Below are 144,179 nucleotides of genomic sequence, written 5' to 3'. Positions count from 1 at the left end.
CCATGCTTTTCTTTTTCAATTTGTTTTGTCTAAGGCTGTTTAATGAAACAACCCCGACCTAAACAAAAGGGTCAGTCTTTTCAGTTTGATTCTTCCATAAACGGATTTATTTGTTTTCATTCTTGATCTTGTTGACAGTCTGATTACTGGAATCTAGCAAAGGTCATATTTAAAACCTTTGTATTATTTCTCCTTGTGTGTAAGGGCAGAATTATGTATTTCTTGGACAAAGGCATGACAATATACAACGATCCTTTCATTTGTTCATAGACTTTGTTTTTTTCATTGCTTGACTTGCGTTTCATAATGAAAAACTTGCAAAATAAAAAAATGGAAGAGCTTATGGAGAAGTGGGCAAAATTATGGAGAAGTGTGTTGGCTCACGATGGCTTAGGATCTTTCAAGTAATGGTTAATGAGATTCTCCCCCCCAAAAAAGTGAGAAATTTTGCAATGGCCTCTTACGGTTACGGATTCTTTTCTTTGTGAAAAGTGAATGGTCCCTGTGGAATACTTTCGTGCTCGCCAGTAATGAGAATGAACTTTCCAGCAGTGGTGAAATGGTCACTGAGTTTGCCAGAAAAGCCCTTTATGAGCATATTGACTAAACCTTTACTTCCCCACATTTTGCTTTAAGTCTTTAAGAAACCTGCATATAATATGCATTTTCCCAGATGAGTTTTTAAACTATATACCTTTTAAACCAAATGTAATTACTTTCAAGATGTTAAGCTTGCATGAAATCAGGGGCTGTATCCTCGAGGCTCTGCAATTGTCCCCCTTTTCAACACCAGCCTCGCATACGGCCAGGTTTCCAACAGTCCTGTACCAATGCATATTTGTCTCCGTCTCTCTACCACCCACTTTATAATCCCAGCCTAATGTCAATGCCTTGTCTTGGACAACTGTAATAATTGTTGTTTCCTCAGTGGACACGACAGACAGAAGATAACAGCTTTGAGGGACAGAACCTCTGTACAAATCCCAGCTGCCATCTTGAAAGCTATTGTGTTACTCGTTTGGTTGTGAAGAAGCAAACTGATAAAATACTGAAGCAATATGTGGCAATTTATCAAAACCAAGCTACCTGCCCTTTAAGCCAAGGGTGTCCAACCCTGTTCCCACTGACCTCAGAGTCCCATTTAGTTTAGTTTAATCCCACTTTCTAAAGACTGGGAATCATACCTTGGCCATTGATTCATTAAGCAAGTCACCTGTAGGGCAGTGTAACCTTTGGGGACTGAAGGGTATGCAATCGTTTTATCCAAATGTTCTGAAAAAATATTGATTGGATTGAAATTCAGTCAGGCTTTATAAATGGATGGTTTATGGGTGACCTATGTAGCCTGCTGAATCGGGGCTCTCTAGACACCCGTATTTTCAGTGCATCATGATCTGTGGCACATGAAGAGAGAACTGCTAAGGTAAGGTCAACTGTCAAACCTTTACCCATATTCCCTGTAATAAAAGGAAGAATCCTAACCATGTGTTTGACCTGCAGTGTTGGGAGCTACTTGTCTGTCAATTAGGTAGGAGCCTGTTTGAGTGTGATGTGGAAAGACTGCTCGGAGCAGGCAGCTGTTGTGAGTCTTTGCTCTGGAGATCCACGATACCTATTGAGACTGGTCCCCCCGCCCCCCTCCCACTTCTCCTCGTTCCCCTCCTGTACCCTAACAAGGCCTGACACTCACAGCTCATCTCCAGGGATGGCCTAAGGCGAAAAGAGGTGTTTTCTGTGTGCCTGTGCTCATTGATAATCAAACCTCATCCCAAATCAGCGGTCAGAGAAACTCATCCAGTGTCCTCCTATGCATTGCTAATCCATGTTTTTTTTTTTTTTTTTCATTCCTTTTACAGTGCTGTTGTCACATTCCTCTACCATTTAATCATGTCATAAATATCACATCTAAACTCTTTTGCCCCCATCCGCTCACTTCACTTTTAATTGGTTTACCTGCGGCGTTTAACTCAATGCCCAGTCCCGTTTTTTGTGGGGTTTTTTTGCCGTCAGCAAGCCGAGTCTCGGCTGTTTGGCACCTGCCAGTTTAGCTTGGCGCAGCACCAATTAGCCCTTGCAACTGCGAGCAGAGGACTAGTTGGTTAGCAATGATGGCGCTCGGCTACTGTTGTGTAGTAGGTTTGTTGTTTTATATAATAGAGCTCAATGTGTTGAAGCTCATGGGAGGGAAGTGTGTAGGGTTTATGATTGGATATTTGGAAGCCAACGCTCTTTCAAGTCAAGACACCCCTAAACCCTTCCACCCCAGTCCTCCATCCCCTCTGCCATCCACAGCACTGTCCTGGATGTTCAGTGAACTAAAGGAATTTGGCTGCAGTCTTGCAGGTCCCAGCAAAATCTGAATGTCCTATCTGAATTATTGATGTAATGTAGACTATGCATAATGCAAAATACAGGGGCCGGGGAGGCCTCGTGCAATGCTTTGGCAGCTAGGCAATTGTGCTGAAGCGCACAGCCTTTGTAAAGTGCATTAGAGGACACGTAATAGCCCTACATAGATAGATGCCAGTGTTGACAAACATTCGCACACTCTCCTGCTGCACTCTCTGCGTTAAATGTTGTAACGCAGACCGATTATCCTTACCTTCGCTTTCCAAAACACAAGTGGACATGCACATCTTGTAGATGAAACGTCTGCATGGCACCTGTACTTTTCCTTTTGCCAGCACTGGGGAAGAATTAAAGGGGAATAAAAGATTATGGCAATTCCTTATTTTGTTTAAATATTTGTTCCAGAAATTTCCAGAAAGTGTCCGTCAGTCTAGGTTTCAATTACACAATTCCAGATTTCCACATTTCGTAATCAACTTGCACCAACAGGCATGCTATTAGCGATTTATTTATGTTAATGGTTATAATACAAATCCACAGGATGCCTATTTACTACATACATATTGAAAGGATACAACCCTCTCCACTTGTAAGATGCATTCTTTACATTGCAGAAGTCCTGCAATGTAACAAAAAGTGCACAAGAGTCAGATCAAATGGGATCACGTATAAATGCATCTGAAATCATAATTTTAAAGCCTGTTAAATGATTTGCTGGTATTTGTCTATTCCACCACCCCAGCAACTGACTGTGGGAAATTAGTTAAACCCAGACTACAATAGTCTGGAATTCTCCTAACCACACCCTTTCTTATTTCAATTATAGCACTTCAGTGGTACAATGATGCATTGTATCAGGGTGAAATCATTAGATGTTGAACAGATTGCCAGCAATTGGCACTGATTACAGCAAAGAGCAAAAACAAGTGTCAGACTTTTTTAGGTATTTTTGCAGTCAGCGACACTGCAATCAGGGTATAAAAACTGAAAATCCTGCAGCACGAGCTCAAACCCTACAGTGAAAATCCATTCACGTTCCCTGACAGCAGTCCTCAAACCCAGCCTTCCCCAATCTTTGATCTTCTAGAGCAACATTAGGTCTGTAAAGTAGTGCAGTTCACAGGAGATTTCATAATGGGAGAGCTGGAGGGGGAGGGGGCGGTTGCTAGTGCCCTATATCCAGCTCCTCTTTGTTTCCTACCTCTTGCTCTTGCTTGGAGACAGCGCGGGTGAACTTTGCCTGACACAGCCTTTCGGCAAACATCTATACATCCTGACACCAACAACGTCCCCAAGGTCTTCCGATTTACTCGCATTTCAGGGCATCAAATTTTAAATTTCATAAAGCCCACTGAACCACGAGAGGCATACCCAAGCGCTGTGCAACGGTATGGCAAATACGTCTGGGATTCCACGATAAAAACAGGACCAGCATCCACTTTGACTTTGACTTTGACGTCTCTCCCCTACAGGAGTTAAAACAGACAAGTGCATTAGAGATGGGACAGTTTGTATTCTGTATCTCACTAAAGTCTCCTCGGAGTTTGGGGTGACCATACTGCTCCACAATCCCTGGGACGCTTTGACACAGGAGTGGGTTTTAAATGTTCCCTTAACAAATAATTAATTATGATAGATTTTGACAGAATTTGAATTGTTGCCTAATTGCCATGCTACCCAAACAAAGTACTTCCATCAGATGGTCCTGCTAATCCAATGATCAACCAGACTCAATGAACAGCTGATTGGCATTTCTGATAGGAAGAGAAGCGATTTAGATCTAATGTTCTTAGCCACGCATTAAATATTTCACCGAACATTGCTCTTTTCTGGCTCTCAAGGTAATTGTCGATTGTGTCTCTTAAAGTGATTTTCACCGTCAACCCTCTAGTTGAGGACAGTGAAAGAAGGTCCTGCGATAAGGCGTTCCTGGCTAAATGATTCATAAAGATGCCGCGCACAGCAGAGGGGAATGAAAAATGGATGTGAGCCACATATTTCTGGCGTCTCGGCGCTTTCAGACGAAGAGGCAGCTGTCTGAAAAATTGCAATCCGGTCAGGGTGTGCTGTTTAGCGCTTGTGAGTGGTCTGAACTCCCACTGAAAACACCAAAAACCATCCCTTGGAATAGATCTGTTTTGGCTTTTGTGTTCACTCTCTCTCCTCTCTCTTACTTTAAAGGTCCCCTCATTTCATTGAAAAGAGTGTCTTCAGAGCCGAGAGAAAGAAAAGTGCTCTGAATCTCAATTTAAAAAAATACATACCTAAAATAAGAAAATCTTTGAAGAGTACCCCAGATGCATATAGACTTTTTTTCTTTATCTTTTTTCTTTATTTGTCACCAAAAAAAAAGAGAACTCATCGCGTCAGGGGCAAAATGAAGAAAAATGATTTCAATTCTCTTAACCTGTCTCCACAAAACTCTCCCAGAGGCTTGGAGCGCAATTACTCCATACATCCACACACCCATATTGGATCGCGCGACAGACACTGTTCTCCGAGTCGGGTTCCCATTTGGGACAAAATGTAATAAAAAAGATGATGTCTGGAGGGAAAAAACAAGGGTCCCGGTCGATACATTTGCGAGAGTGCCCCGTTTCGGTTGACAGAACGCATTACAGCGGAATACAATTTGAGTTGGTGGTGCAGTTGTCTTATCCCAAGACATTTTACACAAGAATAGAAACTAGTGGACCTGGAACACACTGTAATCCTCTCAAAAGAAAGTTTAGTGTCTTAAAAGGAGAGGGGCTGAGGGACTGGGGGGGAAGAGAGTGATGCCACTGTTTAACATAGTTTAAAATAGAAAAAGCCCACCATTTATATCTGCTCCGAGGATTCAATAGATTTTTTCAAATAGATTCAATATATTTAAACCCCCACACCCACACACCCGGGCCTAATGTACTGCTTACTTGGGGAAAAAAGGAAAATGTGGGCATCCAGTTACACAGGAGAGATGGCTTATTTCTTAGGCGATGCTTATCAGTTCAGGGGAACGAAGAAATCGTAATGTGGCAATATAGTTTCCTGCGACTTCCTGTATTTTTGAGCGGCAGTGTTTTATAATTGATAATAGATGTTTGTTTTCCTGTCTGAAGTATTCCTCCTCGCTGTGGGAACAGCTCTCAAGAATAGCAGACATTCTTTATAAAAGTTACCATGATCTGAAGCTTGTTTTGCATGTGAGGGGAAAAAAATTCTCCAGGAAGACTGAGGCCCTGATATTTGGGGTACTTATGATTGCAGGCAGTCTCTTGGAACAGGAAATCAGGAAATCAGGAAAGTTTCTTACAGTGGAAGCACCCAGCTCCTTGTTATCTCACTCTCTGCCGCCCTGTTGCAACTGGAGCCAGGGGCATTTTCACACAGTGGCACACCAACAGTTCCCACAATGCACTGGACTGTGTTAATCATCGTCTATGCTGTAGTGTGGCCATTTTCTGCATCTGTCATATTGTATATTGTATTCATTGATTATATTGTGGTCTTGTAAAAATGTATACCAAATTATTAAATAATAGTATTCTGAAGCAGTTTGTATCTTCTACATGCTTTGTTCCTGTGTTTTTATTATTTCTTGTTTACAAAGGAGAATCCCTGTTGTAAAGTGAGAAATTACAACTCCCCACCCCCTGGTAAAAAAAAAAAAAAAAAAGTAGTGCAATTCCCCCGCAGCAGTTTCAGTATTTAGATCAGCCGTCTGCATGACAGGCTGCCTTAGGCCTTGCATGCTATTGTAGCTGCATTTCTCTGTATTACTGAATGTATCCGATGCAGTTCTGTTATTGTTTCTGCTTGGATTACTTTGTCATATTGAGGAACCAGCTTCGACAAAGCACACCGCCTGACAATGGGAATTTGAGGGGGCCTTTTTCAAAAGTGTTTTTTTCTTATTTTGACAGGATAACTAACTAGTTAGAATGGACAGAAGAAACGACACGGAACATATCCTGGTATATATGGGGAAAGAAAGGAAATTCATGACTATATAGCTTATACCTTTAAGGGACTATTGAACAGTATTTCTGAGAAAAATACTTAATGGCTTTCTAGGTTAAACCATTGTTAAATAATAAAAAGTTATTTGTCTGAACGGTTTCAAACGGTCTCTAAGCCATTGCGCATATTTATATTTCTTTACCGATGAAGATTAAGCTCCGAAATGCAAGAAAGCAAATGAGTAGTGTTTAATATTAATAATCACAAGGAATAATAAAGAAAACGACCTGTCCTTTATTGTAAATTTTGAATTGTCTGAATGTTTTGTTCCATCTAATTTTGGGGACTATTACAGGTTTTTCTCCTGAAGGGAACATTTTCCATGTTTTCATTCTCCATTCCCTCTCCATTTTCCCCCGCTCCCCTCCCCTGTTATTTTTTCTTCATCTTCCTCCTATTCAGCCCATCTTGTGTGATTGTATGCTTGCCTCGTATTGATCCGAGTGCCCAATCAATCAATTTCTTGAATGGTCCGTGGAAATCAGAATCCACAACCTGGCCTAACAGTTTGTTACCAACACCCACGAGTCTGTGTAGAGATGGGCCTTGTCCTGTCAGTGTGAAACCTCCCTGTGCAATGTCATAGTGGGACTGGCCTCTTTCTTGTACTCAGAGGCGAGATGTTCCTCGTCTGTTTGTTTCTTATTTCATCTTTTCCCCGTTTTGGGGAAGTGATAGAGGTCTTTGATTTGAGTTCATGTTTATTAAAAAGGAAACCTGTTCAAACAGCAGAACTAAAACTAAAACTAAAAACTAAAAAAATAATCTATTTGTAATATGATTTGTGGGCATTCCTCTTCAAACTCTTTCTCCTAAAAAGAATGGTGAAATACTAATTTTACTTTTTATGCATCTGAAATTCTGGCGAAACTAAAGAAACAAATACACAATTTAACACAGTTTCTTTGCTTTGGCAAAATGGTTCATTTTTACCCCCACCCCCCAAATTAATATTTCACAGAGAACACACATTGATAACCAGATTCATTACCTAGTTTTTTTTTTTTTTTCATTTGGGAGCTATGCCACAGTCTCATCCATTCAGTGCTGAAGCTGGCAATATAAATGTACGAAAATGAAGTCATCTTTCATTTACTTAACGTGCTTAACCCAGTAACACTCCCCCCCGCCGCACCATCTCCCCCTTCTTCTGTTACAGGAGTAATCGGTTAAATTGGAAATGAGTTGCTCTGCTGAAACCCTTCCCTATTCTGTATGCAGCCAGAGTAATCAATGCAATTGCTAATATATTAGGATATAACATGAGCACTGCAGAAGTGATGCTGGTGTTCCATGAACAAGCACCCAGGGGGGGGAGAACGTGGGCATTGTTAAAAGACATCCTAAGAACTGAACTAAACACAGGAATCGATAGGAAGCTTTAAAAACCCACAGAAAAGTGCAGAGGTGAATGAGGAAAAAGACGCCACTGGGAGAAGGCAACATTGTTTGCTTATGCCACGTCTCGTCTGCTCGGCCGTTTGGCATTCAGTAGTGATGCAAATGGTGGTGATCATATGAGCTATCCCATAATACACTCTTGTGGGAGGGCAGGTGCAGGGTAACGGAACTAGGGCTTTTTGAAAGACTGAACAGACCATGTACAGACTTCTGATTGACAAGAGTCTTCATCTCAAAACTTGAACATTATACCTTTTTCTGGTTGCTTTTGTAAATCTTGACATCTATATATAGATATAGATAGATTGTGGAAATCATAATTTCTTAACCTTTATTGATTGATTTTTTTTGACAGATTTGATGATTGAGCTTAAAGTTATGGACGGGAGAACACAATCGATTGGATTAGTTGACAAATCGTTCATACAATATTGATTCTGTCTCTGGTAGCCATAGCTACCAGACCAAACAAAGTAATCAAAATCAGAGGCTAATAGAAATGGAGGATTTAAAACTTCATTCGCAAGCCAAGATATTCTGGAAGGGCATTCAAACAGTAGACAGTGGAGATAGCAAAAAATAAAAAAAAAATAAAAACCTGGTTCAATTTTCAAGTGGCACATTTTTATTTAGTTGTTGTTGAGGGAGAACATGGTACATCTCCTTTGAAGATAATGACAAATTTAACTGTAAAAATCTCAAAAAGCACGATTTATTTTGGTCTGTTGTTGTTGACGGATTACTGTGATTTAAGATGCATTGCTTCCTGTCACAAGTAAAAGAAGAAAGGTAGGATGAATTGTTCTTTAGGAAACCATGAAATTATACTGTATATTAAAGGGGTTTACAAAACAAAAACACAATAGGAGCCTAACTTGAATTAATTAATTAAGGGGAATTGTGAACAAAACAATATTGCATGTTTCAATGCCATGTAGCAGGTTAATGTTTAAAAATTGATCCAATCACGTTTCCCTCTGCTCCAAGAACAATCAATGAGCAGAGAAAGTAACTTAATTTAGTCATTACTTTTTTCCACCTACTTATAGAGGAACTACTGAAGTTTTAATTAAGTGTTGTAAAACCCCATCTTAATTTTTGTTGTTTTTGTGGTTGTTAATTTCTGTGGACTTTGCAAATGTTTGCATTCCCGCTCTCCTTGCACATACCTAATACTACAGTCATCTTTTCCTTTATCCTTTTTATTGATGTGAAAAATTGTTGGTAATTATCTTGCCAAGGTTGTGACCCTGGCCTTGTCATTCCTCCTTGCTGCTGTCAGACTGCTTCACGTGGGGATGATGTGTGGAGCCATTCCATGCAACTGCTACCACTAAACACAGCCTGCTTGCTCATTGTGTTGCTAATCCATTAAGGAGGTCCCGTCGCACCCCCAGGGTAGCTGAAATCTGGCACAAGTGGAGAACGCCGCCACCTTCCCCTTTTACCGCCATCTCAAAATGGCTTATTAGAATTGCTGCGGGTTGTAAAGAAGTGCCAGGGGAGGGATCAATCCATAGTTTCCAATGTTCAAATTATATTGTAAAATACTGAGCCGATATGATTATATCATCTGTAATGCACTGTAGGCAAACTGTCTGGCAACCAGTATTTTGCTCATAAAATCCCTGGCATAATAAAAAGTGTAGTGCAACCTGTTAGAGGACTTGGCCACTAGTCAGCACCTTGCAAAAAAAAACATAATTTCTACAGAGAAATGTTTTTTGTTTTAGGTAACTATCTGTGAGTTTCTTAACACTTACTTTTATAATTAAAGATCCCACTTCAGAGCCTACTTTGACATGATGGAGGAAGATTCTCAGTTTTGTTAGTGAAATGAGTTTTGAGAATTCATCATAATAAAGGCATTGACAGTTTTGTTGGATGGCACAGATGGCACAGAACAACACAAATGGTTAAAATTCATTAAGGTTAAAACAAAACAAATTACTTTTGTTATTTTTAATATTGGGTCCACATCTTTACCCAAGGTAACCTAAATGGTTGTACAAACACTCACACTCAATACGCACTACATATACTGATACACAACAGTATAAGGGTAACATCCCTATAAAAAAAACTAATCCAGACATTAAACAAGCAGACAGTTAAGCAAGAATCTGGGAATTGACTTATCCAAGACCTAGTCAAAGTATATAGATGTGCAACATAAATACTTATACACAGTACTGTGCAAAAGTTTTAGGCAGGTGTGAAGAAATGCTGTAAAGTAAGAATGCTTTCAAAAATAGTCATGTTAATAGATTGAGTGAGTGAACAGAAGAAAACATTTAATCAAATCAATATTTGGTGTGACCACCCTTTGCCTTCAAAACAGCATAATTTCTTCTAGGTACACTTGCACACAGTTTTTGAAGGAACTCAGCAGGAAGGTTGACCCAAACATCTTGGGTAACTAACCACAGTTCTTTTGTGGATTTAGGCAGCCTCAGTTGCTTCTCTCTCTTCATGTAATCCCAGACAGACATTGAGATCAGAGCTCTGTGGGGGCCATACCATCACTTCCAGGACTCCTTGTTTTGTTTACGCTGAAGATAGTTCTTAATGACTGTCGCTCTATGTTTGGGGTCGTTGTCATGCTGCAGAATAAAATGTGGGGCCAATCAGATGCCTCCCTGATGGTATTGCATGATGGATAAGTATCTGCCTGTACTTCTCAGCATTGAGGAGACCATTCATTCTGACCAAATCCCCAACTCCATTTGCAGAAATGCAGCCCCAAACTTGCAAGGAACCTCCACCATGCTTCACTGTTGCCTGCAGACACTCATTCATGTACAGCTCTCCAGCCCTTCAGTGAACAAACTGCCTTCTGCTACAGCCAAATATTTCAAATTTTGACTCATCAGTCCAGAGCACCTGCTGCCATTTCTCTGTACCCCAGTTCCTGTGTTTTCATGCATAGTTGAGTCGCTTGGCCTTGTTGCCACGTTGGAAGTATGGCTTTTTGGGTGCAAGTCTTCCATGAAGGCCACTTCTGACCAGACTTCTCCGGACAGTAGATGGGTGTACCAGGATCTCACTGTTTTCTGCCGATTCTGAGCTGATGGCACTGCTGGACATCTTCCGATTGCGAATGGAAGTAAGCATGATGGGTCTTTCATCTGCTGCAGTAAGTTTCCTTGGACGACCACTGTGTCTACGGTCCTCAATCTTGCCCGTTTCTTTGTGCTTCTTCAAAAGAGCTTGGACAGCACATCTGGAAACCCCTGTCTGCCTTGAAATGTCTGCCTGGGAGAGACCTTGCTGATGCAGTATAACTACCTTGTGTCTTGTTCCTGTGCTCAGTCTTGCCATGGTGTATGACTTTTGACAGTAAACTGTCTTCAGCAACCTTACCTTGTTAGCTGAGTTTGGCTGTTCCTCACCCAGTTTTATTCCTCCTATACAGCTGTTTCTGTTTCAGTTAATGATTGTGTTTCAACCTACATATTGAGTTGATGATCATTAGCACCTGTTTGGTATAATTGTTTAATCATACACCTGACTATATGCCTACAAAATGCCTGACTTTGTGCAAGTGTACCTAGAAGAATTGATGCTGTTTTGAAGGCAAAGGGTGGTCACACCAAATATGGATTTCATTTTAGATGTTTCTTCTGTTCACTCACTTTGCATTTAGTTAATTGATAAATATAATCTATTAACATGTCTATTTTTGAAAGCATTCTTACTTTACAGCATTTTTTCACACCTGCCTAAAACGTTTGCACATTACTGTATGTGAGTAGATAGATGCATTGATAATGATAAATATAATGCTACGTAGCTTTAAACTAGCAATTTCAGAACTCAAGAGATCCTTTTCAGAGTACTTCTCAACTTCCTGACTTCAGTAGATATTCATTCCATATAGGGGGAGAAAAAACACACACACACACACACACACACAAACGACTGCTGCTAAACGACACGTCGGAGATGATAGCATTGCGAATTCCGCTCATATATCAGTGCATCAGTGGGAAATAGGCAATAATCTTGTAGCTTTTCCTAATGGCCGTGTGGGGAGGCCGAGAGTAAAAGCGACTGTGGAGTGCATGCGTACACCCCTCTGTCCGAGAGGTCTAGTGCTGCGAACCGTTTAATCCCCAAGTACAATTGCTGCCAAAGCAATATTAATATTCAGGATCTGCATTGATAGCCTGTCTTTATTAGCTCCTAATGAAGATAAAAATGCGTTGTGTGATTTATGCTGAAACTATATAAATGCAAATCCACATTGGGGGCGATTCAGCATCTCTCTCCCCAAGAGCAGCAGGATGGAAGTCTTTACTCAGACTGCCTGTCGCGGGGAGATTTGTAAACAATTTAAACGACCAAATAGATTTTTTTCTCCCCCCCCTCTTTATTATTACTGTATTATAGCGGAGAGTCTCAGAGCTTAGCAAAGTACACTGATTAGTCAGTCTATTTTTTTTTCTTTGCTCTTCAGATTGTTCTTACAGATAAGCGCTGGCATTTATTTCAAAGCTAAGATATTCTGGAAAGGTCATCTCTATACCGCTACCTTGCTATGATTTCCGAGCTTCTCTTTTTCTCATTTTTAAAGACGGGATCTGTTTTTAATGTCTACATATTTCGTATCGTATGCTGTCGTCTGCAAAGTAGGCCTTGAATTTTTCGAATTCTGAACGGAGAACTTGGATTCTCAGATTCACATTTGTCTCCTATCTTCTCTTGTGAACACAACATCAAAGAATTTGGGGGTGTGGCTTTTTTCAAATTCCTTCTGGTTGAGCACAGCCCAAAATGGAGAAAAAAATCCATATCAAAATAATCAACAATTTAAAAAAGTATAGAGAATACGAAAGGTTTTAAAACGGGGGGGCTCACAACCCTGCTCCTGTAGAACCCCCTACACTGCTGGTTTTTCTTCCAACCAATCTCTGTTACTTAATTGAACCCTTAATTGAACTAATAATTTCCTAAATCAGAACCTTTTAATTGTTTTAAACAGAAGGGTTTAACAGAAGTATAGAATTGTATAAGTAACTTTATTACACAACTTAAAAAGTCAAATATAACCAGATTATTATTTCGATTATGGTTCAATTAAGTAATTGAGAGCTTTGTTGGGACAAAAAAACAGCAGGGTAGAGGGTCCTCAAGAACCAAGATTGGGAACCACTGCTTTAAAATATCTCCTTAAAGTTTAGATTTGTAATGGACAGCCTAGAATAGCACATTTTCACAATTTTTCTCGTTGCATCTAAATTTAATGAAAGATGCCAGTACATTTTTGAGAGACAGATTTTCTCGGCCAAGGAGAGGTCAGGCAGAGACTGCGCTTGTTTGTGCACGTCTTCTGGCGTTCATTGGATGTTCGCTGCAGAATCCGCTTCGGAAAAAATCTGATCGGCACCGCTGACAATTATCTTGAGAACTGTATTAAACATGAATAAAAAAATAAGTCCGACTCAAGCACCTACTTACCCGCTCCATCATCTTTCCTTTATCACCTCCAAAAGATGCATCTGGGAAAGGTCGGTACTTGTATTTTCACACAGAATAAATTTAATTGTGTGACTTCAGTTTTTCCGGCAAGTATTCAACCCCCCACCACACACACACGCGCACACACACACACACACTCCTAATTTTTGCTTTAATCTACAGCTTCATGAGAAAGGAACACATTGACAGTAGTGTGAAAAATGTTGTGTTGAACACTTCACACTTTTTCCACTAACTAAAATAGGTACTGGAATTGGCACTGAAAACCTGAAAAACTTATCTAAATATCATATGAACCACCTCCAATTTTGATCACACAAGATCCCAGAAGAGTGAACCCATTTGAAACAGGATCCATTTTGAAAGTTGTCCTTAAAACACAGGAAACTGAGGCTAAACTGATAACTACAGGACGAACCAGTGTTGTCTGAAAAAAGTGAAACGTGCATCGTGAAAATACATTAATTCAGTATTTGTTATTTTAACTTATAATAGATGGACTCTCCTTAATCAAATACAGAAAGGCAATCACACATTGACATTTTGATGCCTGCAAAGCTTCCCAACATTATTTGTTTGCAAAAGAGACCGAACAAACCAGCCTGCTTAATGAGTTTGTGGCTGCAGTTGAGGACGATTTGGAAACTTTTTGAATTGGTTTCCGTCAGTCAACGCTCAAGGAACGAGTGTAATAACTATGTCACTGTGTGTTGGAATCACAGGGCTGCTTGGCAAGCCTAATTACACTGTATTGTAAAGCTGTCTGTCGGTGATTGAGCAACAAGAACAACACAGCCAAGGTTCAAACCCTCGATTTACACGTGGGCCTTCATTTTAGGAGCTTCAGAAACTTTGGAGGTCTTGCTGTATCTAGTGGAGAGGGAGTAACAGTAGTCCTGACCGTAAACCTAAGCTAGGATCTAAATACAGACTCCACGCTATAGTATGTGAATGTCTCGGATTTATTTGTAAATGTGCCTTTATTGGGAAGCAAAGCGTAATCTGCAATCTTCACCGAATTCCTCCGGCCGACGAGAATTCAACGAAGGCAGAGGGGGGGGGGGGGGTTAAGACAGAGGTTAAAGAAGACACAAGCTCCGATTGTTCAGAGCAGAGCCAGCTTTGGTGGCAGGTATGCGTAATGCATTTCTAATGGGCCTGAGTGCCTATTATCCCTGGGTCTCAGGTGTGAGTTTGTTTAATTTAGTTTAACACACTGACTCTATTTATTCTGCTCCCATAACTGGAAAATTGATTTCCTTGCCTTTTGCGTTGTTCATTATTCACCAGCCAACGAGCCTAAATGCACCGAAATAAAACATGAAACACTTGTGGGTTTTAATTAGCTTTCGCTACACTTGCTTCCACACACAAGCTGACAAGGAGAGGAGGGGGCTGCCGTGAGTCTGTAAATTGGCTGTTGCTGCAAAGAAATAAAATAAAAATACTCCCCCCCCCTCCCCCCCTCTTCCTGCACTTTGACTGCACAGTAGAGAAAAACGCACCCTGGTAAATACTTTCTATTAGTATGCTTATGAAGTGCGTTTACTGGCGATCGCTTTACCTCCACTTTTTTTTTTTTTTTTTTGTGCTCTGCCTCGCTACACAGTGCATTGCCTACTTTGCCTTCTCTGACAGTCTTTCTCTCTTTCCTTTGCTTGGGGTGCCGTGGAGTTGTCATTTTATACACTGAGCAACTACAGATTTTCACCATACTGAAAATACTGCTCATTAAAACAACAGCAGGGGATTTTTTTTTGGGGGGGAGGGGACTACTATTTAATTCTGTAGCCTTTCAGCTGTAGAAACCCTGGGATTTAAAATTGTATTGTTACAAGTGAATGGCGTTGTTCCTTCTCATTTGAACTGCCAGAGTAGTTTTGCCCACGTTACAATACCAATTAACATTAATATGGTGGGTTTTTTTTCCATTACAAAGACCTTAAGCTGATTTGCAAGGGGGGGGGGAGAAAAACAATATTTTAATATGGGAAAGACCGATCTGGGGGGATTTGATGTAGTCTGATTTGAAATTAAGAGTAGGAGTGAATATGAGCAGCTCATTCTTTACACTAAGAGTGGCTGGGGTCTGGTACAATCCAGTCTGTAGTAGAAGTTGACTCTCTGGGTGCCTTCAAGTATTGTCTATATGAAATTCTGGCACCAGGTATCTGCTATAAACCAAAATGGTAAAATGGGCCACACATTTTGTTGTTGTTGATGCCTTCCTTTATTTTCCAATATTTATTAAATGTATTTCTTACATTTTAATACTGCCTACTGCTATTTATACTTTGTTATATCGCTCTAATCTCTGTATACTTTGTACTGTTATGAAAATCAAAGCAGGACTGGTATTTTATTTTTTATTTTTTTGGACACAAAGATCAAATTCAGATGAGCCTGGGAGTTAATAAAATAGGCTTTCAAATTGCAGATTCAGCGGTTTTACATTTGTTGTCTTTGAGGTAATTGAAACTACAGGTGTTGATGAAAATTTTCATACAGGCTCCATCCACATTTCCGGAATGAAAATCGTATCAGTCCGTATTAAAGTGTTTAAAGATAGAAGGCTTTTCAAACATCATTCCATTACTGTAGTCAACCTATAAAAGCAATTGTAACAGCTTCATTACTTTCAGGGAAATTACATTATTTTGAAGGATTGGGACAAATGAAAAATGCATATATATGTATTTGAAAGCGCAATTTTGCCTGACAAGTCTGTCATGTGCAAGTCTTTCTCATCAGCTGAATAATATGTTTGTCAAGTAAGAGGAAACCAATTGCCTTGCCTCAGACTTGTATAAACTATTGATACACTTAGCTATCTTGAAAGACTCACTGTGGCCTGTAATGTAAGTAAAGTACTCCTTGTCACTGGCAACAACAAAGCTACCTAGGAAAATGGGCCCTCGAGGCTAGAAACAGAGCAGAGGAGATGAGCTAAAAGTGATTGCGTTTGCCTTTTTAAAAATATCTAGGAACATCAAGCACATTTAAGTATCGTTTCTTGAAAGGGTCCCCTCAGAGGTCCTAGGCGACCTGTATGGGGTGTACCTGAAAAAGCCTGAGAGAATTTAAGGCATTTGTCCACAGTATTCACTCTTTGAACGGCTACTCTGACTTTGAAATGTGTTGCGAATGATGTGCCATTAGTATTTCTGACAACAGTAAATATGCTGTCACTTTAATGGGATGACTCTGGCCCTAATCCATTCAGGTGGTTTGAAAGAAATGTTCTGCCACATTTCATTCCTGTGGGGGCAATGCCTTCCGGGATTTCTTCCCCAATCAAGTTCTCAGCTACTCAATTAGATTAATTCCTGCACATGATTAAGTGGGTGAATTGAACATGTCTCTCTGTCGCTCTAAAATGTTCGGTTGGTTTGGTATGTCGGGTCGAGAGCATTCTGTATTTTCCCATACGGATCAAATATGTTTTGTTAATATGTGGTAGAAATGTGTTATCTTTATAGTTTTCATGTGTGAAAATTGGCCCATTGCATTGTATATATATTTTTGTCTGTAACTAACCTCAGCCTATATTTTCCACCTTTAAAATAAATATGTGAACGGCAGACTCAAATATATTTGAAATGCATCCCATATATTGTAAATATACAAAAAGGGGCCAATTTCGGCAATGGAAAAAAGTTTCTTCCATATGGGTTCAGCCATTCAGTAAAAAAATAAAAAAAATAAATGTAATATCTTCGATAAGTGTAACTGAAAAGATAAGTCAAATATATAAATGTATATAAAGTACTCAAATTGTCTTTTCACTTATTTATATTAGGTGAGAAATCATCGCCCATTTCTCTCTGTGATGCATCTTTTTTGTTTTTTGTTTAGTTTAGTGTAAGTGTGTGTGTGGAAAATCTCTGAAAATATTGAGGGAATTTGCAGGTGACCGGTACCCAACTTTAATTGCAGGAATAATCCTCCGTGTGTAATATCTGTTGCACCGCTTTCAGAATAATGCAATTTGAAATAAGACAGTGAGAGCGCACGGGGAAAGAATACATTAAATTAATGCCAGACAAAATAACCTCGGTAAGTGAGCCCGGGGGTTTCCAAATATGTGGCTTAATTTGCTGGCTGGTGTCATTTGCAAGTTATTTCATGTGCAGTCACTGTAAAATCAACAATTAGCCAAAATATGAGTCCCAGCCAGACATTTCGTTTCACTTAACCTTCAACACCTGACAGGAGAGAAGAACAAATCCTGACACCATCAGTCTCTTTCATCCCTCTCTTTCTTTCTCTCTCCTCGGTCTCTTTCACCGACACACACACACACAGCCTTGTGCCTTTATATGGACGTTGCGTTAACTCTTGCTGCGAAGTGTAGATGCACTGTATATGTAGCTAGATTAATTGTAAATCATTAAGCAGCATTTTCTAATTTACTTTTCACAAGAATCTGTTATTGTCTAATTGGCCGACACAAAGAAATGTCTGGGCTTTTGTCATCATTTACTTGTTTGACTCTTTAATTCAAGGCTTATTACATTCAGCTTACAAGAAACTGTTAAAAAAAAAAGCACACATTACACAATACAACTCAGTTTAACTCCAAGCTTTCATTTCTGTATAGTACCTTAAATGGTGAGTAATTAGTGAATTTCACAGAAGGTGCTGGTACTCTGATCTTCCTAAATGAGCTGTATTGAGTTTAGCATGATTTTCAAACACTGGTATACCGATCAGTGCCTTTTTACAAAAAAACTTTGCCTGTTCTACTGTCTGGCCATGTTGAGTATTGGATTCAAAAACCAAATTGCTCCCAATTTTTTCCAATAATTTCATCCCAGACTCATGCACTACTGAAAAAGGATTTGTGCTTCATCATGACACTCCTAAATAACCAAACACACTCATATGTAGGCCTGCTGGAGGAGGGGAAGAAATTGTCAATCAATTTCAATGTTCATTTTATGTAGCGCCTTTTTCTATGGCAGGAACCATTTCAGCTCATGTTATGTCACTCGAGGTGCAGTAAGCAACCAATGCAGTGACTGAGTTCCTGGAAGAATAACATAACCCCAAAACAAATGCCATTTTTGTGCTTGGGAGTACAATCATCTCTAAAGGACTGCAGAGGGTATTTTTAATAGTCTCTGAAACAGGAAGCTGAAAAATATATTCAGGATTTAAATACATGTAAGAATGGAGGATTAGAACAGCTCTTTTTGCTAATGCCACTTTGTGATTTTGCATAAGTGAGGACGTTACATAAATAAGCGGCTAACTCATGAATTGTTGTGCGAGTTGTAAATTTAAACCAAAGGGTGTGCAACAGGACATAAATAATACCTGAAGACTGGGACAGATCGATGGTGAAGTGAACCTGATGGTATATACTTTTATGACTTGTATATTTTCTGGGGGCTAGAAACCGAAGCAGTCCTATTACAATTTTGCACCTATTTTACATTACTATTTATATTTTGTAGACTGGCATTTTATGGCCTTATCAATATGTATTAAACTCTTATTTATGGCACTCCAATTCCGCGTTCCAACTCCTCCATACATTTCTCTCTACATTAATACTTCAGACCCCTGTGAGCTCGCGTCGTGTACCTATACAGTTTGCTTTAATAAATCCTGCATAAAACGCAAGATAATAACCAATAAAAAAAAATGAAAAAAATCAAGAGTCAGAGAAATATTAGTGCAGACCTCTTCATGAGGTGTTATTGGTTTTAGAACAGTTTACTGGGAAAATATAGTATCTTGGAACGTCAATCAACAAATGTAACGACAGTAAGTATGCATATATTCATCCTATACAATACCTTGGTTTGAACTGCATATTCTGGATGAGAGAAATGGACATCATTCATATATTCATGTGTGGAAAATTAGGCAGATTTCTTCCATGCTTTAGCACAACACTTAGCTGACCTCACCCCCACGTTTCTCCGGCTTACAAAACACCAGTTCCTTTGAGCCGGCCCAAATTAGTCAGTGCGATGCTAAGCACTTATAGCTGTCTAAAAATGCATTCAATGCACTGAAACACAGCTCAATAGATAATTGCATTAGATAGTTCTGGCTGGCCTAAAAGAGTAGAATTGGAGTATGCTTTAATAATACATTGAAGTCAATTAGAGGTATCAATATTTTCTGGCACAGTTTTATGATCCTATAAAATCCTGTTAAGTATAACATATTGGTAAGCTAGCGAAGGAGAGTGTATTAAAGAGATAATATGGAATGAAACACATTTTTTTCCCCCTTCCCTTGTACCAAATTATAGTTATATGGTAAGTCCATAATCTCCGTATAAAAAGAAAGGGCTAGCAAAAAAAAAAGTAAAATTTTTGCAATCTATTCTTTTTTTATAACTTTAATACCACATTTCTTCTTTTGATATGACTTCAGTGCATTTGAAAAACGGAACTCCTGTGACTAGATGGCTTTTTCCCTGAACATACATCACATCAACTATAGATATATACATTCAGAAGTGGATACTGCATGACAGATAATATTCATATCATATCAACAATAAGACAGCAATTGATTCAATCAATATATATTTGGTCATCAGTACTCAAACTAATAAAAACATTGAGGAACTGTTTGTAACATCCTTCAAATCTACAGCAATTCTGTATCAACAAACAGACTCCACCAAGACACTGACAAAACCAAAATTGTACATCATTCAGCAACACAATCTCTCCAAAACTCTTTACAGCAATACAGAGTGTTCAAAACCTTTTGGCCTAGGAAGAGAGAGGGTTTAAGAGCATGTTTGAGCAAATTACAATTTGCCGTTGACATTGTCTACTTTGTCAAAACATCCGAAGACCCGTAGTTTTAAATTCAGGAGCTCTCGGATGCAAAAGTTAGAAAATTGAAAAAACAATCAACTGGAATATCTGTCAAATCATCATGGATGTAGTTTTTAGAGAAGAAATATACATAAGAACATAAGATGGTACGCAAAATTACATTGTGTACATTTGGAAGAAACGGCACACTAAAGGGAAATCTGTCCATTGGCCTCAAGAGACAAATATTTGACCAATGCATGCCAGTGCTCACCAATGGTCTGGGAAACTGATAATTAAATGCAAGATAGACAGAGAAATTCCAAACCACACAAAGAAGAATTGAAAGAGATTACAAGAAACTGGAAAACAAACAAATGTTATAAACTTAACCTGAAAAAAGAGACTGTGGATCAAAATAAGTGGAAGTGATGCATTGTGGGAGTGAATACAAACCGCAATGGATTGATAAAGGCTGATTGATGTTTTGAAGTATTTTGGATCTTATTATTTATTATGGTTGTTGTCATTATGTGCTTTTTTAGTGTTGTTTCAAATAATTCACCTCCAGATAATTTCTCAGGAAAGCAGTTTCTAGTATGGTAAAATCAAAGACCTAGATTAGCTAAAAACAAATCTCTCGGGCTTTTAGGCCTTCCTCACATCCTGGAGTCTGAGAAATGCATATGACTGTTCTATGCAGAAATACCAGTTGGTTGGAGTCTGAGACATGTCACTATTGCATTATACAGATTCTGGGGATCCAAGCTATTTAGTTTCATTTCATTTTAATTTTGCAGAGTAATTAACTCTATGATAAAATCCGGCAGGGGTCCCATGAAATCATTTTGAAAATATTCAGACTTGTGCATTGTGCACTAAAACAATAAAGGGGCCCGACTGCCCTCTACTGGATCGTTCGGGTATCCTTCTTGTGCAGGATAAGCATTGTTGGTGTCTGATATTGTAGCTTTTTCCATCTGCATTGATTTGTATCGATTCCCTTCAGTAACAACAACATAAATTGTAACACAATAACATTTGAAATCCTGTTTCGTGAGCTCCACAATTTTGAGCCAAGAAAATAGGCAAGTGATTTAACACAAAACAATGTTTTTCTCGTCCTTTTCATTCAAAGTAAAAAATCACTCTAGTAATTATTTTCTTATTACAGGCTTCCATTAAAATCATAGATGTAGTCTTTATCTGTGATAACTAGTACTTGGTTTATATTATGTCTTTCATACTTTTACAAATCTGAACGTAAACATGGCTAATGTTATGTTAGGCCAGTTTTTATTTGTTGACAATCTCGGTCTACTTCATTTTAGCAGCTGTTCTTTCAGCTGTCATACCATGTTTTCTTCCTGATCTGAAAACCTGAACACTAGAGGCAATTTGTTGGCCCTTTAAATTTATTTGGACATAATTGAATAATTAAAATAAGACATAAAGACAAGTTAAAATTAGAGTACATTAGATTTGTATTTTCAGCCTATAAATGCATTGTGCAGTGTACTATACATAAATTATATATACACACAAACAAATATAAATAGCTAGTTTGTAAAATAATTACCAGAATATATTCATTGTCTATAATTCATGAATTACACTGGCATCATTTTACTGATCAATTGTAAACCTCTCTAATATATATGATAGATGATTGCTGGTAGATGTTTTTAGTTTTTTGAAGAAGTAACATTGCTGCAGACTTCAGAATTATAAATAATTTTTCTTGATATAAGTGGTCTTGGAAATGAACCCTTGCCAATTACTCTGATTTATCCAGAGTTGAAAGGTCAATGTATTGCACCCAGCTTTAAAGATAACGTTTTTTGTATCGATTTGTCCAGTGCAGTAATGTGTTTTTTTTTTTTTGTTTTTTTTTTTTTGTTGTGTAATCCAATCTGTACAAGACGAACTACAAAAATGAATCTATAAAACAAAAGCTCAATACGATTCATTTAAATATATATAACAATTAGCAAATGGTAGTTATATTTAGCTGACATCTATTTTTTTTGTCAGTGCCTAAAACATATCTTATATATAACTATATTACATTTTTAAAATATACTTGTTTTCTATGGCTCAGAAGGGGGGGTTAGAATTATTAATACTAATCAGTTATACAGTAGCCCCAAAAATGCTGTTAATCATTAATTAAATATGAAAATCAACACTATTAGGTTTTTATTTCCATTAATGTGTTTTCTACAGAGCCAGTTTCAGTACTTTTGTACAAAATTAAGGCTAATCTTCTTTTGATGAAATCTTGTGTTTGGGTGTCTTTTTTGAGTCTGGTTATTCTGAGCAATGTGTGATTGAAGGCTTTCAGAATAATCGGGTTTCTTCCACGGTCTTTAGGGCTGCTACCTGTGTTCAAAGATGCCAACACTTTATTCTATTTGACCTAGAAAAAAACTGGGGTCTCTTATACTGAGAAAACTAGACAACGATGTTTGTGTAGATATCCATCTCTGAATGTCTATTTAAAAGTATAATAAATAAATAAATATTTTGAACTGGGGAATAGAAATTGACAGACTTTCATCATGGCTTTGGTCATGCAAGTGCATACAATCTCTTGCTGTCTAAATGAAAGTGTCAGGCCGCAAGACTGGATCAGAAACTGTGTACAACTTAGTGCTTTGGACTAGAGCCCTTTAAAACATAATTCCTAAAAAAAAAAACAAGCACAGCACTTTAGTTCAGCGAAGTGACTTGGGACTGACAAACTAATCACAAGCAGCTTAAACAGACTAGAGAAGAATCTCCACAATTTCTATAAGGGATGGATGGGGCGGCGTTAATGTTTAACGACTGATAGAGGGAATTGGAGAATGACCTTCAACTTGTCTGAAACTCATCCACAAATAGCTGCTCTATTTGTGAACTATATTACCAAAGGGACACATTTACCTCTTGCAGTCGTGCACTGAACCTGAGTAAAGCAAAAGCCATGTTTAACAGCTGTATTTAAATCTAAGAAATTTGAAGTAGATCAATGGATACTCAAAGAAGTCAAAAGTGATGTCTACCTTGGACAATAAATCTGCGCAGATGTAAATGGTATGGTGCTTTTGGAAGAAATAAGACGCTGTTGAAAGGAAATCTGCCCACTTTGCCTGAATAGAAAAGTATTTGATCAATACATACTACCAGTGCTCACTTATGGCTGTAAGATTTGGTCATTTAATGCAAACATGATACAGAAACTGCGGATGACACAAAGGAGCATGGAAAGATGTCTGCTTGGAATAACATAAATGAGTGGATCTGAAAACAATATATGACTATTGAAAGAATGAAAATGTTAAAATGGCAATGGGTCGAACACATTGTAAGAGGAACACCTCAAAGATGGACAAAATAAACTATTGAATAGATACCAAGAAATTAAAAAAGACCTAGAGGACAACCACGTAGAAGATGTGAAGATAAAATCATACAGAGTAGCTGCAAATCGAAGCAAGTGCAAACATCTTGGGGAGGCCTTCATCCAGCATAGGATTTCCAATTCAAATCGACAGTCCACATGCTGGCCAGCACAATAACTCTGTCACAATGCTAAAACAGACGCACGGTCCAGGAGAATGGCACTAGAAGTGTTTCTTGATTTTCTAGAACACTTCTGGAATGAACTTGAACAACAAATCAGAAGGGGAGACTGTAGAAAACCAAGGAGGGAAGATGAAATGTTTCTCTAGTAATCTATCGTCAGTTGTTGCAGTCATAAAGACTAAGCCTCAGTCAAGGAGCAGGGTCCCATTACCCAAACAAGTGATTTGATAAACTGATAAGTATTGTGCAGCTTTCATCAGATTTAGGGTGACCTATATGTAAAGCAGATGAAACCTGTCCTACACAATATCAAATACCCTGCTAACAGCTGCTTCCTGTTGTTTTGCAGATGTCCCAATGCTTGTGGTAGCATGCTGTTGTTGTTTTTGTTTTATATTCTTGTTATATTTTACACCCCTCGGATTAAAGAGTTCAAATTGCTATAGTCGCAAGGTTCTTTCCACGATGCTGGTCCTCTGATCAGGAAAGCTGGTGTGAATGGGTAGCAATTAAAGAGGTTTAATGAATGGAATGCGAGCAGCAAACTGACAGCATGGCTAAGTGGAAAAACAAACAAAAACAAATCCATTTACAAAAATGTTCAATATTATTGTAATCTGTTCTGTTATACTGTTTTACAGTATACACACTATGTTGGCTGGCTAAAGTTTAACACTGGCTTCTGTTTTTTGTCCCAACTGAACCTTTCCATGACTGAATGTATTAATTTGACATAATTGTTAAAAAAAAAAAAAAAAATGTGCGTGTGTGTGTGTGTCAGTTCTATATGTATTGTACAATGAATGACTTGAAGTTAATTAATTTGGTGTAGTTAAAAGGTGTCCTCTCTTAACATAGTAGTGTAGGCAAGAATTACATCCATCCAGTTAATGGGCTCATCGGACCAATGAAATAACTGGAAGCTTGGTTGGAGCAAAAGCTAGAAGACAATGCAGTCCTTGAATAATTGAGTTTGAGATCCCATGCTCTATACAGATGCACAGCAAAGTTTAAAAACTTTTAATCTCCTTTAAACTGCCATATCCCCTGTCTCTGGAGATACGGCTTAATTGTTCTCTTAGTGTTTGCTTCCCCCTACTGGCAGCATTTTGATGCTTAAAAGACTAAGACCCCGTTCACATATGAGTTAGGCCGGCCCTGGGCCGGGTCAAAACTAGTCCCTCTTTTCGACCCGGCCTAAATGTAACTGTGAACGCGCCGGGCCCTGGGCCGGGTGAAAAGCGTCAGCGTGTGACGCAACTCAAGCCCCGCCCCCAGTGACGCGTGTCTGAGAGACGCGGAATAAACACAGAATAAACACCGAGTAAACACAGAGTAAACACGGGCACCGACACAGTTACAGCGCTGCAGGACACAGTATTGTCTCTGTATTGTTTGAATGTCATATCGATCTATAGCCTTAAATGTACTGTTACATTTTGCTAGCTCACATCTTTATATATATTATAAAAGTCTAGGCTAAGTAATGAGTTATAATGTAAACAGTTCAAACTACTCGGTCGATTAAAATAAAAGTGTGTAGCTGGTAAAGTTGCTATTGTTTGTTCTTGTACTAAGTATGATTGAAGTCTGAAATTTAACAGTATGCATTTTACACGTGGAAATTGCCTTGTGAAATTGTGAACGGGACCATAACTTTATTAATTATCCGAATTTTGCATTAAAACGATATAAATTTTACCGAAGCAGGTTTCCATTCAAATCAGGGCATTTTAATACGAGATCAGCTGTTTACTATCCAGTCCGAAATGCAGTTATATTGAGCTGAGCAGTACAGTCACAAATGCCGGCGTTAGAGGAGACAACTGGGACGATGCAGAAATGAAAGCGCTGTTTACAATGTGGATGAAGATACAGTTAAAGCAGAAACCGCACAGCGCTACTGTCTGAGGATATTATAACTATAGACGCATCACAGATGCTGCTTTCGATGCAGACGATTGCATACTAATGCACACGATTTCTTGTGATTTAATGCAGATGTCCTAATAAAGGTGCTTCGCTTTCGGGTGAATTGTATAACAGCACTTTTAGACTTGCAGAACCGAAGATAGACATTTGAAAAGGTAAATATATGAATTAGATTCCCCATTGAACCAGCACATGTTTAATTATTTTAGAAAGCTTCGGCTGCAAAGGGTTCAGATTACTTTCAAATAAAATATAGAACCGGACAATAGCCAATCGATATTAGTAGGTTGTGATTATAAACACATCGCATACACCTGTAAGCAGAGCTAATGTCCTGCGTCACTGGTTTGTTTGAGCAGATTTGTTTATTCCCGGCATGCATTTCGTTTAGGCCGTCTTTTCGCCTGCATATGTGAACGCACTTAGGCTCCTAAAACCTAAATTACATTTCTATTGAGACCACCCCTCCCCAACTGAAATAACTTTCTCACTATCACATCCTAGTTAAACCTCTGCTGTCTGTGATTTTTTTTTTCCACATGTCATCCTCATTGGTGTTCCTGCTCTGCCCCCGCAGGAAGATACTGGCGGAACAGATGTTTCCTCTCAGCGGGAGTTTAACCTCGTTAAACAGAAAGATGACGATGTTAATGAAGATGAATAAGAATCAGCCCAGTCTGTGTTCTCTGGGAGCAGGGAGATCAGTCTGTGCAAAAACAACTCTGCCTCGCCTCTCGGAGAAAGATGCACATAGGTAATAAATAGTGTTAGAGCCTGGGGCCTATACAATTTATTATACGCATGGTGACTCCATAACTCACTAAGTAGGAGAGGCTGAAATGTATTCCCCCTTCTGCACAAACCAGAGTGCATGTGTGCTGCAAAAGCAAAATCGTGAGACTTCAGCCATTGTTCTCTTTAACCTTGACAAAGTCATAATCAAGCAGGTTTCATATGTCACTCCAAAATCATCCATTTAGAAAGACTTGGGACCATTTTATTGGCCAGTGAAAGGGGTGTTTTGGTTAATTCACTTAGAACATAACAAAGTTTATAAACGAGAGGAGGTCATTCGACCCATCATGCTTGTTTAGTGTCTATTAATATCTAAGTGATCTTAGGATCTTACAACCTCCTGCATAGCCATCAGCCCAGTTCTGGAAATTTCACAAATATCAAAAGTAAGGAGTTCCTTATCGCCCTTTGTCTTACACTTAACCTTTCAGTGAGGTTTCGACTGGGCTTTATTGTAGGTTTTAAACACTGATGGAGTGTGCTCAGAGATGGCACGGACGCCATCTTGTGGTGCATCACAATTGCATCTTTCAACTTTCACTTGAACACTGTGGGGCTCAACCACTTCAGATTCCTTGCACCCCTGTCTACAATATAGTGATAATTACAGATAAATCCCATTCAGCAGAAACATTATCCATTCTAGTCTTCGAATACCTTGCCTCAGATTATTTTATTAATTAAATTAGGGCTTCAAGAATCAATCTTGTACTTTTTTTTAGTTTTCGGTGCAAATGTTTGATTTTGATTCTCATCTTGTCAATGAAATTAGATCATTATAAAGGTCTTGGTTTCCTTTGTTTTGGAATGGAACTAGTTTTTGTGATGTAATTTTTCTTAAAAGTTTTTTCTTAAAGTTTTTTCATGAACTGCACAACAATAGATCTTGTTTTAGTTTAAGGTTTTGTTGCTGCATGACTGATTTTAGTATCAATCACTGTCCAGTAAGGCCAAATAAGTTGGTTTGTAGATATAGAGAACTAAATAAATGAATGTGTTTGGCATTATGGACTAGCCCAGGACATTTATGCTTGCCACAAAACATTTGTAGAGGTCAGACAATTAAAAGGAGTCTCAAGATGAGAAGCCAAGGATACCACATAATAAACAAACCTATATCTAGACATGTTTTGTTGGCTCAAACTGGCCAATTAGACCACAGCAGTCTAAAGCACCTTTAATTTTGCTCCTCGGGATTACTGTGACCCAACAGCATGTGGTCATGGAAGATTTTTAAAGTTACAACCGCAAGGTTATGTTTAAGGCTTGACAATCCACAGTAAATCATCTTTGACAAAGCCAATGCAGTCGGTAAGTGTCCAGGCTGCTTGCATCCTGAAACAGAGACTTTGCCAGTCTTTTATCATTTTAATCTGTTATCTATCAGCTTTTTATGATGCACTCTTCCATCAGAGAACAGGTTTAGATTTACCCTCTTTTTTTTATATATGTAAACAGGTTGAACAGTTTGGGAGGAGCGATTGTGTTTGAAAACAGTACAACACTGTTAAGCCTATTTGATTATTCACAGAGTCTTATACATATTGTATAATCATGTTTTTGAAGCAGAATGCTTAATACAGGTTGAATTGTTGCAAGAATGATGGACGCAAATGTCGCAAGGGCTCCAGGCTATGGGAATAAAGAATGATTGATCAATTCAACTCACTGCCTGTAATTGTAAAAGATGTGGAATGCTCTGTTCTTTCTCTTTAGACTGCTATTGGTCTTTCTGGCTGATTGAGTGAGTATGGCTCGTGGGTGAATGTAAAAATGATTCACAGATGGGGCGGTAAGGATGTGTTTGAAACTAATTCTTCCAATCAGTGGTAGAAACTACCCTCCACCCTCCCCAAACCAGAGTGATTTATTAACAGGGAAATTAACAAATCTAGGTCGGAGGCAGCTTGAGAAACTACAGGACAGAATAAGAAAGGATAAACCAGGACATTTGAACTGGAGATATACATCAGTGTTCTGGCCACATTATTCATCTCACCAGTGACTTTGGCACAGTTTACTTCACATGAAGATTAAACCGTGTGGTGTTATTTTTCTCTACATGACTGGAGACTTAGATTCTAGCTTTGCAGATTCATGTGCCAAACTTGATCACTGTATTTTTGAAATCATCCTGGCACCATTTAAAATGGAGTTTGAAAGTGAAGTTCGGGAGAGCTGGAATGAAGGACGCAATACATTGGTGTGCAATGATCATATTTGGGAACTTCTGCTTATGACTTGAAGACAGCAGTGTCTCCTTACTTCTACTTCCTGCTGAGGCCTGTTTGGCTCCTATATCTGAATATACTGTAGTTCCCCTGCTTTCCTGAAATAGAGTAATGCAAGCAAAAGGGACACCTATCCATTCTTGGAAGCCGGAGGCCACAGTATGACCCGGCCCCTTTAAAATCTCAGACTTCAAGCCTAAGTGAATTGCAGGCATCTCCGGTTCAGTACACAATTGGTCTAGTGAAAGTCATTTAGCGGAGACATGGAAGGAAACTGACTTCATTTTTATCTTGTATAAACCAATAAGGTTTTATTAGAGGGAGGCTGGGAACTGTTTAGACGACAGAGGGGGAAACACTGATTACATTTTTTTCCCCATCTCCCTGATTACATTTTCTCAGTGATTACAGCAGCACAGAGTTGGTGTGCTCTTAATTCACCTGCTGCTCCCCAGGAAGTATTGATTTAATGCATGGACTGGGGGCTTTAATCTATATAGCCCCATTCTAGTCACATCTGTCCACATTCATCCTTTCATGTTAGCCACAGCATAAGTCTGTTTGCCCGGTGATGAACAAGAGGGACACATCAGGATACAATAGGATCTCAACCTGGGCTTGGTATACAATTTTTCTATTGTTGTTTTTTCCTTCTGTTCTCCAAGGTCAAAGTAGTTGACGTTTGCAACCAAACCACACTACTTAGTATAATTTCTCAGCCCTCAGCAACAGGGGAGGGGAAGTTGCTAAGGATACTGAATGGAAATGATGACGCTACATATTTTGATAATATGGAACATATAATGTGGGATCACATTGTGGGAATCTTAATTTGATATTCCCAAATTGGATTATTTCAATACAATTGGTGGATGGTTCTTTATAGCTTTTGATTACCCTCATAAATGCTGTATAATATGTAGAACCTTTTATTACTGTTTGTAAAACCATGCAAGTCGTTTTGGATAATGGCAATTCCTTATGTGAACAGGATCACCAATAGGCATTATGCACTGTTATTAAAAGGACATGCCTATAGTTATGGTTTTTTTTTTTTTTATTTGTTTAGTTTTTCTTAATATACTTTTCTGGTTCTGATTTATTATATATTTTTTGTTTATCTATTAGATTATTTGATTAGGTTCGTTTCTTTGGATATTATTATTTGGTTATGTTCTATTGACAAAACCCTTATTATGCATTTTACTGTAACTAGAGTGTCTCTCAAAAGCATTCACCCCCCTTGCACTTTTCCACACTTCGTTGTGTCACAACATGAAATCAGAATGGATTTAATCAGGAGTTTTTGCCACTGATCAACAAAGAAAATGTCCATAATGTCAAAGTGAAAAATAAACAAAATTCTAAATTAATTAAAAATACAAAATCGAAAATAATTGATATGACACACCTGATTGAGCTGTGGTGAAACCAATTGTCTTTATAAGTCACGTAATTAGTTGAAAGGAGTCCACCTCTGTGCAATTGAGGTGTGTCACATGATTTCAGGTTAAATACACCTGTCTCTGGGAGGTCCCACAGTTGGTTAGTACAATTCCTAACAAAAACTACATAATGAAGATGAAGGAACATTCAAATCAAATCCGGAATAAGGTTCTTCAAAAGCACCAATCAGGGGTAGGATATAAGAACATTTACAAGGCATATTGAATATACCCTGGAGCACAGTAAAGTCCATTATTAAGAAATGCAGAAAATATGGCACAACTGTGAATCTGTTTAGATCAGGCCGTCCTCAAAAACTGAAACACTCGGCGAGAAAGGCACTAGTCAGGGAGGCCATCAAAAGGCCTATGACAACTCTAAAGGAGTTATTCTTCCACGGCTGAGCTGGGAGACACTGTGCATACTGCAACAATATCCCGGGTGCTTCACAAAAGTGGCCTTTTGTAGAACCTTGTATTACTGTTTGTAAAACCAAAGCCAAAGCCACAATGGAAGGGCTTAAATACAAAAAGGTCAATGTCCTGGAGTGGCCTAGTAAAAGCCCAGACCTCTGTCCAATTGAGAATATGTAGAAAGAGTTGAAAATTGCTGTTCACCAAAGGTCCCCATCCAACTTGATGGAGTTTGAGCAATTTTGGGTGGTAAATACTTTTGAGAGCCAATGTACATCTATACTTCTGCCGGCCCTCCCCCTTGGCAAATACCAGGGAGGGAACCCTATTATATTCTGCACATGTTTTAGCTCATTTGCACTAGGATATGTGCTTATTGTATTTGTAATGCTTTGAAAATGTTTCTTGTGAAAACAAGTCTGTTAGCAGGTAACAACTGCCTGTCCCATAAATAACTCTCCATATGTAGACTATTGACTGAACTCTACTGCTAACAAGAATGAGTTATATACATGCACACACACACACACATATAGTTAGGTCCATAAATATTTGAACAGTGACTCAATTGTCAACATTTTGGCTCTGTATGCCACCACAATGGATTTGAAAGGCAACGATCAAGATGTGCTTTAAGTGTTGACTTTCATCTTTAATTTGAGGTTAGTTCTTGGGGCGTTTTGCCTTGGTGATGCTCTGCCAGGCCTGTACTGCAGCTGCCTTTAGTTCCTACTTGTTTTTGGGGCGTTTTGCCTTCAGTTTTGCCTTAGAAATCAAAACAAACCAATCAGAGAGATAGCAAAAACATTAGGTGTGGCCAAATCAACTATTTGGTATATTCTTAAAAATAAAGAACGCACTGGTGAGCTCAGGAACACCAAAAGGCCTGGAAGACCACGGAAAACAACTGTGGTGGATGATAGAAGAATTCTTGCCCTGGTGAAGAAAAACCCCTTCACAACAGTTGGCCAGATCAAGAACACCCGCCAGGAGGTAGGCGTATCTGTGTCAAAGTCAACAATCAAGAGAAGACTTCACCAGAGTAAATCTAGAGGGTTTACCACAAGATGTGAACAGGAAACCAGAAGACCAGATTAGAGTTTGCCAAAAAACATCTAAAGAACCCTGTACAGTTCTGGATCAACATCCTATGGACAGATGAGACAAAGATCAACTTGTACCAGAATTATGGGAAGAGAAGAGTATTGAGAAGGGAAGGAACTGGTCATGATCCGAAGCATACCACCTCATCTGTGAAGCATGTTATGACATGGGCATGTATGGCTGCATGTATGGCTGTCAAGGAAACTGGTTCTGCAATGGCCAAATCAATCACCTGCCCTGAATCCAATTGAGCAGCATTTCACTTGCTGAAGGCAAAATGCCCCAAGAACAAGCAGGAACTAAAGACAGCTGCAGTCCAGGCCTGGCAGAGCATCACCAGGGAAGAAAGCCAGCATCTGGTGATGTCTATGGGTTCCAGACTTCAGGCAGTCATTGACTGCAAAGGATTCTCAGCCAAGTTTTGAAACTCACAATTTAATTAATGATTGTTAGTTTGTCCAATCACTTTTGAGACCCTAAAATTGGGGGGACCACATATACCCATTTTTATAATTCCTACACCATGTAGCTAATTTGGACCTATGTTGCTGTCCAATCTTATTTATAAGGTAACCGTAATTAATTCAAATTTAAGATGTCCTAGAAACCCACGACACCTATGCAGTGGTAACAAATGTGATTAATAAAATGAAAATGAGTTATATAATATTATTAGTAATAATAATAACAACAATGATAATAAACAATACTTATATATTTAAATATAATACCCCAAAAAACGCTTATATATTTCTTTAGAAGGCTTTTTTCATTAAGCATTTCAGACCTTTTCAAAGGAGCTGTCCATAGTACCTCAAACTGTCTCTTGGCACTATTTTGAACTGTTTAAGTACAAATACATACGTAAACTGAACTTGGGTGTATTAAACTGTGTTTAAACTGGTGGTCAGCAGAACATCTCTTATCATGTGATCAAGATGTTTGGGGGGGGGGGGGGGGGTCTCGGTATAAACTAAGATAAAACATCTGTCGTCCTCTTGTTGATTGACAGCTGTTTCTTTCCAATTGGAGGGCGGCCTAGTTTTCCAGTGAAAGCTCCGGATTGGCGAAATCTGTGCCAGCCGTAGGCGGGAGTCAGGGCGCTGAGAGAATTGTTTTTTTCAGCGCATCATTGTGATAATTTACGTGAGTGCGGATAGATAACTGTTGCAGTGTTTTGAGTTTGGGTGTGTGGTCGTACATCATCAGTCATATTGTTTCTGTTACAATTGGGAGATTGCATCGTTGAGTATCCGACAGAATATTGGAAGATCTGCAGATATGAATGAGGGGGAGAAAGCAGATCCATTTCAGCACCACCACTGAGGATGCTCTCACCAGCCACGACTGCCAGGACGGATTTCCCCGCAGAAAAGCACGCAAAAATGACAATAGCTTGACAAAGATTAATTTGCAATAGTCTTGCTTTTGTAGGTTTTGATCATATTGCAAAGTAAACGGAAGGTACTTTTGAAAGCTATTTCACAAAAGCGAATGGGATTGTTTACATCTGTTTACACGACGTGGCCCGCTGCAGAATAGAGAAATATTTCATCTTTGGGGGGAAATAACGACTTTATTTTTCAACTTGAATTCGTTTCACTATTTCTCATTACCATTGTGTTGGACTTCATGATATGTCCTATATTGTAACAACATTTGGATGGGATTTGGTACAGTGATTAACTGGATTCTTCCAAAACAGGAGAAAAATATCTATTCTCTTAAGTAAATGCATCCCTGACCGAATTATGATTTGACCGCTGACCATATTGACTCACATTGAAAGAAAAAAAAAAATGCATTATTTTTTGTTTTCTTGATGTGACTTTTCGTCGGCGTTTTCGTCCCCCTTTTTTTTTTTTTTACAAATAAAACCTAAATCAAGCTGTGGGAAGATCATAATCAAGGACACGGTGAACGCCAAGATGCCCACCTCCAAGTCTGGTGCCAGTACGGTGGAGTACTGGGTCGATGGGTCTCGACGAGATGTGCCCATTGAAGATTTCTACACCATGGGGGCAGAACTGGGAAGGTAGAAGACTACTAAATAATAACCAACTAAACACGGCTACTGCTAATGTGTTGTAGACAAGACACTCAGTAGGGATTTACCATAAGGGTCATTTAGGCTACACTCAACTGGTGTAAAAACAGTGCTCCATTACAGCTCATACTTGCTTGGCTTTAGCAAAACACTAATGATCTTGACCTTGTTGTTAAATTATTCATTGGAAACATCTATCCTAGACATAGAGGTATTTAACGGTGTCAGTCTTCCAAACGCAATATATTAATCTTTAATCCTGTTTTGCAGTGTTCCGTTTAATTTATATCGTCTTTGCATGAGTTTTTTATTTTTTATTTTATTGAACACAATATTTAAATGTTATTTTCTTGGGAATGTTTGTATGCTGTAGTGTAAAAGTGGTATTTAAATTGTTAGAGATTTTACTTTCGGTTGGGTACCAAAAGGCCTGTTTGTGATATGTTACTTTATAGGCTCCATTGAAATGTGTTCAGCCGAAAAAGGGGGTTTTCTTCCTAAAAAAACAAAACAAAATTATTCCTATACTTCTATGATTGCTACTCGGTATTATTCAATCCCCACGGAGGAGGGAGTGTCTGTGCTGTGGTAATCACAGCTGTCACTGGGAACCATTCAACGTTTGCCGAACTAACTAGTGATTATACAAGAAACATGTGCAGATATGGCTTAATGGCGAAATGAACTGTGTCCTACTTCCCCCTGCTCTGTGCATTAGTATGACATCTATGCTTTTAATTAGTTTTTGTTTAATAATCCATGAATCAATTTTGCATCACGAAAAAACTATTGAGTGGAATCAATCACAATAATCATCAATCAGTCAATCAGTCAATCAGTCACAATAATCATCAATCATCAATCAATGTGTGATTTCATACACATATCGTCAAGCTAATGAAAATACAATGTGCTGTGCACAGTACAGGTTACATGTTTGAAAGATTGTGTGCTCAGCAGGGACAAGAGTTAAATCAGGGGCAGACAACCTTGTCTCTCTTAATTCATGCTCTCCTGGACTTCAACAAGTGCTTTAATGTCTGTATCAACCCTTAATTACTTAATTGACACTGCTTCTGATGACCACGTAGGTGTTTAAAGATGAAAACTCTCTCTGGAATGAAATGGAAAGGTACATTTTATTCAGCCCATATGTAGGAAAATATAAGTACACAAACGGAGATCAAACCTGTGGGAACTTGTGATTTTTTGTTTGTGCAGTGAGAGCTAATTAGAATAGCAAGTGATGTCAACAGAAATAATAATAGAGAATGGCAAGGAACCCAGAGAAAGGGAGTGTGTGTAAACAATGTAATGAGAGGAAAAAGTGTAAAGTAGCCCTTTGAGGCTAATGCAAAGGCTATAATCATCTCTGTTCCTCTTAATACGAGTAGTCCAAGAATGAATGAAGGAACTCCCAAATGTGCAGGCTGGTCTGGGAATGCTCCAGCATGATCTTTCAGTTTGTTTGTTTGTTTGTTTTCAGTGGTTATGCCTTTTCATTCAGGGATTTCCTTCATCCTGAGTCCAATCTCATTTTACGTTGACTTTGAAGGACACTAGTGTTTTCTTGAAGGATCCCTAGTGATTTCTAATGCTAATTCAGTAGTTTATGGCCCCAATTGTGAACTGGTGTGAGTAGATCATTATATCAATGTTTGGCTTAGATCGTTTGTCTAAGGAAGCCGGGGCCAGACCATTGAAAGCCCCCACCTACCCCTTCCTTACAGGAATGAGGCATGGAGCTGATGTAGAGGGGGTGAGATGTGAAAGCCATGAACACTAGGGATGTGTTTTAGAGACCAGGTATTTATACATTACTGGATGGAAATGAGTGACCTGAATCAGGGGTTGTCTACTCCTAAAATTGCATTCTAAATTTTAAATTAACAAACGAAATGCACAATTTGTTAACTACCACCCGAAGTTTAAAAAGCAACACAATCGGAACTGCAGGGGTTCCCAGTGTTTGCTTTTCAATTGTTCCAGCACTGGTGGTGGGGTGTGGCTTGTGCTGGGGGTAATTTTTATACTTTCTCCCCATTTTTTGTGAGAAACAATTGCAAAAACTTTCATGGTGCACACGGGTGGTGTTATACATGTATCAAGCAGTAAGCATGCAGCTGTGTGATACTTCCACTGTGCAGAGAGTTGATTTAATCCCTGGTGTGTGTAAAAACATGGAGTCTACAATTATTTTGTGGGTGCCCCATCATGAGTCTCGCCAACCGTTTGCCCTTCCATGAAATGCAGCTGCCTCCCTCCGCCCCCCAAGCAAGACAATTCTAGCATTGTCACCATGAGGGCTGCAATACGCAAAACAGTGCAGTGTCTTTAGTCAAGAAGAAACAAAATGTACAGTTGTAAGGTTTTGCACAAATTCCTTCAGGAGGGTAACATAGGGTAATGTTCCTATTGAAGGCTTAAATGTTTGAAAGACAAACACTGTGATTTTGTGGTCATTTTAATAGTTGATTTGTTCCCAGTATTCTGCGCATATCATCTGTGATGTAACAAGTTGTGTGAACGTGAAGGCTCTGATAAGGAGATTTGGGGGTGAGCCCAAAAAAGTGAGCCCCTTGCTGCTAGCAAGCCAAGTGAAAAATGCCAGCACTGCTCTGCAAAACATGTGGCAGCTTGCACCAGAGATCTAAAGGGCTTCAGTGTCCCAGTGGACAAGTCACATCAGCTGGGAGAAAAAGATAAGGGACACAGCCCTCCCTCCCTCTTCCCTTCCCATCTGTCATTTACCGTCTGGTTTGTCTCTTATCAGGAACCCAGAAATTACATCTGTCCCATTTTTTTTTATTTTCAGAATAGAGCCACACTGAATTAGCAATCTGTGGCTTCAAAGCCAAGTTTGCCACTTGGGGCTTGTAACACTGTAGGATTTTGTTTCAGCCTGGTGCTGATCAGATTCCTTTCAGCTGAGAGGATGCATTTGTTCCCCATGGAACGGAAACCTTGATAAAAAAAAAAGTATTACTATAATAAAAAAGCATATGTGGACAGAAGTCTGGTTCTGATGGTAATTGAGCAGGCCTGGACACAGATCCAGAGGCAAGCCTGCCACTGTGGATCACTCTCTCCCGCTGTGAAGAATGTGGTTACATAACGTTTTATGCTAGATCAGTCGTAGAAAAAATAGACATGGAACAGTTTTATATGTGGAGTATGTTTATGCAAAAACTGTAGTGACTGCATTATGGGTTGACATGAATGTATTTTGTATAACAAGTGATATTATTATTAATAATAATAATAGTGTTGCTGCTGGTGGTGTGATTATAGTATTATGGTTAACAATACATAATTGCAAAGATTAAGGCTGGAACATTGAAAACTATTATAATTAATATAATAATAATTGTCAATGTTTCTGCCTACATTTTTGCAATAATGTAATGTTATGCATTTTCTTCTATTGTAAATGTCTAGTCTCTAGGCTTTAGTTGTCAGAACTCATCATTTTGCAGAAAAATGTTGAAAAAATAAATGTAAAAATAATTATAATGAAAATAATAACCTGGGATTACCATCGCATCCTTCCTTTGAGTGAGTGGGTTTGTGCTTCTCTTGGAGTTAAGTCTCCCAGGAACACAAGGGTGCGTAGGGGAGGATGTTTTGGAAGAAGCCTTCTAGTTGCCTGAGAGACGAGCGTTTCAGAGAGCCAGAGGATAGGATTGGGGGGAAGGAACTAATTAGTAGGACCATGCAGTCAGGTGCTTGATTAAAACAAAAAAATGAATTGCCCAGGAGTGGCCTTGTTCTATAGGGAGGGTTACCTGTGGTAATGGTAGAACGGCTGGCTCCATTGTCCACAGTTAAGATGCATCTTTAGCAGCCCTTGATTTGGGTGCATGCTTGCATCAAATGCAGGGAGGGGTGTCAGCACTAGTGATCTAGGAGGGTTGTCCTAAATATCAGTGGGCCACGTAACTGCAGAAAGCCACTGCCATGGTACCACAGGGAGTAGAGCCGACCTCAGAAGGGTTGTTATCCTTGCATTTGATTCTCTGTTTAACCATCCAAAAATGCACCTGATTAATGCATATGAGCAAGGTGTGCACAGAGACTTGCGTTTTTGCGCTCCAATCCTATCTAGCCTGTGCTCTTGCTTGCGTAGGAATTCGAGTTCTTCTTGCTTTCGTCTCCTTGTCAGTCCGGATGTCAGCAAGAGGTTTCTGCTTTGGATGCTAGGGGGGGACATGAATCCCTGCCAAATTACTCCAGCTACTTGGCATATTGATTTGAAAGTGTAAAAATGGTAACCGCTTCCCCAGGGCTATGTATAATTTGAACAAGGTCATGACTTGCACTGTTGTTTCAGTGTTTCGTTTTTTGTTCTGTCAAATTTAGCCATGGATGGTAAACTCAGGGGAGATTTTGGAAATTTTGATTTTGGCCAACTTGAAGAAACAAAAATATGTTGGAGTTCATGTTCAACAGTGTGTTCATCGATAATGGTAATCCCAAACACACTTCTAACAAATGTTTAACAACAGCAATTAACTGGTTTTATATAGGATATTTACAGTACTGGCAATTACCAAATTGATTAGATTTTTCTACTAAACTCAACCAATCCCAAATGATGCTCACATTTTCCAGAACCACATTTAGGGTTGATTTATGAATCTCCTTCCAGTCCCGCCCTACCCACTCTTGAGGAAGATAATGCTATATAAATCAAAAGCAATATGATCAAATAGCACAACAAAAAAAAGGAAAGGGGAAATAAACCAACAAAAAGCTTTTCTGCTTCCTGGATTTGAAACACAACCATTTTAAATTATACTTATGGCATTACTCTCTCTTCCCTCTTCTCTGGCTTTCACCCCCACCCCCTGAAGTTCTTCTCACCAGGCTGAATAACAAAAATATACATCTGGCCACAGTATTATCTGTAAAGGAGATTAAAACACAGCAGGAACCAGTCGCGTATCAAAGGCAGCCTGGTCACAGCAGGATGGGGAGATTTCTGGGCAGACTGTTCAGGGCTACAATAGGACAGCTTCCCTTGGCAAAGGAGTGAATAGGAAGTCCTTTCACAACATGTACTGTATTCTTTTGTCTTGCGCATTGTCGAGCGCTGATGATTTTCAAACAAAAATAGTTTGATAGGTTTGATTTTTGCGTTAGATTGCATGGGAATGTTAGGTTTCCCTGGTTATCTGAGAGAGAGTATACTGCCCAAAGGGGGGGAGGGGCTTGTGTCATTTCCATTGGACCTTGGTGAACGAATTTTGTATGACAAAGCTACCTAGTGGCCACTGTGCGCTGTCACTCAGACAGCTCTCCCCTGTTTGTATAAAGTCTGTGACACACAGCGTGATTTGGCTTCTGGCACAAGAGACTCCAGCGGAACCTTGCAGCCTTTGGGTAGTATCCTCTGGTAACCAGGGTCATACTCTAACGTTTAACAAAATGTGGGGGCAGGGAACCAACAGGGACCCACACACCAACCATAACAGACCAAGACAGACACTGGGATGTCCACTGGCTTGTAGGCCATGCTAATAGTGTCAACAATCCAGTGGGACAGGAGTTGTTTCGACAGTGCCTGACCTTAATTATTCACAAATCTGGCCTTTATGGGGATTGGCCAAAAGAAAGCCATTGTTGAAAAAACTCAAATCAAATCTTGGCTAAAGTTGCCAGAAGGCATGTGTGTAAGAAGATTCTATGGTCTGATGAGATCAGAATCGAGCTCTCCCATAAAGCCCAGGTTTGTGAACCACCCAGGCTATTTTTGTCGTATGCACAGTGTCTCCCAGCTCAGCCGTGGAAGACTGAAACTCATTTATAGAGATCCTGCAGATGACGTCGCAATCCCAGCAGCCTTGGCGGTCCCCATTTTGGCAGGCAAGCTGTTACTTGGAAGGCAGTATTAGGGCGAGGGAAAGGAGATGTGAAAGGGAGATCTTTTTATATCTACTGATAAAATGAGGCATGAAAGATGGATTTCAGCCATAAAACAAGCTAAGAGTATATTAGACAAAAGACAGAGCAACGGAATCATTTCATTTTTTTTTTCTTATTGTTAATGGTTGACTCAGTCTTCGAAATACATTGATCCATATTCTTATAACCTTTTAATAATCCTCTGGTGAGCTCTGTGATTTATAAGTCGTTCTTACAGAAAGTGCACCATTGAGGGGGATCACCAACCACTAAAAAAACACAATTATCTAAACATACATTGCATACAAAATGAAATATGAATCAAATCTATCAAATAAATATGATAGTATCAATAGTGAAATCTTGACTGTTTTCGTGTAATTATTTTGATCTTGAAAACTTTTAAATGTAAACTCAGCAAAAAAAGAAACATCCTCTCACTTTCAACTGCTTTTATTTTCAGCAAACTTAATGTGTAAATATTTGTATGAACATACTCATCAACAACTAAGACATAAACTGAACAAGTTTCACAGACATGTGACTAACAGAAATTGAATAATGTGTCCCTGAACAAAGGGGGGGGTCAAAATCAAATGTAACAGTCAGTATCTGCTGTGGCCACCAGCTGCATTAAGTGTTGCAGTGCATCTCCTCCTCATGGACTGCACCAGATTTGCCAGTTCTTGCTGTGAGATGTTACCTGACTCTTCCACCAAGGCACTTGCAAGTTCCCGGACATTTCTGTGGGGAATGGCTCTAGCCCTCACCCTCTGATACAGCAGGTCCCAGACGTACTCAATGGGATTGAGATCTGGGCTCTTCGCTGGCCATGGCAGAACACTGACATTCCTGTCTTGCAGGAAATCACGTCTAGCAAAGGTGGGATTCACAGTTTTCCTATATTCTCTCCATATCCTAATAATGGGGGATATTCAGTGCCTTGGAATTGTTCTTATATGCTTCTTGATTGGTGCTTTTGAAGAACCTTATACCAGATTTGCTTTGAATGTTCCTTCATCTTCATAAGTTTTTGTTTGGAAATGTACTAACCAACTTTGGGACCTATCAGAGACAGGTGTATTTAACCTGAAATCATCAAAGTTAAGGTTGTTAGCTGGTCGGTCAAACGTTTGATTTTAATCCCAGCCCGAGTGGGAAAACCAAAACTTCAGGTAGAGTATGACCTTAAAATAGAAGAAAAGCTTAGATTTCACAATTGAAATACTTCTTATCCTGATTATTTAAAACTAAATCTGAATGTCCTACAGGTGCCAGGGAAGAGGATACAGAACAGCTGTGTCCAGCTGGGTGGTGCACACCTAGGCAGAAAAGATTATTTTTCTGTGGTTTTGGCTCATGTCATTGGGCACAGAATGTCTTTCTTTTCCGTTGAAAATATTCCATGGTTCTACTGTGATTATGTACAGGGACAGGTCATTCAAGTTCACTGTGGTTTTCTCTCATTTCTCCTAGGGGGGCAACATCTGTGGTTTTCCGGTGTGAAGAAAAACAAACTCAGAAGCCCTACGCAGCCAAGATACTAAAGAAAACGGTGAGTGAGTAGCTGTAATGTAATTTTTATTTATTTATTTAAATACTGCCCAGTCAAACCCAACTGAGTGTTGTCAAGGGGAAAAAGTCAAGAACCTCTGTTATTCAACTTTTATTTAATTTCTGTGTCCTTCCATTTGCAATACGAATGTGATTTCCATTTTCCGAATATGGCATGTCTGCGATCGCTCTTGGATTTGGTCAGATTACATCTTCAGAGCAGGGCAGAGCAATTTTTGCAATGCAGCAACCCAGATATAGTTAATTCCTGACAAACTGAAATATCCTAAAATGCAACATTAAGATTCACAGATAGTGACACAAGAAAGCTTTTCCTGGAAATGTATTAGTACTCTAGACTTGAGAATACAAAAATATTTTTTCCCCATGGAGTTCTTAGTGCTGTGTTCAAACTGGATCCTGCCCAGAAGAGATGTGGTGTTGGAAGTAGACTCAAAAGCCATATCACATTGGCAGCAATAAACAGACAAGACCAATATAATTGCTTAATTGGCACGATATTGTGAGATTGGGTGGTTGGTCCAAAAATATAATAGTCTGTCTCTCCCCACTTAGACCACCAGTGACCAGTTAATTGCTCTAAAAGCTATTTTTATTGCTTTTTCCATTGTCATGTCAGATTTGCAATTAATCCTTTTAGTGGTTTACTCTGCAAAAGTGAAGACACATGCCTATATGTTTTCACCCAAAAGGAAATTTTATTTAAGGTGTTTTTGGTTGTATAGTTATTTAAGGGGTGACTATTAAGTAATTTAATCAAATCACTCTTTCTATAATTACCCATTTGTTACTTATTTTCAAATGGCAGACTTCCAACAGGAGTGACATTTAATTTGTTAGAAGTATAGGGTACTATATGTCTATATTAGTGTGTCAAGATAGTAAATGAGAAAATGGAAAGAAATGAGCGAAACAGCAGATACTTAATCATGTCACCTTAGCACAGCTGGAATGATAAAGTGAATGGCACTTTTGGAAAAGAAAAAATGATAATTCCCATGTGTTTTGTTTTATACTAAACTAAATTTAAATTGTTTTCTTTTCTGTTGATATTTCAGATTGACAAGAAGATTGTGAGGACTGAAATTGGAGTTTTGTTGCGTCTGTCCCATCCAAATATAGTAAGTTCTTTGAGAAGAGTTATTTTTCATTTAGTACATTCCTGCAAACCTCAAAAGCTTAATTGTAAAAAACAAAAACAAAAAAAAAAAACATTTTTTAGACTGTTCAGGAACTCTGACACTATCGAGACTTCATTTGGGACAAACTCAATCGTATTTTATTTGCAAAAATTCACATTTACCCAAATGTACCCATTCTACTGAGTCTATAGTATGAAGCTTTGTTTTTAATCTCTTAGGTGTGTTAGGGGTATTGCACTCCCTACACGTCTGCACACATATGTATTCTGGGAAGACAAATGAATGAGCCTTGTCAATTGAGTGTATGTGGAAGCTAGAGATGGCAGACACAATTCAAAGAACACAGTTTTGTCTTAAGTGTTGCATTCCTGTGCATCTAACTGGGAGAAAAACAGAAGTTCTTAAATATGATATGAGGGCCATTTCTTGTGTGAAGTTCTACACCTCTCTTCCTGTCTCCTAGATCAGGCTGAAGGACATCTTCGAAACTGAAGTGGAAATAGCTCTTATTCTGGAGCTGGTGACAGGAGGGGAGCTCTTTGACAGGTCTGATCTAGGGTCAGAGTAGAGGGATTTCTTAAGCAAGAGCGTTTCTATTTTAACAGGCTGAATTGTGCTTGATTGCAGGTTAGCAGTGTTCTCGGTGTACGTGCACATGTATATTCAGTTGTAGCCAGCAGTCCTCCCACCATTAATGTCAGTGATTCATTTAGTTGAATGAATATTGTTAATCTTAATCTTAGCTGGAGGCAGCCATCCACTGACTAAATGAGTTAGCCCGATTATCGTTGTAACGCTTGCCTTACTCGGTGATAGGGTTGCAATAAACCCTGCCCTCTGGAAGTGTAAGGCTTTTTAGTATTGCTCTCCCCTCTGACTCACGCCCGTCTCTTCCAGGATTGTGGAGAGGGGTTACTACAGCGAGAGAGACGCTGCTCATGTCATCAAACAGATTCTGGAGGCTGTCGCGGTAAGGCTGACCTTTTGACCTTTTGACCTTTTTGAAGGGTGACAGTTTCTACAGGTGCACTTTAAATAATTGTTTATTGTTATCTTTTTCATTTATGTTTTGGGATCAGTCATTATTATTTTTATTATTTTACTCTTGTCATCCAATTGATCCCACTGTAAAAGCTCAAATGATTATGTTCCTCACCATGACTGATGCTTTTCATCACATGCACAAATGCACTCGTTGAACACACACTACGAGCCCATGTATAGGCCACATTTTATCGTCTCATAGCATACACTATAATTTTCACACAGACAATACTCAGATCTATATCAGTTCTAATCCTGATATCAACGTTTCTGCCTCTGCTCTAACTGCCTGTATGTCTGATCTAAAAAATTGAATATCTTAAATCATTTTACACCTTAATTGTGACAAAACTGAGGTAATGCTTTTGGGTTCTCCTGGCTAGCTAGGTAAAACCAATGTTCCACATCTTTCTGTGAACAGAACCATGCTAGAGTTTAGATCTTGACTACGTTATAAGTTAACTTTTGAATCGCCTGTTTTGAATACTGTTATCTTAGAAATCTTGCCAGGCCATGTCCTATGCTTTCTCTACCTGCAGCAGAGAAATTTGTTCATGTTTTTTTCTCTAGGATCGATTACTGTAAAGCCCTGCTGATGCTTAAATGTTTTTTAAAATACTTCTGGAAATGTATAGGTGTTTACTATTGGGAACAGGGAACATCATCGTGAAACTGCTATGTTCTTTGCATGTACATCCTGCCTTCAGGCTGACATAGGACACGTCTGCACCTGTAGGACAGTGTGATCAGGGTTATGTTTTGATAGCTACGTTTCTGGGCTGAATATAGGTCAGTCCTGTTATCACACAAAAGGAGAAGGTAAAAGGCTCTCCCACCCCTCCCCTCCTTGAGCTACTGCCCATGTGAAATAATCCTTTCTGAATCCATCTTTTTTTTTTTTTTTTTTTTATTATTAATCTCCTGCCACAGAGAGTTTGAGCCCAGGAAGCAAGGATGGCAGTGATGCTGTTATATAACAGTCAGTTGCGTGCCGGCGACTGTTTTTTTTTTTTTTCTAAAGTGTGTGTGTATGTGTGTGTCCGCCTGTTGGAAGAGTTTTAGCTGCATGTGCGTGTGTGGTTGTGTGTACATGCATGCGTGTTTTCCATAATGATATTTGATGACGTGCATGGTTGATGAGGCTGCATGTGTCAGGGTGTAACGTGTGGTCAACAACCAGTGCGGGTGTGGGAGTGTGTGTGTGTGTGTGTGTGTGTGTGTGTGTGTTTGTGAGTGTGCGAGACGAGACTTGGATTCGCTTCAAGTCTGCAGCACTAATGCCACTGGCAAGCAGTTTTTTTTTTTTTTATGTTTTTAGAAAGCAGTTCATATTTAAATGTCTTACACTTACCGTTTGGAGCTGCAAATGTAGGTTACAGGATTATGCAAAGAGCTGGGGAAAATAAGAGGGCTGTTATAAGCAGTCAAATCAGCTGAAGCCAGCACTGATATAAGATATAATAAAAAAAAAAAGGTTGAGCATCTTCAATTAAAAGGAATAACAGCCCTTATTTAGTGGACACAATCTGATCCAGAGATTGGCATCAGATGAGTTTGGCCACAGTATTTTCAATGAGGTTTCTGTCTGTTCACCAGTGGGCCCCAAGCAGTGTTTTTTCCAATAGCGCTAAATAGCTACTTAGCCTGAAGTTGTTTAGGTGGAAAGTTAATGGTGCTAATCTTAACAGCGGCCTCTCAGACCGTATGTGGTGCTAATGTGCTGGAGGGGGAAAAAAAAATCAGCTGACACTGGCTTCAGGAGTTACCAGAGTCACTTGGCAGAGAGAGTTGTTTATAACTCAGTAGTGGCAAATATGGCCATGTGTGTCTCATTTGGGGAAAGGGGATAATTGAAATGCTCTTTGTTAACCACAGGATTTAAGAAAATCAGGGGTTAGAGCTCTGAGCTTCAGTGAGACAGACCGTCACACCTACCTAACATAATATCTTGAGTGGCACACCAATCCCTTTCTGCCAGTCCATGGCATTATAAACTTAAAAAAGACATGCATTCAGTGAGATATTCTGTAAGCTTTTCATGTGTAGTTGTGCGATTGTGTTAGGAATAATTTCATTTTATATAATTTTCTCTTACACACGTATTTTGTCCTAAGATTTGGTTTTAATTACAGGAAGGTAATCCACTGATGTAAAACAATGGTATTTACTCTAAGGTCTCTCCTTTCAACACAGTTCAGTTCAGAGATAGATTCTGAATATTATGTTTGCGTTTATGTGCTTATTCTGTATTGAAGCTGTGGATGATTTAAGAGAAGCTTAACAGAAGATTTAAATGTTAAATAAACAAAATCGTACGCATATTGAGTTGTTAGGCTAATTGTTATCCCTGCTACTGCACGCTATCTGGATAACACTGCTTCATATGGCATGGAAGATGATGGCAGGTTTGACAAACTACTTTTCAACTGCCATTTTGAATTTGACCATGTGGGAACAGATGAATAAATAATACATGGAAATGACTCACGAAAGCAAATCTATAAAATGGGGAATGGATTTGATGAGAAGGCATCTGTAGAAATAACACAATCTCTGTGCTTCAGAAATGTCCATCTGTTGCATCTATTCTTGGGGAAGGGTTTAATTTACAGTGACAATTAATCCCACATTGTAATGCCCCAACTAAGCTGAATATTAAAAGAAAAGCAGATTTTTGCTTTTTGTGCATGAAGTCTGAAAACGGTGATGTTTGTGTATTACTGACTCACTATATCACCATTAAAATTTAAAGCAAATTTAAAGTACTTTTTACATGAGAGCCTTGTCTGCATTTGTTAAATAACACTAGATGCACATTACAACTTGCAGGTTGCACAGACCACAATTTAAGTTGAGGCTTTGTTTAATTTGTGCTTGGCAAGGGTCATTGAGCACTAGTATATTAGTTAAAATTTGATATGCATTGTGTATTTTGATTGTAGCAACTACTTAGAAACGGCTACAACTGTTAACTGAGGTTCCAGGTAAGTGTCGAAAGAGGGAACAGCATTGCCAATACCAGTCTTCAGTGTGTTGATCTTTGTGCTTTGCTTGTCATAAGTTGCTTCTGACAGTACAGCTGAAAACAAGACTATAACCATTGCATAAAACTGTGCAATTGTCAGTAGACAACAACCAGGTTTAAATCCAGACACTGACTGTAAAGAGTCGAAAACCATCCAGAGAGAGAAGCATGGTCAAATAAAAAATAAATTATTACGAGCAGCTGCACAGAAGACATCCATGAGGCAATCTCAAGAACAGTTTTGTTTTCTACCAAAACTATTTAAAACTATAACCACCTGTAGCACCTTAAATACATCGTGACAGAACTTCCACTTGACTTATTTACCAGCTTGTAAACACCGCTATTGTACATACATGCCCAGGGACCCAAGGCATAGCTATTTTGTTTTTCTATATGATTAATATTATTATTTCCATACAACGGCTGAAACAACATGCTGGGGGGCTCTGAGTGGCTGCTTTACATTTTCCTATCTCTGGCTGTCTGGTGATAAGAGGCTCTTTGTGACTTTGCAGTATTTGCATGAGAACGGCGTGGTACATCGAGACCTGAAGCCAGAGAATCTGCTGTATGCGGACTTGTCACTGGACGCCCCGCTTAAAATAGGTACCAATCACTACCATCGCCATTGTTCCTTCTTGCATGAAGTACTGAAAATTGTTGCTGTCCGGTCTTCTAATAATTAGTAGTAGTAGTACATTATTGTGTATCAAACAGAAAGCCATATAAAAAGATGGGGAAGAGTTTAAGTGGTGCACAGGGTTAAGTTAACAACATGGCAGTGTGCAACATTAATTTGCATCCCTTTAAGGTTTTTGTACCCTTCTTGTTTCTAAGAAAATTTACTTAAATATTGTCTTCAATTAAGATTTGACACTTTGATGTGTTTTGTTGGTGTTTTAAGGAATTTCAAGCCAATGTAGCCTAATTAAACCCTAAGAAAGTACCATTAATTGACATCCTTACTGCCATTGGTTTACTTTGTTTTTGCTTGAAGGAGCTATTTTAGTAGTGATGCATGTACAAAAAGGAACTTGCTTTAATTGTTAATCAGGTGACGGTAGCTGTATTCGACAAAGCCTGTCCTTCTCATGCCTTTTATTGAACCACTTAGATTGTTTCTTACCTTCCAGACTGTAGTTGACTTCAATGTGACTTGATCATAGCTTTGTGGTCAAGTAGACTGGTTTCAGTGCATGCTCTGTTACTCACTTGACTGGTTCTGTCTCTTCAGCCGACTTTGGCCTGTCCAAAATTGTCGATGAGCAGGTCACCATGAAGACAGTGTGTGGCACTCCCGGATACTGTGGTGAGTGACCCCTCTACCCTCCCCACTCCAATTTCCTCACAGAATATTTCTGCTACCACTTCACTTCACTTATAACCAAAAATGACAAGCCATTACGAAGTGATTTGCATGCTGTGAGAATGGAACACTATTACTGTGAGATTTAATGGTGATATTTTTCAGACCATAACTGCATTGGTTCCATGTCATAGAAAGATGCCTTAAAACTGCCTTATCCTACTACTGAAAGGCATGAGTTGATTGAAAGACCTAAATATTTTCAGTTTTACTAAGTGATGGCTAAAGGACTTATAAACCTTTGAAGGAGTAAACAAGTTTGATTGAAGCAGTTAGTTCAAGCACAGTTACAGTAGCTGTTGAAATTAAGACTTAGTCTCACAGTAGTTTATTTTGTGGAGTTTTCTTAAATCCCCCCCAGAAATAAGCCTTTTGAATGGTATGGTACAATATTTTGAATGAAAAGATGTCAACTGATCACAATTATGTCATCGTTTTACATCAGTAGATTATTAAGTGAATGTGTTCCATCTTGATAAAGTGAGAAGAACATTCCAGAAAGTACAAAACATTTGTGCCTCATTTATGATTGTGTACAGACCAGGAAGAAGAAAACCATAAACCTAAAGGCTGAGTAACTTTAAGAAATATACTTTTTGGGTCAAAAGAGAGGATATTCTCCTGGGTGATTCTGTTCTATACTACAGATGTAACTTATTGGCAAAACTTCTCTGTTTTGACGAATCAGAATGTGATCTTAGTCTGGATATAAATGTAGCAAAATAAATACCATACATTATTGTTAAACTGTGATTCTTCTATGTGTATACTATAAATACAGTTGTATTCCTCTTCCAACAAATCTCCAGATTCCTTAATTTACAGCAACAGCTGACTTTGGTTTCTGTTTCAGCTCCCGAGATATTGAGAGGCAATGCTTATGGCCCAGAAGTGGACATGTGGTCAGTGGGGGTCATTTTGTATATACTGTAAGTGAGGACATGTTTTTAATCCAATGCTTTTGTCTCATATCAGATAACTGTGCACATAACCAAGTTTAATGCAATCATCACTTCACAAAAACTATTTCCACTAATTGCTTTTCTGGTTACAATTACAAACGTGCAACAATTTGTTATAACTTCTAATGTGTAATTGTTAATTTTGCCTCACTTCCTTCAGTTTTTTTTAATTATCTAAAATGGAATGAGATTGTTTAGCTGCAGAAGTCAGGGAATGTTTATACACTCACCTAAAGGATTATTAGGAACACCATACTAATACTGTGTTTGACCCCCTTTCGCCTTCAGAACTGCCTTAATTCTACGTGGCATTGATTCAACAAGGTGCTGAAAGCATTCTTTAGAAATGTTGGCCCATATTGATAGGATAGCATCTTCCAGTTGATGGAGATTTGTGGGATGCACATCCAGGGCACGAAGCTCCCGTTCCACCACATCCCAAAGATGCTCTATTGGGTTGAGATCTGGTGACTGTGGGGGCCAGTTTAGTACAGTGAACTCATTGTCATGTTCAAGAAACCAATTTGAAATGATTCGACCTTTGTGACATGGTGCATTATCCTGCTGGAAGTAGCCATCAGAGGATGGGTACATGGTGGTCATAAAGGGATGGACATGGTCAGAAACAATGCTCAGGTAGGCCGTGGCATTTAAACGATGCCCAATTGGCACTAAGGGGCCTAAAGTGTGCCAAGAAAACATCCCCCACACCATTACACCACCACCAGCAGCCTGCACAGTGGTAACAAGGCATGATGGATCCATGTTCTCATTCTGTTTACGCCAAATTCTGACTCTACCATCTGAATGTCTCAACAGAAATCGAGACTCATCAGACCAGGCAACATTTTTCCAGTCTTCAACTGTCCAATTTTGGTGAGCTTGTGCAAATTGTAGCCTCTTTTTCCTATTTGTAGTGGAGATGAGTGGTACCCGGTGGGGTCTTCTGCTGTTGTAGCCCATCCGCCTCAAGGTTGTACGTGTTGTGGCTTCACAAATGCTTTGCTGCATACCTCGGTTGTAACGAGTGGTTATTTCAGTCAAAGTTGCTCTTCTATCAGCTTGAATCAGTCGGCCCATTCTCCTCTGACCTCTAGCATCAACAAGGCATTTTCGCCCACAGGACTGCCGCATACTGGATGTTTTTCCCTTTTCACACCATTCTTTGTAAACCCTAGAAATGGTTGTGCGTGAAAATCCCAGTAACTGAGCAGATTGTGAAATACTCAGACCGGCCCGTCTGGCACCAACAACCATGCCACGCTCAAAATTGCTTAAGTCACCTTTCTTTCCCATTCAGACATTCAGTTTGGAGTTCAGGAGATTGTCTTGACCAGGACCACACCCCTAAATGCATTGAAGCAACTACCATGTGATTGGTTGGTTAGATAATTGCATTAATGAGAAATTGAACAGGTGTTCCTAATAATCCTTTAGGTGAGTGTAAATACTCTGCTCAATGTGTAAGTTTTTCTTTTTAAGCTGAACTTTTGTTATCATGATCATAGGTTTTCAAACAGGAAACTCTTCACCTTTTCCACAAAATCTGGTCCTAGTATCGGTCTCTTTGTTTTTGTTTTGTCTTTCTACTCAGGCTTTGTGGGTTTGAACCATTCTTCGACCCAAGGGGGGACCAGTACATGTACAGCCGCATTCTGAACTGTGACTATGAGTTTGTCTCCCCCTGGTGGGATGAGGTCTCCCTCAATGCCAAGGACCTGGTGAGCCATTACTCTCTCAGCTTTGCTATTGTGCATGACCCAGCTTCAATTGAGTTTGGGCTTGTCCTGACAATACTGTGTCTGTGTAGTATCTGCTACAGTTGCAAACACTACCTGGGATGGAACAGTAGAGCAGATTCAAAATGATAAAGCTACACGCCTTGCCTTATTTTGTCTACGTTTGCAGACACAAACATGGAGATGTCATAATATGAATAGGGCACACATTTGCTTTGCTGTTTCAGGGTGTTTCAGATGTCTCGTATTTCTATCCAATCTGTCCACAGGTGAGTAAGCTGATTGTCCAGGACGCACAGAAGCGACTGTCTGTCCAACAGGCTCTGCAGCATCCATGGGTACTGGGCAAAGCCGCTCGTTTCTCCCACATGGACACCACGCAGAGGAAACTGCAGGAGTTCAATGCTCGGCGAAAACTCAAGGTCAGATTCCTGAATCATAACTGGGCATAACTCTAAGGGGGTATTGGCATAATTTCCCTATCATTTATTTTCATTTTGTGACAGTGGAAACTTTTGTCTTTAGTTACTATACCATATACCAGATACCATATATTTTCTTTCAAATGCATAGATTGTGATGTATGGATAAGAGTAATATATTTGTGTCATGCTATGTTGTCAATTTTACCTTTAACTAGAGCTGAGTACACACATGTACTGAAAACTCTACTGAAACCAGATTATGTAGTCCATGTGTTTCACAAAGTGTACAACACCTCTGTTTTTCTCTGTATGCCCCCAGGCTGCTATGAAGGCAGTGGTGGCTACCAGCCGGATTGGCAACCACAGTCGTGATGAGGGCTCCCGGGTGAGCAGAAGGACAGATAGCCCTGATGGTCAGGCAGGCAAGACCTCTAGGCAAGCCAGCATGCAGAAAGAGTTGTCCCAGGATTCCCCAGTGCACAGCAAAGCCAAAGGCAAAGAAGAGGCAGCCACAGATCCCCCTAGCAAACCCTCTCACCCTCCTCCGTACAGCCCCAAACCCCCCCAGGCAGCTGCACACAGGCATCCAGACAGTTCCGACACTGTGAAGGTCCCCAGGCCTCCCTTAGTCAAACCTGAGGTCCTCAAGCAGGCCTCAGTAGTACCGAAAACATCCGTGGTCAAGCCAAGGACCCCCAGAAAGAGCTGCTCCATGCAGCCATCCAATGGCTGTGAGTCTTCACCCATTGTAGTTACCCCCCCGAGTCCCAAAAACCTCAAGAATGGATTCGGGATGGAGTCCACCAACAAGACGGCACAGTGCCAATAACATCCTGCCAAAGATGCACATATCCAGTTGACCTCACTCTGAAGTTCCAACTAGATTTGTAAACCGACAACTCCCATAACATATAGGTTACAAATTGGTCATCTATAAATGTTTTTATTTCATCTTCACCAGGGTGAGGAAAAGGCTGGAGTACTCCAAATTAGAATTTAACCAAAACCAAAATAAATATTTTCACCTTGAAATCCAAGAATCCAAGAAGCTAGCTGGTGACAAGCATTTGACATCTTCCTTTCTTGTCAACCAGTTGTTCTCTGCAATTTTTTAAGACTGAGTGTGTTAGAGGTCTCAATATATTTACAACATGGGAAGAATCATTTAACAAGAGAGCCAACTTCAGCTGAACAGACTTTCAACCGGCTTTTGGATGTTTTCTACAACTTTTTACTGTTGAATATAAGTTAGACTTGATCTTCTCATGGGTTTTGGTTCCTTTTTTTGTTAAAGGATTTCAGTGGTCCTGAAGCTTGGATTTATTAGCATAATAAAACTGGAAAGATGAATATTTCAGTTTACTCAATGAAAAATTCCTTCCTTTATTAAATACAGGATTGTATTTTATAGTGCTTAGTTGAGAGCATTCCAATTTCTAACTATAGATGTCTTATTTTCAGTTTTTTCCTGTTGCAGTAACCAAATGGTGTTTATGCTACTTCAGTCCTCAACAAACTAACCTGCATCTTCCACTCAGGCTTAAGGCAACCATTTACTATCTCTAACAAGCTTTTCAGCTTCTTAGATTATCAGTGAAGCCCTTCACAGAACCAGAAATCTGAACAACATCCAGTTGTTGAACGGGGTGGGGGATTGTTCGATTTCATCCGTACATCTCGTAAATAACAATTATGAATGAACGCGTTTTTGAACTGGGGGGGAACTTGTACCACCCTTAAATGATGCCAAATTGTTCACACTCTCTCAGCATTCGGGGGGAAGCGTCCCTCCATAAGCCAAAGCCTATGATAAAATGCAACACCTTCGACCTTAGCATTTTCAAAGTTTATCAGTGTCAAACCTCCAGGAAAAATGTTTGTTTCAGGTACACATCACATTCAGATTCATACATTACATTTAAAAGTAAACATGTTTCCTAAGCGGTTCTCATCTGACCCTTAAAGGGGAACTCCACTGAAATTCTGTTTTTCGGGTTATGCTGTAAGTAGAAACATATTCTGTGTAGTGTGCTTATCATGTCCAGCTCATTCTATGTACCAGAAATCAGAGATCGAGAAATAGGCCATGATGTCACACGGGTGCTAACTCTGGAGCTGCTCTGCTGGAAGTCAATGGAGAAATTCAGAGAAGTCATCAGAATGTTTCTACTAATAGAATAACCTGAGAAACTATGGAATTTCGGTTTAGTTCCCCTTTAAAGGAAAGGGAGATTGTTTTGCAGAGTTTCTGTTGGGTGACAGATTGGTGGTCTTCTGTCTCCCCAATGGTTCAGAACTTCCAGGGCCCCAGTATGTAGTTTGGAAGAGAGTTTAAACCAAGATCCTGCTCACTTTGTGGGTATTAAAGATGCCAAGACAGGAGGCAAGGGTTATTATGCAACCCAACCCAACCCAACTGAATCCAGCTAACAGGTCATAAATCATGCCTGACTAGAGTCCCCCTACCTTAATTAATATGTATAAATTATTTCCTGCCCTCTCCCAATCCCATTTCAGCAGGACCCCCTGGTTAGGTAAAGTATTGAGTAAGTATATAATTGATGCAAGTAAGTATGTGGGAACTCAGTTGGGGGAAGTGGGGCGGGGATCAAAACCTTTTCTGAACTTAATACAAGCATTTCATTTTGAGGAATGCTGTTAGCAAAGTTAATGTCTTCCTCTAAGAAATATTTGGTTTTGGTCAGAGGAAATCGGCTGCAGGTAGTGCAAAGGTCTCATTTCCTTCCACTTCCATTTCCTATAGCCTAGGGTATTGTCACTTCACTAGTAATTCAGAAAATGCTTTGTTGTTGTGCATGCTTTTAATGGAGGCTTTGGTTTAAGCAGAGACATAACACCCCAACACCAGGAATATTCAATGTTATATCTGGGTAAGGGAATCATTACATTTTTTTAAATTATTATTGGTTTAACTTCAGGAGCAAAACGGAGTGAACTACACTGTTTAAATGTAGCCTTTTCTGGACATTAATAAGTCAAGAGTTTGTTTAAAATAGTCTGTTTTTAGCAGCAAGCTAAACTATGATTAAGGGAACTGGTTTATAGCTATAGGTATATAAGGTTATTACCTGCATTTGAGTATTTTGTTTCTTAATTCTGACATTGCATATAGGTACAAACATTTTTTATATATAAATATTATATTAGTTGTACATTTACTGTAAATCAGCTGTTTTTGAATTCATGCTGTATGTATGTATGTATGTATGTGTGTGTGTGTGTGTATATATATATATATATATATATATATATATATATATATATATATATATATATATATAATATAAAATCCTGTTTTCACATTTCTCTAATGCTCGACTTGTAAAAATTGCAATTAGAATTGGCTTCTCACATTACCCCAGATTAGAAAAACAAAACTAAATTAACTCACTGGAACTTTACCACATGGGTGCTATTTGGTCTAATTTAACTGTCACAGCCCACACAGGAATATCTTTGGCTCACATTTGGGCCTCCAGCTAGAGATTTATTTACTCATAAAGTAGATGCACATGCCAATCATTATGAAGTATCTCTGCACATAAGTTATACAGTGATTATATAAATATTAGATCATGGCATATGCTTAATTATGATAATTATATAGAATACTTATTTCTTTCATTTTTTCCCCTCAACATTACATAATTTTGCAGTCTTGAAGATAAGGGACAACTTATTAAAAAACAAGTGGTACATGTGTCAAAAACCCTAATCTCTCACAGTAACCTAGCCCAAACCTGAAGAGAAGGATACATTTTCTGTTTGTGGCCAGGCATATAAAACAATGCATGTAAAATTCTCCTAGACTTCCTCTGAAAGTGTTCCTTGCCTTTGGGACCATTGTGCAAAGTACTTTGAAATGTTGACGTCACCACAATATTAAAGGAAAATCAATCTGTATTTAACTAATGTTTTTCATTTTACACAACTGGGCCCTGGTGTCACATTAAACGCTTTAGCAATGTAACCTTCTAGGCCTGATGGCCTTGGTGCTTTAGAAAATGTATAGCCTGGGAGAAACTGGGAATCACTTTTTGGAAGCAAATGCTTTAACACAGCTGATAAGCAACATGCTTTGCAGTTACTGGAGTAGAAATGTGGACTGAATATGTCCCATTTCCGAAATAACCAGACTGGTCAGGACACATACCAGGTTAATGGAATTGGAGCACATTCCTGGTTATACATTTGACCGAAAAGAAGAAAAACAAAAGCCCATCCTCAAAAAATAAATGCCAGCATGCACACCTGATTAATACTGGTGCACAACTGTCTGCCACTGCAAACCATCTACTTTGTAGACCAAATGGACTTTGTGGAATTTATTATGCAAATGTAGATATGGTGTGACTTTGCTGTTTATCTAAACTTCTGTAATGTTGCGAGATGTTACCTAGTTCTGTGTTCCATGTTTTCAATAATAAATCTAGTAGATCAAATGATGGCTGTTTTGGTTTCTTGCAGAGATTAGAACATTGTGTGTGCCCTCACATCATCATGGTTTGGAGGGTATTGATTTGTCTATTTATTTAAGGTTAACCTTCCCTGCTTATTCAACGATAGAAACCCACAGCCAAATATACTGGTCAGAACATGCATGCGCGCACACAAAAAATACAAATGTGTTTTGGGGATCTGGGGTTGATTTTATTATTTCATAATTTTGTAACTAAACAGTTAATCGTATTTATTGATTTTTCCATTCAAATATTTATCAGGGACATACACATTAACATAAGATGTAATACATCCCCAGCCAGCTTACATTGGTAAGCTATTGAATTCTGCAGATTTCCTTAGGACTAACATAAATATAATAAGAAATGTATGCCTTTGCAGTAAATCAACAAAGCAACCTACACAATATTTTAAAGGTATATTAGATGTACTTGCACCAATCAGCCATAACATTATGACCACTGACAGGTGAAGTGAATAACACTGATAATCTCATTATCATGGCACCTGTCAGTGGGTGAGATATATTAGGCAGCAAGTGAACATTTTGTCCTCAAAGTTGATGTGTTAGAAGCAGGAAAAATGGGCAAGCGTAAGGATCTGAGCGACTTTGACAAGGGCCAAATTGTGATGGCTAGACGACTGGGTCAGAGCATCTCCAAAACTGCAGCTCTTGTGGGGTGTTCCCGGTCTGCAGTGGTCAGTACCTATCAAAAATGGTACAAGGAAGGAAAACAAGTCCGATCCATGGAGGCCCCACATCGCAACTTACAGGACTTAAAGGATCTGCTGCTAACGTCTTGGTGCCAGATACCACAGCACACCTTCAGAGGTCTAGTGGAGTCCATGCCTCGACCGATCAGGGCTGTTTTGGCGGCAAAAGGGGGACCTACACAATATTAGGCAGGTGGTCATAATGTTATGGCTGATCGGTGTATAATATAATAAATACTTAGTTTATATTAATGATTTCCATCTGTTGTTGACAGCGACTCTTAGTCGAAATGTACAGGATCAAAACAAAATGTATGAAAGCTAAAGCTGCATCGGCTCAAAGAGAAATGAAAAAAAATGAAACCCCTTCCTAATCCATATTCATCCTATTGAAATAGGCTTCCAATATGGTAAGATTTTTATTTTTAATGTTCAGAACACACATCAATGTTTACTTGTTATTTGACATATATATAGTGTGTCAGTGGCTGTTCTATGAGGGGATCCACTTGTGTACTCTGTTATGGTTTATAACATGCACAGGACATTAAGAAGGCAGGGGCTCAGTGCTGACACACAGGCAATAGTGGATATTTAAAACACTATAACCAAAGATCACAATTATTATTTTTGAAATGTTAAAATGTAACTGTCCACAAAGTATTTCCAATCTTAATTTATGACCCAGTAACATTATATTACAGTGTCAATAATAAATGAGTGGTAAATTATTTAAAACCCCGTTATGAAACATTAGTTTTTGAATTTACTAAATATAAATACACTTTTATAATGATAATATGAAAACATACAAATAGTATTTTAGGAGGGCGATATATGTTGCATTAACTCTACAAAATACTTAATTACACAGAAATCCTTTAGATATGACTTAGAAGTTCACTGAAACGTCTAGTTATTAAATAATGATTCTTTTTCGTTTGCAGCTGTTTGCAGAGAGCTCCAGTGTAAGAAATGTAACAAATATGAGCATTGCTATGATCAACGCTGCTTGATACATCCTCCACCTTAAGAAAACATGGTCATAAAAATGTATCATACACTATAACACTGTTTAGAGATGCCAGGAAACACACACACACAAAAATGCACTGGGTGCCAATAATACATTAATGATGCGTTCAAGACATGCCCACACTGCCAGGCCCAGCAGCCATACAAGACCTGCTGAAGTTGGCAAAGGAACAATTCAAAGTACAAAAGAATAACAGAGGGCCTCCAAAATTCAAAACAACAAGGCCCGTGTTTTAGATTCAGCATGGTATGTACAATAATATCAATGACCTCATAGTGCTTAGTTTGTATTTGCTCACCTGCCATGAAGTGGAGGAGAGAGAATGCAATACCCTCTGCATGAGCATCATATATAAATGATAAGGTTTATGTTAAGATTTTTATTGCTATGGTGTTTTACTATTGTATTGTTATGCCTCAGAAAATCAATCAATCAATCAATACATTTTTATTTGTATAGCGCCCTTTGCAGGTTAGCCACAGAGCACTTTACAGACTGGTAAACATACAACAAACGTACAGCAAAATAAAATATATAAATACAATAAAATAAAATATAGACCTGTAAACATTTTACATGATCTAGAATAAAGGGGGTGAACATTTAAGTAAATAAACCATGTAGGCACGGAGGAGAGAAAAACAAAAAAACTCCTATGGATGGCATGTAGGAGAAAATGAATCTCTGGGGGTCCACGGCTTAGGGCCTAGGCCTAATGGTTGCCTCCCCTCCAGGCAGTATGGTTATTACAGCATCAAGGAGATCAGAAAGTTCTTTATCGGTGCTGCTGGCTGTGCTCTTCCCTCTGGAGGAGGCCTCTCTGGCCATCGGGGGTGGGGGGGTTGGACCATCAACAGACTTTGGGTTGCGATGGCTTGTCAGACCTTGGGAGTGGATGACCCTCCGTGGTGAGGTGCCTCCGGGGACGAGGTGCCTCATCGCACCCTCAGAGGGGGCTGTTGCTGGAAGACAAGAAGACAGTTGTGCTCAGTTACTGGTCATACAGTGCAGGACATTTCCAAAGACAGTTGTGCAATTGCATGTCCATGGCACACTGGCAGCACTATGGGCTAGAAAAACAGAGACTAAACAGATGAGTCTTCAGATGTGATTTAAAGGCTAAGACAGAGGGGGCATCTCTTACATTTGCTGGAAGACCGCTTCGGGGCCCTTTAACTGAATGCTTTACCACCTGCAGTTTCCTTGTGTTTTTTAGGGAGCACTATGTAACCAGCTTCCTGTGATCTCAGTGGCCGACCTGGAGTGTATTCGATAAGGAGATATTTTAAGTAGGGAGGTGCCAGTCCCTGAAGTGCTTTAAATGTTAATAAGAGAACAATCCTTGTTACAGTATTTACCCTTTTTATATATTTTAAGATATATTAGCAACATTATTTTGGGGAAAAAAGGTTACTGGCAAGAAGGAATTCACAGCCGACATTTTGGTGGTGTTTCCCTTGTCAGAAACCTTGCCTGAAGATTAAATCGTCAGTACTATGAAGTCATTTTACAATTGGCTTCTTAAAAGTATAATAATTTAAACAAAAATGAATGTGTCAAATGTCTCAAGAGATGATGTTCTTGGCAGCCATAACCCTACAATAGTTTCACAACCTATACATATGTGGTACATATTGAAATTTCATAATCATTTAACGTTTTACAAATTACTTAAAATGCATATCAAGCATCTATGATACTGTATGTGTTTAAAGGGCAAGGTATGGTTGTGTTTACATATTTTCAGGAATCCAAACTATGCTGTAAGATTTGTATTTGTAGAAAATAATGTTCTGCTTGTTTTTAATGTAGTGTTAGTTGCTCAGTTTCATATTTAAAGGCACAAGAGATAAGAACACAGACAACTCTGATTCACCAGAACCCATGCGCACACAGACAACACAATGCCCACCCACCAGACACTCACAATATAAAATGACTCAGAATGAAGAAGATGTGAAAAATTGGGAAATGTGTTTATTTGTATAAGTTATTCAAATTCTAAAGACACAAATTATTTATAACCAAATATTTAAATGTTAAATGTAGTGATTCACTATGGAAATAAAGTAATGCTGTATTTTCAGCAAACTTAACGTGTAAATATTTGTATGAGCATAAAAAGATTCAACAACTAAGACATAAACTGGACAAGTTTCACAGACATGTGACTAACAGAAATGGACTAATGTGTCCCTGAACAAAGGGGGGGTCAAAATCAAAAGTAACAGTCAGTATCTGCTGTGGCCACCAGCTGCATTAAGTGCTGCAGTGCATCTCCTCCTCATGGACTGCACCAGATTTGCCAGTTCTTGCTGTGAGATGTTACCCAACTCTTCCACCAAGGCACTTCACGGACATTTCTGTGGGGAATGGCCCTAGCCCTCACCCTCTGATCCAACAGGTCCCAGACGTGCTCAATGGGATTGAGATCCGGGCTCTTCGCTGGGCATGGCAGAACACTGATGTTCCTGTCTTACAGGAAATCATGTCCAGTGAAGGTGGGTTTGTGCCCATAGGCGACGTTGTTGCCGGTGACGTCTGGTAAGGATTTGCCTTACAACAGGCCTACAAGCCCTCAATCCAGCCTCTCTCAGCCTATTGTGGACAGTCTGAGCACTGATGGAGGGATTGTGTGTTCCTGGTGTGACTCGGGTAGTTGTTGTTGCCATCCTGTACCTGTCCCGCAGGTTTGATATTGGGATGTACCGATCCTGTGCAGGTGTTGTTACATGTGGTCTGCCACTGTGAGGACGATCAGCTGTCCTTCCTGTCTCCCTGTAGCACTGTCTTAGGTGTCTCACAGTACGGACATTGCAATTTATTGCCCTGGCCACATCTGCAGTCCTCATGCCTCCTTGCAACATGCCTAAGGCACGTTCATGCAGAGGAGCATGCACCCTGGGCATCTTTCTTATCTTTCAGTAGAAAGGTCTCTTTAGTGTCCTAAGTTTTTATAACTGTGACCTTAATTGCTTACCATCTGTAAGCTGTTAGTGTCTTAAGGACCGTTCCAGAGATGCTTGTTCATTAATTGTTTATGGTTCTTTGAACAAGCATGGAAAACATTGTTTAAACCCTTTACAATAAAGTTATGTAAAGATCTGGATTTTTACAAAATTATCTTTAAAATACACTGTCCTGAAAAAGGGACGTTTCGTTTTTTGCTAAGTATATATATATACATATATATATATATATATATATATATTATACACCGATCAGCCATAACATTATGACCACCTGCCTAATATTGTGTAGGTCCCCCTTTTGCCGCCAAAACAGCCCTGATCCGTCGAGGCATGGACTCCACTAGACCTCTGAAGGTGTGCTGTGGTATCCAGCACCAAGATGTTAGCAGTAGATCCTTTAAGTCCTGTAAGTTGCGAGGTGAGGCCTCCATGGATTGGACTCGTTTGTCTAGCACATCCCACAGATGCTTGATTGGATTGAGATCTGGGGAATTTGGAGGCCAAGTCAACACCTTGAACTCATTGTTGTGTTCCTCAAACCATTCCTGAGCCATTTTTGCTTTGTGGCAGGGCGCATTATCCTGCTGCAAGAGGCCAATGCCATCAGGGGTGAACATGAAACGGTGTACATGGTCTACAACAATGCTTAGGTAGGTGGTACGTGTCAAAGTAACATCCACATGAATGGCAGGACCCAAGGTTTATAAACAGAACATTGCCCAAAGCATCACACTGCCTCTGCCGGCTTGCCTTCTTCCCATAGTGCATCCTGGTCCAATGTGTTCTCCAAGTAAGCGACGCACACGCACCCGGCCATCCACGTGATGTAAAAGAAAACATGATTTATCAGATCAGGCCACCTTCTTCCATTGCTCCGTGGTCCAGTTCTGATGCTCACGTGCCCATTGTAGGCACTTTCGGCAGTGGACAGGGGTCAGCATGGGCACCCTGACTGGTCTGTGGCTACGCAGACCCATACGCAACAAACTGCGATGCACTGTGTGTTCTGACACCTTTCTATCAGAACCAGCACCACTTTTGATAGGTACTGACCCTGCAGACCGGTAACACCCCACAAGAGCTGCAGTTTTGGAGATGCTCTGACCCAGTTGTCTAGCCATCACAATTTGGCCCTTGTCAAAGTTGCTCAGATCCTTACGCTTGCCCATTTTTCCTGCTTCGAACACATCAACTTTGAGGACAAAATGTTCACTTGCTGCCTAATATATCCCACTCACTGACAGGTGCCATGATAACGAGATTATCAGTGTTATTCACTTCACCTGTCAGTGGTCATAATGTTATGGCTGATCGGTGCAAGTACATCTAATATACCTTTAAAAATATTGTTTTATAAGGTTGCTTTGTTGATTTACTGCAAAGGCATACATTTATTCTAGGCATACATGTTATGGCTGATCGGTGTATATAAATAAATATATATATATATATATATATATATATATATACAGCTCTGTAAAAAAAATAAGAGACAACTTAACATTGATTTCTGAACTTGAAGTGGTCTCATTTTTTTCCCAGAGCTGTATAATTGTGCCGCAATGTACTACCCAGTTCACAATTCTCATATGCATGTGAATGTTTCACATGTGTATGTGAGCATTTCATATGTGTGTGCACCAAAGATTATAAATAATTCCTAAACTGCCCATCATAAAAAAGCGCAAACTGAGTGAGAGCCAGGGGCAGCCAATATCTCCTTATACAGGGTTGTCTATTTCAGCGGCAGTGGCGGCTCTTCCGATGAGCTCACCCCAGCGGGAGGATAGAGGTGTCCCACCAAGGCAGATACATAGTTCATAAATTGTATAAATGTAAACATGTATCTAAATATAACAAATTCTTGTGGTCATTTAATCACAATAAATTAATTGTAATTTAGTTTCTGACGTTATAGCATAGCTTAAGTATGCAATATATCTAATGTAAGACTTTATATATTTTTTAATTATGTATTCATCAACAGATATGCACTATGAAAAAAAATGAAATTGTTCTTTACACACAAATACTAACCATGATTTCCCCTCAAGAAAATTAGAGATTAATCGGTCATGATGAGACACATTTTATCTGAGAAATTAGACTGTTTATTAATGACAACATGTAATATAAATAGCATTGAAGCCTACAGTAAATGTTGTTACAACATTGATTCAATGTTATCTTGCTATCTGGGTTTCTGGTTGTAAACTGAACGTCTTTTTTTTAATTCATAAGGCGAATGTGCAAAAAAAAAAAAAAAATTACCCATAATGCAAAAGAAGGTCGAAACGGAATGTTGTCATAGACGTAAAAAAAAAAGAAGAAAAAAAAGACGGAAGTTGTTCTCCATTAGACCACGCGACCGGAAGAGGCTGTAAGGCCCTGCTGTGGAAGTTACTGGCAAATGGGAAAATAAACACAGCCGTCAAGGGATCCTAAATGGGTGGGTGGGTACACATTTTCTTCTCCAGCATTGCTCATTAGCTGATGTGTACAACTCACTTTTGGGAGCAGCATGCATAGGGTTGAAAGTATATATAATTTTGGAAACGTTTACTGTCGTATACCCCCAGGCCAGTAGGGTTTAAAGTATAGTGGATGTAATGTATATCGTTCGCTACAATGTGACGTTTGTCGATTACTGTGCTGACAGAAGATCTCGACACAAAAAACATCTATCACTCTGCTCAGCCGAGCCTGCTTTTGCAACGGGAACAGGCGATTATTCAAATACAATGTTGTTTGTGTGTTAGGTGTGTGCTGTAGTATAGCCGTTGTGTGCAGACTCCACGCTCTCATGTAATGCATTGTTGCTCTCTGATGATAAAACAAAGCCAAATGTTGATAAACGCAACAGGATTTAACCCGCGCGGATGTTTGTTGTGTTTTTGTGAAAACATGGTCTGTATATACTAGGGTTTGGGTCTGTGTTTTCTTTTTTATAGATCAACAATACAACAGAAAGCTAATGTAATCATTTAAACGTCCCCTTTTACAAACATGTGCATGTGCAAGAAATTGCAGACGAAATGTATCTAATAGTATAATCCGTTAACCTCCATAATGCATAAAACAAATTAATAGTGCACTGATCTCAAAATCTAGTCTTGCATCAGACTGCAAGAGCCATATTGTGCAATACTGTGCGCAAATTTCATTACAAAATATGAATCTAATCCCAAGACTTCTGGCGAATGAAGCGTTTTGTTTTGTAACTGAGGTATACCAATGCAGCTGATTTACAGAATAGCCATTGTGTATTAGCTGGGGATTTAGTATGCTATGCAATGTAGGAAGCACATCTACAGAGACCGGGTGATAGATTCGCCCTTGTAAGCATTTTGAACGGAGTTTGCAGATCAATGCCATTTCCCCTTAAAATCTGCATTTATAACTTGTTCTGCAATATATATGTTTCTACTGTAGTGACGCAGAAGATATATATTATTTAAAAAAAATTGAATATGTTGGACTCTAATTTACATTATTGTCTTCTGTGTTAAACACGGAGTACAAATAGCGTAAGTGTTTTTATTTGATATCTATCCACTAGAGAAAATAATTGGTGTACATTATCTGGCAGTGTTAAGAACTTGGTTTCGTGTTTCGTTCCAGGACAGTAAATAAGCACAGATAAATAATATGCTTTCAAAACAGCAGAGCTTTTTATCTTTTGTAGAGAGTACTACCAATGGAGGCACATTCATGGAAAGTAAACAAGCCAAGTACCAGCCAATTACATTGCATCTTATACATTCCACATCCAGTTATTCCAGAAAGGACCTGCAATTCAACCCAGCTCAGCTAACAAAGAGGTGTCTTTATATAATACAAAAATCAAAAACATCACTTGGAATTCTAATCAATTTCCATTTTAAAGAGCAATAAAGAGCTTTTGGAAACTGTTGACAGTGATGGTGATGTGTGAGATACAAGACTTATACAACATGTTTTCATGTTGGGCAGTAACCTCTTGGAAGACAGCTTTTGGTGCCTGCTTTGCAGATGATCCTCATGAGGGGCAAAGATGGATGAACCATTATACATGTTCTGTAAATGGGAAGGAAGATTGTGGCCAGCAAAGGTTGGTTCATTCACATCTTTTGATTTATAAAATACTGTGTGCCTTGAAGCTATTCTAACACAGATACAAATGTGTTTTAGTACTGTGTACATGCATTTACAATTTTTTCTATAGCAGTTCAAGTTAATGATTGTTTTGTTACACAGTATTCAGTAGTTATTTAAAACTTGTTCTTGGGAAGTACAGTGCAGTGACTTGGGCATCTAGTAGCTGAACCAGTTTTAAAACAGCAATTAATTATGAAAATAGTAACGCTTAGGGCTGAAATCATGCCTCATATAGCATGGAAAAACACCTGATTGATTTGAACCTTGGCCAGAACCACATTCAGTCCACACATCTGAGTGAAGATTTCCACTCCCTGGGTCTAGAAGGGTATTACATTACCAGCACTTATTTTAAATATTGAGCAAGGATCTGATTATTATTATCATCGTCATCATTATTAATAATAATAATATTGCTTTGTCATAGCTTATAAGAAAAGCTGCCCAGCACTCCAAAAAGAAGAATGAGATAGAAGTGGAAATATTCAATGTGGGGAAGAGGTAAGCATAATCTTTCTTTTTATGTTTATATATATATATACTGATCAGCCATAACATAACCACTGACAGGTGAAGTGAAAAACACTGATAATCTCGTTATCATGGTACCTGTCAGTGAGTGGGATATATTCGGCAGCAAGTAAACATTTTGTCCTCAAAGTTGATGTGTTAGAAGCAGGAAAAATGGGCAAGCGTAAGGATCTGAGCGACTTTGACAAGGGCCAAATTGTGATGGCTAGACGACTGGGTCAGAGCATCTCCAAAACTGCAGCTCTTGTGGGGTGTTCCCGGTCTGCAGTGGTCTGTACCTATCAAAAGTGGTCCAAGGAAGGAAAAGTAGTGAACCGGCGACAGGGTCATGGGAAGCCAAGGTTCATTGATGCATGTGGGGAGCAAAGGCTGGCCCTTGTGGTCCGATCCAACAGACGAGCTACTGTAGCTCAAATTGCTGAAAAAGTGAATGCAGGTGTCAGAATACACAGTGCATCGAAGTTTTTTGCGTATGGGTCTGCGTAGGCGCAGACCAGTCAGGGTCCCCATGCTGACCCCTGTCCACTGCCGAAAGCACCTACAATGGGCACGTGAGCATCAGAACTGGACCACGGAGCAATGGAAGAAGGTGGCCTGGTCTGATGAATCACAAGTTAATGTGCTGGACAAACAAGTCTGATCCATGGAGGCCCCACCTCGCAACTTACAGGACATAAAGGACCTGCTGCTAACGTCTTGGTGCCAGATACCACAGCACACCTTCAGCGGTCTAGTGGAGTCCATGCCTTGACGGGTCAGGGCTGTTTTGGTGGCCAAAGGGGGACCTACACAATATTAGGCAGGTGGTCATAATGTTATGGCTGATCGGTGTGTGTATGTATATATATATATATATATATATATATATATATTAGGGCTGTAGCTATCGATTAATATGATAATCGTTTATTCTATACATAAAACGATCGATTATTCAAATAATCACAACAACAAAAACATTGTTTTATTATCAATACATCCTTATGGGGTCCTGGTGCCAACATGGCATCCTTATTCTCGAGTTCTCTGAACTCTGTAAATACAGGGCTCTGATTTCTCTGAGGAGGACTAGACATTTTACATTACACTTAACCACTTCAACTCCAGATAAAAAAATTAAAACCCTTCCCAGGTACCAGATTTTGAAAAGAATGATAATGATTTAATGCCTGAAATTGCTTTAAAATATAAATATATGATGACTGAAATACTTTTTTTTTTTCTTCATTAACCCTTTATGCTCCTGTGCACTACATATCCAGGCTCAGTAAAGAGATAAGTACAGGGTTTTGTGAACAAAGAAAACAATGCTAATTCATTTTTTTCATTACAATATTATACTTTATAATAAATAACGAACTTTTGTAATAAAAATAAAGACACAAAAAATATTAAACAATAGACTGAAAAACTAATAATACGCAATACACTGGAACTCATATGAAAATAATAAACAATACACTGAAACGCAAATTAAAATAATACACATAAACGCTGTAATAATAAACAATTAACAGTAATTATCAACTAAAACGCAATCTCTATCAAAACCCGTGACATCAGCAGCTTGTTCTGTGCAATGTACTGAAATGTTCAATACAATAAGCTTGGAAGACAGCACTGCAGATGCGCTACAGACTCCGGGCAGCATTGTGATGGATCTGTCTGCCGCAAATGCTGCTTCATTGCCTTCTATTCAGCACTGTTTTCTGAACGTATCTTGCCACAGCACTGTATAGCTCTTGGTAAAAACTGCATAAACTACAACTAAACAAGTGCAACTAATAATAAAAGTAGCAATTATAATATACAACTATATTTATATACTTGTAAAAGGTAAATTGATTGCCGCAGTAGACGGAAGACCTATAGACATGCACAGGTACATGGAGGCTCTAAACAACATGCGATTGGATAAAAACATGGCATGATCGCCGTCCCTGGCTTTCAGTTCACATTCTACAGTATCAACACTCGCTTTGGTACATGGCACTGAGGGTTTTCATCTGACATGCATGCGTACATCATGGTATTGAAGTGGTTAAATGCTCAGTCCTGTTGTCCTACATATGTTTCAAACGTCTATGTAGTATTGGACATGCCTGAAACATGCACATAATCCATCGCGGCACACGTATGCGCAATATCTCACATGTCTACAGCATAACTTAAAAATTACTTTACACGTAAACCTGAGTTTCCCAGCTTAAATCAATTCATTTGTTCAGTGCTGCGACTGTCGGTGCACAAGCATTGGCGAGAAACCAATTGATTTTAACTGTGTGCTTTTATTCAAAATACACTTTTAAGTTATTCTGTACCTTTGGGAAATTGTGCCACGATTGAAGACAAATGTAGAATTACATGCATGTATAGGTATGTCGAATTTTGGATATAGACTTTTGCATAGATGAGCATGAGAGAAAACCTTACGTTGGAGGCAAGCAGCAAACGCAACACTTTCGTCAGCGCAATGTCATAATTAATACCACAGTTGCCCTATTACTAGCAACATTGCAAAAACTTGCCATGCGTTTCGTTTCAAGTGCTCAAGCTTGTTGGATGTGCGCTGTTGGAAAGCTAATTCTGATTCACACAGTACACAAAGCACCGTGCGGTTATCATTCTCTCTCTCTTATAAATACTGCTACAGTATCGATGCTTTCGCCCGAGTTTTGTTTCGTGCAGTGGCAGCTGCGACGTGCAGGTTCAGACGTTTTTCCAGTGAGCCGCATACAGGTGGATGACAAACCAAGTGATGCATTACTGCCACCTACTGCTGAAACAGTTGTTCTCACACAGCGTTAGGAATGCGGCCCAAGGATATTTGGCGATAGGGCTAATATCAAGGATATTAATAAGAACGGCTAAGATAGAGGTAACCTAGCTAAATGAGTATTCGACTGCTGAAATATAGAAGTCGACTTATTTTACTAGTCAAATAAGTTGACTAAGTCGACTAATCGTTGCAGCCTTAATATATATATATATATATATATAATCATTTTTTACAGTACTGTAGAAAAAGTTTAGGCATGTATGAAACAATGCTTTAAATTAAGAATGCTTTCAATAATAGACATGTTCATAGATCAATTAACGAAATTCAAAGTGAGTGAACAGAAGAAAAATCTACATCAAATCCATATTTGGTGTGACCACCCTTTGCCTTCAAAACAGCATCAGTTCTTCTAGGTACACTTGCACACAGTTTTTGAAGGAACTCAGCAGGAAGGTTGACCCAAACATCTTTGAGAACTAACCACAGTTCTTCTGTGGATATAGGCAGCCTCAGTTGCTTCTCTCTCTTCATGTAATCCCAGACAGACTCGATGTCGAGATCAGGGATCTGTGGGGGCATAACATCACTTCCAGGACTCCTTGTTCTTCTTTACGCTGAAGATAGTTCTTAAAGACTGTCGCTGTATGTTTGGGGTCGTTGTCATGCTACAGAATAAATGTGGGGCCAATCAGATGCCTCCCTGATGGTATTACATGATGGATAAGTATCTGCCTGTACTTCTCAGCATTGAGGAGACCATTAATTCTGATCAAATCCCCAACTCCATTTGCAGAAATGCAGCCCCAAACTTGCAAGGAACCTTCACCATGCTTCACTGTTACATGCAGACACTCATTCGTGTACCGCTCTCCAGCCCTTCAGTGAACAAACTGCCTTAAGTTACAAATATTTCAAATTTTGACTCATCAGTCCAGAGCACCTGCTGCCATTTTTTGCACCCCAGTTCCTGTGTTTTCATGCATAGTTGAGTCGCTTGGCCTTGTTGCCACGTCAGAGGTATGGGTTTTTGGCCGCAAGTCTTCCATGAAGGCCACTTCTGACCAGACTTCTCCGGACAGTAGATGGGTGTACCAGGGTCTCACTGTTTTCTGCCGATTCTGAGCCGATGGCACTGCTGGATATCTTCCAATTGTGAAGGGAAGTAAGCATGATGTGTCTTTCATCTGCTGCAGTAAGTTTCCGTTTTTTTTTGTGCTTCTTCAAAATAGCTTCTGCCTGGGAGAGACCTTGCTGATGCAGTATAACTACCTTGTGTCTTGTTGCTGTGCTCAGTCTTGCCATGGTGTATGACTTTTGACAGTAAACTGTCTTCAGCAACCTCACCTTGTTAGCTGAGTTTGGCTGTTCCTCACCCAGTTTTATTCCTCCTACACAGCTGTTTCTGTTTCAGTTAATGACTGTGTTTCAACCTACATATTGAATTGATGATCATTAGCACCTGTTTGGTATAGTTGTTTAATCATACACCTGACTATATGCCTATAAAATCCCTGTTTTTGTGCTAGTGTACCTAGAAGTCACACCAAATATGGATTTGATGTAGATTTTTCTTCTGTTCACTCACTCTTTGCATTTAGTTAATTGTTAAATATAATTTATTATATATATATATATATTTTTTTTAAAGCATTCTTACTTACAGCATTTTTTCACACCTGCCTAAAACTTTTGCCTAGTACCTGTGTGTGTGTGTATATATATATTAAAATGCATATTTTTATGTTTTTTTCATGATTGTTTCATTTCTACTGACTGTCCTAGGTTTTTAAACCATATTATAACATATGGTTAAATCATAGCATAGCATAGCATAAATCATCTCACTACACCCAGCCCTCCTCTCTTTTAAGGCTCCAGGAATAAAAATGAAAGTGTAACCAGAAGTCGAAGGAGCCTCTTGCAACAATACAATATACATTCTCCTGGATATATGTTTAAACTTGATTTCAGTGATGTTTGTGAGATTTTGTTTTGAGTTTGTGAAAGAGGTCTTTTTGTTTAACCTTAAACTTCTCCCGGCTGGAGTGAATCCACCGATACCAGACTATTTCTGCAATAGTACAAAATTCCCATGATTTCTATGTTTTTAACAGGATCTGGGTGAAGCAGGAGGAGACAGTGCCTCTAACGGAACAGAGGATTGAGATAATCTCTTTGCAACTAGGTGGGTCTCCCCCTCTGGTGCATGCTGCACCCCACTCCTGAAAGAAAAGAAAAGGAAGAAAAGCCCTGGGCATTGACTAAAGAAGTGCTGGACAACTCTGGCTTTGGAAGGCTGCAGTGAATCATTACTTTACTATACTCAACCAATTAAGTGTTGTGTCCAGAATGTAAACCAGTGGAGATGTAAAGAGATCTAAAATCCCTACTGGACAGTTCCCCTCCAGCAACAGGGTAGCCCACCACTGATAAAGCACTGAGGATTTTGAAGACATGAAAGAAAGTTATTTAGCAGAGAATGACTCGTACTCCGTCAACCAAATCATAATGCTGTTATTTTTTCTTTCTTTATGTGCTTTAAATGAGTGTGGTCGTGCATTTTGTTGTTGCTTTATTGGTTATTTCCTCCATCCACCTTTCTTCTGTTGTCAGCATTTCTACATGCCCTTGTAACAATCAGGCCATTGAATCTTAATATGGCAGGAAGTAATGGCTGCTGATAAGATGTTACAAAAGTGAGTACCAGGAAGTAAAAGGGGAAGAAGAATTAGTAGAGCGCAAAGGTGGGCCTGGGCAATGGGGCCAGTCTAATTAATCACTTTTTTTTTTTTTACAGCTCTCTTCCCATTTTCTGGCTTCAGATTAGCTTTTCATTTTTAGTGCTGCTGCTACTGCAGTATCTTGTAAGATGTCAATGCAAACTCAATGGAAATTATAAGATCCCATAAATCTAACCTTGTGTCTCTCCAAATTTAGACCTAGACTCCAAGAGGCAGCATATTGTACGGATATTTCTGGAGGATGATGACAGTGAGGAGGAGTTCCTGGGATTCCCCACAGACTGTAATCAGACGGGTCAGTATGTAAGAACATCCTTTGCTGCTTCATATGTGTGTTTTTTGCTCTCGTGCCTCCTGTTACAGATTTTAGATCCACATTATCTGGGTTTAAAGCAGTTGTGTTTTTCTGTGTTTTGGAAAGTCAGGGTCAAGCCCGTGAAGTTTGATTTCATGATGGAATCTTTGGGTATAAGAATAGCACAGAATCCCTCCTGTCTGAGACTCGCTGTTCTGCCCTTTCTGAGTTAAAGCTCAGTGAAAGTTTTTTCTCTAAGAAATTATCTCCCACTGCCAATAAATCTGATCTTCTTTTCCTCTGCAGCTCATGAGCCTGCAACACAAGAAATGGATTCTATTAAAGAACTGAGGTACCGGAAAGCACTACGTTTGGCGCTAAATGTGTTGTCTGGAGAAGTCGTACATTCCTCTTCACCTTCTGGTCCAGGGGCGGGGCGGAGGCAGTCTTGTCGGCTGAACCGAGCCCAGTCACGATCGCCACTCCAGTCCCCCCTGGGTGCGACAGCCCAGCCCAAGGCCAAGGATCAGCCACAGAAAGACACCTTTGTGAAGAAAACCGAGCCTCAACGTGTTCTCCGCAGTCAAACCGAATCAACAAGCAGAAGTGTTCCAAATCAGCCAGAGAAAGGTGACTTTTCCCATGGAGGGGTTCAACTGCGAGATGGCCACACAAAATCGACAGAGCCGCAGAAATCTAGCCTTAGGAGTCAAGTAGAGTCTCCAAAGTGCCAAAGTCCCCAGTCAGGAAGGCCCAGTGGTAAAAGGAAATCTTCGGGGAAGTGGTCTCCACTGTCAACAAGGGAAAATGGCTGTCTGAGACCAAGTGGAAAAACGGACTCCGCTGATGTGGAATATTCAACTGATGGGCCCAGGCCTAGGAAGAGGGGCAGGCCTCTGAAGGTCTCCACTGTGACAGAACTGGACGTGGAAAGGAACGTTGTAGACGAGAAGAGGCCTGCCAAAGCTAGACTAAAGTCGGCGTCTAACGACCCAAGCCCCCATAAAGAAACAGTTCAGAGGCAATTATCCCCAGAGACACTGAGCCCTCGTAGCCGAAAGGGAAGACCTTCCACACTGCAAAACGGGCAAACGTCACCTTGTGCTTCCTCTCCCTCTGACACTGATTGTAACAGTGGCCAAAGCAAGCGTGGCCGAGGGCGGCCACGCTTGCACAAACCTCTTCTCAGCTCCACACCCATCAGCAGCAGCAAACCGGAGCCACACACCAGGGACCCAAGACAGCCTCCAGAGATCTCCAGAGTGGGCACACCAAGGAGGGAGGAGGTCAAGAAAGTGCGCAGGCTTTTTGAGCACAACACAGCAAAACAACAGGTAGAGCTGGAGCTGTTTAACATCACTGATTACAAAGGTCATAGCTGGGAAGTAGAACAGCACTAGATTCCCACTTGCATTTCCCCCTGCTTCCTGTGGAGGCTTTCTTATTATCCAAGGACACCAGAAAAAAAAAATCTACACTCGATATTTGTAGCAGCATTTTTCCAAATAAAGTTGTAGCTCTCCAGGACATTAATTTGAAACCATGTTCTTTGGATTTTCGTTTAGTGTCTTGAGTAGAGTGAAAATATACTTATACTACCTTTTCCAGAGAACACTAAACATATGAAATCGATATTTGTGGATGCCTTCTTTGTACAAGAAACTCCCTCCATGTACTCATGTAACCTGCTTGAGAGTACACTAGATCCCGTCATATCTTGCATTCCAGATAAATCAATCCTGTATTTTTTATTTTTATGATTGCATTTTTAATGCGCCTTTAATGACCTGGGAAACACACCCCCGGGATACTTTGAATTCAGTCCCCTGGCCTTTGGCCCCTGTAGAGTCCAGGTTAAGCAAGCAAGCTCAAATTCATAGAAGCACCTCCTGCAATAATAATCCCATCACAACGGCAGCTGGCTTTGATATTAATTAATAAACATTTTCACTCTTTTAATGACATTACATGTTTTATAATAATTTAGTTCTTTTTTTTTGATCAGTCAGAAAATTTGCGCTTTTTTCTTAAATAGAATGCTGTGCTTGGTACCCTGTAGCTTAGGGTGACCCTTAAATTTCAACTTTGGAATTTTAAACCTCTCACCCTCTCAATCAAGTCTCCATGTCAAATGAAAGAAATGTGCAAAATTTTATTGAGATCAGTTGACATTTAGGGTGTGCTCAAGCATACAGAAATATTCAATTTTTTCGCGAAAACGTGATTTTTAGGTAACAGACTGTAAATTAAAATATAGCCAGTAGCCACTACATGACTGCTCATTTTATAATGTCGCAGATATCCTGCTCACAAAATTGCAAATTGTCATAACCATTAGTTGTAAGTTAAACAACAAATTAAATAAATCAGAGTTTTTAGCTAATAACTATACTAGTGCGCTCGACGCTTGCAAACACGATACCAGTCATTCTGCGGATGGTAGGCTTGTAGATGCAGAAAGTACAGTCATCTTGTTACTGTCTGGAAAAAGCTTTCGATGCTCAGCAACAACTTGTAGAAGAAACTGTGTTTGTTCTTCACTTTTAGTCAGTAGACCACTGTACTCCTGTATCATGGCAACACCTCTCTCTGCAGTGTCATTTGTTACCCGCAGAGCACGTACAATTTCCTCAGCCTTCAAATAGTCCGGGCTGGTTATCCATTTGTCTGGATCAGTTTGCAGAAATGAATCAGGGATTGACAACAAGTGAAAGAACTTCTTTGAAGTCATCGTCACGAAATCTTGCAACTGCATTTCATGGATTTTGTTGATGTCAACTGTTATTCGCTTTGGTGGATCTTCGGATGCTGGCTTTTGAAGTGCTGAAACCATCAACTTTTTCACCTGAGCAGAAACATCTCTGTCAAAGAATGATAATGCAATTAGCTCTTCACTCAAGTACCACAGGTGGCCACAGAGCTTCTTTAGTGCACCTTTTGCTGCTTGTGAATCGAGCGAAACCAGTGTTTGCAGAAGCCTCAGATCATTAGCTGGAGCGATGGTTGGCAGCCGAGACAAGAACCACGATTTCAGGTAGACCTGAACACCGAATATGCAGATTTCTGCCAAGCCTTTTTGTTCACGGTTGGTCAGCTTGAAGTCAGAATGTCGAAACAAGAATATCTTGTAAGTGTATATCAGCTTGGCCATGAAGCGGGCTCGATGCAGTGCACCAGGTTAGATTATATGAACACCACGTGGAGGCTCAGCACCCAGAAACATAATGGCTAGCTCAAGTAGTTCTCTGTAGTCATCACGGGGCTGAGTAGTTTCCAATTGAGAAACTAAGAAAAATATAGCTTCTGATTTGATGTCGTGCACTGCGGCTGCTACTTGTGGGTCATCAGTTCCTGCCTTGTAGTCACTGATAGTTATGTGAGGCCAAAATGACTTAAACTGTTTGAAAAGTCCGATGTCTGGACCACTTGATGGACCCATAGCCCCTGCAAACACTTCTGTTCGACGTGGTGTCAAAACTAACTGCTTTTATCTGATCCTTGATTCTCCATGATTCAACAGCTTCAAGCATGGCACTTGCCATGGCTTCACCGGTGCCTGCACTCAGTTTGGGAATACAGAGAAGCTGATCAACTCCAGACCCTGACACAAGGATTGGAAGACGGTCAACTTTTTCATCACCAGTTAAATCCATCATCAGCTTGCCATCAAAATGAAGGGTTAATGGCTTCTTTGGATCAAACCTTGCCTTCAGATCACTTGCGATGAGTAAACGATGATTCTGGCATGCACGCTGGATTGAAGAGCGGTTGATATTGAAGTCCTCAACTTTCTGCCCAGAAGCATGAACACTAGCAGAAAGTGTGTGCACGGCACTGCGGGAGCTCGTTTTGGTGCGGTCAAGTGATGCCATGACATCAGCAGTTAATATATTTTTTTCTTCCTCTCTTTCTGGTTAATTTGTTTCCTACAATCGAACTTCCAGATTTTTTCTCTGTTGAAAATGGTTCAGAATCAGTATCATCATCACTTGATGACAATGCAATGCTTTGGTTGAAAAGATCTAGTTCTGCTTTCTGTTTTTCTTCCCACTTGCAGCGTTTATCCAGTTTTTGTACCAGTTCTGCTTCTTTCTTCACCAGTTTTGTATCCACGCCTGCCATTACACCTTTCCTACCTTTTTTTTTGCTAGCAGGAACGCTCTGTCTTCTTCAACCGTGATTAATACTAACGCGTCCTGGTGAGCAATGTCAAATAAATCGGAGAATGTATCGGTTAAGCTTTCTTCGTTTGATATCTGTGTTTTAGTTCGACGTCCTTTGTTTTTCTTAAGCCTTTCCCACCTGGAAATTAACTGTTCCAACTGTTCAATAGCATGATGACGAGGTCTTATTGGTATCCTTACCTTGTGCCAGAATGGTTCCACTTCATGTATTGTCTGAGACGCAGCCTCATGTTTGGTTTTAGCACTACTCATAAGTTTATGCAGATAAAGGCGCATTACATCATCAACTGATGACAGCTTAGCTCCAACCAGACTGTCCTTCATATGACCCAGAAGATAAATAACATCTTTGCTACGAGTTACTAGAGCCATAATTAACACTAGCAGAAATGTAATCTACAATTCACTTTCATAATTAACGTAGTTTTTGTTTGTTTATTACAAAATGGCAGGAAGTGACCTCATGATGACATCACTGAGGACAGCATACAAAATAAATAATAAATAAGTAAGCTGTGAGAGTGGCAGTGAACAAATACCAAAAATAAGCAATTGCAGTTGCAAACGAGATTTTTGAACAATATAAAAATGAAAACGACTTGAGCACACCCTAAATATTACCCAAATGCAAAAATATTTCGTTGGGACATTTCTTTTATAGTGTAGCAACAGTCTGGAGGGTGAGAGTCAACATTTTCAAAAGTTTAAATATTTTCCATATTTAAGGGTCACCCTACTGCAGCTGCAATAGAAACTAAAACAATTTGTGGTTGTGAGACATTGGACTCGGTGTCCGTCAGGTTGTTCACAGCTGTAACATCAACAAATTGCCATAGCAACTGTCTCTGAACGAAGCTCAATGCAAGAGTATCGTCTATGGACAGTTTAAAAACTACGTGGGGCTACAAACTTATGTCATTAAAGCTTTTTCTGTCAAATACACTAATTGAGATGTGTAATTATGGTCATCCATAAGCAAATGCTGCAAGCATAAAGTTTAATTGTAAGCTTTACTCCTTGTAGGAGAATACATTTGGCCATATTTTTCCTATTATAATCATCTTGTATAACTGTGAGCTATTTTAGGTTTGTAAAAGTATTTAGTATTTTAAATGCATAGCAAACTTAAAGTTCTTGGCATGGAACATCCACATACAACAAAACTGAAATGACATGTTTATTACACTTACATTTTTTTTGTCACACATCATTCTCTTAAAAATTAATTTATTCCAGAAAGTGTACAGCTGATGTGTTTCCGCCCACCCAAGACATAAAGTGGAAAATAAATGGATTATTGTAGATGATGTGCGTCATCGCCGATATATAATAATATTGTCTATCAGCACAACCCTAACATAGATCTCATAGTGCAATTAACATCTAGTTAGAAATTAGTGCTTTATAATATATCGGAAAAAACTAAATCTTCAACCTGCTTAGAAGAGAAACTTCTAATCTTCCCTGTAAAATAACTTAATTGACGTATCGAAGAATAAAGACTGCAGGTGAAATTTGAGTTATCTCTCTGCATGCAGGCAGGACTCAGCAATTTATATAGTTACAAACACAAGCACAATTCCAAAGACATTTCTTATCACTAGAACTCACTTTTTCTCCATCCCTCCCCTACTCGTCTGTATTCTTATCTTGAATAGAAACACTGGAGGCCTGTTCACTTTGCTTCAATACATGTTAACATCCTATCTAAAATGTTATTGGTGCTGAAGTGACTTATTGGCTCATATCTTTGACCTGACCTGATATCTTGCGTCATTTACCAACAGGATTCTGTGCCAGAGAAAGAGCAGGGCAGCAATAAAGCTGCTCGCAGAGGGAGGCATAAGAAAATACAGGCTGCTGCTTCCCCAGTGGAGCAGGAGATTGGCTCAGTCTCTCCCAGAACCTTGAAGCGCGGGCGCCCGAAAAAAAGCTGTCCAGAGCCCAACGGCCGCAAATATCCAGAACAATCAGCACCGCTAACTCAAGGGCCGGCTGACAGCCCACTGTCCACACGCGTGCATCCCAGACTGGAGCTACACGATGAAACAGAAGTGCTAGGTAAAGACAGGAAGTGGCTCAAAGGTGTTTTTTCTCATAGTTCACCATTCTTAGCTTAGCACAGGAACTGATATTCATGGTGGTATTTCCTCATGTATCCATTTAAGCACTTATGTGGGTTTGTAGATCTATAAGTGTGTAGAGGACAGAGACTTCTCCAAGCTGACCTAGCAAATGTTTTTTTGCAGTCTGAATATTCAGATTCATTCAAAGAATGGAAGATGAGCCAATTCCTGGATTGAAAATCTCTCGTCCCTCCTCCCATAAGCAAAATTTGTGTTCCTTTCGATAGGTATATTGTATATTAAATGAGAACCACTTTGGTGAGCTTCAGTGTTTCTCTCTTAATGACCTCAATGTTTGTTTTCAGACGAACTCACCAAGTCTTCGGACTTGTCCATTGAGCTGAGCTTGCACAATGAAGCCAGCATCCCAAATATATCAGAGGAGGAGGAAGAGGATGACGACGAAGAAGAGCTTCCCAGTTTCTTTTTGCAGATGGAGAAGAGTAAGCCCCAAAGAGCAAAACCTCAATAGATTTGTTGCATTGTGCATAGAAGTTTAAGTCCACAACCTAGCACACCTCCCTGAAGAACTGCTTGTGAACTGTGTACAGGAATTACATGTGAATTGTACACATGATCCAAAGAAAGAATATTAAACACTACCTACGGAGTAGCTCTACTACCAGAAGCTTGCAGATAATTAATTGTACAAGCTGGCCCTCAAAGTGCTATGTAGTTTTCAGAACCATTATTTAATAATTCCTGCTAAGACACATAATTCATCAGTAATAGAAGGTCTCTATTAGAGGTACAGAGAGCAGTCATTGTTCAGAAAAAGCATCTTCTAAAGTTGCATATTAGAATTGTGAATCAGGTACCTGTACACTGTACCCCTATTTTACATATATATGTAAGTTATCGTATAAATTAAACTGAAGATCTACTGTTGGTAATTCACCTGTTTCTCCCCTGCAGAGCCCTTGTCCATCAGGGAGGGAATTTGTGTGTGGTGTAAGTTCCGGAGCTATCCGTATTGGCCGGCTATGGTGAGCACTCCTTTTCACAAGCTTCCTTATTGCTTGAAATAAAAAACACTAATAAGGAAATTAAGGAGTGCCTATTTACGTGTAACCGCTATATGGGTGTAATGGTTTTGGTGGACTATACAGTGCGGACCCAAACCATGCCAGGAAAATGCCCCCCACAGCATAATAGAGCCACCGGACCCCCTCACTGTAGGGGTCAAGCAGTCAGGCCTGTACCATTCTCTTGGTGTCACTACACATGCACTCGCCCACTTGTCAAGAATATGGTGAATGACTCATCTGACCATGTCACTTTTTTTCCACATCTCTGGTGGTTTTTGTACCACTGAACTCTCAAATGTGCATTTGTCTTTGTAATGAGGCGTTTATGCACTGCAACCCTACTATAATATTCCTCTCTGTCGTTCTCAACGGACTGTTATTGCTGACACAGTCTGATCACCTGGTAAAGAGTTGCTCTTCTGTTTTTCCCTTATCATACATATCCCAGTCATCAAATGTGAGCATTAGACCACAATTTCCAACCCTATTTACTGATGTCTTTCCCATAGATCTAAATGCAGATGTAAGGGAACTGTTCCTATTGAAACACTAGCCAGCTGAGCAATCTTTGTGACTGAAGGTCCTGCCATTCGTACCTAATAATGACCCCTCTTTCAAAGTCACTTAGATCCTTTCCTCTTGCCATCTTGATCCAAAATCGAGGTCAACTGGGCCTGCTCAGCATTTTCATACATGCCACAGGGCATGATAGGATGTTAATTGCTTAATTGTACACCTGTTTGGAGGCATCTGCATTTGTTATGTCCCTCCAATCACTTATTCAGGTTGTCACCCGTCTGTATTTCCATCAGTTAAAGCTGTTACAAAGAGGGGGACAATTTACTTGCCTGCTTGTGTTGAAGACCGTTTATTTGTTCTTGAGGGCAAGTTGGCAAACTCTTCCAGGATTTTTATTCACATGACTGGCATGACTTTAGCAGAACTGTGAGTGCTTAACAATGTCTGCCTCCCTCGGAATTTCCTCAACAGGTGAAAAGTGTGAATCACAAGAATAAGAAGGCCAGCATTATCTTTATTGATGACCTGCTCTTCGATAAGAAAACTGTTCGAAAGGGGTAAGAGCCTGAATTGAAATAAATTTCATTTTCAGCCTGTACTGGATCTGAATCTAAAAACAATATAAATATTAACTGCAAGATCAAACAGTACGCTTTGAATCACAGATTTATCCATTCATGTCATGTAAATAATTTGTGCTACCAAAATAATGGAAATAAATGTGTCCTTGTCCAGGGCAACTTACAAAATATAACAGCAATAATGCAGTGCAGTTCAAGGCATAATACATTTTACAAATTTAGAATTTACACAAATGTATACAATATATACAGTAAACAATATATGAGGTCTTACATCCTAGATTGTAAAAGCTGTGAAGACAAGATGTTAAATCAAAGTTAAGAGCTAAGGGAGAGGGAGCATAGGGGAAATCAAAATAAACAATACAAGTGCTAGTAATGCAAAGGCAAAAGTGTGACAAAACGATGTATAAGTGATGTAAATGGCATTTCTACAATAGCCTACATAGACATATATCACAAAACAAATCTGTGTATATATGCTACTATACAACTGAAACACTGTAAATAAATATCACAAAACCAACACAACTAAAACAGCACAGGAATGCCTCTATTCAGCTATTCGGGTATATCCTCATTAAACAAAACTATTCAAACATAATAAACAAAACATTAAAACATTGTTTTTGTAAATGATACATACATATATAGACTATAATCAAACTAACCATGACAAAATAAAAATGCATTCATACAGACCTCTAAATTGAAGCGTGTTTACAGTAAAATTATTAAATTGTAATCCTATATAACAGGTTATCAAAGAACATATGCATTCTCTTCTGTACTTTTATTAAACCAACCCTATATTTGTGTGGTTATATGCATCTGATAATATATCATGGCTCTAAATTGTGTGCTTTTGAACTACACCTGGGATTTATAACAATCTAAAGTCTTTTCAGATTTTGTGTATCCTTACGAACCCTGAAGCCTTTTGACTGTGAAGAGACTGATGAGTTTGTGGTAAGATCTGTATGTTTAGTGAAACATGCAACTTTAGATCTTGAGCCCAGGATCTAAAAGTCCTTCATGATCAACAACCACCCGAAACACAGATTAGAAACTAAGTTATAGCGGTTTGTGGGTGTCTTCAGTTCAGATAAGGGGACAATGGTAATGCACTTGCTTTTATGTTAATACAGCAGTGTCACAATGAAACACTTTTTATGTTGCAGATTTGGGTTTTCTGTTGTATCAGAATCTCATATGCTAATCTGAATTAGACAAGATGTCTGTGTGAAGTAATGAGTAAAAAAAAAAGTAAATTATCTGAGAGGGCAGGGTTTTCTAACTTTGCTCTAATTTGCAGATCAAAGCACAAGAAAAGTATAAAACTGCTATCAATTGGTGCTTGGAACTGATTCGTGACTACCGGATTCGGATTGGTGAGCATATCTTCTGACTGAATCTTTGTAGATGTACTATATGATTTGAACAGTTCAGTTTCCCTTGAGTCTTGACCTCATAGATGCAAACCAAACCAGATAGCAAATTACTTCTTACACCTCAAGGTAGGAAAGTTCTTCTGTCCTAAGAAGGGAACCACTAACTTTATTTTTTTTCTCCTCTCTCTCCTGGTAGCCTGTGGTTCCTTCTCTGGCTCTTTCATCGAATACTTTGCAAATGACATAAGTAAGTGTTACAGTTGATTGCAACTACCAATGTTGAGGGGTTTTACAGGAATTCATGACAGTTGGACAGAGTCAAGCCAAGAAGTCACAGCGTTGATCACACTCAGGAGTCTTTATTCACACCAAAGGGTTATAAGCAGTTTTAAAGAAGTAAAAGATACACACACATTCAACATCAGGAGGTTACACAAACTCAATATTATCCTAATTAAGTGACAAAATCAACATCTGCATATTACACTTCAGTTCATTACACATTCCCTATTTCTATGCGCATGGCATTACTTCATCACGTACCATCACTTTCAGGAACTTAATATCGCTTAACTATGCATTTGTCCTTGTATGTTTTCCGCAGCCCTCTTGCTTAATTAACGTGCTTTCTCAGACACACTGCTGCACCTGGTACAATAATGAACATACTTCTCATTCTTTCTAAAACACACCCTTCTAGCAAGTTTTGTAGTTTACAGTTTTGCAATCTTACAGATTTCTTCAGTCATTTCCAAAGAGAGGAACAGATTTTGCAGAAGTCCTGTTGTACATTGTTTTTTGGATTTGTGGTCTATTCATCTTTTAGTTTGCCCAAATTAATGTTCCAATATGCACTTTTTTTACCATAGTCATTTTTTTATTATTAGAATGCCAAGACATACAAGAACTGAAGTAACTGGAAATGGCAAAATATATAAAGTACGCTGCTAGTGGGAGGAATGTTTTATTCACTTTGCAGAACTGATTTAACTATAAACAGGTCTGGTGTGGTGGCCTATGCCAATTCCCATTTTTGCGTTCCACCTTTCTATGTGCATTGAAATGGGGAATGCATTGCAGAGGAAGGAATATAAAGCTAGTTTTGTCCTCAGAATTAACAATAGCTGTTAGATAAGCACGGATGTGTGTTTGGCATTGGGGGATTTGTGTTTTGCTTTTTGGAATAGGTGCATCATTTTAAGTAGCTCAGACTTCAGGACACTTATGAATATGTATACAGAAAAAACATGAATGGAAGTGTTTAGGGGGGGAAAGGATGAAAATGGACGAAAAGTCCCGAGCCAGGCATGAGATGTGGGTAACTGTAACTGTCTCCCCAGGCTGCCCGGTTCGGAAGATGTACCTGCAGGGCTCCACCAGTGTGCCGTTCCCCAGCAAGCTGATCAGGGAAGAGCAGGAGGAGGTGTCTGACACACAGGTGGATAGTTCCCCATCCTGCCATGGACGGTGCAAGAAGCTGCTACCCGATCGTTCCAAGGCAGCCCGCACACGGGCCAACGAGAAACTAGTTGAATTCATCATCAAGAACCGGGGAGCGGAGAGACACCTGCAGGTCGTGAGCATCTCCTTTTTTCTGCTTGGGATCAGTGACCGATGGTAGTATTGGGTAGTATTGCACTGTGCTCGTTAAGGGACACTTTTATTCCAGTTGGTATTCCCTTGGGTAGAGCACTAGTGAAATACTCCTGTGACATTTTTCAGCCTTCTGATCACACAAAATAAGTGTCCAGGAACAATTTGTGAGTGAGACGGCTGTTTATGTAGATGATAGTGTTGGCAGTCGGGGAAAAGTCAATTTCCAGAAAATCTAATTATTGCGGTTTATTTTATTAAGTTAGTTTTGTCTCTCTTTCAGCCAGCTGTTTCTCGTTGAAGCTTCATTACTTTTAAATTATTTTCTCTTTCCTTCAGAATCCACTGATAATGCCAACAGTTAAGCATGTGAACAAAAACAACTTTACCCTGATCTTATTTTAGACCGTGTTAATTCACTCGTGAGTGTCAGGACAAGCCAGAAGTTTATTATGATTTTATGAAAACAGTTGAGCGACCCCTTGTAACATTTGAGGCAGTGAAGCGCAATGGCAGCAAGCATTTTTCACAGTGAACAGACATCTGTGCTTTTATTAAGAAATGGTGATGATGGGGGTCGCTGCTGATTCTTAGATTCTGTATATGGAAAGAGTTGCCTGGTTAATGAATAGCATACAAGATCAGTTTCATTATTTATTTTGTTCTTTATTTGAGTCAAGAACAAATAGTCATTATATAAGTATTCTTAAACTTTTTAGTGCTTATTTTCCTTATCCATGCTTGTTTTTTGTAATAGTTACTAAGAAGCATCATAATTATGAAAAGGTGACCGAATCCACCACATTGCGGTGCGAGTGATTAATGTCCCTTGCTAACTCTTGGCAAGGCGAACAGATAGAATGGTGGACTCCATTGAGACATGAAGCAAAACATTTTTGTTAAGTTATTTAAAAAAGCACATTGGCTCAAAATATGTCAAGCCCTACTTTTAATACGAAACCGAACAAAATGTGGGGAAAAAAAGTTGTGGATTTCATGGGGAATGACTGATTTTGTTCATCTGTTACCCCCAGGCGATCATCAGCGGCAGGACACCCTCGAAGTGGCTGAAGGAGTTCCTGAAGTTTAGCCGTTTTGTGACCTGTGTCGAGACCTACCTGGAGGACGAGGCCCAACTGGACCTGGTGTACAACTACCTGAAGTCCATCTATGACAGTGCCCCCCAGACGGCCCCCTGCCTGGCCGATGTGGACAGCATTCGCTTCATTCTGGACGTGCTGCTGCCAGAGGTGGGCACCAAGACAGCTTGTGTCTGGTCTATAGGCCAAGTTAGACCTTACTGAGACAGATACCCATCAGATTAACTTTTTGACCTAATCAGATAAAAATACCCAACTTTGTGCTTCCATAGGTAAAATGTAATCACCTATACTGGGAAGGGTGAATGTGCTAGTACAGTGAGGGAAAAGTATTTGATCCCCTGCTGATTTTGTACGTTTGCCCACTGACAAATAAATGATCAGTCTATAATTTTAATGGTAGGTGTATTTTAACAGTGAGAGACAGAATAACAACCAAAAAATCCAAAAAAACGCATTTCAACAAAAGTTATAAACTGATTTGCATGTTAATGAGGGAAATAAGTATTTGATCCCCTATCAATCAGCAAGATTTCTGGCTCCCAGGTGTCTTTTATACAGGTAACGAGCTGAGATTAAGAGCACTCTCTTAAAGGGAGTGCTCCTAATCTCAATTCGTTACCTGTATAAAAGACACCTGTCCACAGAAGCAATCAATCAATCAGATTCCAAACTCTCCACCATGGCCAAGACCAAAGAGCTGTCCAAGGATGTCAGGGACAAGATTGTAGACCTACACAAGGCTGGAATGGGCTACAAGACCATCGCCAAGCAGCTTAGTGAGAAGGTGACAACAGTTGGTGCGATTATTCGCAAATGGAAGAAACACAAAAGAACTGTCAGTCTCCCTCGGTCTGGGGCTCCATGCAAGATCTCACCTCGTGGAGTTTCAATGATCATGAGAACGGTGAGGAATCAGCCCAGAACTACACGGCAGGATCTTGTTAATGATCTCAAGGCAGCTGGGACCACAGTCACCAAGAAAACAATTGGTAACACACTACGCCGTGAAGGACTGAAATCCTGCAGCGCCCGCAAGGTCCCCCTGCTCAAGAAAACACATGTACAGGCCCGTCTGAAGTTTGCCAATGAACATCTGAATGATTCAGAGGAGAACTGGGTGAAAGTGTTGTGGTGAGATGAGACCAAAATCGAGCTCTTTGGCATCAACTCAACTCGCCATGTTTGGAGGAGGAGGAATGACCCCAAGAACACCATCCCCACCGTCAAACATGGAGGTGGAAACATTATGCTTTGGAGGTGTTTTTCTGCTAAGGGGACAGGACAACTGCACCCCATCAAAGGGATGATGGACGGGGCCATGTACCGTCAAATCTTGGGTGAGAACCTCCTTCCCTCAGCCAGGGCATTGAAAATGGGTCGTGGATGGGTATTCCAGCATTACAATGACCCAAAACACACAGCTAAGGCAACAAAGGAGTGGCTCAAGAAGAAGCACATTAAGGTCCTGGAGTGGCCTAGCCAGTCTCCAGACCTTAATCCCATAGAAAATCTGTGGAGGGAGCTGAAGGTTCGAGTTGCCAAACGTCAGCCTCGAAACCTTAATGACTTGGAGAGGATCTGCAAAGAGGAGTGGGACAAAATCCCTCCTGAGATGTGTGCAAACCTGGTGGCCAACTACAAGAAACGTCTGACCTCTGTGATTGCCAACAAGAGTTTTGCCACCAAGTACTAAGTCGAAGGGATCAAATACTAATTTCACCCATTAACATGCAAATCAATTTATAACTTTTTTGAAATGTGTTTTTCTGGATTTTTTTGTTGCTATTCTGTCTCTCACTGTTAAAATACACCTACCATTAAAATTATAGACTGATCACTTATTTGTCAGTGGGCTAACGTACAAAATCAGCAGGGCATCAAATACTTTTTTCCCTCACTGTATATCTTTCAGTATAAGGCATGTTGTCTATAGGAGACAGTTGTCTAAGGTTGGATCCCGCTGATCTCTCTGTTTCAGGCCATCATTTGTGCCATTGCTACCGTGGACAAGATCTCGCTTGAAAAGGCTGAAGATAAGTACTTGAAGGGGCCTGTTTTAAGCAAAAGGTACGGAAGAATGTGTGGGGTTTCAAAGCCATTTCCATTCTTTACAGCCTTTGTTCTTCTTTCTTTCCAAGGGCCTCTTTAATATTGGATGTGGTAATGTAAGAAGTAAAGCTATAAAGATCTGTCTCAGTAGAAGATTTAATGGGGAAAAGACCGTTTGTTATTGTCATTACATCACCGCAGTCTGGTTGACTCCTGAATTCACTGCTGACCCCACTCCACAAGTGCAAAGCTGTTGTAAACCTCTTTTTTTTCTCTCTGTGTTGTGTGTATGGTCCCCGCAAGACACGTCATCTAACCCCCTGGAGAAAGTGTTCTATTCTAACCGCTAAAATAACGCCCAGCCCGGGAAAAATGAAAGGAGGAATTGTAAAAATCCACTAAGTTGTTCAGTTTCTCGTACTGCCCTCCTTTAGATCCTGGTTACTTCAGACAAAATGTTGATTTCAATACCTTCCCTCTCTCTCTCAGAGCACTTAATGGGCTGCAATATTCCAGTCGTATAAAATGCTGTAAATGTTTCTATAAGATAAGCTCTAAGAGAGCTATTCCCACAGTGATTAAGAAAAGGGTGGGGGTTTTCTGTACTTGTGCAAGTCATCTTGTCTGTGTTTCAGAGAGAGAGAAGAGTTCGACATGCAAATTGAAAAGGAGATGAAGATGAAGGCCCTGTCCCTAAATATCCAGGGGACCCTATAGCTCCTCAAAGCCTGCTAGTGGAGTGACCTGGTCCTCTTCCTATAGAGGACCTCGGAACCTGGCAGCCCTAGTACAAGAACAAACAGAACGACAGCGCATTTCGTCAGAGGGTTGAAAGGGCAATGTTGCCAAGTGCAAATGCCAGTGTGTCAGGTGACTTCCAAGTCAAAGAGCATCTGACTGGAGATGTCCCATCTGCACTGGTCTCAACAGAGATTAACCTAAAAATACATACTTTCTTCAATCTAAACATTTCAGTGTGGTAAATTAAAGCCCAACCCAAATGAATTTAACATTGTAGAAAGCAACTGAAGTATGTGAAGATCAGAGCCCTATTAGCCCTATGAGCTTAAATAGGAATTGGGAGAACATCCTTAGATAATGTAAATATTATCAATATTTCTTTTTGCAGAATGCCTTGTGTGATTATAACTTGACCTTTCTATTCTCAGGAAATGTTTTACTTTGAATGCTAGTAAGACGGTGGTGGAGGTCAGGGGGCAGTAATTGCAGCTACAGTCACTCTCGTAATGTTCTGAAGAGCAGTTTATATGACCGTACTCAATTTTCAAATTCTTTCAAACACTGTTAAACATCTGCAAGGCATGTTTACATTTCAGCATTATTCCAATCTGTATTATCTTGCTATTTATGTATACCATTGGTAAAATGTAATTTATGTATAGTGTGTTTCAACACAGTCTAGGGAAGCAATTTGTCAAATGTCAGTTGCTGTTTTTTCGTTCCTGTACCTTTTAATGGATGTTATAGCTGAATCCCCTTGGTCCCAGTAGTCACTATGTAATATTGCTTATATTTATTTATAGCACTAATTTCACACACACTTAATTTTAAGGTTCAATTATTCTACAGTAAAATCCATTTCGATTCAAAACTACAGCATCTTGCCAAATGTGAAACCTGAGTCCACAATCTCAGTAGCATATATCTAACGAGAGTAGAGAAATATAAAATAAGCTGCTTTTAAGTTTTTTTTTTCCTCTGTGCCAATCAGAAATTAATTCAGGGCATATTGTCAGTGGCTTGGATGCTAGTGCATTGAGCTGGCATATTATATAACCTGCAATGCCTTTATCTGAATCTAGCAACCAAGTTGGTACCTTTTTAGTTCCGTTCTATCAGTGATTTGAGTCACAGGGGAATCCAATAACCTGAAATGTTTCATACCTTACTCTGTTCGCCATGCCATCCCTATACATATATACATTCATGTAAATAAATTACAAGTGGCCTTATGTAGCCCAATATGTGGCAAATAAAAACTGAATGTATAATCGCTGTGTACCAAGTATGGAGAAGTGACTGTTTAATTATGGGAAAATCATGTTCATACAAACTATGTAGTTTAATTTTATACTGTCTCTTGTGTGAGTCTTGGAGTAACAAATATATATATATATTGTTTCTGTCATTTATAAGCATCAAATTTTGCATAATTATAGCACACTATTAAGGCAATTTCTGAAGCTCATTTCAACTGCTGATGGTAATGTAACCTGGAGTTGCCTTTTTAAATGCCAGATTGGATAAGTGCTTAGTCATCTGATATTTACATAGCTTCACTGGTATAAACAAATACCATTTTCTCCTTTTGAGAACATGTATTTTTTAATTCTAAATTGTCAACCTGAATTTACCCAATGACATGCTAGAAAGAGTTTAGTTTCCTTGTCTATATGAACCTATGATTTAAGCCCGTCTAAATCTATCCTGGAATTACGCAAAACGTGTTGGAAAGCTCTTCCACAAAACATGCATATGATTGTGTACAAAGCTTATGAAGTTGTTTTTTGCCATGTGCATTTATTTTTTAAATATGTAAAATATAATTGATTTTATTTGTACTTTTGAACAAATCTCCTGCAAGTGAATGTTGCATTTCTGATCAGTAAGGTGATGCATTTTATTTGTAACTTTTTTTTAATCTGTCCTGTATCTGAAAGGAAATAAATCACCTTTGCAAATTCTCAAATTGTTTCGTAAAACAATCCGCTTTAACAATCAGAAGTGCATTCTGTGTGTGTATATATATATATATATATATACATACATCACACAAACAGTGTCACAGTGTCTCAGTAAGGTTTTGGGCCACCACGAGTTGCCAGAACAGCTTCAATGCTCTTGGCACCGATTCTACAAGTCTCTGAACTCTACTGGAGGGATGAAAACCATTCTTCCAAAAGATATTCCCTCATTTGGGGTTTTGATGATGGTGGTGGAGAGCGCAGTGACCCTTCCCTCTAAGGGGACAAGTGGACCCAAACCATGCCAGGGAAATGCCCCCCACAGCATAACAGCCTCCGGACCCCCTCACTGTAGGGGTCAAGCAGTCAGGCCTGTACCGTTCTCTTGGTGTCGCCACACATGCACTCGCCACACATGTTCACTACACTGTGAACACTAGAGACACCCCAAGAGCTTGAATTGCCCAACAGGTTCCAACTGCTGGACACCAAGTTGGACAGTGACAACTCAGAGGGTGATGGGGGGGCAGTTGAGCACCAGAGCACCACGGTGCCCACTCCCCCCCAGAAGAAGGAGGTAGTTATAGTAGGAGACTCAATTTTTAGAGGTGTAGATCACACAGTGTGTTCTAGTGACAAGGAGACCCGCATGGTATCTTGCCTGCCTGGTGCTCAGGTTGCAGATCTCCCTAAACTAGTAGACAGGCTACTGGCCAAAGCCGGGGGGAATCCACTGGTCATGGTCCACATTGGAACCAATGACATAGGAAAAGGTAGGACAGAGGTTCTGCAAGACAAATTTAAAGAGTTAGGAACAAAACTAAAGAGCAGAACCTCCACGGTAGTTTTCTCTGAAATACTTCCGGTACCACGTGCCAGGCCAGGGAGACAGGCAGAGATTAGAAAGTTTAACACGTGGTTGAAAGCTTGGTGTAGGGAAGAGGGGTTTAGGTTTATGGAGCATTGGTCTTTCTTCTGGGATAGATGGGACCTGTACAAACCGGACGCTCTACATCTAAACAGAAGGGGGGCTAATGCATTGGGAGAGCGTATGTGCAGTGAAATTGAGAATCATTTAAACTAGGAACCAGGGGGGCAGGGAGCTCTGACAAGGGGAGATGTTCCACTAAGGAAAGAAAACCAAGGGAAACTGCCAGTAGGAAAGTCCTGAAATGTTTGTACCTCAATGCCAGTATAAGTATAAGGAACAAGATGTTAAGACTTGGAAGCCACAGTGCTGGCGTGTGACTATGATGTTGTAGGAGTGACAGAAACATGGCTTACAGAAAATGATGGGGATGAATACAAGTTGGAAGGATACACACACCGGCAGAAGAACTCAAATTAGATCCCAGTAACGGAACAGAATCTTTTGAACAGGAACTTTTGAACAAGAGATCTGGAGGATTAGCGGTAGGAGTGTGTTACAGGCCACCAAACTCAGATATTCAGAAAGATGCTGCATTGTACAGTGTAATCAGGACTGCATGTAGCAAGGATGTGGCTGTTATAATGGGGGATTTCAATTTCCCAAACTTAGACTGGGAAAGCCAGTGGGGACTACAGAAGCAGAAATGGAAATGGTTGAGATGGTAAATGACTGCTTTCTAACTCAATTTGTCAGGGAACCAACCAGAGAGAGCGCATGTATTGACTTGATCTTTTCAAATGACCCAGATAGTCAGGGGGACAGTAGTTAGAGAACCAATGGCAAATTGTGATCACAATATGGTTAGCTTTGAGGCATTCTTTAAAAAAATCAAGGTCCAAGTCTAAAACAATGGTCTACAATTTTAGAAAAGCAAACCTTGAAGGTATGAGACGGCACTTAGAAGAATTAGACTGGAGCACACTGGATACAGAGTTAGTTGAAAATGGATGGGTATATTTTAAGAATATACTACTTGGCTCAGGAGCAATTTGTACCAAAACTTAGCAAATTGAGGAACAAAAAACACTGGCCAAAATGGTTTAATAGAGGTATGCAAAAAAATATAAAGAGGAAGAAAATGTTGTATAGTGCATACAACAGGGATGGTGACAAAACAAAATACATAGAATATGTTGAGCTGCAAAGAGATCTTAAGAAAGGGATCAGGAAAGCAAAGAGGGAAATAGAAAGAAACATAGCTCTTGGAGCTAAAACTAATGCAAAGAGCTTTTTTCAATACCACAACAGCAAGCGGTCAATGAAGGAGGAGGTGAAACAGATAAAGGGCAAAAATAGAGGTATCGGAAAACGAACAAGATGTGGCAAATATTCTAAATGAGTATTTCACAGAGGAAAACAGATGACATGGCACAGGTTGACTATCAGTCCAGTCAAACCCTAAGAGAGATCAGGATAAATGAGGAGGAGGTACTAAAGGGACTAGCAGAATTAAAAACAAACAAATCACCTGGGCCAGATGGGATATTTCCAACAGTACTTAAAGAAATGAAGGAAATTATTTATAGGCCGCTAACTCGATTATTCCAAATGACACTTAGAACAGGGGATGTACCAACTGACTGGAAGACAGCAAATATCATACCAGTCCACAAGAAAGGGGACAAAACTGAGCCAGGAAATCAATCAGTCTCACCTGCATCACCTGTAAAATGTTGGAAAAAATTATTAGACAGAAAATAGAGGAGCATCTCAATGAAAACCATATTCTTGGAGATAGTCAACATGGGTTTAGATGAGGCAGATCATGTCTTACTAATTAGAATTTTTTGAACATGCAACTGTAGCTGTAGATCACGTGAAAGCATATGATATGATATACTTAGATTTCCAAAAAGCTATTGATAAGGTTCCACACCAAAGACTGATCCTCAAATTGGAAGCTGCAGGCTTCAGGGTAATGTAAGTACTGAGTACTGTACTAAGTACAGAATGCTAGGGTATACTGTCAAAAGTGTAGAATTTAAAACAAGGGAAGTAATGTTAAGACTGTACAATGCGCTAGTTGGACCTCATCTGGAATACTGTGTACAGTTCTGGGCTCCACACTTCAAGAAAGGTATCGCCGCTTTAGAGGCAGTTCAGAGGAGAGCAACCAGACTTATTCCAGGTCTGAAGGGAAAGTCCTACTCGGATAGACTGAGGGAACTGAATCTTTTCACCCTGGAACAGAGGAGACTACGTGGGGACTTGATCCAAGTCTTCAAAATCATGAAAGGCATCGACCACATCAAACCAGAGGAGCTTTTCCAGATCAGCAGGGACACACGCACCCGGGGGAACAATTGGAAATTGGGCTTCAAGGCATTCAAAAGGGAAAACAGGAGACACTTCTTCACACAGAGAGGCGTCACAATCTGGAATAAACTACCCAGCGATGTGGTTGAAGCTGAAAGTTTGGGGACATTTAAAAATAGTCTGGATAGGATCCTTGGATCACTTAGATATTAATAAACACCAAATGAGCACGATGGGTCGAATTTGTAAACTTTCTTATGTTCTTATATAGTTCTTTGTCTTCATTGCATGTTTCATTTACATATTAATGTTCCAGTTAAGCAGAAAAGGGAAAAACTACAAATAAAATATAACTCGTAGAACAAAAATTAAACCACAAAATTGCCGAAACCCGGGATCGAACCAGGGACCTTTAGATCTTCAGTCTAACGCTCTCCCAACTGAGCTATTTCGGCACTTGTTTTTGAAAACGCCTTTTGAGTATCTGAGATTCATAGTCAAAATGCGGTTTTACTGTACTGTCATTTATTTACTGAATATTACTTTTTTAAATATTATATGTGAACTAAGCCTATAACCTGTAGCGCTGATTATTTAGACCTAAAACAAATATTCGACTAAATCTTATTCGGGGGAAGCGTGCTGTGAATACGTGTGTAAACAACTTCATTTGCAGGTAGTGGATTATTAAACGTAATCTAGATAAGAGTGGAAAATACGAAATACCAAACAGTCTTTTTCTACTATTTTGTGAGAAAAGCAGATCACATCAGTCTCTGTGGCGCAATCGGTTAGCGCGTTCGGCTGTTAACCGAAAGGTTGGTGGTTCGAGCCCACCCAGGGACGGGACATTGCTTTTTTTTTCTTCCTATTCTATTTTTGTACAAGAAAACTAATACATATCTGTTGAAACCGCCTTGAAAAATAGAAAAGGGAAAACTACAATCAATTCTCTGTTCCTTTTAATAACCCAATGGTTCCACCTTGTGTCGGCGTTAAGGAACGATCACATCTCAGGTGTTTATTACAACAGTAATACAGGAAAGGACATTAAAACAGCATGGTTTGTTTTATGATTTCTACTAAAGACCAACATTTGATGGGTTTCTATGACAACCATTTCGTCACAGACCGTCTGTAACTTGTCTCTGTGGCGCAATCGGTTAGCGCGTTCGGCTGTTAACCGAAAGGTTGGTGGTTCGAGTCCACCCAGGGACGGGATAATATTTTTTCCTCCCTATACCTCTCTTTCACCACACGACGAGCTGTATCCTGCACCTCGTGTTCGGCTGTATATCACGCCCAATCAACTGTTACCTTTCTCACGAACATTACAAAACAATAACTCAGACACAGTGGAATTTTTATGTCTTCTCTTTAAATAAGCCAGAGAAAGCCGAGTCCTACCCGGCACTTTAGCATCCCTGGGGGTAACCTCTAAACATCAATTCAAACACAATACAAGTCTGGCCAAAGAAAGGAGTATAAATCAGTTGTGGTATTTATTCAGTAACAAATATACAACTCAGTTGGGACATAAACCGATATTGTGTAGTGTCCCCGTTATTCCTCAGTAACATGAGACGTACATTTAAGTAAATAAAATCACAAAAGAAGAAAATACGGTAATTGGGCAAGAAACAAATAAAATAAATTAGGGAAGACCTATATTAGATAGATTACGGTAACTACCGTAAAAGTATTAAAAATTAAAAAGATCTCCCGTATCTTAGTGCAATTACGGTAGTTGTTGAAAACAAGGAATGCAGAACAAAGGCAGTGCGCCCTCTGCTGCTAGTCTCACAGCACTACGCGGTCACTTTCCTCTCGGCCCATCGAAAAACATGCACACGCCATTAGCCCAATCCATCTTTCACCACTTAAAGTATGTTATACAGGGGAGAAGGGGAAGACTAAAGAGAAAGGGGGGAAGGAAAGAAAAGATTGCGGAAGCAAACTAGGACATGGTGATGCTCCCCTGCAGGTTTTTGTTCAAACCGAGCTCTCAATCCCTTCATTGAACTGATTTCCTAAATCAGAGCCTTTTCATTATTGTAAACAGCAGTGGTTTTAAGTATACAACTGTATGAAAAGCTTATTAAAGAACCAACTCTTTTATTACACAATTTAGAAAGTCAAATCTGAGCAGACCGTTACTTCAATTAATTTATTCAAAATGAGTCGGTGAAATTGGGTGAGGAGTGATTCACTGATTTTACTCGCAGGACGCTTGTTGGAGATGAGGCCTAGTGTTAGTCTTCGCCCCTTGTATGCCTCTTCAGTGACAAAATTGTGAACAGTTCCTCTTTTGCACTCACACCCTCGAACATATTCATATAATATACATATTCTTCTAATAAAAACACATATCTGTCGACTCGTCAAACTGAAGGGAAAACACTCACTCACCAGTATCGCTCTCCAGTTTATCATAGAGATGCTGCGCTATTCCCTCACAGTCGCGTCGCTATATTTGAGTTTAGCATGAGGAAGAAACGACCCTCCTCCCATCCCCCGTGAAAACTATCCAGCTTCGTTTCTTTGTATCCGTCGCAGCACTCTTTTTTGCTTGATATATTACCGTAAGACAGAAACCCTGCCAGTGTGACCGGGTCTATTTGCTGACGCAGTTCGAAAATCGATATTTCTCGAAGTTTCCCCGAGAATGTTCCATTAGGGAACTAACAGGGAGACTCGAAGAAAGAACGTTTTCTGAATTTGATTACATAAATATGGCTGTGGTAATTCACATGACCTGTGGCTATTTTAACAAGCGATAAATAAATGAACAGTCTGTGGAAATTAAGTATCACATCGCCTTAAGAACGCAAACCCCCCTACTTTTTGCGCTAACAACAAGTGGGCAGGAACTGGTCAGAGGTTATGTCAATCAAGCTTGTGACCTTACAGGCACTGACGTGAGTGAAGGACTGTCAATTTTTTTTAATATGAATATAGATTATACTTTTTCCTAAACTCATCTCACGATCGTCTGACAGATCGACCAGTGGGTTGCGATGGACTGGTTGGGCAGCCTTGGTCTAAAGTCTTACTTCTTTCTGAGGCAGGACTTGAACCAGAAATGTAACATTTTCTGCAATTTTCAGTATCAAATCACTAAAAACACCTCTCTTTTACTGTTTTTTTTCTTTTCTTTCCCCCATAACAGACTACTGCGACACATTCGGCTGGTAATTCACGACCATCTTTCTATAACCAAACCAGAATAATCGCAATCCATCTTGCAAAGATGGACAGAACCAATCGGGTACCCGCATTCCACCTTTCGAAAGATGGACAGAACCAATCACAAGCTTGATATGTACCAGGGGCGTGTCTCTCCTCAGCAGCTCTCCGTCACTCCAATGAGCAGAATTGTATTTGACTGCGCAGGCGATGCGTTCAGTATCCGAATTATATTAATCTATTGGCCGTGGAGAAAATATTAATTCATTTTCTATATTGTGTAAAGCAAAGTGTCGTGATTAAAACTAGACTAACCAGCACGATTTTTTAAATCCCAACCGATATTTAAAGTGATGGGCTGCCCCCAAGACATCTATTGTTATTTGAAGTATTTTAATAAGTACTTATGAAAATCAAAATCAAATACTCAAAATAATGTAACTTGATTTTAGTCGATGTGCTCGACTCTCATTGGCTGCTGCAGGTCTCCGTTCTTGTAATGATCTCTGACCCGAGTCGCATCTTGAATAAGAATCGTGTTTGAGTCCCGACCCTGTTGGGGTTTGTGCCAATCGCACTCTCAATTACTTCATTGAACCTTAGTTGAATTAACAATCAGCTTAGATTTTACTTTATTGTGAAAAAAAAGAGTTGGTTCTTTAATTAGTTATTTACACAAATCTATACTTAACTTAAAACCCCTACTGTTTAAAAATAATTACAATGCTCTGGTTAAGAAATTATTGATGGTTACTTCAATTAAGGTTCAATTTAGCAATTGAGAGCTTATCATTTGGCTGCTTTACACTATGGCTACAGCATTTCATGGAGTAATGGCAGATGCTTTTAGCTCACATTAGTTACTGTGTCGTTCGCTGACAGACACCAGGACAGGCTGACCACAGGGAGATTCCAGTCTCGTAAGAAGAAGGCCTTGTTCACCCCTGGAGTGGAGAGCCTGAGGCGTTGTGGGCTGGCGTCGTTCCCCGGCCCCAGGGAGTGGAGCACACCTACAACCTGCCACCGAGCACCGCAGGGCAGGCCAAACTGAAGAGGCGTGCCACCTCTGCAGTGGTTCCACCACCACCAGTGGCAGTCAGACCCAGGCTGACAGCTCAGAGGCAGCTGCTCCCTCAGCCTCCTGCCCTCATCCTGCCAGCAGCCTCTGTCCTCCCTTGTGCTCCCAGCAGTGTATGTAGTCTTGTATATAGTTGTTGTAGGGTATATAGTCTTTTGTGTAGTTTCTGTACTGTATATATAATATTTTGTATATAGTGTGTATAGTTGTTGTATATATAGTATTTTGTATATATAGTTTTTGTACTGTGTATATAGTGTATATATATATATATATTGTATATAGTGTCTATATAGTTTATCGTTGTAGTTTGTCATTTATATAATAAACAGGTTTCTACATTTATACAAGGCCATGAGATTTCAGTTCTTGTTCATACTCCACATTGCTTTTTTTAACCAAATTTTTTTATTGTTGACAGAAACATACAATATAAACTATACTTTTTTTAACCTCCCTCCACAATGCCCTCCCATGTTCCAGCTGTAATCAGTAAAATAAGCTTAAAATAGCTGTGTAAAACTACATTAAAAACGGAAATAAATAAATAACGGAATTAAAAAATGAAATAAATGAACAAATAAATAAATACTACAAAATAAATGAATAAATAAAAAACTAAATATTTCTTTCTCTCTCTCTCTCTCTCTCTAGATAGATAAGTTTATTTTCTTTTTTTATGTAGGTCTTTATTTATTTCTATACTTATGTATTTCGTATTTTATTTATTTAGGTTTAATTTTATCACACATTATCCATAGGAGGGACTCCAAGCGGGACCTTCGGATCTGGGTTATCCTGCAAGACAAAATAAATAAAATTGACATTTTCTGCAAATTTCCAGAAAATTGTCTGTATCAAATCACTATAAACACTTGGAATTCAAGTGTTAAGAATTTAATAATAATAATAATAATAATAATAATAATAATAATAATAATAATAATAATAATAGTTAGTCTAAGGTTTCCGGTTTTAGGTGGGACTCGAAACGGAGACCTTCAGATCTGCCCTGTATTCTACAATATACAATCAAAACTTCAACATTTTCTGCAATTTCCATTAAATTGGCAGTATCAAATCATTTAAAACACCTGGAATTCAGAAGCAATCCTCTCCTTTTCTTTCTACCCTTTTTCTATTTAATAATTTTCCTTCCCCTCCCCCACTCTATTTTAATAGAATTAAATGATAAACGAAAAAACAAGTAGGCCATGATCTCAAATATTGTAAATGACAGGCTGTTAATTCATTCGTTTCCTTTCAAATTTGATATTTATTTACAGAAGTCACGTAAAAGACACTCAAACACGTATCCTATTTCGCCCGACGAAATACAAGTAATTTAATTTTAAGAAATACTTATTTTGAATAAGATAGTCTGAAGCAAACTTATACACATCTGTTGTTAAGTCTCCCTTTAATATTAAGTTGACAATAGATTCCTACTGTTCAATTAAAATCAAAAACATGAAAGGGAAAACTACGATCAGTTATTTTCCTTTCACACCCCAATGTCTCCACCTTGTGGCGGCGTTCAGGAACGGCAGGTGATTAATGGTGAAGTGCTTTTTTTTTTTAGTTTTTTGTGTTAACAATCATGATAAAACATGAATTCCTCGAATTTGTAATGTGGGTGACTTTTAAAGGGTGATCAGTTACACAAAAAGCTTTCAAAACAACAAATACCAACCGTTGCACAAAGCACAGCCAGAAGACATTGGTAACTACATTCAGAACTTTAATGGCATCTATTAGTATTATGGGAAAAAAGTTTTTGTTCCAAGACAAATAATAATAAATAAATAAAATAAATCTACATAGGCACTCCCCGTTGTTAATTTGTCTGTCCTAAACAGATACACTGAAACCAACACATTTCTATTATGATTTCAGGCCGATGAACTTTGCATGACCCGGTGAATTTCCAGTGACTTACAGCAGGATTTTGGTTTTATATCTTATTCGAAGGACAGAACACATGGATAAGAAGGCAAAAAACATTTAATGGAAGAGAAGAGGCTTATATTCGTAAGCACCTGGTAAAAGGCTCACTTAAACACTAACTTATCCAACCACATCTCTTGTGTTTATTACTGCAGTAATAAATGAAACAATTTTAAAAACAGCATGGTTTGTTTCTGTACTTTAGTGCATGTATTTGAAGAGCACTAGGTGGCACAGTACTAAAAAATCGAGCAAAGACAGTACCATACAAGGCATCTAGCCCAGCGGCCAAATGAAGCATGCTTTCCCATCAAAAACAGACACTGCAACACAAAATATACCGTTCTTCAAAGACTGCATCGGACTGTACTTCTAATTCTAGCTGTGGAAAAAATGCCAATCTTCGTTATAAATCTAAGTAAAAACATTTACCAAACATCTAAATAAAACATTGCAGTGTCAGAAAGACTGCAGTTCCTCCCCAGAAAACAAGTGTAAATATAGCCCTTTACTAGTGTGATTAAAAATAATAAAACCACAGACGTTATTTACAGCGGGGCACATGAATGCACAAAAATTGTCAGTGAAATTGATTGTTGTTGTTGTTCGGTTTGCAATAATCGCTGGTCCCATAGTCTTTTAGAAGTCATAGCTTTTTTTCTATGCAAAGTCTACTGTACAGGTTGTTCTGACTTCCCCCAAATGGTTCAAAAGAAAGGTAGGGTCTCTCCTTCAATATTTCTCAGGTATTGACAAGCACCCAAACACAATGTTCTCTCCTCCCCAGTCCTTTCTGATTACTCCAATGTCACTGTGCTGTCAAAGGGGAACTGTTTTCCTCATACAGACTTCCACAGTCCCGGGTTCAACTCATCAATATTTTGGGGCATCAGTCCTGGGTGAGGGTGATGTTGAGGGGGAGTGGTCAGTCATTATCATAGATTTCTATAACATTGGAAGAGAGAGAGGACAGAAACATTACTGAGCACGAATTCATAAATAAAAACAATATTCATACTTCCCCATTATGTTTCCTGATAAATATGAAGATACAGTGAGGTTTCATTGTTCTATCAAATTGCAGAGGTCAACTTTTTTAGGTTTAAAGTGTCAGACGTAGACTCCTTCAGTTGCTTTATATGGTCTATAGGTTTAGCCTATAGCCTGAATGCTTTCATTGCACCTGACAATTACAAATCTGCAATTAAGCAAACAAGCAAGGTGTAATCCTAATATTAGTAAGTGTTGATGTGTATTTTTAATGAAATAATACTCTAAACGTTTAATTTCTAATTGTATTTACTGGATAAGTAATCACTTTTAGTTACTGTAATGTTTTATTTGTATCTAACAGGATCCAAGCTAACTGTCTTCTGTGTATTTTTAACATTCCTGCCATTATGTCACTTGTGCCACTTTGTAATTGTCTGGTTGGGGATCAGTCTGTTTCTATTATCTTTAAGTTACTATTACTATAATGATTAGCATAAAGTTATCTTCAAAACTAGAAACCATCTTGTAACAGGTAACCAAACTTAACAGATCATTTTCCAGGACACTTCAATATATTAAAAGAAAATCTCCTGGGAAATAATTGGAAAAAAAATAATGAATAGCACAGACTTCAAGTGAAAGCATATAAAGCAAAACAATAAGTGATTTAATATCAAATGGTTTTATGTGGGATATGTATGCATTCGAAAACAGTGATTAAATATATAAACACCAACAGAAAAATCCAAAATTATTGGCACCCTTGAAAAACGATGAGCAAAAAAGACTAAATAAAATAAGCAACACAGCTATATTGTAACATGTGGAATGTATTGTACTTCATGAATGATGCAAGGGAATTTTATACATCTTTTCATGCTCATGTTTATCAAGGGTGCCCGATATTTCTAGTAAGAACTCACCAAAATCAGTCTGGTACAAAGAGTCAATTTCCCTGCAAATAAAACAAAAATCATTACACAATAAATAAGTTAAAGACCTATAAGATAAAGACCTGATTCCGGCAAACATTTCTACACAATGTATATTTTCAACAATGTAATGTTTTAATTGCCTGCAGTTATTTGTTAGGGTTGGATTTGCCTTGGATGAAGCTGTAAATCAAACCAGCACATTTTCTTTACAGTACATACTAGGTTGAGTGTTTTGTTTTGTTTCGTGTTTACAGAAAGCAATAACATCTTAATAAGGACTGACTGTTATGGAACTTAAACGCATTTTTCACGTCAGTTTGATAATTGACAAATTATTCAGGAATGAGAATCTGCCAAACTGTCATGTGTCCTGGATTGAGAATGACTCAACCAGGCCAACTCGGCAGGATATTAACTCAGCGAACATTAATAATATCGGAATAATTCCTGTATTAAACTGAGGATCTTTAAGAAGAAATCAGATTATTAAGGAGACAAGGCAAGGAGTGTCTGCCTGGTGAAGACGCATTGTGAAAGGTTTATTGGGTTTAGTTTCTCTTCAATGAAAATGATAATTAAATCATGTCTGCATTATGGACTAACCACATCCTCTCAGCGTTTTTCAAGGGTGCTTTTGATCAGGCCTGCGATGAACAAGGGAAACCAGCTAAGTAAAATAATTAGGGCGAAAATGAATGAAGAGATACATACGCTTTCATGAGAACAGCTCGGGGAATGTAACCATCTGTAGGAGAAGGGAAACAGAACTGGATCAGGCGAAGGAATTGCAGACATTTAATTTAAGAAAGGAAAATAATACAATCAGGAGCAAACATGATAAAAACAGCTTGTTATCTCCAATGCCAGTCATATCATTGTTATTAATAATACTAATAAAAACAACAAGCTGCATGACAGTCATAATATACAAGCGAGGAAAACCAATTAGGGTCATTTAATTTATATTTTTAAAGGGAATACGTGATAGATTGGACATGAACACTTTGTTCAAGAATGAGTTCATCAAGCGACCCTGACAGAGATTTAACTTCCTGTTTTCTACAACAGTCTGTTGGTTCTCTTTGGCAAATTGAAAACTATCGATTCACCTTTGACTTTGGAGATATACTGTTATGGTCAAATGTTTCCCCTGTAGTTGGATCAGCTGACTGGACTGAACAAAGATTGGGGGTTGAAAACATCTCACTGTCACTCCATAGAAATCAGCAGTGTCCAAACCTGACACTCCCCTGACCAATTAGCCGGCATCTTTACAGTTTTAGGCTGTGCGACAAGTGCAGCATACAATCTGACGAGACAGCAGTGCTAGAGAAGGCAGAGGAGATCAATGAAATGAAACTAATCGCACCCGATGGGCCTACGTACATTTCCCATGTTCATTGCGACAGAGAACCTTCTTCTCGCCCATCCTGATGACGTCCACAATCTGCGTTGGAATCACGGGCAGGTCCTTGCCTCCACCCTTCTTGGTTTTGGCTTCGGGGTCCACCATCATCTGACACAAAACCTCAATGGGCCCCTCAATCTGACAAGACCAAACAGAGGGGAAGCCTTGAAATTTGTACACATATACATAGACACACACACATACATACATCCATACATATACATATATCTGCACTACTTAGTTACATTTTTAAACTAGGTTGCATTGTTTCAAAATGGTGTGCACATTTGTATTGACCCTGTGTGTTTTCAATCACCAATATATTCTATATCATAGAAACCAATATATGTTTTTAAAAAACAGGACCACTTTGACCTAGCTAACATAAAAAGCCAAACAAAATCTACTAAAAAATAAAAATCACCTTAAATGTTTTCCTCAGTTCCTTTTCTTCTTTCAGTGACATTGTGTTCAGACTGAAACAAAGGGGACACATTCGTTATTTCTTCCCTTCAGCTCAGCAGGAAATATAAATCATTCACTTTACAGTCATCCATGGCAGGGGGGGGTGTTGGGTGGGATAGGATTTGTCCTGCTACATCTTTTAGTCAATCATTAACGATCAATTGATCAACAATCATTGACGAACTAGACAAACATTTATTAGGTGCTGACTGAGGCTTAATTCTCCTGTGGTTCCCTGCCAGTTTGTGCACATGATGCTGATTCAACACACATTTTTCATGAGAAAAGAGGGTCTTTGTACTGATGACATTGTAATAACACTGGTACTGTGTTTTCAGCCACAGCCCCTGCTGTTTTAAAAGCCACACTCAGTCCAGGTTATGAATTTCGCTGTTCTCTTTCGCTAAGAATTTCAAACTTGTCTATAATCTGTTTCAGTTCAGCTTTGCCCATTTAGTGTCTATATATATTAGATATATGCTGGCGACAAGCCATGACTTAGTTCCCCTTTTAATTTTTCACATACAGATAAACATATAATTAATGACAGTTGTAATATAAATGGACAAAAACGGATATAAATATATTTCAGAACATCTCAGGGACATGTGGGTGGACAATATAGTGCATTTCAAACATGAAAGGGCAAGATTGTATTATTTTGTGTACATTTGTGTACATTTGTGTACTTTCATAAGTATCGTGAAAGATCAGTTTTCATAAGTTTGTGTTATGTTGTGTAGTGTGTTTTGAATGATTTTTAAATTTTCATACTATGAGGATATGTGGCATTAATCTAGGAATAAATTCAGATATAAAATTGCAGGTGTACGTTTTTTATTGAAAAGTTCGATTTGAGATTTGTGGAGCGCAGACATTTTTTCTAGTGAGATGTAGTCTGTCATTAGATTCAGCCCTTGTGGAGTATTTTCTTTCTAGTTTTCCAGTTCGAAAGGATTTACTTCTTGGCGATAGAGGGGCAAGAATGAGATTGTTGTTATGTGGTTGAATGTTGATGTCTGAGAGGTCACCTAGTAGACATAATGTTGGAGACAATGGGATGCTACAATTAAAAATTAATGACATTATCATTTAGACTTCTTTCCAGAATTGTTGTACTGGTGGGCATTGCCAGACATTTTACACATCCTACACTGAGTGATATGTGCTCTGTGATTGACCTTGTACTGGATTGGTTGTATTTTGGTGGATGTTGACATAGAAAAGGTGTCTAGAAGTTCATATCAGTTGTAATTGTTAGTTCAGATTCCCACTGGGTGATTGGAAGATAAATAGTGGGATCTATATTTCTTAGAAGTCTATATAATTTTGAAAGGTGTTTCTTTGATTTTGATATTAGGTTTATTTCTTCTAGTAATGGTGGTGGTAACAGGTTATTGTTGGTAATAGCAATTTTGTATTTCAAAAATATTTTTTATTTGTAAATATGTTAATACTGCTCTTTACTGATACCATATTTCTGGATCAATTCTTCAAATGTAAGAAGATTGTTATTTTCAAAAATGTGATGTAAAAGTAAGTGATGCCTTTTTGTTTCCTTTTTGTTTCCATATTGTAAAAGAAATTGGTGTTTTATTTATCAAGAATTCTTGATTAGAAAATATTGGTGTAAATCTACATGGTGTCATGGTATAATTGGTAAGTTAATTTATTTTCCACCAAGCTGTGAGAGTTGTAGAGATTTGGTCATAAATAAAAATGTCAGAACATTCTGATTGTTGAATATCAATCCATGAATTGTGATGGTGGACGTCGCTTATCCATTTGATAATGAACTGTAGTTGTGTTGCTACATAGTAATGCAAACAATTTGTTGCATCAAGTCCTCCACAGGACAATTTGACATGGGGAGATTTATTTTTCCAGTAAAATATAGTAATGAAGGAATCTAAATTGGAGAACTACACTCAACTAAAGGATTATTAGGAACACCATACTAATACTGTGTTTGACCCCCTTTCGCCTTCAGAACTGCCTTAATTCTACGTGGCATTGATTCAACAAGGTGCTGAAAGCATTCTTTAGAAATGTTGGCCCATATTGATAGGATAGCATCTTGCAGTTGATGGAGATTTGTGGGATGCACATCCAGGGCACGAAGCTCACGTTCCACCACATCCCAAAGATGCTCTATTGGGTTGAGATCTGGTGACTGTGGGGGCCAGTTTAGTACAGTGAACTCATTGTCATGTTCAAGAAACCAATTTGAAATGATTCGACCTTTGTGACATGGTGCATTATCCTGCTGGAAGTAGCCATCAGAGGATGGGTACATGGTGGTCATAAAGGGATGGACATGGTCAGAAACAATGCTCAGGTAGGCCGTGGCATTTAAACGATGCCCAATTGACACTAAGGGGCCTAAAGTGTGCCAAGAAAACATCCCCCACACCATTACACCACCACCACCAGCCTGCACAGTGGTAACAAGGCATGATGGATCCATGTTCTCATTCTGTTTACGCCAAATTCTGACTCTACCATCTGAATGTCTCAACAGAAATCGAGACTCATCAGACCAGGCAACATTCTTCCAGTCTTCAACTGTCCAATTTTGGTGAGCTTGTGCAAATTGTAGCCTCTTTTTCCTATTTGTAGTGGAGATGAGTGGTACCCGGTGGGGTCTTCTGCTGTTGTAGCCCATCCGCCTCAAGGTTGTACGTGTTGTGGCTTCACAAATGCTTTGCTGCATACCTCGGTCGGAGGCCCATTCTCCTCTGACCTCTAGCATCAACAAGGCATTTTCGCCCACAGGACTGCCGCATACTGGATGTTTTTCCCTTTTCACACCATTCTTTGTAAACCCTAGAAATGGTTGTGCGTGAAAATCCCAGTAACTGAGCAGATTGTGAAATACTCAGACCGGCCCGTCTGGCACCAACAACCATGCCACGCTCAAAATTGCTTAAATCACCTTTCTTTCCCATTCAGACATTCAGTTTGGAGTTCAGGAGATTGTCTTGACCAGGACCACACCCCTAAATGCATTGAAGCAACTGCCATGTGATTGGTTGGTTAGATAATTGCATTAATGAGAAATTGAACAGGTGTTCCTAATAATCCTTTAGGTGAGTGTAGTTTGATGTTGGTCTTTTGAAACATGATTTAACTGTAATTAAATTGGTTTAATTAAGGTTGGTTCCGTCTCCGTTCATATCAGTTGATACCCAGCAGTTCTCCACAGGAGTGAAGACTGTGAGCAGAATAAGACATTTCTACCTCAGTTTTCTTCTTGAACATCTGTCATACCTCCAGTTTTGACACTTGGTGACCTGGCGTTTTTTTTGTTTTTTATTAATCATTCCCCTCTCAATTACTCCCAGCAAATCCAAAAGTAAAAATGGAAAGAAAAAACACAAAACAAACTTGATCTGTTATTTTAGAAAATCAATACAAAATATTCCACATTCCTATAGGTTTCTTTTCCTTTCCAGCTCTGCTTTCAAAGGCATCTGGATGTAGTTATAACAGAAACTCCTGGTTCTTTGAAATCAGGAAGATTGGGAACGCTCAAACTGTTATATTTTTTTAAATGGAGGCCATGGTGTTGTTTGGCCTTTTGTTCCACACCAAAATTCTCAAACATTTAAGTGGTATAAATAATGTGATTCTTCTTTAAACATGTAGTACTTCCTTCCAGGTTCCCATATGTTTCATGGACTAGCCTTGATCAACAGCATCTTTAAAACTGTTATCTTAAATTCATCCAACCTAATAAATAAGTGAATGACAACTCAAGCTGGAAAGAACAGATAAAGGGCTCAAATGCATGTATAAATACTTACTTAATTAACCCTGGCTCGTATAACTCAATTTTAATTTATTTTACAAGCCGGTGTCTACCTATATAAGTAGAAATATTTCAGAGTAGGACCATTATCAGTTGACTTGTCTTGTTTGATCGCTGATGCAGTGTGTGATTGATTGAGCCTTGCAAACACGGAAGCTATCACTTTGTAAACATCATGGAACGCAGAGTGAATGCATAAAATAATTTCATAACTTGGAATGTTTTGGAAAAATAAAATGAACTCCTAGATTTCTGGGTGAGCTCCTTCGGCAACATTTACAGCTTTAGAAGAGATCTTATTTCAAGAATCTGTCAGTGCAAAGGATTCTGTCATCAGAGAAGAAGTGGCTGCCGGAGGAGTTGTTCCCCAGATGGATTCTTAAGTACATTATTACTTCTTTTATTATAATATTTGTAAATCATGGAATACCGACTTTGCATTCCGGGTTTAAAGGGTTGAGCATCTCCAATTATTTTTTGGCACACTCGGGAATCGCCAATTATGGCACCCAGCTCACCATGACAACAGTTTCTGAGACGTGCATCCTCTGAAGTGCACCCTGTCAAAACCCTACATAATGCACATCTGCAAAGCCTAAAGCTTTGGTTCCCAACCCTTATCCTGGAGGACCACTCTGCCTGCTGTTTTTTATTCCAGCTGAGCTCTTAATTGAACCAATGAACACCTTATTTCAACCTGGTGTGTTGTTTTACACTCTTAAACTGGTGGAAGATCATTGAGGTAAGTAGGTAACTGGGACTGGAGTGAAAACCAGCAGATGCCGTGGTACTCCAAGACCAAGCTTAGGAACCCCAGACCTACAGAACACATTCTGGACTCCAGCAACGTGCCGCTCTGGAGCCCCACTCACAAACCCTGTAAAATTGCACATTTCATCAAGCAAGACTTTCCCGTTTTTGGAAGCGGTTGAGCCACTTCTGACTCAAGTGTTACAATCTGACATTCCTGGTTAAGTGAATGCATGATGAAGCTGGCAGGTATTTCTTACCAGATTTCAGGAGGTGGAGGAGGGAAACTATCTGATATGGGCTGTACATCATCATATACATCTTCTGAAAGGAAGAGGTGTTGATAGAGAGGGATTTAGTGCATGATCCTTGGCTGGGTTGATAAACACTAAACATGAGATTTTGCTATTGTGAATGTATTGCACATATTCTGCACAGAGATTTTTATGGACCTATAATTATATGTAATGTCTGTCAGATAATTATTAGAGACAGTATTCTGCAGTGCATATTTTTGCGAGTGTCAGGAATGTGGCATTGAACGACGATAGTTCCTCCTGTAATCTGAACTGAGAGTCCTTCAATATGGACCCAAACCTATGGAATGAAATGTTGAGCTTGATCATTGTGGTTTTGGCTGCGACTCAGCATTACCAGAGATAAAACAAAAAAAATCTCCATCTACTGTAAAACTAGAAAGTAAATTAATGAAGTAGAAAAAATATTGCTTACCATTGTCAGAATTCCTGCTGCTGTTGAAAGAGAAATTAACAGTATTAGCATACTATCATGAGAGAATCTGCTCATCTGTGTATTGGTAACCAGGATGGATGGTCTGAACTAAACCACAGGAAGCTGAATAAAGCGAATCAGCTAGATGACCATAGGGCCTTCTCTCATTTGTAATCTTACATTATTTTTGTGTCAAGATGGAGATTCACAGATTTCTGGGGGGTAATTTGTTCAAATTGTTGATCTTCAATGGTTTGAGCCAACTATGAACCAGCTTCTTTAGGTAAAAGTTAGGGGTTAAATGCAAGAGTCTCAAACTCAGTTCTTGGATGACCAGTGTCTTCTGACTTCCACTCCAGCCGAACACCCAATGACTTAATTGGGTTGATGAACTGGATACATTTAATGCATCTCAGGTTGAAATTGATGTTATAGACAGTGGGCCTTGATTCAAAATAATCTTAATTTGTTAAAGGCTTTAAAACAATGTAATCAATGTATAATTGATACAAATAACCAAAAGTAATTGAGAGTTGCCATTGTATCAATAACCAGAAGATACGGTGACCCTTCAAGGAAACCATGTTGAAGACTCTTGCTTTAATTGGTTTACCTGTTCATCTGGTCAGAGGAGCCCACGTCATCATAGAAGTCCTCATCACACGCGGGGTTGGGTGACTCAAACACCTTGTTGCGGATTTTACGCTTCACCTCCTCGTAGTCCACATCCACACACGTGTTGCTGATGTAGCCATCTGTGTGTAAACATACAAGGGCCCGTCATTCATGACATAGTCGTGTGTTGACTTTACATCTGTTTATTTTTCTTCCAGAAGTTGAAGAAATGAAAATACAGAATTTCCTGCATGTTAGAAAAAAATATTTAAGAGTATTTGTTTTTGTACTTTGATCCTGTTTCAGCTATTGTTTTGCACCGTGGAAGTGTTATTATTGCACCAATTCCCCTTCTCCTAATCAAACCTTTCCATTTAGCTAACAAGGCCAATTTTCAAACCTTTTTTTGTATTTTTTGCTCCAGGACAAAATAAATTGCTCTACATTTTCTAACTCCCAATAAGCTGTAAACAACAGTGAAATTAATGTTCTTCTCCTTTCCATATCTAAATTTTCGCTTTTGATATGAAAGTTGTTCTCTGGAAATATAAAATTAAATACAATTGCCACGGAGCAGAAAACTAAACATCAGCCCTGTTTATAAACAAAAACTGCAGTGCGGCCTTCGATTTAATTGGTAGACAAACTGCTTAAGAGTAAAAAAAATAATATTTGTCTTTATTCTCAAGGCTCTCAAAGGCATTGGAGGGGTCAACTCACAGTTTCCTGTTAGTGTACGCGCCAGCCACATCCCCTCAGGGTTGTTTTTAACTCGGATGATCTCCACACTCTCTCCCTGACGGACACACAGGTCATTCTTCCCCCCTCGCCAGTTCTGTCTCACCTTTGCCGTGTGGAGCACGTCTATGGCACCGGTCAACTACAAGCAACGACAGAGAGAAACGAGAAATAGGAGCTTTATGATGGGACTTCAGTTAGATCAAGACTTTCTGCCAAAGCCAGTGCTATTGAATGCCAATTTAATCCAAGTTTTTCCACTATACTAATAAGGGAATAACTCACTTTAAGGTAGAAGGTTTTCTTGTAGATGTTTGACATGCTATTCAACTGTTTTGTTGTTTGTGTTTATCTAGAAATAAACAGCTCAGGGCTACAGTTACAAGTAACATAGCTTGCAATTTGACCTACTTCTTAACTACTAGTTAGAGAACAAGCAACAGAAAAATACTTCCTTTAATAAGGTTCAAACAAAGACTGACCACATCTTATGCTTCTTTCTAGGTAGTTTCCAGAGTACTAGAAATCATTCTTGAAGATCTTTCCCAGATTGCTAAGACAATGCAGCTTTTGAATATTGTGTCTCAGAGTGTTTAGAAAAATAATAAACAAAAAAGATTTTGAACAGTACTGTTTTACAAAATAAGGAGCCATTGCTTCTGAGGATGCCAAGCCCTTCAACTCTAACTCACAGGAGTTTTGACTGTGGGGCCTATCTATCTAACCTTGAATTTCTTCCGATACTCATTGTCTTTCTTCTGCCGCTCTTTCTGCGCTTTCCTCTGCAGCTCCTGCTGTCTCTTGAGTTCCTTCTGCCTCTTCTTGTCATTACCGCTGCGTACAGGAGGTGGACTCCCGTTGCTTTGAGACAGGAGCAGAAAAACGATGGTTACTCTGATGTGAACAACTCCTAAAACCTTAGGAGATTGACTAACCTAGGGTGTTTAGCTGTTGATACGTGGCCTAACTTAGCTACTGCACCATTAGGTGTTCGTTCCTCATTTTATTAAACACAGGCGGTAAATTTAACATGATGTAAAGTCTTATGACTTCAATCCAATGGGTCTCCTTTCTCCTCTCAGGCACTGCATTGAATCTTGAACTGAACCTGCTCAAGCTGTGTAAGGAGAGTTAAACATTTCTAGAGAAGTATATTTGTACTTTGCATAATGGCTTCAAATATATGTCATTAGCAATATTGTTGGTCCAAAAAGTGGAGACCAGAACCAACATTAATAATGTATTGGCTTGAAGCAGAAAAAATAAAGATTTCAAAGTTCTATCCTGAACAACAACAAAACACACACACACACACACACACACACACACACACACACACACACACACACACACACACACATAAAATACTAGGGTTTGATCTTATATTTAAAAAAATTATAAATATCAGACTGACTGCACATGGTTGAATGGTTTTTGCCAAGATTTTAATTTGATGTCAGACTGATTGTGCTAATGGCTGTGTAGGTGAGAAGTTAATAAGAAATGCTGAGGCATTTTCAGACTGCAAGTGGTGTGCTGCTAATGTACTTCCACTGGGCCATTTCCTCTATTTATCCTTCTCGATGTCATTCAGAAACACGAATCATGTTTCAACCAGAAGACACAATCAAATATCTGGGCAAAAAGAAAACAGTGGAAACTTCAAAAATATACATTACAATCAACTTTTGCTTTAAATCCATAACACATGTACTGTATGCTAAGCAATGGGTTAAGTCATTGTCTCTTTAACTATTATTGATATTCCCCACCCCCCGAGAACACATTTTTATTGTATTGACTGAAAAAAGGAACAGTGAATGGAACTTACTTGTCAACAATTTCGTACACTTCACTTTCATCGCTGTCCTGTTTAAAGCAATTAAACAAAAGTCAGAACAGCAACACCTTCCTTCTGTTCTCAGTGTCGTTCAACATTGTGTACTGAACAATGCAACACCTGGCAGCAGTTCCTGAATCATCTGACAGCGACATAGGGCAACTGTCAGTAGGATACGGTCAAAGAAATATTATTTGTATAGCAATCCCAAGTTGTTGATTTTTTCTTATCTGAAGTGTCACTACTAAAGTTCATAGAGAGGGCCTTATTGCATTAACAAAGAGCCAGCCTTACTTATTCCACAAATGCAAGGCAAAATTCATCATTAAATAGAAAGGACTGGATGTTTTCTATTGTTGGCAAGCCGTCCTACACTGCTAGCTTTCAGAGTCGTGTAAAACAAATTCTGCGCCACTGCTTAGGTTTAAACCAGTACAGTGTATCTGGGATAGCTTCCCATTAGACTAATCACAGTGGTACATTAATCACTATTTGTATTATTGTGGTTCAAATTGTGTCCAAGTTGTGTGTAAGGTGGCAGTAAAATGAAAGTCAATCTCACCTCGTCACCTTGATTGGAGAATCTGTCATTAAAGGAGTCTAAAGACATAATGCAATGCTTTAATTAATTCAATATTTATTTCATTTAGTGTGTTTCTTTTATGGAACTGGATAGAGCAACTTTACATGACTACATTCAAATGAAATAGTTTATATTATTTCTATTTAAGGACATTTTCTCTTCTCGAGTTTCTCAAGATGTATTGATGCAATTAGTTTATTGAAGGCTATAGCATTATTAACATAAAAGGATATGTAAAGCGTTACTAAGACAATGCTATAAGTCATACAATAAAGCAAACAATAATACTTTAATAATATAATATTTATACAGTGCCGATAGAAAGTCTACACTTCGGTGCCTCTGAGTTTCATGCATTTAAATAAATGAGGATTGTTTTTCAACTTATCTACACACCATAATCCACACTGTAAAAGGATTTTTTTTTAATTGTGAAATATATATATATATATATATATATATATATATATATATATATATATATATATATATATATATATATATATATATCAGATTATCAAGTCAAGGAAGGATGGACAGCAGCTCCCATCTAAAAACAGTCCACATACACCAATGTCTACAAATGTGTAGAATATTTCTTTCATTTGGACATTGTGGGGTAAGATGCGTAGATGCGTACATTATATATTACTGCATCTGAATTATTATTTATTTATTTATTTATTTATTATCAGACGCCCTTGTCCAGGGCAACTTACAAAATTCCAGGGTATAAGGAAACAAAAAGTGAAAAAATGTAACAGGGTGTGTAGAGTTTCTATAGGCACGATATAAGGGAGAGAGAGAGACAGAGATATAGAGAGATTTCCCCACCCTCTCTTGATCCTGTGTATTTTGGGGGTGGGGGCGGGGGTGGGGGAAGAATATCAACATCATCATATGTGTCTTGATCATCGTCCAGAACTCTGTAACAACAGAGAAGGGTAAGAGATAATAGACAGACCTGAATCAACAGGCCATTCTGAGCAGCTCCCGTTGCAAATTAAACACTGCAGGGTATAGGCCTGGTTCACAGTATATGCTGTGTGTTGAATTTGGTGTTGGATAACACCAAGCTGCAGACAAAACTGGATTCATTCCAACAAACCTATTCTTAAAACAAACAGGCAAATCACATGTTCCACCAGCCAGTGACTGTATTGTTAAAGTGGGCTCAAAGCAAGTACACACACATTGAAGTTTATTTTACTGCCAGGTGTGACCTAGTTAAAGGGGATGCCTAGATTGGCTAAACATTTCAGGTCCCTTGGTTGAGTTTTCACACATTAGTGACTCAGCAGTCAGAGAAGGCCTAAAATCCCAGAAAAGTTCATTTTACTTCTTTCATTCAAAAAATTCCCTTTAGCGGAAATTTTCTTCTGTTGGTGTAGCTGGGGTGTATAAGGTCACAATACACTATCTTGTGTAAACATACTAACTTTATTTAGATTGATTAATCTTAATACATTTATTTTGAGTACTTTATTCATTACCAAGATGAAAAGCGGACGAATCCCCTGAAGGCACTCTTTGAGCCTCATTTAATAGGATTTTGAGTCACTGCATTTTTTCTTAGATAAATATGAATTCATTGTATTACAAAAGCAGCTGATGAATATATCCAACCTTCTTGCAAAAGCTTATTTAAAAAAATACAATGTAAATACATGTAATCATGTTAAATGTACAATCAATCATTCACTTGAATGAAAAAGGAAAAATAACCTGACCATGAAAATTATGAAGGGAACTTGCTCAGTACAAATCAGGAAGCTAGTTTCTAAAAACAGCTTGATATTAAAAAATATATTTTAAAAATCCTTCAAATGCCCAATTCCTTACACGTTTTACTATACTTCTCACACTTCTTACATTTTCAATGTCCTTTGAACATACTCACTGTAATAATTGTTTTTGTTTAACGCCAATCTTCAATAAACACATAATTGTAAACAAGGCCTTGTGTAAAATGTCGAAAGTTACATTTATCCCGCAAACCTTATCAAGCCTACAGGCACTGCTGACTTCACAGAGGTGAGAGGAACATGTGTGTGGGTTTTGATGCAGCAGGGAAATAACTTTGTCAAAATTAAATTTGCGGTGGTTTGAGGGAAATTTTGAGAAACCCAAACTGTGATTGGAAGCCTTAACTCTTTTTAATTAAAAAAAAAATCCCTTTTCCCCAGGTGGAGAATTTCGCTGAACCAATTTTAACAATTTTCCATTCAGTATATCACCCTTGATTTTTCTTACAAACTATATCTGTGTTACTTTCTGAGTTATTTTCATCTCTGTGCCTATAATATAAGAAATGATCAAAACAAAATCAAGACCAGACAAGTTTCTTTTTCTCTGACAATGCCTTGCCATAGCATCACTATAAGATCTTATCACGTCATCAACATCCTGTGAGGACAACAATGCATACTAAACTCCAGAGCACAACTGCAAGCACTGCATCACAACAACCTCAACGCGAGCAATTTGCAATCTATCACATGGTTAGACAGAATGAGAATTTAAAAAATCCAAATAGCACCTACTCAACCGCCCACAAAAGACGTAAAGTTATCTTGCTTTGCATTTATCAAGAAACATATCCTTGAAAGAATGAAATGTGATGTCTTAAACAGTACTACACAATTTGGTTTCTTTGTTTCTTTCATTGTTTTATACGCCTTCAATGTGAGTTGAAATCTATGATCTATTTAAAGATCACACGTTTAAAACCCAACTTTTTTGCGTACGATGGCTCCATTTCCCCTCAATCTCGTAAAAAAGTTGAGCTCTCTCACAAATCATGTTAAAACTGAACATTTCAAATGCAAATGCAGGACCGCAAAGATACTTTATAGATGCACTAAGTTACTGGTGTTGTTTAAAAATATTCTAGATAAACTTATTTTGTTCTAGGTCAGTTATTTGTTCACTAGTCAGCTCTATTGCCAATTCTAATTTTGCTGATCAGCTCAATCACTGTTCAATCAAGATGTCTGAAGACAAGTAACTGTGAGCGTGCGAGCTGATTTTGACCACCACGCAGGAACATTTTACAGAGAGTGTATGGACTTCTTTGGTATGAAAATCATAACCCTCAAACTGACGAGAACCCGATGAATTACTCGCTTAGATAGAGAGAGAAAACAAATAACATACAAGCATAAAAAGTACAGCATAATGGAAAGAGTAGGTGAGGACAAGCAGTGAAGGAAAGCAATAAAGTACCAATTCACATAAAACATAATAAATGAAAAGGTAGAAAATGTAGAAAATCCTTTTAATTAACAAAAAAGACAAGAAAACAAAACAAAAATTCTGAAACAGCACTACCAGAAAGCTAATGAAGTGTACTCACTCGATGGACTGCTGGTGAACTAAAGTGTTGGGCTTCAGTGGTCTTGGTGGCCCTGGTGGGGTACACAATGCAGGAAGGGGCAAGTTGCTGCAAGCTAAAATAAAAAACGTTATACTGTTATTATGAGAATCAGAGAACCAGCGAGGTTCAAGCATTTCTGAGGTTTGTTCATTTCTTCACACTGATTGTGATATGGGTTGGCTAAAAAGGGGGAGACATGCAATCCTGTGAAAGTCGTTACTTAGGCATTTGTCCATTAACGTCAAATTCCCAGTGATGTCTCCAATAAATATCCTATGCATAAAACTTTACCATTGTGGTGTTTAAAAATTAACAAAATCTTGCTTAAAAAAAACTGCAATGTTGAAAGATATATAAAGCATATATAAATTGAGCAAAAACAATGACTGTGCAGGATTCGCAAGATCGTGATCTCAACGATACCAGGTGTGGTTTTAACACCACTGACCTGTGATGGTAAAATGAGCTCTATACGGTTACATTTCTGGTGGTATGAAATGAAGTCTGAAAATAAAATATCTTTAATACATTTGCCCTGAAGTTCTAAAATGAATTTAAGTTTAACCAAAAAGATTATAAGGAATGGATATAAAAACCCTACAATACTAAACTAACAGTAACTTTTTATATAGCTGTACTGCATTGGCGGGGTAATGTGCAACATCAACGTATTGAAACAAGATCCAAAATGTTAAGAGTTTTATATATTTATTTTTCTTCATGTATATATCTATGTGATCCAGGTGTATATATTCATGAAGAAAAAGCATTCCTCGCAGCATTGCCTCACCTTTTACTCCTTGTGGAGCAAAACATGCAACTTATATTTATATAAAACATACAAATTAAATAATTAAATCAAAGGAATACCAGTAGGTTTCCCAAAGGCAGGTCTTCCAGGCAGCTTTAGGTTAGGATTGGCTTTCCTGAAATGATCCAGATTGACAAGAGGGGGACGTTTGGGCTTGATGGGCTGGGGTCCCAGGGTGCTTTCGGGGGGCATGGGTCTTCTCAGTGGGGCCGCCGAGTCTGTACTGCTCTTCTGGTTGCGGAGGGGTGGGGTGAGAGCGACAGGAAGTTTGGGGGGCTGCATGGGCCCCTCCTGGGTCCTCTGCTGCTTCAACATGAAGTTGTGCCGTAGCTCCCCGGCTCTAGATGTGACCGTGCCGCTGTCCGAGTCCCCCAGGTTTTTCGGTTCAGGGGGGAAAGCCCGGCTCAAAGGCGGGGCCCTGGGGAACACACCAGGCAGCGGGGGAGGCCTCTCCCCAGCAGGGGCTTCCGCTTCGGCCAAGGGGGGCTTAGGAAATCTTGGGGCCTCTTGAAAAGGCCGTAATCCTTGCTGTAGTTTTGGAACGACAGGGGACATCCTAGGTCTCGGAGTCCCGTTAACGGGCAATGCAAAGGGCAACTGGACCAGTTTTCCAACAGGGGACGGATTCTGGGATCTTGGGCTTCCTCCTGCGTCGGACATCTCGGCCTTGACATGAAACTTGGCCCTCAGGGCTTTGAAATCCTCCCTGTCCTCCTGAGAAAGACAAAATGGGTGTTAAAAGTTGGGTGCTTTTTTCACAAGCACTCAGAAAGGCGAGAAGGATGTACCAGTCACTCCCCTGCACTCCTCCCCTCCCACCACTTCCACCAGCTCAAAGATGCATCTCTCAGCTATCAAAAGACACAACTAAAGGAGCAGAAAAAAAGTAGTCAGGAGCAACCTCAACCCCTGAAGACAGCAGCCTAACATAAGAACCACATGGGTTAGAATTGTCACACAATGGTTATCTTTAAAGCGCTAGCTGTATGAGACAGTAAAGAAGTTTCTCATTCTAAGAAGGCAGTATTTTTAGCCAATGCAAAAACAGCCTGAGACAGCACACCACAGATAAATAGCAGGTTTTCACCTTTTTTATAGGCACGCGACTTACTAAGTTCTGCTTTGGTTCAATGGTGTGCACATAACCTCTGAGTCTAGTCAAGTCACATTGAATGGGTGGTTAAACCTGGATCTTAACAACCTTTTCTTTGAGATCTGGGATGTGTACTACCCATCAGGTGATGGCTGTGCAGTTCATATCAAGTCACGAGTCATCAGTGTGGACAACTTTCGGACGCAATTAATTCACAAGTGATTCTGCTTTCTGTTCTGGGTGGCATTTTTTCACTTCTTTGTTTTGTACTAGTGGGCCAAACCACAAGATGCTATTACACCATTCTCAGATTCAAAAAGCACATTGAAAGTAGAGCAGCACTGCTGACGTAAAATTCACCCTTCCTTTTGAGAAGAGAATCTACAACTTTTGTCCCTTTATATTGCAGGGGCGTATCTTTACATGCAGATGTGAAAGCAAGGCTTCTATTTGAGACATCTAAAATGAAGTAAAATAATGATCAGCTGTCAACCCAGCATTTTGACACTATGGTGCTGAGAAAAAGAGACACTGACCAACATTACATCGTGTGTGATGAACCACAACAGCTAAAAAGTGTACCTGCAAAACAATTGAGTGAAGGTGGGGGTTATGTTTGTACGGACAGAAACCGAGGAAGTTACACCACAATATCCAGTACATTAAGGAATCTCATTCCAGCTAAACTTGAGGTATTCTTGTGAATTCCTGTGAAGAATGAATAACCTCCCCTGGTCTCTTGGGTTAAACTGGGTTACCGGCAAAGTCTGAACAATGCAAGCAAAGTAAAAAAAAAAACACACACAAGCAGGAAGTAGCTCACAACCACACACACACACACACACTCGCACACCTTTGCTCTTCAACAATGGAAACCATGGTGACAGGGTAAAAGATAAAAAAAGACTGTCCCTGTCCTCCTATCAGAGACATGCACTGCCTGCTGGTGCCTTTTGTGTATGAAGCACAGGAAACAGTGGTACAAGACTGATTTTTCTCTCCTTTCTCGGCCCTGCAGCTCAATGCAGTGCACCACGCATTTGCAAAACTGTCGCTCAGTCGAAACACCGAGCCCACTTTTCCCTTTTCTCACACAGCTAGGTGAAGTGGGATGGCTAAAATAAAACAAACAAAAAACGTGTCAATGCTAGGGTGACTTCCATTTTCATAGAACATACAATCAAACATAATTCATTTTCCTTTGCAGCATTTTTTATTATTATTATGGAGCAGAACGATCTGTTTGTTTTGTATTTTCTTCATTGGCTGGATGCATTTGCGTGTTCACATACCGATCTCTACAGCCACAGAGCTTCACTGCAAACCTAAATACTAAATACAGTCATGTCAGTAGTTGCAAATAATTTACTTTTCCTTTCACATGAGGCATTTCAAGACTGTACACTGGGGCAACTAATATCTCTCTCATTATTTGCCCATCAAAATCACTCAGTATTTTATGGATCCTTATAGTAGTTTAATATCTTAACCTGTAATTTCCATTATCAACAATGCTTGCATAATGGTTTTCATAATGGCACTCCAAGCTCAAAAACTGTTCAAAGGGTATGAATTACTTCCTTCTACATTTCCTTTGCAAGTGTGTGCAATAAAAAAATATCCTAATGTCCAGTCTAAAAGCTGCTATGTCACTGCCAAAGTGAAATTGAAAAGGCTTACACTGCCACACAAGTTTCAACAAGCACATTATTTAATATAAGCATACAGACTCCATCCTGCCATAGCACAGGGCAGACAACAAAACTGGACAGGTCTTTGGGGGATTCAAGCAATTCAATCCTAATGTGCTTTCATGGCAATCTGAAAGTGTAGTTAAGGCTTTTAGATTTTAAATGTCCCTGAGTCACATAAATCAATAAACAGCTATTTTTTTTCCCAGAAGACCATCCAAATGATTCAATAGTTCAGTCATATTTGTGAGTGAATACCCTGAGGTTTTAATGAAAGGGGCAATTTTCCAGGTTGTGATCTATAAGGGAGGTTGTGGCTCTTGCTGTGCTTTCTTCCACATTATTTAAAAGCATTACAATACAGTAGAGTCAGAATTGTGTCGTGTTTCATTTGCGGAGGCCCATTTGAGACTTTGCTGGGCTGTAACTGTATTCTTGGGAAAACTACTTTTTCTGCACACAAAACAAATGCCTGTGACTTCACTTGAGACAATGTTACAAGAAAGTCACAATGTACTCTTCGTAAAGCATGACTACAATTGAACCAGTTTCTGTGGAGGCACTTAAATCAAACAAGAGATGCAGACAGACAGGCATGTTTCATTTTCTACAGTGAAACACAATATGTTTTAGTAACCCTAGACTACTTACTGTAAACTGTCTAGGATATAACGTCAAAATATTTACAGTAAGACACCAGTAATAACAGTAAACGTTATTCTAATGAGTAATCATAGGTTTATTGGGATTAATGCAAACATATATATAATATTAAATGTATACAGAATAACAGTTGTTCAGTCGTTGATCATATATATATGATTGAACAACTGTGATCCTGTATACATTTAAACTTTCATATACTTATACACACATACACACTTGCACTTCCTAGCTACCAAGCATCCGGAATATACAGTACCTATATTTTGCTGGTGTAGCACCTGTGCGTTTTTGGTTTGTCTGTGGGTTTCTGTCCTCTAATTGCCAGGGCACTGGACTGCTATAATGAACACGATCACACGTTTTCACTCGGAGGCATAATTAGAAGCCCTTAAACACTCCATTTAATGTTGCACACATGCTCTTAAAACGCCAAAAGCGATTCATTTGAGACATAAGGGCTTGAAAAGTAATCAGCAGTCTACGTTAGATGGAGTGGTTATATTGATCACTTATTATATAGTTCAACATTGGTAGCTATTGCATTCACTTCAGCCCTTAACTAACTGAAAGACACCACCAGTCTCTATTCCGTGTCCATTCAGTTGCATTATGAAAAGGTAAAAGGCAACCTTACCATCCCTTTGCTATAATGTAATTATCCACAGCACAGATCCACAATCCCGAATCAGTTGTTAAATGTCATGGTGTCGGGTCCTCTTTCTCCACTCTGCACAAGTTCCTCTTTCTGATTGTTTGACCCCAAACCCAACACGCCGGTGTGCGAAGTGAACACCGTTTCAGGAAATAATGTCTGTGAATTTCACTTTGATGTGTCAGTTCAGGTTTCAAGGTCGTTTCCCTTCTCCGCGTTTTACCGTTTGAAACGTGCATTGCTGAATCCTCGCCTGTAATAGCAATGGTCTGTTTGTCTTGGGAGCAGGTTTAAAGTGACTGGACCTCTAATCGGCAAGATTAGATCGCACAAAGCATTTTTTTAGTTTTTAACACACTAACAAATAGCATGCTCTCATCACAGTTAATTGAGCATTCAACAGTAAGCAAAATCTAGTTATAAAGGGTTTATTGGCTTGAGTTTGTTCTCTGTAAGTCGATAATGTTTGAAGTATGATATAGAAACGCGCTGTACATTTTCCGTGGTTTTACAAAAATAGATAGATAGATAGATAGATAGATAGATAGATAGATAGATAGATAGATAGAGATATAGATAGATAGATAGATTGATAGATGCAGATGAGAGTGGTTTGCATGAAACAAAATAAATAACTAATATTCCAGTGTATAAAGCTGTCTATATCCGTTTCAGTGCTTGGTAACCGCAAGGCAATCCGGTTTTGTTTCCTTGTAGAAATCTATGCAATTGATTACATCCTCCTACCCAAGGGCAATTAGAAAGCTGCTGTCATGTTATCAGTGTATAGACTTTGCAGTTTCATTGAAAGCTGCAGAAATATATATGAAATCCTCTTGAATACAGTACCGTATTTCTATGTAAGCACTATGCCCTTAATGAATACATACATTTAGTTAATGAATAAATAATACAATCTTCATACATTATAGCTAGATAGATAGATAGATATACACACTAATAATTGATTTGCAATACAAAATTGCCATTTTTATTTCCTCATCAAACACCTCACCTCGCCAGTGGTAAAGGAATTGAAGTCAGTTATTGTTTCTCAGAGTATAAAAAGGTTTGCACTATAGCCTTCAATGCCAATTTTGTGCCATGCAAAATGGCAACTCAAGAACCTATGCAATCACTTTAGACCCAGGTCGAGTAATTGCTGCAACCCAGTGGTTTTAGATTGGTCCCCCCCTACCGAGCAGTTCAGGAGTGCTTTCTAGCTGAGATATGGACAGACAGGATTACTGGAATACCTCAGACTGCTCTTCAGCTTCTCAGGCCTTGCTTTTACAGAATTCAGAATGCCTCCACTCGATCCATTGCCTAAACTGAAAACCCAAGCTTGCTGTGCCAAATTAATCTTTCCTCTTCAATTTTTTTTTTTCAGGGGGTGGGGGACCTTATCTCCACAGCAGATATAGCGGGGGGAACCTTGGAGTTCCTCCAGAAAAAAGGCCATATATTGGCAACCGGCAATCAACAAGCGGTGTTTGTTGTTAACCCACATGAAAATAACATTGTTAAATGTAGGCGAGAGGTTATGTGCACAGATACCCTATTTTCCACAGTGCAAGACCTGAAATCCTTTGAATGTTTGTTGTGCTTTACTTTAAAACTGAAGAGACTCTCTCTTAATTTCCTGTGTCCCATTTCCACCTTGGGAGAGATCTGAAGGTCTGGAAAGATTTACAAATGCACCTGTTATGTGTCTCTTGAAAAGATGGATTTATCACTGTAGCAGGCTAACATCTGCCCCCAGAATGTATTTAGGTGTAATGCAAAAATGTTCTGCAATGGCTTAACCATGAACTATATTTTTATTAATCATTAATCTTATTTTATTACACGCTATACACTGATAGAAAATCAAAAGCAATCTGCCTGTAATATGCATCCAGACGTCAGTAAAATGAACTGGAAGACCTCTGCATTTCCTTTCCAAGTACATTGTCAGTTTTAGGGTTTTCACTTTCCACATAGTCAAACTGGCAATTTAGGTTGATTACAGAGAATAATCAGGACATTTTGGATGTTCAGTTTCTATTGCTCTTTGCTGTCCATCAAGTCAGATAAACTAGTCTTACTTGTTTTATATTTGAAATAAATTAAACAACTTCTCGGATATATAATTATCTCGCTCAGCCTCAACCTTTTAAAGTTTTTGAAAAAGATCAATTTACCCAACAGCTTTTGTTTAAAATAGCTTTCTCCCTACCTACCAGTAACTGCATACCTTTTATCCACATAGCTATGAATAAAAAAATACATCACTCTTATTTAAAGGAAAATCTCAACTTTAACTGTATGTGTTTTCCTCAAATAACTAACAATATATATATATATATATATATATATATATATATATATATATATATATATATATATATATATAATCTCCTTGCAATACATGACTAACTCTCAGGTCTTTAACCTGCACAGCCGAGCAGCATCAGAGCTAAAATAACCTTTTGAGACATCACTACTTTCTTTTTCTTCCTCAGACTGGCCCAAAGATTTAAAAACTAATTTAACTCTCTAAGTGCTACCTCAGTGCTCATGGGTCTGACAGAATCCTGACCAGTATCTAAAGGTTTATAATTTTCCTTTGGTTTCTCAGATTTGAATAGATTTTTCTGAATGCAGGTGAATATTGTATTCCTAGTGATGCAGACAAAAAGAAAGTGAACTGAACTGGGTCAGACTTTCAAACAGGGAAATTAACGTTTCCATGTCTGTAATTGGTCACTGTATTTTAAAACTGGTTGACACAAAATTTAACACAAGAAGAAAAAAAAGTGTACAGACTCATGCACAGATATGTGCCATATGACCAAAACCACTGATCTAATGGAAAAATACTAAGAGTTCACAGTGTAATTCATTCCTGCTTTGCTCTCAATGATGCTTGTCTTCCCGCAGCACAGTTCAGTAAGTTGGTCTCTGCAGTCTCTTTTCGATTTGCCGTGCCAGTTGATCCCAGAGGTGTTCAATGACAATGAGATCAGGACTGAGCAAAGAAATTAGAGGCTTTCCACCTAATTCTGTGACATTCCTAGACATGATAGGATTATGTTGATTGATGTACAAGCCCACCAATTCTGGCGGTACACTGATGTCCAAAATTTCACAAAATATCTAGTGCACACACAAAACTAAAAAACCCACAAATAGCTATAACCTCTGTTACAATCCATTACTAGAGCAATTTAACTTGATCCCATTACCTTTGATCACATTACAATATATTACTAGCATTTTGCTTACAGTTTTTATTTTTCTAAATCAAGAATAAACTGAAAATGACGCTTGCCTCTTGACTTGGGGAAAATATGCTCTCTCCTGTTTTCCTCTAATTGCTCCGGCTGTTGATACGCAAACAAACCAAGGAAAGCTGCACATATTTGAATAAGGACATTAGTCAGAAAACAAGTTAGCGAATTTAGCAGAGTGTCTGTTGACAGCAGACTTCGAACTGCATCTGGAAAAGATTTTCTGATGGGCACACCCTTCTGCACAAAACCACATCTTCTCACTCTCTTCAACCACAAAAAAACATCCCATTCTTTCACAAATGTATTCACAGAGACTCCCACACTTCCATCTTACGAAAGTAAAAATCATATACCAGGGACATTTTCAAAAATCTTTGTTAAAGCTGGAGACCGGATGTTTTTGTTTTGTTTTGTTTTTTAATGTTGTTGTTCTTGAATTCTGCCCTTAAATGTAAAAACATATCTCTGAAAGGAAGTTTATTGTGGTGTAGCTTGCAGCCAGGACCAGAGTCAGCCAGAATGGAAAAATACATCTGAAAAATAAAGTTAACGAATAACTGATTAAAACCCAGGGAGCAATTATATTAAAAAAACATTGTTCTTAGTTACCTTTTCTAAATTTCCTTCTGTAAGATCCACATATAAGAGCTAAAGCAATTGCTTTTTGGTGTGTACTTTCACTAAAAGGATACAAAATCTGAAAAGCTAATTAATTCTAAGTACTATCTTGCTCTGTTGCCATGTTTACACCATTACATTTTCCAGTCTTGTTTGTGCCCTGGAAAGTCGTACATTACTGTATATTTAAAACATGGCTTTCAACATGTCATTTGCACTGTACACTGTAGGAAACTAAAATGTGGATCCTGTGGATCCTGTTTACTTTCTGCTGCAGCAGCAAATCCAATCTGGGATTAAGTGATGTAAACAAATATTGCAACACAACACTCACAATTTTACACTCAGTAAAAAGGCATCAGACAGCCCTGAAACAATTCTGCATTACGACTGCTAGTTGCCTGTCCGCCTCTGTGATCACAATTGTTATTATTCTGAGGGAAGCAACACTGAAACGATACTGCTAAACCAATCAAATGAATGCAATAGAAAGCTAGGTCCGTTTAAAAATGTCTCACTTATCATGCAACATCACCAATACAGATACATTCCAGAATAAATACTTGCCATGTCTCTGTGTTACTCTCTGTTTCCAGTAAGCGCAAGGCACTGTATGGATCTGGTCCCAGAGAAGCCTAGAAGAGGGGAAAAGTGTTTAATAATTGCAAAAGGGACACAGGTTTTTTTAATGCCTTAATAATGTAGTCACCTGTAACTTGAACCTCATCGACTTTTCAGAAAAAAACAGTATACAGATTATCATAATACAGATGTAAGATTTTAGTGGGTGAAATAAACAAAAATAAACCGTTTACTACTACGTACATAGCTATGTCTTTCATTGGGTGCATGAAGACAAACATTCTAAGCAATTACATTAAGTTATGGCAAAAGTTTCATCCTTTTAGAATAGGCAGTCACAGTTATATCTCTGCTGAAGCCTCCATATACTATGACTCAGTGTATGTATTTAGGCCTGTGAAGTGAACAGGCCAGTGAACATGAGAGAACTAGCATTTTTGTGGCATTTGAACGTGTGTTTGAGTACAGAAAGAAACAGACAATGTGTTTCGTACAGGATAGCTTTTTCACTCTGCTCCTTTCTCTTTCTCATTTTTAAATTCGCCCCACCCCCTCTGCCCTTGAAGATGCTGTGAATCAGAATGATGGAAGGGAAAAGAGAGAAAGAGATTGTCTTCTGTGAAAGGAAAGAGATTGTATCTATGGGTGGCATGTCAATTGCAAAAGCTTTTGCAGAGATGGTGTTTAGAATATTTCGATCATTTGAAAAAAAAGAAAAAAACACTCAAAACCTCTTCAAGTTTCACTTTTCATGTTAACGGATTTTAACAGAGGCAGGTGAAACTGATTGGTCTGTTATTTGGTGAGGAGTAGTGGTTAGGGCTCTGGGCTCTGGACTCTGGAGTACAGGGTTGTGGGTTTGATCCCAGGTGGGGGCACTGCTGTTGTATCCTTGAGCAAGGTCCTTTATCTAGATTACTCCACTAAATAATTTCTTTAAGTACTGTTGGAAATATACCATCTGGCCCAGGTGATTTGCTTGTTTTTAATTCTGCTAGTCCATTTAGTACCTCCTCCTCATTTATCATGATCTCTCTTAGGGTTTAACTGGACTGATTGTTAACCAGTGGCATGTTATCTGTTTTTTCTTATGTAAAAACCTCTATGAAATACTCATTTAGAACATTTGCCACATCTTGTTTGTTTTCCAAGATACTTAAATTTTTGCCCTTTTTCTGTTTCACCTCCTCCTTTATTGACTTCTTGCTGTTGTGGTATTGAAAAAAGCTCTTTGCATTAGTTTTAGCTCCAAGAGCTATGTTTCTTTCTATTTCTCTCTTTGCTTTCCTGATCCCTTTCTTGAGATCTCTTTGCAGTTCAACATATTCTTTGTATTTTGTTCAATCTCCATCCCTTTTGTATGCACTATACAACATTTTCTTTCTCTTGATATTTTTTTGCATAGTTCTATTAAACCATTTTGGCCAATGTTTTTTGGTCCTCAATTTGATACGTTTTGGTACAAATGTCTCCCGAGCCTCAAGTAGTATATTCTTAAAATATAAACATCCATTTTCAAGTCTGTTTCCAGTTTGCTCCAGTCCAACTCATCTAAGTGCCGCCTCATACTTTCAAGGTTTGCTTTTCTAAAATTGTAGACCATTGTCTTAGACTTTGTCCTTGTTTTTTGAAAAAAATGCCTCAAAGCTAACCATATTGTGATCACAGTTTGCCATTGGTTCTCTAACTAGTGTCCCTCTGACTCTGTCTTGGTCATTTGAAAAGATCAAGTCAATGAATGCACTCTCCCTGGTTGGTTCCCTGACAACTTGAGTTAGAAAGCAGTTATTTACCATCTCAACCATTTCTATTTCTGCTTCTGTAGTCCCAACTGGGCTTTCCCAGTCTATGTTTGGGAAATTGAAATCCCCCATTATAACAGCCACATCCTTGCTACATGCAGTCCTGATCACACCGTACAATGCAACATCTTTCTGAATATCTGAGTTGGGTGGTCTGTAACACACTCATACTGATCCTCCGGATCTTTTGTTCAAAAGTTTAACCCACAAAGATTCTGTTCTGCTACTGGGATCTAATTTGAGTTCTTCTGCCTCAATGTCATTTTTGATATATAATGCTACCCCACCACCTCTTCAATTTTGCTTGTCCCTCCTAAACTGTGTGTATCTTGTCTGTCTCCCTGGCCATGCACGTGGTACCAGAAGTATTTCAGAGAAAACTACAGTGGAGGTTCTGCTCTTTAGTTTCTTTCCTAACTCTGTAAATTTGTTTTGCAGAACCTCTGCCCTACCTTTTCCTATGTCATTGGTTCCAATGTGGACCATGACCAATGGATTCCCCCTGGCTTTGGCCAGTAGCCCATCTACTAGTTTAGGGAGATCTGCAACCTGAGCACCAGGTGGGCAAGATACCATGCGAGTTTTGTCTATCTGCCTCCAATTCACACCTAACTGGCTCTACCTGGCTCCACCTGGAACAAAATTCCTGCTAGTCCTTGACTAAATCACCTTTCTACAGACTTGCTATATAAAGAAAGTCTAATTTTCATGCTTGACACAGGTGGAATGGGTAACGTGTTCGACTGAGCATATAGAAGGGTTGTCCACTGAACACTCACAGTTACAGAGTTGGGCTGCCACAGAACAGGGGTGGGAGACTCCATTGTCGACCCGAGGGGAGGGAATCGCTCTCCTCCAGGAGGGTGGAAGGTACCAACAGGTGGGGTGTTCACTGCCATTGGTGTCCATGTCCTGGGTGGTGTCATCATTGTAAGTGATTGGGGCCAGGGGCCTCTCTGGGGGTTCAATCCGGTCTGCCCCCATCCCGGCACAGCCTGCTGAGGACCCCAGACCCCGGCTGCACCCCAGAAGTCCAGTGAAGTGGGGGCCTGAGCTCCATAGGGCCCCTGCTGGCCCCAGGCAGCTGCAGATGGTGGACTGAAGGACGTTGCCCCCAAAGGCTGCCCAGAGAAATGGGGAGGCATCTGGGGTACCCAAGGGTTCTGCTGAGGAAGCCCTGAACCAAAATCCAAAATTAGTATTACTTGTACAAATTACTGCTTGTACAAATTGCATTAGCAAGACAGAACAGCACTTCTCATATTTTAGCTCCACTTTAAATATCCAGTACTGGTTGTGTAGGCATATATCATTTGGAGATGGCAATTCATAAAACTCAATGCTGCTGATCAACAGAATTCATCGAAGCCCTGAGCACTGAGATTCTACAATAAATTACAATAATTCCTGTGCAGGATGTTTTTGCACCCTTCTGCCTTTACTTGGGAGAGAATTACACTACTATTGTGCTTGCCACCAAAACTTGAAAGTAAAATGATAAGATAGGTCTGGAGGGACTACAGCAGGCCAGGAGTGCAGACATGCCGTTTGTTTCATTGGGAAGGGCTGCAAGAAAGCTGGACCATACTTTACTTGAGATGCACTGGAGGTTGCTTTTGAGTGGTCTGCCAGGATGGCATCTCCTGTACTCACCGTTGTGGTAGAGATCCAGAGGACTGGTGGGGCTCTGTGGAGTGGAAGGACTAGCTGGCAGGGTGGTGGCAGGTGGGGAAAATACAGCTGACAATTCATCTCTTGAAGAGCTCTGAGCACAGACAGGCAAGCACAGCTAGGTTAGAGAAGCAGAGAGAACTGAAGGGAACAGGAGGGTCAACGATCATCCTGAAGGTTTTCACTGGCCATCAGGCATATCACTTACTTCTTCAAAATCTTTAAACCACTAACTTAATTCTATGTATATTAGAGACGAAGGAATTGTAGCTGCTATTTTCACATCCTTGTCTTGGCAACTTTGTTTGGATACATAATCCCAAACGAACGAGATCAAACACCTTCTTAGGTTCTAGGTCCTGTGGGGGTGAGTTGAGTATATTGTTGAACATGTTCACTTCATCCAGAACCTTGTGAGAAAAGGACACAAGAACATCAGGCTTTTTAGTGCAAATATTCAAAACATGTGAGCATACACTGACAAAAGTAGCAGAATTGATTTTAAGGATTGTCCTTGGTTGACAATAGCAGGTAATGCCGGTTGACTTGTGTATTTCTGTCACAAGTTCAGTGGAATACTAAATTCAAATACTAATCACAAGTACAAGCATGGGATTGCAGTTGAAAATTACTGTTACAGGCAGCATGGGATCCAAAATATTCCCACATTAAAACTTGCCTTGCCAAAAGGAATAGGTTGAAGTGTGAAAGGAATTTGTTTTCATTTTTAGTCATTCTTAGTCATTTGTGTTTTTATTTTAATCTTCCGTTCCCAACCAAGAAAGCAACATAATAAAAAGAGAACCCACAAGTGAAAGTTATACATTCTCGAGCCATGCAGAAACAATGGGTTGCTTCTCAGCGGTGAATTCCAAGGCAAAAGCCACAGAAAATGTACCGAAAATGTCCTGCAGCTCACCACCGATTTCTTTCACCTACCTTGTGGACGTTCCCCACTTGCTCATCAAGAAGCAAAGAGGTACCGTTCTGCAAGACATGCATGAAAGCAAAGTAAATATTGAGGTTTTGTGGTTGACATTATACACTCTTTATTACTGTGGTTTTCATTTCCAAGTATGCGTATACTGGAAGGTATCCATAGATCTTGTGAGACATTGAATGTGATTCAATTGGAAAACATGCATCAGGGACAGTAAGAAATAAAATGGAAACAAATATTTTGGGTCTCACCTGTGTTGGTGTGCTCTCCCCGTTGACCTGTGAGAAAACACAAAAGCCAAGGCAAGAAGCATTGGGGTTCATTAAACCTGTAAGGTGGGAAATAAAAATTGAGAAACTGCAAAACTGCAGTTGTTCTTCAATTTACCTCTTTCTTTGCAGCGTGAAGAACAATCTCAGAGACATCTCGGAAATCTTCCATTACAGGATCTGCCTGTTGGGGAAAAGATGATATCCTACTGAAGGGAGACGCTGTGGAACTTTGTTTGCTACTGAAACTGAATATATTAAGGAGGAGAGGAACACAATCCTGATACAGGAAAGATGAGGATGGAAAGTTAGAAATTCCTTTCTCACACATGTTTTCTTCATATATACTTAAGAAAGATAAGGTCAAGCTAAAAGGTCAGGCCAGAAGGTAGTTTGACCTCTGTTTGTTATTTACGATGAGCATCTTGGAGAATATGATTTGAGTGTCTGCTCCCTAATCCTAGTATTGACCTATGAACTCTGTCCTCTAATGATATATATTCTGCTTAGCTAGCATTTAAGATAACAACTTGTAAGTAAGTAATGACTTATTAATTATATCCAGATCTTTGACTTCTGTGTGTATAAAATGCTCTGACTTTTAGCATGGAGTGAGAGCTAAATTCACTGTTGTTCTCCACGCTGTGTGTAATAATGGCATTGCAACGAACCTGATTGAAGACTGAGTTTCTTCCACATTACCTGGCGACGAGGACGGGACTGCTAACCCTGACGGAGAGGACTGGAGTGGCCAGACCAGTGACTAGCAAAGCCGCGCTTTATACCTTTTAATAAGGTATGGGAGCCTTTTAAATTCCCTACTGCGGTGCTTTGCTTTCACTTGTCTGCTCACCTGGCCCTCTGACGATCAGGTAACGCCATCTATATTTGAAATAAACGTTGTTGCTTGCCTTATATCAAGGCAGGAATTGTTTTCCTGTTTTATTTCTCCAAGCTTGACTGAGTTCTCTCGCTTTTAAAGAAACAAGGTATTTTTAAAAAAAAGGTTTTTTTATAACTCCTAGAAATGACAATAAACTATAAGTAGGTCTTTTTTTTCATTAAGTTATATACGAGTTATATAAATGCAAACATTTAAAAACATGTTATTATTCCTATATAGGATTTATTATCATTTGTGTTTGTTTATTTTAATTTTTTTCTCTGTCTTTTTATTGTTATTATTTTTGTGGGCTAGCACGCCTTGGTTATTGTGTAAAATACGATAAATTAGATAATGGGTGGGAACAATGCCAGCAAAATGGGCGACCCGCCAGCAAAAGGTACAAATGTAATGTATATGTGAGCTTTTAACAGCTAACTGGTGGCTAAAATGGACCAGTTTAACCATTTCTAACGGAAACCTATAAAACCTTTTCCAGAAAGGTCCAGTAGTCAGCAGGAGGTTAAAATAAGAAACAGTCTAAATGTTAGCATAGTATACCCCGACACACACACACACTGAATCATTATATTAGTTTTATACTGGTCACAATGATGGAATCATGTATCACCGAGAAATTATATCCTACTAATGTTATCCCCTAGGGGTCAACAGCAAGGAGAACAAATATTAATTTATGTTGCTCTTGACCGGACTGGAATTCAAAACAAACGTAGGAGACAGTGCAAACACATGCCTCTCGGTGCCCTTTGGTCGAGATCGTTTAAAGTTCTCATTAAGAAATTCTTGGCTTTGATCAATAGCTATAACGCTACCTGCCATTAGGATTTCTAATGGACCACAGAAGTGCTGTCTTGTGTGTGGCGACTTAAAAGGATTCTCTATCTGGTCGTGGGAATTGAAATGAACAGTCTTCATGTGGATGTTCTTAACTACAGAGAAAGGGGGTGAGGAGTGATCTATGCCTGTCTTTGCTTATCAAGCTCAGTGGATTTTGATGGTGGAATAAAGCAAAGCCTTCAGGGAAATGCAAGGAAAAATTCCCCTCAGCACACTTTTGCTTGTGTCACTTTTGTCATGATCTGAAATATGAGAAACGGGGCAACACTCTGTGGAGAGCAGCAGGGGAGACAGAAGATTTATTGCATTGCTGATTTCACAGATATATGATACTGCTGCAGAGAGTGGGGTCAGATCTGACCTGCTGTCTGAGACACAACAAAAAGTGCCTTGTCCCTTGCAGTCACCAAACGAGTGACAACCTGCTAAGCCAAGAAAAACACTATCGTGAAGGAGGAGCTTTGAAGACTCCTCTAAGCCTTTAGGAGTCATGTCAAAGCAATTGATTGATGTAGTCAAATTTGGTCCAATGTTCTATGTCTAGGGCACCATCAAGTGGGGGGAAACAAAAAATGTGTAAACCATAAAATCTTCAGTCACTGGGTGCAGGCTAAAGCTGGCAAACATAAGTGTTGAGACCACTCGCTTATGCCCAACCCCGTGAGTGAGGTTGCTTATGTGTGCCCAGGGAAACTTCATTTAGGGCATCACTTACCCTTCGCTGACCCTGTCTAGGTTAATGTCATTATTAAGTGTAATAGCAAATGTGTATTTAATATTGTTACATAATTAACCTTGTTATGTATGCTTCAAGCAGTTGAAGTCCATTATATTGTGTGTAAAATGAGGCAACTGTCGCAATCTCAGTGAAGTGCTTGTTTTTTCCCAACCCTTGCAGAGCCTAAACAACATAAATGAATAAATCATCTTACTGCGTTGGCCATTTTGATGAAGAAGAGTCTGTAGGTGCCCTCGTGTCCAAAGACGTAGGCAAAGGCTCGAGGGTCACAGTCGTCTTTCTTCAGGAAGCTAATGTGCTCCAGTGCGTGTTCATGTTCTGGCAGCTGGTGAAACGTTTATGGGATAAACATGGACAAATCAGGGTCAGGTAGGATCCAGATGGAAACAAAACTTTTAAATTAAAACATGTAGAACATCTGGCCCCCTCCAAATTTTTGAAATTGTATACGGATATGAATCTCACTGCCAGAAACCATGACTGAACAACATCATTAATATTATCTTTCATAACAGTAAAATACAAATTATTTCCTTCACTGTGACTCTTAGCTTTGCCCATTGTTTGTGTACTTTGCGTTCCATGTAGGACCTCAACCACTTTATCAAAACACAAACTTGTCATGGAAGTTCTGTAGTATTCCCAGACTCGGTGGGTTACTTTTGGACTTCAAAAAGTGTTTTCTCTGCAAATAAGATCTTATGAAGGATGCAGGCAAGCCAGGAAATACAAAAGGGCAGTTGATTTTAGTTTCCATTAATGTGAAACATCTTGGAGATGTGCTTGTAGCAGCACCATAAAATGAAAGAATGTTAAAATATAGTCATTGTCAGCCTTCCAGGGGATGAGGGTTGTAGTGCTCAGCTGAGTTTATGAATAACTGAAAAAGTGAAAAGGTAGAAAACAGAAGGTACTAGTGATTATGCAAGAGAGAGAAGGATGGAGACAGAGAGAGAGAGGGGGGGGGGGCATTGAAGACTGAACTGCACATACAGAAAACAGTGAGTGAAAGAAGGGCTTTCAGACACCCTGTAACAAAATATTTTGGAATCATTTGAAAATCTAGTGTATATCACAGTCTTTCAAAGTTTTTTAATCGGGCAGACATACAGACACACATTTATTGTTGATTTAAATACATATTTCCACCTCTGAAATCATGTAGTTCCCCAGTCAATTCCTCAAGTTAAAAAGGATGCTGCTCAGAGATTCTCTCTCTCCAACAAATCCCATGCTTTGGTAGAGGCCTACCTACCCCTGTCTTCTCGTCAATGATTTTTACACCTGCTGTGGACACCTTCAGCCAGATCCTCTGCTTGTGTTGCCCTTTGTTCCGAGAGGCCACCTCCCAACCCTAAGAAACAACACCAACACAAAACCATGGGAGCAAGAACTGTGTTTCTCTTTTCCATTTCTTTCTGATTTCATCAGCCTCATAAACCCTCATCAGCCTTATTTCTGTGGCTGTCATTATATATTCTTATCAAATTAAGTCCAAATCAATACTTTGGCCTACTTGCACAATATGAACCTGTTCCCCATCCCCTTCTTATTTAAAAGTAGTAGACATTGGCTTCTTATAATTAACTGAACCACATTTGGTTTGTCATTTGCAATTTAGGCTTTGACTTGGTCTAGGCCTAAGAGCACATGAAAACGGGGCTTTATAATTGTTAGGGATTTAAAAAATAAATTATATATATATATATTCAATAGAGTAAAGCACAACATAATGGGAGAGGACAAATTTAAGGTAATGTTCCATGATGGCGGGGAATTGGTTAATCTGCCAAACCCTTGCAATACACAAGAAGAAAATTGAATGTTGTTTTGTTTCATAATTCCATTACCTTGAGCTTCATCATGGAGTCCAGACACATCTTGTCTCCCTGGGGATTAGACACAATGTCCATCCCGATCAGCTTGGCTTTATAACGGACTCCATCGCCCTGGAACCGGGCACTCAAGTAGGCTTGGGTCTTCTCATATACTGTTGTGGGAAAAACAGCACAGGTGGAAAAATGTCATCAGTGACATTCCTCCAAAACATATACTGAGAGTGAAACCTAGCTATATGAGTAAGTGTAATATATATATATATATATATATATATATATATATATACACTTGTATGCAAATATTTGGGTACCCCTGGCCAAATTACATGTTTTCTTGATTTTCTAAGTGAAAAGGAGTTCTGCAGTGAATAAACTTAAACTTGACATATTTCTTAATTGACTTGTTAGGCCTTAAGTCAGGTGATGACAATTCCAGAGCTTAATACATTCTCTGACTCTTCAAAGCTCTCAGGGTGTTGTGCTTACATTCAACAACCATGGGCTCCTCTAAGCAGCTGACTGAGCTTCCTGCTTGCAATTTCCACTGTCCGAAATGTCATTAAGAAATTAAAGTTAAGGGGAACTATTGAAGTCAAGACAAGATCTGGGAGACCAAGAAAAATCTGACATAGAACTGTTCGTAGACTGTACAGGAATACAAAGCAAAAAACCCAAATCGCTGCAAAGGACCTGCAGGAGGGTTTAGCTGGCACAGGAGTAGTTGCTTGCACAAACATGATCTGCATGGAAGAGTCATCAGAAGGAAACCTTACCTGCAATCTCATCACAAAAGTCAACATTTGAAGTATGCAACACAACACTAAGCCAGATAAGCCAGAGGTTGGACATTAAAACAAGACAATGATCCAAAACATACCTCAAAATCTACCATGAACTACTTAAAGAAACGAAAGATTAAGGTTTTGGAATGGCCTTCATAGTCTCCAGACTTGAATATTATTGAAAATCTGTTGGTAGATCTCAAACATGTAGTGCATGCAAGACGACCTAAGAATATTTCAGAATTAGAAGCGTTCTGCAAGGAAGAGTGGGAAACAGTTCCTAAAGCAAGGACAGAAAGACTGTTAGTTGGCTACAGGAAATGTTTGGAAGCTGTGATTTCTGCCAAAGGGGGGCCCAAACTTTTGCACATGTCACATTTATGGTTTAATTGTTTTCAATCTGTTAAATTCAGCAAATAAATAGTAACTGTGCATTAAAAATTGCAGAAATATGTCAAATTTAAGTTTGTTAGCTGCAGAGGTGATCTATGCCTGAAAATCAACACAACATGAACTATGGCCAGGGGTGCACCAACTTTTGCATAGAACTGTATGTACATATATATCAACTATACATATTTAGAAGAAATCAGAACACTGCTTCGGCCTTTGAAGGACATCCCATGAATACCTAAGTAAGATTTCTTTATTTATTGTGCTGCTAAGAAATTGTGATAAGCTACAATCAGGCATTGGCTCTGAGAGGTAAAAGGGAAGTGCAAATATTTAATCTATGTAGATTACTGTGGAATACAACAGAACAAAGGAGAATTTATCCATGTTCTTCTACTCCCTCAGAACTCTGTTGAGAGTTTCTTGGTAAAAATGCTTGGTAGTTTTGACTTTTTAACCAAGAATTTTATCTCTACTTATTCACTATAGATCCACCGCACTTCACTACACTTGAAACATATGCTAAGTTCTGTGCGATTGCAATCTAATCTAATAGTGTATTTTAGTGAACTACACTGATAGTGTGGTAAAAGTATTAAAGCTAAGTACTTTGAATACAGTGGAAAACAGTAATTGACTAGCGTAGGTTACAAAACGTTCTGTATCTAACAGATTTCAAACACCTCAATTTCTCAAAACTAGTTTGAATTGGTAAGAAGATGAGTTTGTTGATATGGGAGATGCGAACTCTGTTTGACATGGTTATGTTGGCAGTCTGCAGTTTGGAAAGGGATGCATTCTCACGGCAGCATCCATACAGTAAGGTCAACAGTTGTGCGCCTCTTGCCAAACTCTGACTCAGCATCCAATACACCATAGACGTCTATAGGCTAATGCAACATGCAGGATGTAAGTATGAATTACGAATGCTGTACGTTTTTAATTTATGGGGTGCAGTCTCTCTTCCCGAAAAGAGAACAAAATCAAAAATGATTCACATTTCTTTGAACAAAATCAGTTTAAAGAGTTTTTATATACAGGTTTTTTTTTCAGTAGACCAAAAAGCTTTTTAAGTAAAATTATGTTTTCTATTTTCTTATTTGCAGCTCAGACAAAATTGGAGGCTTTTCTTTACACAGAGAAGTTTGAGGTGGGAGGTCTTAATTGCTTTGTTAAATGTAGAAGAATAAAAAGCTTCAAAATATAAATGAATACCATCCTAAGGTATCAGAGTTGCTTGTTATAGATTCCCCATGGTTTACCAACCACTTGGTTAATAAATACATCAAATTTGGAGACAGCCATTAAATTAAATGACATTTTAATGCTTCAGTATATCAACTTTTCACTCCAGGGACCTAGGATCAAGGCTGGGATTAGATCAACATTTTGACCCACCTGCTAATAGAAAACTACAGAACTGTACTCAGTTGTGGCTTCATGTTTAGTTAGATGACACTTTCTTCTAATCAGAAATGTAACTGCTACTGTATTGGTTTTTAGTTTGCTATTAGCGGGTGGGTCAAAGTTTTGATTTAATCCCCCCAAGTCCAGAATTAAATCTCAAGCAGCGCTTTTATGACGAGATAGGGAACCATAGTGTGGCAGGTTAATGTTCAATTCTTGTCTTTCTAATTGTGGTTTTCACTCAAAATGTGCAAAGCCTTGCACATTTTATTAGTACGAGCCATCTCAACATCAGCGTGTGGACTGTAACCCCTTAAGCATTGAGATATTTTAGTAGGATGCACCCGTTCCCACTAGCTCTATTTTACTGTCATCCTGTAAAATGAAAACACAAAATAAGGTATTAGTCCATAAAACCAAGGGTGTTTTGAATCATTGTTAATTATTATTCAGTTCCTTGGCTGACACTTTTACATTGCTTATTTATATAGCTGTGCTTTTCCTTGAGTAAAACGTTCCTTCTTTATTCACACAAGAGCAATGATTCACACAGGATTTGAACCCACATAGCACCAGTTATAAAGCTGTAAATGCCACTCCAGAGACAAGCGCCAGTACAAGCAACTGCAGCAATCTGTGTTTCCTCGGCAGAACACCCAGAGAGTCTAGTGCATCTACAGCTTAAAGAATATATCAATGTCTATGACAGATAGCTTAACTATATGGCAAAGACTGGAAGACATAAGAGCTAGAATCCGTCATATTCAGCTATAATATTAGAAGACTGAAGAGTTACAATCCATCATATTCAACTGCAATAAATGTCAATCGATGGTTGCAAAATGCAAGTCCACACAATTGCCTTGTGATTCCTGGACACCGCTTGAAGAGGGAGGATAGTGTAGAGATGCAGACTCAACATTTCTCAGATTACAGATAAGCCTTATCAGCAGGTCATAAGATGTCATTTCCAATCCAGGTGATAACAGCCATGGGACGGGTCATTAAAATCGTGTTAATGGGTTTATGGTGGAACCAAAATAAAGGGGGGGGGAAAACAAAATCTAGTGGGATTTGTTTTATTTGGCAGAACATATAATACTTTGTGCGTATGTGTGTATGTCATTTCTTGCCAATTTGGCTGTTTTCCGCCTGTGCTTAATTGTGAAAAAAAGGAAAAACATCAGTATGAGCCTAAACATGAGGGACTTTGTGAAGGAGTTCTTCAAGTCCAAATATAGAATACTTATACTTGTTATATTGAAGCGATAGAGCACTCAATCATTTCCAATGCTTAATTGAATTATCTATATGCCTATATTATTAATGCCAAAAATAAAATGTTAATAAGCCCCTCCTGTAGGTATATTAGCCCCACCCCCTTCCACAAGAAGATGGACATTATGTATCAGAATACAGAAACTAATTGACACATTCTACACATGACCTCTTACCTTTCTTGCTGGTCCGCCTGCTCTTCAGGGGTGTCTGGGTCTGGAGTGGCCCATTCAGAGCCAGTGCTGACTCTTGTTCCGTTGGCATGGCAAAAGTGGATCACAAGCGGGGTTTCAGTGGCCAGAGTTAAAGGTGCTCAGTTGGGCATCACCACTCCAACTTTGAGGGAGAGAGAGGAGACAGGAAGAGGAATGAGGGGTAGAAGAGTGCAGGGGATGCATAGATGAGTCAGACACAGGCCCTCAAAATAAATTGGAGGTTTTATTTTTTACAAATGCTCAATCCTTGCACAAGGAGAGATGCTAGGAATTAGCAAAACGGCTTCAGCATATTTAGGTACTTTGTGAAGCACCTTCAAACTCAAGGAACGCCCAAGGAGGAAACTAAGGAGGAAATGAAACTGAATTGGTTGAATACAACAATAGGTTAAGCATCAATGCATGTAATCTTGGATGTAAAAAGCTTTCGCCTTACTGTCTTCCAGTGAGGGTAACTATAATAACCAATGATGCACACTCTAGTCAGGAAATACAAAACGTAAAGTTTACACAGCAAAAAAAAACAGTTTACAGTACACTAACAGTTTGTTGAAAAGGGACACATGTTTGCATCTCTCATGCTTTCCCAATGGTGGGAAAACGTCTAAGTATATGTCAATTTGTTGACAATAAAACATAATTATTTATATTGAGGAAGATATTAATATGGCTTCTATTTGATTGTTTTACTCAGGATCTTCACTAATCATACACTTTGGAAATTGAGCCATATACTTAATAGTTTAAGAAATGGCAGCAAGCAAAAAATGTTTTTTTGACAGAATAATATAATCAACAAAACTTAAAATACTGCTGAAAGCAGCTACAATATGATTTTTTTCATGACACCTAATATGTCTTAATGTCATTAAACATGCATTTTAAGAAACTCTTCCTTTTCAATAGAATGAACACAATGACGCTGAATAATTTCCAAAAATGACACAAATTCTTTACTTGACATAGCACATTCATCACAATTCTCTAGAATTCATCCTTTTCATAGTTATTTGGAATAAGTCCAAAAATATTTTACAAGAGTCTATAGTCAGCAAACCACAGAAAAAGCCCTGTTTGAAAATGGATATATATCAGTACACAGACTTTTAAGGAAAGCTAAAAGCAAATAGAACTATATTCATACAGAACATATTCAGCAAATCAGGAGGTGAAAACCCTACTACAAATTAAATGCTTCTGTTTGTAGTCAATGGATAGAGTTAACAGGAATTCAGATCAGGATGTCTCTTACCTTCTTAGAGTCACGTCCTCTCTGCTCACGTGCTCCACTGCTCTTAGAGCTTTGTGAACCTGCTTGCCAAGGTGCATCATGGGAGCGTAAAGGTCATTGGCTGGTGACACATTAACACCCTGCATTTCTGGCAATACTGAAACTCTAAACCTGATTGTACTTGGTTTTATTTTCTTAGACTGCACTGGACACCTTTCTCTGATGAGAAGTTTTCTCTACATCCTCTCTCGTGTGGATCGGCATGGGGGACAAATCAAGGAAGTATACACTTTTATATACACAATCCGAGAACTTGAACGACATTGTCTTTGGCTGTGGTGGATAGCATTCATTCAAAGTGTGTAACACAGAAGAAAAAACTGTGTCACAAAACTAGGTGGAACAAACAACAATTGTGTGGTCAGGCCTAGCATTAAAACAGGTGAAATACCTTGTACATATTCACAAATTCATTAATTAAACTTGAGTCACTTGAGTCTTCTGAATCCAGATCATGTTTCTGATCGGCCTGGGCTGAAGCTGGAGTAACATGTTGCTCATTGGCCTGGGCTGAAGCAGGAGTAAGATGTTGCTCTTTGGCCTGGGCTGAAGCTCTGAAGTCTACCTTGGAGGGGTTGTGAGTAGTGCAGATCTTTGGGTACTTACAGAAACAGCTGACAACAACACCTGATGTGTGCTGAGTATTCCATTGACAGGTTGGACACATGGGAGTAACTCATCAAATTTGTCAATATCTGACTCCTCAATATTTGAATTGGATGTTGGGCAGATTTTTGTTGGAGAGGAAATCAAACACATCTTTTGGAGACTGGAAATCATTGCTGCTTTGTATGTGCTTGTCAGCCATACTTTTCACTGTACCTCCAACCCCATCTGGTGCACCTTTCCCATGTGCTCTTTCGGATTAAAATGCCAAAATACCTAATGACATTATCCTTCAAGAAAAGACTGTGGCCATAATAGTAATGGGCAATGGCCATAACCATTACATAACAAAACAAAACAACCAATGTTTTTGTTTTTAATGTTGCTAGATCTCACAGTGATAAAATAAGGAAGATATGGTATAGGCGACAAAAAAGTTGGTAAAACATTTCTCGGTCCGGACCTCAGAAACTGTATGCATATGAACACTTTAATACTTTTTGATTTTGTTTTCCTGTTTTTGTATTTTTATTTTATAAAACATAACTATATAGGCTACTTAATGGTTAACATACTTAATCCCTTCCCTGTTATTGTACTGAATAATAACAGTAAACACATTATTATTATTATTATTATTATTATTATTATTATTATTATTATTATTATTATTATAACAGTAGGGTTAATAATTATAATAGTAATATTATATGTTTATGATTATTATGATAGTAGTTTGGATATGTGTCGACAACATATTTTACAGTAAACGGATTTTAGACGGAGTGTCCAAGAAATCAAAACAAAACAAAACAAAACATCCCAGAAATTGGAAGAAGCCAACAAAGTTGTCTCGTGTCAGGGCATCCTTGACAACAAAAAATAATATTTTTAATATATGTTTTGTCAATAATAATAATATTTTATTATAAAAATAATATTTTTTGTCAATGAAATATCGGGACACCCCAAGTTCAAAGTTTTCTCTCTTATGGGGGTCTTGGACCCCACCAGCCCCCCCCTCAATTCGAACACTAGGTGAAGCACTTCAACGTCCCACAACCCCATTGGCGAAGCATGAGAGATTAAGATATGTGCCACAAAAGCAAGTCACAGTGGACCAAAATTGAGCCGATCCATCTCCAGACCAAGAGGATTGAGATGTACAAAGAGGTATGAAAGCATTTACAAAATAAACTTCCAACAAAACCACAAAAAAACACAGAAGTACTTCTCTTAATTGGCAGGAACCACTCCTACATATTTCCTTCTGAATGTTCAGAATGGCCAGTGAGAATGTGATGCTTCTGTACGGATGGTTATTATTAAGAAAAAAATCCAACTACAAAATCAGAGGCTCTGGCAGGCAGTTATGACTGCTAAGAATAACCTTGGGGTCTTGGAGTAAGGCTAACAACTGGTAGTCATCAAAATGATGATGGAGAAAAGGAAAAGGAAGACGGGGGTGGTGGGGGGCTGGGAAGTGCAGAGCAATTTAATTGAATGTTATTTCTCCCCATAAGACTTTAAGGGGCTTTTCAGGGGTTTGAATACTGGCCAGTTCCTTTTTCCCTTGTGATTGGTACTTCCTTCTTCAGAGTTCCTGGAAAAGCCCATGGACTTCCTGCCAAGAAAAGTTTATTCGGAGGGATTTGTGTGCGTGTATGAAAAAATATCCCAAATTGTTGCTTTTTGGAGCAATCAGATCAAGCAAACACTAAAGGGGCGGGGGGTAACTCAATCACTCAATTAAATTAACTGGCAAGTCATGCTTACTAGTTTGGTTATTTATGTATTTATTTATTTAAAGCTGGAAGTTGTCTCATTTGGTCATGGTCACCTGATAACGTTGCATCAATATTATTGGCTGAAACTTATGAAACCCATGCTGGTGACTCAGCCCCACTGACAAAATTTACTGGAATGTTCAAAGATAGAAGTGACTTTGGGCAAACTCATAGCTGAGAGGCAATTTACTCACAACACGCCTGTAGTGGCCATTCCAAGCAACAAAGACATTGACCAGAGTTGACCAAGGGACATATCCTACAAGTTTTAATTTATCTCCACGGCTGTTGGGAAAAATTGGAATAGTGAGGGATGTAGTTAATAATGTAGTTAAGAACTCAAATGCATTGATCACATTCAGTAAAAAGGTAGAGACAAGAGGAGTGGGACGCCACACACAGACACACCATGATTCCCCACCAACTGTGACCAACTTACTTTGATGTATGGAGCTGAATCCCATCAGGCTGTGGTGGTAAACAGGGAGGAGCACAACTGAACATGTACAACATTTATTTGATATTTTAGCAAGGCTGTTTTGAAGTTCTGATTCCGAAAAACCTCCATTTGTACATACATATCAATAAAGGGGGGAAAACATGATCTCAGCTTTTTAATGTTTTTGTCCTTTTTTTGTCTTCTATAACCATGGGAAACACATTGTGGTTCATAAAACTGGTTTTAGTTGCTGCCTCAGGAAATCACTTCTAGTTCCCTTTGATCAGATCTTAGGAAGTAATGAAAGAAAGACTCCCTGCCCTGCTTCAGACTTTCATTTCAGCCAAATGGTGTTCTTCAAGTCTCAGGTGCACTTGGAGGGAGACTGCCTTGGAGGAAAGCCAGTGCCTGCCAATTTATTTTTATTTTTTAAATTATTATTATTATTATTATTATTATTATTATTATTATTATTATTATTATTATTATTATTATTATTATTATTATTTGTTTTGCTTTTGGCTATACCAGGAACTGAGATCCTGAAAGATTTAGCTTAAATTGGAGCATTCTCTTTGAAGAAAAAGAAATACATATACAGTATAATAACACATAACAATCCAGTGCCTGAGTCTTCAGAGTTTAATTGGTAACAAATGACAGAACCAGATGTCTATGAGCATTTGGAATACACACAAGGAAAGGGATTATAATACAAGTAGCAGTGTGCTTCTTGAGATACAAAATGAGTAGGGTGGGGGTGGGGGGGATATGTGCTTCAATGTCAAGAAAAATGTACAGTACACTGTTTTACTGTTTTATGCAGATAATTTCCTTCACCTAAAACTTCCTGTTTCCATAACGCATCTCTCCTTTCATCTATTCGCAGGCTAAAGCAATTTCTGAAGGAGTTGAGCTAAAGCACATCTCTCACCTCGGATACTGTTTCGGTTTACACATGACTGAAATTATTATTTTAAAATAGTACAAGAGATATACAGCAAAAAAAAGAAAAAAAAGGACTAACTAAATCCCAATATAAATAAACACCTCTTTGGATTTGGATTTGCAGAGAAAAATGCCATCAGCAGAAGAAATGCCATTCTTTAAATTAGAGGTCAATACAGTTGTTAATGAGAAGTAGTTCACAGGTTTTACGATTGTATTTGTTCAGTTTGTCACTTACATGGTTATTCTCCTTTAAAATTCGACAAATAAAACATTTTCAGCCATATTCAGTGTGCACCTGTTTTGTTTGGTTTGGTTTTTGCTCCAAACAAAACAAAACAAAAGGCTGACTTCACAACATTTCACTAAAATACTCCGGCATGCTCATTTCACAGAACTTCGAAGCATGTAACTCAGAGTGCAGTTTAGTAGCCTAGTGAATAATACCCCTTTGTCTGTGACTAAGTGAGCTACACCAGAAAGAAAAGGATGTTACACACAACCTAGTTAGGAAATTCATTAGGGATTTATCTGTACGGGGTGTACACACAGTCCTGGAACATTCACATGTAATTCCAGACAGACGAAAAAAATGGAACACGGCCTTTGAAACGCAATACCCATGTTAAACACAAGACTGGGCATCGAGAGAAAAACGCCCAACTGCTCCTAGGCCATTGGCTGACAGTCTCCCTGTCCGATGATTCACACCAAACCACAAATGTTCTTATTGGATAAGAACACAATTATGTAATAAAACACACTCAAACCTCTTTTTCATGCAGCCTAAGAACATGCTATGAGTTGTTTCCTTTCATTGGGCATCAGAAGTGATTGGGCCCATATCGCTCATCCACAAATCACATATAGTGGATATAGCATTTTTCAATACGATTAAGAGTGAAGATCCATTTCCCCTCCATAAAAGTGAATTTAAAGTTAAACTAGGCAGTGGAAGTAACTCTCTTGCTGAATCTACAATGTATTAATGACTGCTTAAGTGGATGTTGTCACAGTACCTGAGCTACGTTTGTATGGTGGCTTTTCCCACATTTTCATGCCAATTTTTAAGACTGTATTTTGGCAGGCTCTTTGTTGATTCACTGTCTTCTTGAGTCATCATAGCTGCAAACCATTATAGATCTTAAGAGGCCTTTAAACAGCTACATATTAACTTGAGTTTCTTCACCACATACATAAAAACTATGCCCTTATGGGATTTGCTCACATTCTTGGAATATGACATGGAACTGAAATTAATTAAGAGAGTTAAGGACGACAACTCTAACCTGGATCCATAAATGGCAATTCATTCGATCCCTTGGTATATCTATCAAGTTTTTAGGTAATTCAATCACTGCAACTCGCAAGCACAGTACACCAAAATACCAAATCCATACTCTATGGAAATTAAGATGAAATGGAAAGAAAATATATAACTCTTTTAAATTTATTTATTTATTTCTTGGTCATGCATGGAGTTACCCTGCTTTGTTTTCCTTATTGAGATTAATTAGCCCTAATTAACACCCATCCAAAAGTTAATAGATGGAAAGACAAATGGCAATGCCACCCAAGATTAGATCAATGCAATTGGATCCATTTCAATGCATCAATGGATAATGACAAGTTTTAAAGGCCGAACAATCTGGAAGAGTTCTGGAATGAATGTGTTAGTTGGCATCGCTAGCTATGGTTATATAATTGTGCCACATCTGCCCTTATTGGAGCTAGTAATGTATCACAAGACATAACAAATAGTTCTGGAAACATTTGCAGCTCTTAGGACCTATCCACTTGACTAAACCAATGCAATCTGACATTTGGAAAGGGGTTTGCATTAGACATTAAAAGAAGAAAAAGTCTTTATACTTCTCCAAACAATGGAAAAAAAGAGCACAGACACAGTAATTAAACACAGATGTAATTTATACTTATATAATACAGTCAACAATTTTTACCATTATATTAGGACATCCGCTTCCAAGAAACAGAGAAAAAAATAATTTCCTTGAAGTTTGATAGCCAAGTATCATTGAAAACACTTATGATTCAATACTGATCAAAATCAGTGAGTTTTGAAAACAAGTTTAATAAGCGGGACCAGTCCCTAGTGCGCTGGCCGCAGGAAATTTTAGGAGTAAGAAGAGTATGTATAAGAATGATTGGTCTCCCAGGGTAAAGGGAGTAGTTTGGGGAATACACAGCATTATCATCAGCTAACAATAGCTTGTAATTAGGAGAATGAACTGGATGTAGCCTATTCAAATCTGAATGAGGCAGTCAGGGACTTGGACATTGGAAAAAAAACAAATATGAAAGACATCAGTGGTTAAAATTAGTGTTTTTTTGGCCTCAAGTATTTGAACAAATCTGATACAGCTGGTTTCTCCAACAATCCCAACCAAAACGTACTTTCGAAATGCCACAATGAGAAAATAGGTCACGTGGAAGTTCCTACTTTTGCAAAAGAATGAATGTTATTGTAGACGTTAGCCAAAGAACAGGTCAACCACAAACACCGCAGTTTGTTTTATGGGAAAGAGGAGTAATGGAGCCAAATCCAAATCATGACTTCTTCCCCACCCAAAACAACGGAAAATGAATTCCGAGGTTACTTCAAAACGAATCCTCTTCACTCGCTTGAGCTATGTGTATTGGGAAAAGCTGTCACACATCATTGGAAATTAAAACTGTATGTTGCCTAGAAATAGGCCAGATACTAGCAGATACTGAAGGGCCGTTTTTTCTGGCACAGAGAGTTAGCAGCTCTTTAAGTTGTGACAGTTAATTTCTTAAAATAAATAGTTTTTGAGAATTGAGGGTTTTGAAGTCATAGATTCCAGTCATATTGCATCACAATATATATTTTTTCATTTTTTCTGGATTAACAAATCTTTATTGCTAAATGGTTTCTAATGCACAGAGAGCAAGAAACTGTTGCATTTTTTTTACAGGACTATCATCTAGAACAAAAAAGGATTTTGCACAGAATTACCATGTTTGAGATCATCTAGGCTTTTCATAGCTTAAGCAAGTTTACCTTGGAAAACTTACCTTGAATTGAATGATCAATATAACATCATTGGAAGGTCATAAAAAGTGTTCCCATAATTACTAACTTCCTGATCAGCTGATAGCTCAAGCATTCTTAGCTTTTCTCTGATGTCTGGTTTCCTACACATTTTCCAGATTTCTCCTGATGGAATTTAACTGCATTTCATAACTTGCTTATTGGAAGACTGAGTGAATGCTGGATATACACTCACCTAAAGGATTATTAGG

At 39.0% G+C, this 144,179-nt stretch overlaps 4 protein-coding genes and 3 non-coding genes across 13 annotated transcripts; 4 read left to right on the top strand and 3 right to left on the bottom strand.

Annotated features, from left to right (window-relative positions):
- The first annotated feature begins 32,609 nt into the window (after positions 1-32,609).
- LOC136718226 (calcium/calmodulin-dependent protein kinase type IV) lies at positions 32,610-55,207 on the top strand. Its single transcript, XM_066695894.1, has 11 exons — positions 32,610-33,547; positions 40,940-41,018; positions 42,097-42,159; positions 42,644-42,726; positions 43,078-43,150; positions 46,768-46,858; positions 47,487-47,561; positions 48,472-48,547; positions 50,175-50,301; positions 50,589-50,741; positions 51,064-55,207. Exons 1-11 carry the CDS (start codon positions 33,441-33,443, stop codon positions 51,571-51,573), a joined length of 1,437 nt encoding a protein of 478 aa, XP_066551991.1. The 5' UTR covers positions 32,610-33,440; the 3' UTR covers positions 51,574-55,207.
- Positions 55,208-62,118: 6,911 nt separating this feature from the next.
- LOC136717764 (PWWP domain-containing DNA repair factor 3A) lies at positions 62,119-87,718 on the top strand. Of its 6 annotated transcripts, none has more exons than XM_066695258.1 (17): positions 62,119-62,397; positions 63,921-64,038; positions 64,513-64,586; positions 69,513-69,583; positions 70,336-70,434; positions 70,741-71,768; positions 76,406-76,679; positions 77,050-77,187; positions 77,660-77,730; positions 78,763-78,848; positions 79,772-79,841; positions 80,188-80,263; positions 80,460-80,510; positions 81,604-81,839; positions 82,891-83,106; positions 84,938-85,026; positions 85,644-87,718. In XM_066695258.1, exons 2-17 carry the CDS (start codon positions 63,982-63,984, stop codon positions 85,723-85,725), a joined length of 2,718 nt encoding a protein of 905 aa, XP_066551355.1. In that variant the 5' UTR covers positions 62,119-62,397; positions 63,921-63,981; the 3' UTR covers positions 85,726-87,718. The 6 variants fall into 6 exon arrangements, with proteins under 6 accessions (XP_066551355.1, XP_066551356.1, XP_066551354.1 ...); XM_066695259.1 differs by having other exon boundaries at positions 62,119-62,401; positions 63,960-64,038; XM_066695257.1 differs by having other exon boundaries at positions 62,119-62,401.
- Positions 87,719-91,282: 3,564 nt separating this feature from the next.
- Positions 91,283-91,355, bottom strand: trnaf-gaa (transfer RNA phenylalanine (anticodon GAA)). The gene has a single exon. It is a non-coding gene; the product is annotated as a tRNA-Phe (tRNA).
- Positions 91,356-91,672: 317 nt separating this feature from the next.
- On the top strand, positions 91,673-91,746 carry trnan-guu (transfer RNA asparagine (anticodon GUU)). Its single transcript has one exon. It is a non-coding gene; the product is annotated as a tRNA-Asn (tRNA).
- Positions 91,747-92,044: 298 nt separating this feature from the next.
- On the top strand, positions 92,045-92,118 carry trnan-guu (transfer RNA asparagine (anticodon GUU)). Its single transcript has one exon. It is a non-coding gene; the product is annotated as a tRNA-Asn (tRNA).
- A 4,302-nt stretch (positions 92,119-96,420) lies between these two features.
- Positions 96,421-118,558, bottom strand: LOC136718177 (FYN-binding protein 1). Its single transcript, XM_066695819.1, has 16 exons — positions 118,253-118,558; positions 114,228-114,882; positions 113,337-113,430; positions 110,816-110,907; positions 109,961-109,998; positions 109,390-109,427; positions 108,284-108,419; positions 107,541-107,700; positions 106,819-106,960; positions 106,206-106,225; positions 105,734-105,797; positions 100,872-100,923; positions 100,426-100,585; positions 99,751-99,784; positions 99,028-99,059; positions 96,421-98,056 (listed from the first exon to the last, which is right to left on the bottom strand). The coding sequence occupies exons 1-16, from the start codon at positions 118,253-118,255 to the stop codon at positions 98,037-98,039; spliced, it is 1,740 nt and encodes a 579-aa protein (XP_066551916.1). The 5' UTR covers positions 118,256-118,558; the 3' UTR covers positions 96,421-98,036.
- A 1,513-nt stretch (positions 118,559-120,071) lies between these two features.
- Positions 120,072-137,138, bottom strand: LOC136718200 (disabled homolog 2). 2 transcript variants are annotated; one of them, XM_066695846.1, is made up of 13 exons: positions 137,076-137,138; positions 135,785-135,944; positions 131,761-131,900; positions 131,166-131,264; positions 130,104-130,235; positions 127,546-127,611; positions 127,410-127,436; positions 127,158-127,205; positions 126,560-126,628; positions 126,201-126,336; positions 125,327-125,724; positions 122,731-122,798; positions 120,072-122,078 (listed from the first exon to the last, which is right to left on the bottom strand). In XM_066695846.1, coding segments are annotated over exons 2-13 (1,272 nt in total). In that variant the 5' UTR covers positions 135,873-135,944; positions 137,076-137,138; the 3' UTR covers positions 120,072-122,077. The 2 variants fall into 2 exon arrangements, with proteins under 2 accessions (XP_066551943.1, XP_066551944.1); XM_066695847.1 differs by having other exon boundaries at positions 126,201-126,312.
- Between the last annotated feature and the right edge of the window lie 7,041 nt (positions 137,139-144,179).

This window comes from Amia ocellicauda, chromosome 22 (genome assembly GCF_036373705.1).
Source record: "Amia ocellicauda isolate fAmiCal2 chromosome 22, fAmiCal2.hap1, whole genome shotgun sequence".
Taxonomy (NCBI): domain Eukaryota; kingdom Metazoa; phylum Chordata; class Actinopteri; order Amiiformes; family Amiidae; genus Amia; species Amia ocellicauda.
Note: the sequence above shows the minus strand (reverse complement) of the source record. Positions and strands in the feature narration are given on the sequence as shown.

Coding starts and splice junctions, on each gene's coding strand:
- LOC136718226 (XM_066695894.1), top strand. CDS start 33,441: ATGCCCACCTCCAAGTCTGGTGCCAGTACGGTGGAGTACTGGGTCGAT. Junction 42,727..43,077: donor GGAGGGGAGCTCTTTGACAG/GTCTGATCTAGG, acceptor CGTCTCTTCCAG/GATTGTGGAGAGGGGTTACT. Junction 50,302..50,588: donor CCCTCAATGCCAAGGACCTG/GTGAGCCATTAC, acceptor ATCTGTCCACAG/GTGAGTAAGCTGATTGTCCA.
- LOC136717764 (XM_066695258.1), top strand. CDS start 63,982: ATGGATGAACCATTATACATGTTCTGTAAATGGGAAGGAAGATTGTGG. Junction 78,849..79,771: donor AAGAAAACTGTTCGAAAGGG/GTAAGAGCCTGA, acceptor AACAATCTAAAG/TCTTTTCAGATTTTGTGTAT. Junction 79,842..80,187: donor AAGAGACTGATGAGTTTGTG/GTAAGATCTGTA, acceptor TCTAATTTGCAG/ATCAAAGCACAAGAAAAGTA.
- LOC136718177 (XM_066695819.1), bottom strand. Junction 110,908..113,336: donor GTTCACCAGCAGTCCATCGA/GTGAGTACACTT, acceptor CTGTTGTTACAG/AGTTCTGGACGATGATCAAG. Junction 99,785..100,425: donor TCGCAATGAACATGGGAAAT/GTACGTAGGCCC, acceptor CTTCTCCTACAG/ATGGTTACATTCCCCGAGCT.
- LOC136718200 (XM_066695846.1), bottom strand. CDS start 135,872: ATGCCAACGGAACAAGAGTCAGCACTGGCTCTGAATGGGCCACTCCAG. Junction 130,236..131,165: donor TCATTGACGAGAAGACAGGG/GTAGGTAGGCCT, acceptor ACGTTTCACCAG/CTGCCAGAACATGAACACGC. Junction 127,612..130,103: donor TCATCAAAATGGCCAACGCA/GTAAGATGATTT, acceptor TTTCCCCAACAG/GCAGATCCTGTAATGGAAGA.